The sequence below is a fragment of the Delphinus delphis genome, chromosome X, assembly GCF_949987515.2.
Source record: "Delphinus delphis chromosome X, mDelDel1.2, whole genome shotgun sequence".
In the NCBI taxonomy this organism is placed as follows: domain Eukaryota; kingdom Metazoa; phylum Chordata; class Mammalia; order Artiodactyla; family Delphinidae; genus Delphinus; species Delphinus delphis.
This window is the reverse complement of record NC_082704.1, coordinates 1,368,524-1,502,911: the sequence shown is the minus strand read 5'-3', so window position 1 is coordinate 1,502,911 and position 134,388 is coordinate 1,368,524. Positions and strand designations below refer to the sequence as shown.

The 134,388-nt window shown below is 56.3% G+C and overlaps 9 protein-coding genes, 2 long non-coding RNA genes and 1 other non-coding gene across 23 annotated transcripts; 7 read left to right on the top strand and 5 right to left on the bottom strand.

Moving 5' to 3' along the window:
- Positions 1 to 5,568: 5,568 nt before the first annotated feature.
- LOC132417929 (melanoma-associated antigen 8-like) lies at positions 5,569 to 6,342 on the bottom strand. The gene has a single exon (XM_060001806.1). The coding sequence runs from the start codon at positions 6,340 to 6,342 to the stop codon at positions 5,569 to 5,571; it is 774 nt and encodes a 257-aa protein (XP_059857789.1).
- A 6,041-nt stretch (positions 6,343 to 12,383) lies between these two features.
- On the top strand, positions 12,384 to 14,876 carry LOC132418484 (paraneoplastic antigen Ma6E-like). Its single transcript, XM_060002364.1, has 3 exons — positions 12,384 to 13,167; positions 13,225 to 13,350; positions 13,501 to 14,876. Exons 1-3 carry the CDS (start codon positions 12,384 to 12,386, stop codon positions 14,874 to 14,876), a joined length of 2,286 nt encoding a protein of 761 aa, XP_059858347.1.
- A 2,901-nt stretch (positions 14,877 to 17,777) lies between these two features.
- Positions 17,778 to 23,857, bottom strand: TEX28 (testis expressed 28). The gene is given in 3 exon segments (XM_060002699.1): positions 17,778 to 18,298; positions 18,301 to 18,490; positions 23,846 to 23,857. Coding segments are annotated over 3 exon segments (723 nt in total).
- A 3,424-nt stretch (positions 23,858 to 27,281) lies between these two features.
- Positions 27,282 to 54,238, top strand: TKTL1 (transketolase like 1). 2 transcript variants are annotated; one of them, XM_060002953.1, is made up of 13 exons: positions 27,282 to 27,415; positions 32,090 to 32,189; positions 35,765 to 35,862; positions 37,515 to 37,706; positions 37,788 to 37,915; positions 39,135 to 39,328; positions 42,426 to 42,587; positions 46,578 to 46,734; positions 48,256 to 48,386; positions 50,096 to 50,179; positions 52,437 to 52,536; positions 52,666 to 52,785; positions 54,066 to 54,238. In XM_060002953.1, exons 1-13 carry the CDS (start codon positions 27,282 to 27,284, stop codon positions 54,236 to 54,238), a joined length of 1,773 nt encoding a protein of 590 aa, XP_059858936.1. The 2 variants fall into 2 exon arrangements, with proteins under 2 accessions (XP_059858936.1, XP_059858935.1); XM_060002952.1 differs by having other exon boundaries at positions 32,072 to 32,189.
- A 1,086-nt stretch (positions 54,239 to 55,324) lies between these two features.
- On the top strand, positions 55,325 to 60,137 carry LOC132417852 (uncharacterized). Of its 2 annotated transcripts, none has more exons than XR_009517943.1 (4): positions 55,325 to 55,739; positions 57,844 to 57,925; positions 58,608 to 58,708; positions 59,575 to 60,137. It is a non-coding gene; the product is annotated as an uncharacterized lncRNA (long non-coding RNA). The 2 variants fall into 2 exon arrangements; XR_009517944.1 differs by having other exon boundaries at positions 57,835 to 57,925.
- A 7,268-nt stretch (positions 60,138 to 67,405) lies between these two features.
- On the bottom strand, positions 67,406 to 92,632 carry FLNA (filamin A). 2 transcript variants are annotated; one of them, XM_060002190.1, is made up of 48 exons: positions 92,512 to 92,632; positions 89,003 to 89,490; positions 85,697 to 85,945; positions 85,496 to 85,593; positions 85,229 to 85,376; positions 84,725 to 84,843; positions 84,554 to 84,631; positions 84,300 to 84,462; positions 83,999 to 84,199; positions 83,336 to 83,473; positions 83,123 to 83,246; positions 82,871 to 83,007; positions 82,577 to 82,770; positions 82,328 to 82,441; positions 82,094 to 82,237; positions 81,395 to 81,518; positions 81,148 to 81,308; positions 80,971 to 81,061; positions 80,714 to 80,883; positions 80,323 to 80,440; positions 79,962 to 80,224; positions 79,139 to 79,736; positions 78,876 to 79,049; positions 78,628 to 78,790; positions 78,390 to 78,550; positions 78,126 to 78,296; positions 77,604 to 77,727; positions 77,358 to 77,514; positions 76,499 to 76,688; positions 76,321 to 76,344; positions 73,822 to 74,069; positions 73,643 to 73,738; positions 73,371 to 73,473; positions 73,143 to 73,283; positions 72,906 to 73,034; positions 72,537 to 72,710; positions 72,279 to 72,440; positions 71,982 to 72,185; positions 71,752 to 71,904; positions 71,515 to 71,637; positions 71,130 to 71,396; positions 70,856 to 70,993; positions 70,542 to 70,657; positions 69,883 to 70,015; positions 68,932 to 69,108; positions 68,551 to 68,769; positions 68,263 to 68,466; positions 67,406 to 67,893 (listed from the first exon to the last, which is right to left on the bottom strand). In XM_060002190.1, the coding sequence occupies exons 2-48, from the start codon at positions 89,373 to 89,375 to the stop codon at positions 67,706 to 67,708; spliced, it is 7,944 nt and encodes a 2,647-aa protein (XP_059858173.1). In that variant the 5' UTR covers positions 89,376 to 89,490; positions 92,512 to 92,632; the 3' UTR covers positions 67,406 to 67,705. The 2 variants fall into 2 exon arrangements, with proteins under 2 accessions (XP_059858173.1, XP_059858174.1); XM_060002191.1 differs by lacking the exon at positions 76,321 to 76,344 and having other exon boundaries at positions 92,512 to 92,631.
- Positions 92,633 to 97,554: 4,922 nt separating this feature from the next.
- Positions 97,555 to 99,871, top strand: EMD (emerin). The gene is made up of 6 exons (XM_060002789.1): positions 97,555 to 97,759; positions 97,883 to 97,990; positions 98,152 to 98,229; positions 98,429 to 98,562; positions 99,027 to 99,073; positions 99,156 to 99,871. The coding sequence occupies exons 1-6, from the start codon at positions 97,678 to 97,680 to the stop codon at positions 99,454 to 99,456; spliced, it is 750 nt and encodes a 249-aa protein (XP_059858772.1). The 5' UTR covers positions 97,555 to 97,677; the 3' UTR covers positions 99,457 to 99,871.
- Positions 99,872 to 110,337: 10,466 nt separating this feature from the next.
- LOC132418436 (uncharacterized) lies at positions 110,338 to 115,521 on the bottom strand. Of its 2 annotated transcripts, none has more exons than XR_009517996.1 (4): positions 114,698 to 115,521; positions 112,510 to 112,600; positions 111,727 to 111,827; positions 110,338 to 110,864 (listed from the first exon to the last, which is right to left on the bottom strand). It is a non-coding gene; the product is annotated as an uncharacterized lncRNA (long non-coding RNA). The 2 variants fall into 2 exon arrangements; XR_009517995.1 differs by having other exon boundaries at positions 112,510 to 112,591.
- A 172-nt stretch (positions 115,522 to 115,693) lies between these two features.
- RPL10 (ribosomal protein L10) lies at positions 115,694 to 118,288 on the top strand. 2 transcript variants are annotated; one of them, XM_060002282.1, is made up of 6 exons: positions 115,694 to 115,848; positions 116,696 to 116,754; positions 116,842 to 116,949; positions 117,171 to 117,309; positions 117,826 to 117,988; positions 118,073 to 118,288. In XM_060002282.1, the coding sequence occupies exons 1-6, from the start codon at positions 115,826 to 115,828 to the stop codon at positions 118,223 to 118,225; spliced, it is 645 nt and encodes a 214-aa protein (XP_059858265.1). In that variant the 5' UTR covers positions 115,694 to 115,825; the 3' UTR covers positions 118,226 to 118,288. The 2 variants fall into 2 exon arrangements, with proteins under 2 accessions (XP_059858265.1, XP_059858266.1); XM_060002283.2 differs by lacking the exon at positions 118,073 to 118,288 and having other exon boundaries at positions 117,837 to 117,960.
- On the top strand, positions 117,647 to 117,781 carry LOC132419067 (small nucleolar RNA SNORA70). Its single transcript, XR_009518083.1, has one exon. It is a non-coding gene; the product is annotated as a small nucleolar RNA SNORA70 (small nucleolar RNA).
- Positions 118,289 to 119,191: 903 nt separating the features above from the next.
- On the bottom strand, positions 119,192 to 126,573 carry DNASE1L1 (deoxyribonuclease 1 like 1). The gene is made up of 11 exons (XM_060002698.1): positions 126,570 to 126,573; positions 126,215 to 126,447; positions 124,838 to 125,003; positions 124,147 to 124,226; positions 122,427 to 122,480; positions 121,978 to 122,066; positions 121,810 to 121,896; positions 120,630 to 120,730; positions 120,383 to 120,495; positions 120,054 to 120,302; positions 119,192 to 119,971 (listed from the first exon to the last, which is right to left on the bottom strand). Exons 1-11 carry the CDS (start codon positions 126,571 to 126,573, stop codon positions 119,834 to 119,836), a joined length of 1,314 nt encoding a protein of 437 aa, XP_059858681.1. The 3' UTR covers positions 119,192 to 119,833.
- On the top strand, positions 126,346 to 133,803 carry TAFAZZIN (tafazzin, phospholipid-lysophospholipid transacylase). Of its 7 annotated transcripts, none has more exons than XM_060002278.1 (10): positions 126,346 to 126,792; positions 126,958 to 127,086; positions 128,110 to 128,155; positions 128,400 to 128,485; positions 131,714 to 131,794; positions 131,902 to 131,943; positions 132,138 to 132,200; positions 132,346 to 132,398; positions 132,776 to 132,853; positions 132,975 to 133,205. In XM_060002278.1, the coding sequence occupies exons 1-10, from the start codon at positions 126,684 to 126,686 to the stop codon at positions 133,074 to 133,076; spliced, it is 789 nt and encodes a 262-aa protein (XP_059858261.1). In that variant the 5' UTR covers positions 126,346 to 126,683; the 3' UTR covers positions 133,077 to 133,205. The 7 variants fall into 7 exon arrangements, with proteins under 7 accessions (XP_059858261.1, XP_059858260.1, XP_059858259.1 ...); XM_060002277.1 differs by having other exon boundaries at positions 132,734 to 132,853; XM_060002276.1 differs by lacking the exon at positions 132,346 to 132,398 and having other exon boundaries at positions 132,975 to 133,803.
- The last annotated feature ends 585 nt before the right edge of the window (positions 133,804 to 134,388 follow it).

Here is a 134,388-nt window from a genome sequence, read left to right as displayed (position 1 = left end):
GGCAACATCCCCTCCCAAACACTGCTAAGGAGGGGGCGGGGAGCGGGAATTGCCTGGAGTTCCAGGGGTTAGGACTCTATGCTTTCACTGCGGTGGCCCGGGTTCAATCCCTGGTCGGGGATCTAAGATCCCCCAAGCCTTGTGGGGTGGCCAGAAACACAGAAAAGAAAAAAACAGGTGGGTTGGGGGAGGAGGGGAAGTAGACCCAAGGTACCAGGAATGATCCAAGCACCAGCAGCCAGAGGAGCCCCGGGTCTGCCCGGGTGAGGGGTGGTCCCATCTGCCGCTCCCATCTGTCACAATGCAATAGCTAGTGCACGTCAGGGGGGTCTCTTGAGCAGCCCAACAGCAGCGCCCCAAGTGAACGATGCAAAAATGGACAGAGGGGACGGAAGAAACCGGTCTACAGTAGAAGTGGGAGACTTCGGTCCCCCCTGTGATGGATTCAAATGGATCCCCCAGCTCCCACCCCAACCATTAAGTCCACCTGTTGCAGTGCTAATCCCAAGGCGCGTGTATTTGGAGATAGCGCCCTTGGGGAAGTCAGTAAGGTTAAATGAGGTCACAAGGGTGGGGCCCCAGTCCAACAAGAGCGGTGTCCTTTGGCAAAGAGGAAGAGACACCGAAGATCTCCCTCCCTCCCATCCTCCCTCTCTCTCTCTCTCTCCCCCTACCTTTCTCCCCCTCTCTCTTTCCCTCCCTCGCCCCCCTCCCTTTCTCTCTCTCCCTCCCTCCCTCTCTCTCCCTTTCACTCTCTCCCTCCCTCCACCTCTCTCCTACCCTCCCTCCTTCCCTCCCTTTGTCTCTCCCCCTTTCCCTCCCTCCCTCCCTCTTTCTCTCTCGCTCTCCCTCCCTCCCTCCCTACCCCCCCCCCACAACCTGTTCAGAGAAGCAGCCAAGTGAGGGACCAAGAGAAAACCAGCTGTCTGCGAGCCAGGAAGAGACGCCTTCCCTCGCCTGAGACTGCACTTTCCAGCCAGTTGACGTTGGACTTCTAGCCACCAGGACTGGCACCCAGTACATTTCTGTAGTTTTAGCCACCTCCTCTGTGGGACTTGGCTATGGCAGCTCTAAGCAGACTAACACAGCCTGCTTTCATTATGGGTACAGCGACCAGACAGCACCGCAGTACGGGAATCACAGATTTGAACAGCACTGTACAAAGACTAGGTCTCATGACATGTGTAGACTATTTGCCCCAAGAAGAGAATAGACACGTGCTCGTCAAGCATACCTAGAACGTTCTCCAGGGTACTCCACGCGTCAGGCCACACAGCATCCCTCAGTAAACTTAAGGGGATACAAACAAAAGGGCTGAAATCATACAAAGTATGTCCTCTGGCCAAAATAGAGTGAAATTAGACCTCAATAACAGAAGGAAATGTGGGAAATCTGCAAAGAGAGGGAAATTGAGCCGTGCGTCCCCAAATAACCGCATTAGTCTGGGACGATGCCAAATCCCACAGCACAGGATGAGGGGCTGAAACAGCACACACAGATTCTCACGGTGGTTCCGACCAGGAGGCCGAGAGGGAGGGTCCAGCAGGGGTGGCTTGTACTGCGGCCGGTCTCCTTGGTTGCAGGTGGCCGTGCTCTTACCGCCCCTCACGTGGTCACCCTCTGTGCACGCACCCCCAGCCCCTGCCTTCTCTCCTTGCGTGTGCTGATCCGCTCTTCCCTCAAGGGCACCAGCCATCTTGGATTAGACCTCATCCTAATGGCCTCATTTCAACCTAAGAACCACTAACTCCAGTCACAGTGACATTCTGAGGTTCTAGGGGATTGGGGCTTCAACATGCAAATTTTGGGGGGACGCAGTTCAGTCCATAACAATAGCCCAGGGAACGTACAAGACATCACAAGGGAAACTAGAAAATACTTTGAAATGAAGAAAACACATACCAAAGCCCCCAGGACTTATGGCACGTGGCCAAAGAGGCACTTGGGACCTAAAGCTGCAAACACCCATGTTCCAATGGAGGCGACACCTCAGATCAACCGCCTCATCTTGAACGGGGACAAGCGAGAAGACGAGGAAGGCGAGCCCAAGCATTCTGACAACAAATGTTCACGAGGAAAGAAAAACTGCGCTAACCCACGTACGCGGGGATCCCAAGACGTGCACTGGTCGGGAATCCTCACAACATGGGGGAGGGAGCACCTTTCTTACACACTCAGTAACAAGAGCTACAGCCACCGACCACTTCATTTGGCCCAGGCTTTTTACAAGCAGGTCACATCATGGGGAAACCCACACCAATGCTTTTGCCTGGTACTGTTAGGAGGCCCATTTTACAGATGGAGAAATCGAGGCGTAGGGAGTCTCCATGATTTGATCAGCTTGTCTTATTCAAGCTAAGCATCATATGCGTGCAAAGACCCATCCCCGCACTGGCCTGACCTGTCTCCCCAACAGTCAAGGGGGATTCAGCTGTCCTCCACGGGGTCCTACTACCTGACGCCTCAGGCCACATAATGGAGAAAACACAGGGAAGCCAGGCATTAGTGCCCATGAGAGCCTGACACTGGATTCTGCCCACGTGGCCTCCCCAGCCCCATCAGGTCACCATGTCTCGTGAAATGGACACGAGGGCCAGGGAGGAGGGTGAGGGTCTAGGACTGAGGGCGTGAGGATGGAGAAGGGTCCCGGACGTGGGGGTCCGAGGCACGGCCCTCTGAAGGCGGCTCCTATGCTCAGGCTTGGGCCCTGCTCTCTCCTTCCACTGCCCACTCTGCTCCCTTCTGTCCCAGCGGCGTGGTGGCCCCACGTTCTCCTGCAGGCTCACTTCCCCGGGCACACTGGCTGTCAGGCAGGCGGCAAGCCTGCATTCAAAGCACGGGGACCGCCGGGCTGGAGGACTCTCCGCATCCCCACGGGGCGTGAGTGTCTGTGCCCTTCAGGGCCCTGCGGATGCACCTCCTCCTGGATGCTTGCTCACACGTGGCTTTACACCCTGCTGCTGTCTTGTGAATGTCACTTGGCTTCACACCCTGCATCCCGCCACCAACCCAGCCCTATCCCTGTGCCCAGCCCCAGCTCAGGGACCACGGACAGGCACAGGCCCGGGCCCCGCACTTGCTCACAAAGGCCCCTAAAGCAGCAGCCGGCGATATTTGCCACAGAGGAGGGTAGGCGAGAGCCAGGCGGGAGGTCAGCCCTTTGCCAAGGAGGCTGGAGCTCAGAGCAGACTTTAGCTGGGGCTGGGGAATGGGGGCTTCTCGGGAAACAGGGCCACGGCTGAGACAACTCACACCAGCCCCTCAGGGGGCAGGCTCAGCGCACGTAGAGAACGTCAGAGCTTCCCGCTGATGGGCAGCAGCTCCCGTGTGCCCTGCGCCGCCCTGCTCAGGACTGGCTGTGTGCCGGGGTGGTGTGTGCTCGTCCAGAGTCTACTGGGGAGGGTGCTGCTGCCCCCCTGAAAAGTGCCTCCCTGAATGTCCCTGGGGCGCTCTTGGCGTGTCCCGGCCGCTGCTGCGCTGCCTGCCACGGCCGTCCCTGGGCTAGCACTGTCCCCCATCAGTCAGTTCACTGCACGAACGGGCACTAGGAATCCCTGCTTTCCCACGGGAGTGCTTACCATTTGTGATGACAAAATCCCCTTCTTTTCCGGCAGGAGTGTCTGAGCAGGTTCCATTGGCCCTGAAATTCTCCACCTTTTCCAAGTGCCCACCTGCTATATGGCAGGTGCTTCAAATCCAGGATCCCACGTAATGTTCACGTTGTCGTACGGCGCTCAGCAGGGAGGGCTGCCTCTTTAGCCCCCGGCGCCGTCTGCACCTCCCACTGCAGTGACCTCCCAATCCCATTAGGCCCAGAAGTTGCCCTTTCCTTTCGATGCCAGGTCACAGCCCAAACCTGTGGGTCTCTGATGCCGCCATATTTCTGCACCTGCCTGAACGCGGGGACACTGGCGGACGTTGCCTCTTAGTGGCTAGGACTTATTTCTAGTATTATTCTGATCCCAGACTCTGTCCTTCTCCCCTCTGGAAATTGCTTTCTTTTCATGACATCTCAGAGAATTTGCAGCTCCATAGGAAACGGAATAGAAAACCAGTCAAAATTGCTGTTCTGTGTGTTTTACTCCTGGAGGATTTATTATTCAATTTGGATGTGTATGTGTGTGTGTGTGTGTGTGTGTGTGTGTGTCTGTCGGCATGGAGGGAAGGGTGGTGATTTCCCCAGCTGGGTGCAGCTCACGCAAAGCTCCCAGGATTCCAGTCACACGGCGACTCCTTTCCACTTCGGCAGCCTCTCTTCTTTCAAACCCCCTATTTTCATTCATTTCATCCCACTGAAATCTAGACCTTGCTCACAAGTGGCCAAAGTAAACTCCAGGTGACTAAAATGGTCGTTTCCATACAGTTGGTAATTGGCTCTCCCAGGGCAGGGAGAGGAGGGCCAGCCCCGGGAATACCGAGCAGGGCTTCAAAGAGCAAGACCCTCATTTCTCTGGAAATCCTTGCAGATGGCGGCTATGAAACACCTACCTCTTCACTGTGGCCCACTGCAATGCAACAAGAGCCAGCACCCCTTCCTTCCTGCCCCAGGGCGAGATTTCTCTCGGCTTCATCCACGACCCAGAAGGACATCTCACAGTAATGTCCCATTTCAGACTTTCCCCTGAAACCCAAGACACACCCTCTGCATGTCCGGCTGCTGCCACCACCCAGCTTCATCACCATCACCTCCCACAGAAGGAACCCCCACTTCCCAAAGGCCCGAAGTGCCCTGGCTCGGGGCACTTAACACTCCAGGGCTCGCTGCTGGAGCCCCACCGCCTCGTCCCATGTTGTCTTATTCTGTGGGACTTAGGGGACGTCTCACCACCTTCCTCATGTGACAGTGGCTCCTAGACCATCACTCTAGGTGTGGGTGTGTCCTGCTCTTCCTAGCGTTCCCGCTACTAACACAGGCCCTTCCGGAGAGCAGAGGCTCCGTGGAGGTCTGCGGAATAAACAAGCCAGTGGGCAGGGGGCTTATTGACGCAGATGAACCTTCTCCTACTTTCTTAAAATACCCGTGCAAATCCAACTCAACAGAGATAGTTCGTTTTATTTACAGAATGACAGACAAGACAGGGAAGCAAGAATTGGAACAACAATGGCTTTTATTTTTCTATTTCTTCCCCCATCTATAGCACTGCTAAGTACTTCCACATTTCCAGAGCAGTTCTGATTCCAATTCCCTGTTATCTTGTACACGGTCACAAAACGAACTGGGAGATTTCCCAACCTCTCTTACAAAACAGCAAAACTCTTGTTCTTGAACTGAATTAGTGCAAATACCTGTGGGATTAACGTCATACACAAAGTTAGACACTGAAGCTTGTTTAGTCTTCTATTCAAAGAACCAACATTTGAAAAATTCCTAAAGAAAACAGACATGGAAGTCCATGTCAACATACACAACAGGAACCCAAAATGCTGCACACCGGCTTCCCCCAACTCGCCCGGCTCTCACTGCTTAGAAGGCTGACCGCTCCCTCTTCAAACTCAGAGTGAAGGAGCAGCCTCCCTTCCTGCCCCACGGGAGAAGCTGCTGGACGTGGGACTGGCTGCTGCACTGGCTCAGGCTCCCTCTTCCTCATCGCTCACACTCCCTGCAGACACGGATGGGAAGAACCTGGGATCCATGCTATTGATCCTGAGCAGATACTGCAGGACCTGCCACTTGCTGGCCTCCGCGTAGGCCCGGGGACCCCACAGGAACTCGTAGCGGGCAGGGTCGCTGTGGGGCACCTGCCGGTACTTCAGGTAGCCCGTCTGCACCCACACTTCAGTGAGCAGCTCCCTCCCGCCACAAAACCCCAGGGTGCCTAGCTTTCCCCACACCTCCTCCTCAGGGACGCGGTCACCGAACAGGGTGACCATGGTCAGGACCAGCAGAGGGAGGCTGGCCTCGGGCGTGCACTGCCAGTCGCTCATCACTGCATCCCAGGTGAGGCCCAGGGTGGGGACCAGGACGTAGGTGCGCTCGCGGGGGTCCACCACCTTCACGTCCACGCCAAACAGCAGCTGCAGGCACTCGCAAACGAGGCGGAAGACCACGGGGAAGTGGTCCCGATGCTCCCGGACGACCGTACTCAGCATCTCCGCCTCGGAGGTCGGCTCCCCGGTACGAAACTTGACGAGCAGGAACCCCACCAGGTCAGCCATCAGCGCAACAAGTGCCTCGCGGGACAAGGGCTCGGCATAGGCGGAGAAGGAGGGGGCGCCAGGGGAGGCGGAGGACGAGGGGGATGCGGCCTCCTCCCCCGCAGCCCCCAGCAGCGGCGCCTCCACCGGACCCTGGGCCGGGACTGGGGCCTCAAGGTCGGCCTCAGGCTGGCGGAGCTCACTCATCTCGACCGGGGGCCTGATCACTGGGGTCGGGCCGCCCACGGGAGTGTGGGCAGGGGACCTCGTACCTGGGGAAGAGAGGGGGTGTGAGCGGCCTCGGCGGAGAAAGGCACCCTGGGCAGCCCTGACAAAGGCCACTTACAGGTCTCGTCTCAAGGGCTGCCCTCGGGCCTCACAGGGGCGCTCCTCCCGGGTGGCCTGTCCCCTGCCAACCTGAAGAAGGAAGTGAGGGGGCTCCTCAGGGTGCAGCCAGCACGGCCCCAGGTTCTGGGGCTGACAGGGCGGTGGGGTGACTTGGGTGTTGTGGGGTCCCCTCTGTTCTGGGAGGGGGAGCCCCTGGGTACACACTCAGGGCACGCACCTCCCCTTGGCTCCTGGCGCTGCCTGGGCCTCCTCTGCTCTGTGCCCTGAGGACACGGTCCTCAGACCTGGGCCTTCGCCTCCCGGTTCCTGGAGCCCCTGTAAGAGGAATGGAGGGCGCACCTCTTGCGTACACTGTGGCACAGCTCTGGGCCTCGGTGCTTGTAGGAGGATTGGGCCGGACTCTGTGAGGTCCCCCCAGTGCTGAGTTCTGGGGTGGGTGGTCCCCTCGGGGTCGCTCGTCGTGCTCACTGTTCCCCTTAAGGGCCTGGACCCTCCCCTTTGCAGGCCGGAGGGGAAACTCAGAACAGGACCCCGAATCTGAACAGAAAGCAGTGAGGGGGCCCCACAGGTGGCCGCACCTGCCCAGGGCCTCCCGAGGGTCCTAGGAAGGGGAGATGCTGGGTCCTCACCTCCTCCTCACATCCTGCCTGGCCTCCCAGCGCTGACCACAGGGGCAGGTTTCTGTTGAGGCCCCTGTTCCAGGGCTGGGGGTCTGCTCAGTCCTCCCTCGGGGTCCTGGGAGTCCACCTTCTGTGGACCTGAAGGCTCACCCCTCACACCAAACACCTGACCTCCTGAGGACCCCGACCCAGAGGTCAGGAAACATCTCATCTGCTGCCCGTGCTCTGGCGCCTCCAAGGCCCCCGCGGAAGGGCAAAGGATCCCTCCCTGTGTCGGGGTCTAACGTCCTCAGTCCTTCCTTCCTCGCGTGCAGGCTGGACTCTGGGCAGGACCTGGGATTGTCCCGTCTGCCAGTGTGAGTCCCTGCTCCTTATACCAGGTCTCCAGTCTCTCCGAGACCCTGACGTCAGGACGTCAGGACAGGCCTACCGTGCTCATCCCGCCCCGGGGCCTCCCACGGCCACCTGCAAGGGCGGTGACCTGGTGGGTCCCTTTTGTCCTCCCTCAGGGTCCCCTCAGTCCTGCCTAAGGGCCCTAACCTTAGTCCACCAGGGACCTGACATTTTACCCTCTGCCCTCATGAGACCCCGCCCCTTATCCCAGGTCCCCAGCTTCTCTGACACCCTGATGTCAGGAAGTGCTGCACGTGACGGCCTCCCAGGGCCAACTCTGTTCTGGGGTTCAGGCTCCCCTCAGTCCTCCCTTAGGGCTCTCACCTTGACTCCACGCAGGACCTGCGATTCTCCGCAGTGCCCAGCAGACACCCCGCCCCTTATACCCCCTCTGCAGCCTCTCTGATACCCCGCCCCATGCTCCCCCTCTCCAGGGTGTCTGAGACCCGGATGTCAGGAAGTGCTGCACGTGCTCATTCCGCCCTATGGCCTCCCAGGGCCAGCTCTGTTCTGGGGTTCAGGCTCCCCTCAGTCCTCCCTCAGGGCCCTCACCTTGACTCCACGCAGGACCTGGGATTCTCTCCCGTACCCATCAGACACCCCGACCTTTATACCGCCTACCCAGCCTCTCTGAGACCCCGCCCCGTGCTCCCCCACCCCAGCGTCTCTGAGACCCGGATGTCAGGAACTGCTCTACGTGCTCATCCCGCCCTATGGCCTCCCAGGACGAACTCTGTTCTGGGGTCCAGGCTCTGTTAAGTCTTCCCTCAGGGCCCTCACCTTGACTCCACGGAGAACCTGGGAATCTCTACCTTGCTCACCAGACACCCCGACCCTTATACCCCCTCCCTAGCCTCTCTGAGACCCCGCCCAGTACTCCCCTCCCCAGCGTCTCTGAGACCCGGATGTCAGGAAGTGCTGCACGTGCTCATTCCGCCCTATGGCCTCCCAGGGCCAACTCTGTTCTGGGGTCCAGGCTCCCCTCAGTCCTCCCTCAGGGCACTCACCTTGACTCCACGGAGGACCTGGGATTCTCTCCCGTACCCACCAGACACCCCGCCCCTTATACCCCCTCTGCAGCCTCTCTGAGACCCCGCCCCATACTCCCCTCCCCAGCGTCTCTGAGACCCGGATGTCAGGAAGTGCTGCACGTGCTCATTCCGCCCTATGGCCTCCCAGGGCCAACTCTGTTCTGGGGTCCAGGCTCCTCTCAGTCCTCCCTCAGGGCCCTCACCTTCACTCCACGGAGGACCTGGGATTCTCTCCCGTGCCCACCAGACACCCCGACCCTTATACCGCCTACCCAGCCTCTCTGAGACCCCGCCCCGTGCTCCTCCTACGCAGCGTCTCTGAGACCCGGATGTCAGGAAGTGCTGCACTTGCTCATCCCGCCGTTTGGCCTCCCAGGGCCAACTCTGTTCTGGGGTCCAGGCTCCCCTCAGTCCTCCCTCAGGCCCTGGGAAGTGATTAGCCCATGAGGGGGGAGCCCTCATGAATGAGATTACCTCCCTTATAAAAGAGGCCCCAGACGGCTGCCTCATCCTCTTGTGCCATGTGAGAAGATGGCTAGTTGATACAACTAGACAAGAAACCAGTCCATATAAAGAAGAGCTTTATTACTATTATTTATTACTCAGCCGTACAAAGGAACGAAATTGGGTCATTTGTAGAGATGTGGATGGATGTAGAGACTGTCATACAGAGTGAAGGAAGTCAGAAAGAGAGAAACAAATATCGTGTATTAATGCACATATGTGGAACCTAGATAAGTGGTACAGATGAACCGCTTTGCAGGGCAGAAATAGAGACACAGACGTAGAGCACAAACATATGGGCACCAAGGTGAGAAAATGGTGGGGGCGGGCGGGGGGGGGTGATGAATTGGGAGATTGGGATTGACATATGTACGCTAATAGGTATAAAATGGGTAACTCATAAGAACCTGCTGTATAAAAAAATACATAAAATAAAATTCAAAAGTTAAAACAAACCAAAGAAATAAGAATAGGTTTATGACATTATCAATCACAGTAGAAAACCACCTGTAAAGACAAATGGACGTACTTGCCACAACGGGCTCTGCATCGCCAAGTTCGCTCCCCCAACTCCGCAGCCTCGCAGGAGGCCTTCCTATTGGTGGAAGGCCAATGGGCGTGTCTTTCGCTTCCGGAGGCGCCAAGCCTTGGGACCTCAGGCCCTCAGTGCGCATGGCTACTGCTGCTTCCGTAGCAGAGCGCCTCCTCACGTGCTCTTCTGATCCAACCAGTTTCTCGGTAAAGAGACGTCTAGAACTTTCTCCCTCATCTTCCTGGGGCTTCCGGGAGCACCCGGAAGCCCACGTGGCGTTCGCACAGAGTGCCTGGGACAGTCGGCGGCACAGTTCCTGGCTGCTCTGCTGAGACGAGCTCTTCAGCCCCTCGTGAGCGGGACTCCGGAGCCATCCACAGAGTCAGAGCGAGTCAGGAGACAGGCGGGGGCTCTGCCGGGGGCTGGACTCCGCAGGTACTGGGGGCCCCGGGAAGGAATGGAGGTCGGGGGAGGGCTACGGGCTGCTCGGTTGGGAGTGGGGGAGCGGCGGCGGAGGGTAGCGGGCTGAAGGGGGGCTGAGGGAAGGGTCCCCCAGTGAGCGGGTCAGAGGGGAGGACCGCTGGCTTCCGGGGTGGCTGGTGGGGGGCGTTCTGGAGTCGGGGTGCAGAGGGTGGGGCTGATGGCTAAGCGTGGGGGGGGCCTGAGCGGAGGGCTTCCTGCTGGTCGGGTGGGGCCGGCCTTGGGGGCCAGAGGAGAGGACGACTGGCTGCGGGGGTGGGGAGGACGGGACGGGACGGGCGGGCCCCACCCCCGGGGCCGAGACGGGAGGGGAGGGCTAGCGGCTGCTGCGTGTGGCGGGAGGAAGGGGGAGCTACTCCTGGCTGAGGCGGGGGTCGATGGGGAGGACTCCCGGGCGCGGGTGCGGTAGGCGTTAGGGGAGCTCCCGCCGGGGCAGGGCGGGGCGTGGGGTGGGGGGGAGGACGCTCGTGGCAGTTAGGGGGCTCCGGCTCCCGGGTGGGCGGGGGCAAGACGGGTGGGCTCTGCGTCTGGGGTACGAGAAGCGAGAGCCCCTGGCGCTGAGTGTGCTCGGGGGAGGACTCCCCGGTGTGGGGAGGTGACAGAGGCCGTCTGACCTCTACGCATGGCGGGGCGCCCGGCTTCCAGGGCCCAGAGCGGAGCGCCACCAGCTGGTGGGTGGGGGAGGGTGTATGGAGGGGATGTAGTGCGAGGGGTCGGGGAGGAGCCGCCTGGCCACGGGGGGGCGTAAGTGAAGCTGAGAGGGGGAGGCGCTGGGGCTGCTGTGATCTGGTGGAGGCTGTTGGCCATGGCAGATGGATTTGTGGGGGTCCAGGGAGGGGCTCTGGCCCACTGCATGAGGCATCGAGAGCTTCAGGTCGCCTCTGTCCGGGTGGCACAGGAATTGCAGAGGTCGGTGGGCAGGGCAAGGCCCTGGCCTCCACACACAGTACACAGATTCTTTACGAGGGTGCTTTGCACATTCACCCGGACACGCCATACCAGAGTTGTAAAACAGTCTCCATAAATTTAGCAGTATTGCAAGTTTCCATGATAAGTTTTCTCATCACGGGGGAATTTTATTTGATGGTACTAATGATAATATATCTTCAAATATTGGGAAACCCATGGATCAAAGAGAAAAATCACAGAGGGACTTAGAAAATATTTCCAAGTGAATACTAAAAAAGCACAACTTACCAAACTTAGTGGGAGGCAGCAAAAAGCGACAGGAGGAAACTGTATTCCTCTAAATGCTTCTGTTAGAAAAGAGTCAGGACATAAAATCAGTGAGCTAACGGTCCATTGAGAGATGCTAGAAGAAGAAGAGCAAAGGAAACATAAAATGAAGTAATAAGAGAGCTAAGAGAGGAAATCAGTGATAGAAAGCAAATTATGGACACGGTGAACGAAGCCATGCGCTTCTTTCAAAAGAGCAAGGAAACCGAGCAAGTCCTAGAACGATGAATCACGGAAACATAGAAAGAACGCTGATCCCCAATATGAGGAATGAAAGAGGGCCAACGTTACGGATCAGATGTACATTAACAAAGAGGATATAGGGGAATATTATGGGACATTGTGGAAATGTTTATACTAACAAATTGGAAGACTTGAAAAATTCCTTGGGAAAAAGGCAGCTTCCTAAAACTGAGGCCAGAAATGTAGAAAAGGTGACGAGCCTTCTATCTGTCTTTTTTAAAAAAATTATTTTATTTTATTTTATTATTGTTTCTTGAGTCGTACGCAACAAGTGCTCTTTTGTTATTATTTTTAAATTTTATTTTTACTTTGGGCTGCGTTGGGTCTTTGTTGCTGCGCACGGGCTTTCTCTAGGTGCAGCGAGCGGGGGCTACTCTTCGTTGCGGTGCGCAGGCCTCTCATTACGGTGGCTTCTCTTGTTGCAGAGCACGGGCTCCAGGCATGTGGGCTTCAGTAGTTGTGTCACGTGGACTCAGTAGTTGTGGCTCGTGGGCTCTAGAGCGCTGGGTCAGTGGTTGCGGCGCGTGGGGTTAGTTGCTCCGCGGCTTGTGGGATCTTCCCGGACCGGGGATCGAACCTGTGTGTCCTGCACTGGCAGGTGGATTCTTAACCACTGCGCCACCAGGGAAGTCCCTAGCCTTCTATCTTGTAAATAAATGTAATTTATAAAAAAAGTTTCCTAAAGTCAAACAAACCAAACAGGGCAGGGAGGTGCTCCAGGCTGCTGCTGTGAGGGGCACTAGGGTGGGCTGTGTGGCACAAACATGATTCTCTCCTCTTTGCACCCACAGGCCGGTTCCCACACTTCAACAGCCTGTGCACTCCTGGTGATCGCTTCCCCCCACCCTCAGGTCCTCGAAGATGGCGATGGCTCTGGCGGTATTGCGGGACTGGTGCAGGTCGATGGGCGTGAACGCTCAGCGATCTCTGCTCATCCTGGGAATCCCAGATGACTGCAAAGACCAGGAATTCCAGGAGGCTGTGCAGGCTGCCCTGCGTTCCCTGGGCAGGTACCGAGTGCTGGGCAAGGTCTACAGAAAGGAGCTGGGGTCGAGTGTTGCCCTGGTCGAGTTTGCTGAGTGTTTAAATCGAAGCTTGCTCCCCCGCCAAATACCAGGCAAGGGAGGGCCCTGGACTGTGGTCTGCCTGCCCCAGGCCCCTGATGCTGATTCACAGGATAGACCCAATTTCCCTGCGCAGCCCCAGGGACAAGCAGTGGTTGGCAGGGCGGGTGAGGCAGGAACTGCAGGGGAGGAGGAAGCTACAGGGGAGGCGGGAGTCGCAGGTATGGAGGGAGACACAGGTGAGGAGGAAGCCTTAGGTGAGGAGGGAGCTGAAGATGAGGAAGGAGCTGCAGGTCTGGAAGGAGTTGAGGGTCAAGCAGGAGCTGAAGGTGAGGAGGGAGCTGCAGGTGAGGAGGGAGGTGCAGGTGAGGAGGGAGCTGAAGGTGAGGAGGGAGCTGCAGGTGAGGTGGGAGCTGAAGGTGAGGAGGGAGCTGCAGGTGAGGAGGGAGCTGCAGGTGAGGCGGGAGATGCAGGTGAGGAAGGAGCTGCAGGTGAGGAGGGAGCTGCAGGTGAGGAGGGAGCTGAAGGTGAGGAGGGAGCTGAAGGTGAGGAAGGAGCTGCAGGTCCGGAAGGAGCTGAGGGTCAAGCAGGAGCTGAGGGTCAAGCAGGAGCTGAGTCAGATGAGGAAGGAGCTGCAGGTGAGGAGGGAGCTGCAGGTGAGGCAGGAGCTTCAGGTGAGGAGGGAGCTGAAGGTGAGGAAGGAGCTGCAGGGCTGGAAGGAGCTGAGGGTGAAGCAGGAGCTGAGGGTGAAGCAGGAGCTGAAGGTGAAGCAGGAGCTGAGTCAGATGAGGAAGGAGCTGCAGGTGAAGCAGGAGATGAAGGTGAAGCAGGAGCTGAGTCAGATGAGGAAGGAGCTGCAAGTGCGGAAGGAACTGAGGGTGAAGCAGGAGCTGAGGGTCAAGCAGGAGATGAAGGTGAAGCAGGAGCTGAGTCAGATGAGGAAGGAGCTGCAGGTTACAGAAATGTTGCAGGCGTGGCAGGACTTCTGAGTATGGCAGGACCCACGGGCGGGGCAATGGCTGAGCCTGAGGAAGCAGTTGTGACAGCGGCAGGCGCCATGGGTGAGGCAGGGCCCGGGACCCAGCAGTGGAGGCAGGCCTCGCAGCCCGTGCTGGACAGCATGGGCTACCAGGAGCTGGGAACCTTCTCTGGGATGGAAGAGCCGGGCCACGGGGAAGGGTCCTCTGAGAGCTGGCTGGAGCAGGCCAGCCACACGCTGCACCTGTGGCGCCACGTGTCTGAGAGGGAGAGGAGGAGGAGGCTGGTGGAGAGCTTGCGCGGCCCCGCGCTGGACCTCCTGCGCGGCCTCCTGGCGGAAGATCCCGAGCTGGCTGCCCAGGACTGCCTGGCCGCGCTGGTGCAGGTGTTTGGGAACAAGGACCCCCGGGGGAGTGCTCGGCTGAAGTTCGTGACCTGTGCCCAGCGGCCCCAGGAGACTCTCTCTGCGTACGTGATGCGCCTGGAAGGCCTGCTGCAGTCGGCCCTGGAGAAGGGGGCCATCCACCCGGCCATGGCGGACCAGGCGCGCGCCCGGCAGGTGCTGACGCGGGCCCGGCTGAACGACACGCTCCGGGACACGCTGAGGAGGAGGCGGCTGATGAGGAGGCCTCCCGGCTTTGCGGGGATGCTGCGGCTCATCCAGAAGACCGAGGCCTGGGACGCCGACCCGGCTAGCAGGGAGCACTTCCCAGGGCAGGAAGAGGCCCGTGTGGACGTTGCAGTCCTGGCAGCAGCCGCCCAGGCCGCCCCGGCCCATGAGGCCATCACCGCAGGCACCACTGCACATGGCACCAAGGCCTCCCCGGCCGGTGAAGATAGCACCGCCCAGGCCGCCCGTTCCAAGGAAGGGAGCGCCGAGGACCACCCGGCACGTGAGGAGGCCAGTGCGGCAGTTGCCGGCACTGCCAAGGCTGGCGAGGCGGCCCCTGAAGACCATGGTGCCGCCAGGGCAGCCCCTGAAGGCCATGGTGCCGCCAGGGCAGCCCCTGGCCCTGGGGAGACCAGCAAGGCGTCCGCGGCCACTCAGGAAGATGGAAGTGCTGCCGCCCCTGCGGGCCTAGGTCAGGCAGGACCCTCAGATGCCCCCGGGGTCCCCATGCCTGGCCGGATGGGCAGTGCTTCCCCGGTGGCCCCAGGAGGTCCTGGCTGGGAGCCAGAGGGCCTCGCCCAGGCAGGAGGCCAGGAGGCCGAGGAGACCCCCGAGGAGGGGCTCAAGCCCATCCCAGAAGAGCCGGGAAATGAGGACGGGGCTGCAGAGATGAGCCCCCCGGGGTGCACCTCGGGCCAGTAGGCTCAGCAGGTCCCGGGGCCCCCAGGCTTGGAGGCAGGGGGAGGCCAGGCCTGGCAGCCTACTGGCCCCATATTAGGGGCCACTCCCGGTGCCTGGGCCTCCCTCCTGAGAGGGGACCCCTATTCATCATCCCCTGGGGCAGGTTGCTCCCTGTACTGGCAAGCCCAAATGTGTCCCTGTAGGCCCCAGAGGGACCCAGGTGTCAAGGAAACCCCCAGCCCCCGCTCCCCTCCCCCCAACACACACACCCTAGCCATCGTCCCCTCGCAGAGCCCTGAGGTGCGCCACGAGCCAGCCAAGGCTCTGGTCTCTGTGGGCCAGTGTCGTGAGCTCAACGTGTGCTTTCTGGGCATAGATTCAGGCCCAGCGCTGCTTCTTGTTGTGGAAATGTGCATGTGTTCTCCTCTGAGCAGTTCCCCCAACCCCTGCACGGCGTGGAGACCCCGAGCCCAGTCCCAGGAGCCGGCGGGAAGGACGGGATGGACGAGGTCACAGCCAGCACCCACCCCAGGACCTGGGATCCCACCTGGGACCTTGGGAAGGAAGACCTTGACCGGGGCTGCAGGAGGTCTGCGGGAGGCCCCCCAGGGCTTGTGTTCTGCTGGGCCACCCCGTTGTTCCTCGGGACTCCACGTCCCCGGCTCGGTGGCGTGCGCCCTGCTGTGGGACTGTCCTGTGCCCGCCATAGGGCAGGGCCAGGCCCCGGGCATGTGGGCCAGAAATGGAGGGTCTGCCCTGGGGGGAGCGGGCATTGCCGGCGCCCATCTTCCTGGCGAGAGGCCACCCGCGGGGCCCTCAGGAAGGGAGACTGTGGGGAGATGGAGGGCCGCCGGGTGGGGTGTAACGGAGGCACCTTTTTGAGGACCCTGGTGGGGCCGGGACCCGTGAGCTCCGGTGGCCGTTAGAAGTTCCTCTGTGTGTTGTTATGCCCTGTGTTCAATGGTTTCAGTCAATGTTTCTGTTTAATAAATTTCCCTGAACGTTTCATATGAATCTGGCCTCTGCTGTGGGCAATGGAGGGAAAGGGCTGCTGCGGGTGAGGGCGGGGGTCCAGAGTCCGATTCCTGCTCAGCACCCATGGGACACCTCTCCGGGGAGAGGGTAAGGTAGGCACTTTGCAGACCCAGAGATGGTGAGCGCTTTTTTCCATTTCATAGGTGAATTGTAAAGTTTTAGCAAAAACTGATAATTGCCTAAAAAGGCAGTAGAGAAGTTAAAATGTAAATGAAAACCTTGATTATCTCAGCAGGAAAAAGGGAACATAGGAGCAACAATAGATGGACAGACACTGCTATGGACTGAATATTTGTAAACCTCTCCCCCTCATTCACCTGTTAAACTCTAACCCCCAAAGGGATGGGATTTGGAGGTGGGGCCCTGGGAAGTGATTAGCCCATGAGGGGGGAGCCCTCATGAATGAGATTACCTCCCTTATAAAAGAGGCCCCAGACGGCTGCCTCATCCTCTTGTGCCATGTGAGAAGATGGCTAGTTGATACAACTAGACAAGAAACCAGTCCATATGAAGAAGAGCTTTATTACTATTATTTATTACTCAGCCGTACAAAGGAACGAAATTGGGTCATTTGTGGAGATGTGGATGGATCTAGAGACTGTCATACAGAGTGAAGGAAGTCAGAAAGAGAGAAACAAATATCGTGTATTAATGCACATATGTGGAACCTAGATAAGTGGTACAGATGAACCGCTTTGCAGGGCAGAAATAGAGACACAGACGTAGAGCACAAACATATGGGCACCAAGGTGAGAAAATGGGGCGGGCGGGGGGTGGTGGTGTGATGAATTGGGAGATTGGGATTGAATATGTACACTAATATGCGTAAATGGATAACTCATAATAACCTGTTGTATAAAAAATAAAATAAAATTCAAAATTTCAAAAAGAAAATCACCTCCAAAAGAAATCTGAATTCTCACTGGCTACCTTATTTGACCATGGGTTGAACCTTCGTACTCCTTAACTGCTCTTCAGGGATTTGTCAGGTGGCGTCAATGTGGGTAGGATTTCTCTGTGAAAACAAGACGATTGATTCCCATCACCACTTCCCCACAAACACACAGATGCTAAAGGGATTGCAGAGTTCTTCCGTGAAAGTGCTGGGAATGTGGGCTCATCTCAGCGAATCCCTCCCTGCCTGGTGAAGCTGCTGTAAGGATTATTTAACGCAGAGGAGGGTGTACGGCACCTCTGAGGGCGGCTGGGACCCCAGGAAGTGTCCAGATAGAAATGGAGGGCTTCCCTGGTGGCGCAGTGGTTGAGAGTCCGCCTGCCGATGCAGGGGACGCGGGTTCGTGCCCTGGTCCGGGAGGATCCCGCGTGCCACGGAGCGGCTGGGCCCGTGAGCCATGGCTGCTGAGCCTGCGCGTCCGGAGCCTGTGCTCCACAACGGGAGAGACCACGACAGTGAGAGGCCCGCGTACCGCAAAAAAAAAAAAGAAAGAAATGGGGGGGTCCTTTGAGAGACTGAGTTCACCTTTTTTCCTGTTGGTGGGCCCTAGTCTGACCTTAGATGAAAATAATATCAACCCACCACACAGGGGCAGGGGGGCGGGGGGAAGCACTCTGCAGAAGGCAGTCATTGTTGGAACAAATAACCCACACGGGACCTTGTGCCCCAACTTAGCCATGAGCCCAGGTGAAGGAACCAGGGCTGGCAAGGCGATTCCAGTCATGCATCATACACCTCTCCGGCACATGGGGACCAGCGGACACCTGTCTGGCTGACGATAGGCATCTGCTGGCCACCGCAGGCCAGTGTGAGCCCAGTCAGAGCCCCATTGGCCGGGAGAGGGCCAGGCAGGCGTGCACGGTGGGCAGGGGATGAGAGGAACACAGACACCCCCCACCCACCCCAGAGCTCAGGCGGCCAAGGGGTCTGCCTCACCTGCACTTCTCCTCCCAGAGGGACTCCAGCGATGCCTGCAGGTTGGTCACATACCGCTCCTTGAGGCTCTGATAGGACACCTGCAAGCTGAGGTGGAAGGTCTTGACTTTGATCCGCTCTTCCTTCACCTTCTGCCACAGCAGGGCTCACAGCTGGGCCCCATGCTTGGCCTCCGAGGACCTCCCCCGTTGCAAGGCTGCGGAGTGGCTCTGGAGAGAGGTCGGTGGATGGGCAGCGTTCCGCCCCCGGCTTGGGGGACTCTGAAACAGAGCCTTCTCGCTGGGCTGCTCACGGTTGTACCCCAGGCTGCTTTCTGCCCTCAGCACTAAGCCCTTGGGCCTGCAGCCCTCCTCCAGCTCCTGCAGCTGCTGGTGACACCGGTGGAGCCTTCGCTCAATCTGGGCAACGGTGGCAGAGGCACGCTGGTTCACCTTCTCTAAGGCCTGCCAGACGTGGGGGGCCTGCTGCCGGCCAGCTGTGGACACCAGCTTGAGGAAGCCCACAGTGTTCCTGTCCAGCTGGCCTTTTCCACTCTCAGCTGCTCTGAGAGGTACAGGATGCGGTGCTTGACACTGTCCTGCAAGTTCCGGGCCAGCTCCCCATCTGAGAGGCTGGAGGGGCCACTGGGGCCAGCCTTACTGGATGACAGGGATCTGCAGGACAGAACATTGGAGGGGAAGTTTGCAGTTGGGCTCTTAGTGTATTCCGCCTGCATTGGGAAACGAGAATCACAAAACAGGTACTTCTGTGAGATGCAAATGGTGGGAGAATTAGACACAAATTGCTCCACTCTATAACAGTACTTATGCATATGCGCAAGTACTTCATTTGCAAGATTTGTGCATCTGAGGTGGGCCCGACACAGACTGGACATTCTCCCTTCCTCTTCAGCACCTGGCTCCTTGCTCTATGGGTGTACCTCACTATGACCTCCAGGTGGCTAGCAACCCCCTCCACACCTGCCCTGTCTGTTCTTGGACTTCTCTTCCAAGAATTACCAACAGTGGGTCTCGTTTTATAGAGAACTGTTCTTGTAGAGCATGGAATAAACTCATTTCCATTAATCCCTACAGCTTGCTGTATTGCTGCTGCCAGATGGATAGAAGAGATAGGCAGGGAGATTTGCATCCTAACAGGTTCATTCCTTCATCTAGTCATTCATTCAACACATATTTCCTGAGCGTCTACCATGTGGTACAGAAGCCAGACATATTCCTTGGTCTCACAGAGCTGACAGCCTAGGGTGGACAGTTCTGCTGTAACACAAACAAATGAGTCTGTTGCATGGTGAAGGATAATAGTAAGAGCCTTGGAGATAGAGCCCAGTTCAAATCCCGACTCTACCACTCTTGAGACCTTGAGTAAGTTAATAAACCGCTCAGAGGGTCGGTTTTCTCATCTCTAAAATAAAGATGGACATAGCAGCCTAACTGGAACACAGGAGACCATGGTACAGTGGACAAGGATGAGGTAGGAGAGGTAGGTGAGGCCAAGACAGGTGGAGCCTCTGTTCTGTTTCTACTTTTTAACTAAAAGCACCTTCATGACTGTTTTTTTTAATTAATTCATTTACTTGTTTATTTTTGGCTGCGTTGGGTCTTCGTTGCTGTGCGCGGGCTTTCTCTAGTTGCGGCGAACGGGGGCTACTCTTCATTGCGGTGCGCGGGCTTCTCATTGTCATGGCTTCTCTCGTGGAGCACGGGCTCTTGGTGCGCGGGCTTCAGTAGTTGTGGCACGTGGGCTCAGTAGTTGTGGCTCACGGGCTCTATAGTGCAGGCTCAGTAGTTGTGGTACACAGGCCTAGGTGCTCCGCGGCACATGGGTTCTTCCCGGACCAGGGCTCGCACCCGTGTCCCTTGCATTGGCAGGCGAATTCTTAACCACTGCACCACCAGGGAAGCCCTTCATTACTGTTTTCAATCTGAAAATGCTCTCCCAGTGGGAAGCAAGGAGTGATTATAGTGTAATAGATATTTTGGTTCTGTGTATTTTATTCTATGCAAATTATTCCTTGATATTTAAAAAAACATGTGATACCACTATGCACCTAGCAGATTGGCAAAACTTAAACTATAATAAATCTCAGAAAGGACATGGAGCAACAGGAACCCTCAATCACTCCTGGTGGGAGAGTAATTGGTACAAATATTTTGGGAAAGCATTTGGTAATATCATAAAGTTGAAGACATCCATACTGAATGGCCCAGCAGTTGCATTCCTAGATATATCCTTGAAAGGCAGGTACAATAATACTCCCAATAACCAGCTGCTAGAAACAACCCACCTGGCCTATCATCATAGAATGTGTAAGTGAACTGTAATATATTCAACAGTTTACTGCTATACAACAATAAAAATAAACTACAGCCTTGAAAACATGAATGAACATGCATAATGTTGAACAAAAGAAGCCAAACACAGAAGAATCCATACTATATATGGTTCTGATGATATAAAGTTCAAAAGCAGGCAAAATGAAATGATGTTGTTTAGGGATGCATACACAGGAAGGAAGTAAAGCTGTAAAGAAAAGCATGGGGACTTCCCTGGTGGCACAGTGGTTAAGAATCTGCCTGCCCGTTCTCTGCAACAAGAGAAGCCACCACAATGAGAAGCCTGTGCACTGCAACGAAAAGCAGCCCCCGCTTGCCGCACTAGAGAAAGCCCACAAGCAGCGATGAAGACCCAATGCGGCCAAAAATAAATTAATTAATTAATTTTTAAAAAGAAAGAAAAGCATGGGCTTCAGTAGCATAAACATCGATAGTGGTTCCCACTAGAGTGGGAGAAGGGGATGGTGATTGGAGAGACATGAGGAGGCTAGTGTACTTGATCCGAATAGCAATTAAATGTGTGTTTACATTAACATTACTTCCTAAACTAAATGTTGATGTTTTCTGCACCTTTATATGCATATGCCGGATTTCACAATTTTTTTAACATCTTTATTGGAGTATAATTGCTTTACAATGGTGTGTTAGTTTCTGCTTTATAACAAAGTGAATCATTTATACATATACATATGTTCCCATATCTCTTCCCTCTTGCGTCTCCCTCCCTACCACCCTCCCTATCCCACCCCTCTAGGTGGTCACAAAGCACCGAGCTGATCTCCCTGTGCTATGCGGCTGCTTCCCACTAGCTATCTATTTTACATTTGGTAGTGTATATATGTCCATGCCACTCTCTCACTTCGTCCCAGCTTACCCTTCCCCCTCCCCATATCCTCAAATCCATTCTCTAGTAGATCTGTGTCTTTATTCCCACCTTGCCCCTAGGTTCTTCATGACCTTTTTTTTTCTTATATTCCATATATATGTCTTAGCATACGGTATTTGTTTTTCTCTTTCTGACTTACTTCACTCTGTATGACAGACTCTAGGTCCATCCACCTCACTACAAATAACTCAATTTCCTTTCTTTTTATGGCTGAGTAATATTCCATTGTATATATGTGCCACATCTTCTTTATCCATTCATCTGTTGATGGACACTTAGGTTGCTTCTATGTCCCGGGTATGGTAAATAGAGCTGCAATGAACATTTTGGTACATGACTCTTTCTGAATTATGGTTTTCTCAGGGTATATGCCCAGTAGTGGGATTGCTGGGTCGTATGGTAGTTCTATTTTTAGTTTTTTAGGGAACCTCCATACTGTTCTCCATAGTGGCTGTATCAATTTACATTCCCACCAACAGTGCAAGAGGGTTCCCTTTTCTCAACACCCTCTCCAGCATTTATTGTTTGTAGATTTTTTAATGATGGCCATTCTGACTGGTGTGAGATGATATCTCATAGTTTTGCATTTCTCTAAAGATTAATGATGATGAGCATTCTTTCATGTGTTTGTTGGCAATCTGTGTATCTTCTTTGGAGAAATGTCTATTTAGGTCTTCTGCCCATTTTTGGATTGGGTTGTTTGTTTTTTGGATATTGAGCTGCATGAGCTGCTTGTAAATTTTTGAGATTAGTCCTTTGTCAGTTGCTTCATTGGCAAATATTTTCTCCCATTCTGAGGGTTGTCTTTTGGTCTTGTTTATGGTTTCCTTTGCTGTGCAAAAGCTTTGAAGTTTCATTAGGTCCCATTTGTTTATTTTTGTTTTTATTTCCATTTCTCTAGGAGGTGGGTCAAAAAGGATCTTGCTGTGATTTATGTCATAGAGTGTTCTGCCTATGTTTTCCTCTAAGAGTTTGATAGTGTCTGGCCTTACATTTAGGTCTTTAATCCATTTTGAGTTTATTTTTGTGTATGGTGTTAGGGAGCATTCTAATTTCATACTATTGTATGTACCTGTCCAGTTTTCCCAGCACCACTTATTGAAGAGGCTGTCTTTTCTCCACTGTATATTCTTGCCTCCTTTATCAAAGATAAGGTGACCATATGTACGTGGGTTTATCTCTGGGCTTTCTATCCTGCTCCACTGACCTATATTCCTGTTTTTGTGCCAGTACCATACTGTCTTGATTACTGTAGCTTTGTAATATAGTCTGAAGTCAGGGAGCCTGATTCCTCCAGCTCCATTTTTCGTTCTCAAGATTGCTTTGGCTATTCGGGGTCTTTTGTGTTTCCATACAAATTGTGAAATTTTTTGTTCTAGTTCTGTGAAAAATGCCAGTGGTAGTTTGATAGGGATTGCATTGAATCTGTAGATTGCTTTGGGTAGTAGAGTCATTTTCACAATGTTGATTCTTCCAATCCAAGAACACGGTATATCTCTCCATCTCTTTGTATCATCCTTAATTTCTTTCATCAGTGTCTTATACTTTTCTGCATACAGGTCTTTTGTCTCCTTAGGCAGGTTTATTCCTAGATATTTTATTCTTTTTGTTGCAGTGGTAAATGGGAGTGTTTTCTTAATTTCACTTTCAGATTTTTCATCATTAGTGTATAGGAATGCCAGAGATTTCTGTGCATTAATTTTGTATCCTGCTGCTTTACCAAATTCATTGATTAGCTCTAGTAGTTTTCTGGTAGCATCTTTAGGATTCTCTATGTATAGTATCATGTCATCTGCAAACAGTGACAGCTTTACTTCTTCTTTTCCAATTTGGATTCCTTTTATTTCTTTTTCTTCTCTGATTGCTGTGGCTAAAATTTCCAAAACTATGTTGAATAAGAGTGGTGAGAGTGGGCAACCTTGTCTTGTTCCTGATCTTAGTGGAAATGCTTTCAGTTTTTCACCATTGAGGACGATGTTGGCTGTGGGTTTGTCATATATGGCCTTTATTATGTTGAGGAAAGTTCCCTCTATGCCTACTTTCTGCAGGTTTTTTATCATAAATGGGTGTTGAATTTTGTTGAAAGCTTTCTCTGCATGGATTTCACAAATTTTTAAAGTTTTTAAATGTTCAAGAGATGGTTTTAATCACAGATAAGAAATGGCTGGAGAATTAGTAAATTGTAAAACAGAACTAAAGAAAGCATCCAGAATGCAGCACAGAGGCACAAAGAAATATAAAATTTGAATAAAATTGAAAAATAGGAGACACAGAAGATAGAATGAGAAAATCTAACAAAAAATCTAACTGCCATGCCTCAGGAAGACAGACTAAGGTAACAGCAAGGTTTTAAGAGATAGTCACTAAGAATTTTCCAGGACTGATGACAGACATAAATCCACAAATTCAAGAAGCCCAAGGGACTCCCCTGGTGGTGCAGTGGTTAAGAATCCTCCTGCCAATGCAGGGAACGTGGGTTCAATCCCTGGTCTGGGAAGATCCCAGACGCTGCGGAGCAAATAAGCCCGTGTGCCACAACTACTGAGACTGTGCGCTGGAGCCCGTGAGCCACAACTACTGAGGCCTGCATGCCTAGAGCCCGTGCTCCACAACAAGGGAAACCACCGCAATGAGAAGCCTGCATACTGCAACAAAGAGTAGTCCCTGCTTGCCGCAACTAGAGAAAGCCCATGCACAGTAACGAAGTCCCAACACAGCCAAAAATAAATAAATTAATTAATTTTTAAAAAAAAGAAGCTCAAGAGATCCCAAACAGGATAAAACGGAAATAGATCCACACTTAGACACAGATCTTAGAAGCAGCCAGATTGTAAAAGTTGATTACCTTTAAAACCATGACTTTTAGACTGAAAGCTGCCTTCTCTAAGGCATCAATGAAATCCTGAAGAGTTGAATAATATCTTCAATATGCCGAGAGAATAACTGTCAGAGAGAAAAAAAAAGGTCACATTCAAAGAATCAGAAGACAGAATGTCTTCAGCCTTTTCAGTGAAGCACTAAGAATTAGAAAACAATGAAGTAATGCCTTCCAAATTTGGGGGAAAAACGATTTTCTCACCTAGAATCCTATAACCAAACTGTCAATTTTTAGGTTAAAGGCGTCTTCTAACATAAAAGAACTCAAATAGTTTACTTCCTCTGCATTCTTTTTCTGGAAGCTACTAGAGAAGACGTGCCACCAACACCAGACAGGAACCTACGACAGAGGTGGAGATGGGATTTATGAAACTGGGGCCCCAAGCTAAAAGAAAGGCAAGAGCAATCTCCAGGATGATGGAAGGGACCCAGGCTGGCAGCTGGGCAGTGGGCCTGGAGGGCAAGTCAAAAGGCTCCAGGAGAGAGTGCTCCAAGTGAACGAAATATGCAGGACATCTTTCAGCAGCTGGAGAGGAGATATAGCCAGTTTGGGGAAGTGCTGACCTATAATAAGTAGTAGAGAACAAGCAACACGGGGTAGGGAGAGACAAGTGTTAACTCTAAGGAAAACAAAACATCAGGAGAGAAACGAAAAGTCATCAGAGTTGCTGTAGACTTGATAACGTGAACATCAAAGAATAATCTAATGCAGATGATTGTATACTGTACTGGAAGGATGGGGGTGGTGAAAGAGCTACATCATCATCTTTAACTGTGAGAAGTCAATCAATAATTCCCAAAATCTAAAAAATAAAGAAACAGCACTATAAACAATTTATTTACAGAACTAGAGGTAAATGCCAAAAGAAACAGCTAAAAGGGTTGAATGTAGTTGATTCTGGGGAATGGATGGACCACTGTGGGTGGAAGCAAGAGATTGCTATTTTTTAAAAATATATATTTATTTGGCTGTGCCAGGTTTTAGTTACAGCATGCAGGATCTTTAGTTGCAGCATGCGATCTCTTAGTTGCAGCATGTGGGATCTAGTTCCCTGACCAAGGATCGAACCCGGGCCCCCTGCATTGGGAGTGAGGAGCCCTGGCCACTGGACCACCAGGGAAGTCCTGTAGAGATCGCTATTTTTTGTAATAAACCTTGTAGAACCATTTAACTCTTTGAACCAGGGGTTGGCAAACTACGGACTGGTTTTGTACAGGTGTGAGCTAAGAATGGTTTCTACGTGTTTAAATGGTTGAAAAAAATCAGAAGAAGGAGGATATTTTGTGGCATGTGAAAATTATATGAGATTCAAATTTCAGTGTCCACAAAGTGTGACTGGCACACAGCCACACTGATTAATTTACATATAGTGTATGGCTACCTTTGTGCCACAACAAAGGTCTAGTTGAGCAGCTACAACAGAGAACATGTGGCATCAAATATTTACTATACGGCCCTTTACGGAAACAGTGCGCTGACCCCTGCTTTAAACAATGTTCATACGTAGCACTGATAAATGAAAGAACTAAGTATTTTTAAAGAAAGTAGCTAATAGGGAAAGTTAAAATTTGCTAATGACTTGTTCTATTGAGGAATTTTATAGATATCATATAAAACTAAAAACTGACAGAAGAATATATTGGTGAAAAAAAATTCAAGGCAACCAGTAGAAAAAAGCCAGGTAAATAACATCCAAATAATCAAGGGCAGAAAAAAAGGAACTTGATTAATCCAAAAAAGGGAAGGAAAGGAGGAACAAAAAGAAATGAGATATCAGGTTAAGTAGAAAATACAAAATAGGATGGCAATAAGATGTGATTATCAATGGCTGTATACCATGTCCTTGAGAAGACTCAATACTGTAAATATGTCAGCCCTCTACATATTAACTTATAAATTCAATGAAATAACAGTTAAAAACCCAATGGGAATGTCTTATGAATGTTAGATTAGCTAATTCCAAAATGCAAAAGAATAGCTAAGAAATTTTGGGAACGAAAAATAAACATGGTCTTGGGATACTTGGCTATCTGAATAAAACTAAATTAGAGTGCTACTTTACATCGCATACAATAATAAAGTCGAGACAGAATAGAGACCTAAATATAAATATGAAACTCTAAAGGTATCAGAAGGACACAATAGGAAATGTTTTTATAATCTCTCTGTGGACAACACCTTTTTGAACAAGTCTCAAACTAAAATGCCATAAAGGAAAAGATTTACATATTGTACTACAGTTTAAAAAAATCTTTAAACCTTCTTATGGTGAAGGAAGCATAAAGTTAAGAAGCAACATTTCGGTTTCGGTTCAAACACTTGCTTCTTCTTAAATAAAGTATCTCCATGAACATTTTTAAAGAGCAACAGATTAAAAAAAAAGATTTGCAATTATCTCTAAGAGATAAAAGGCTAATCAACATATAAAGAACTCCTACAAATTAGGAAGCTAAAAACAAATCATCAAACATAAAAACAGCAAAGGGTAGTCATAGACAATTCAGAAAGGATGAACTATGAATACCAGTAAACATATGAAAAATGTGCAACTGCAAGGAAATCAGGCAGACATAAATCAAATGATTAAAAAAGATGTTCTCGGGCTTCCCTGATGGTGCAGTGGTTGAGAGTCCGCCTGCCGATGCAGGGGACGCGGGTTCGTGCCCCGGTCCAGGAGGATCCCACATGCTGCGGAGCGGCTGGGCCCGTGAGCCGGCTGGCCGTCCAGAAAGTTCTAGAAAGAGAAAGAAGGTCCGCGCAGAGACGCCACACTGCCTCAGAACGCTCAGGCCGCCTCACTTGCTGTGAAGACCTCCCAACCCCCACTGCCGGGGGCTGGGCTGCTAAGGGGCTGGAGGGAGGCGGCTGCAAAGGGGAAGATTCCAGCGTGGCTTTTTTTATAGTGTGAGGAAGTGCGCAAAACAAACTGCACTATTGTATCAATAACTCTTTTAAAGCCTGTGAATGCATCGGCCCTCCTTTACTACAGTCACCACATCGCGCAACTATCACACCATCTACTTCCAGAATTTTTTTATCACCCCAAAAGTAGACCTGGTCCTGCGTGTAGGCAGCCCTCTTTGAATTGATAGGACGAGGGCAGATATAAAAGAATTAAATTATTTCGAATAATGTGCAACATATGAATAACAATTGTTCAAAATCGATGGAGTTGGAGGGCGCGCGTAGGGAGCGGCACGCCTGCGGCCAGCTGAGGAGGCTCCGCGCCATTTGCTCCTCAGACGCGGAGGGAGCGGCGCGCGGAGGGAGCGGCGCGCGGAGGGAGCGGCGCGCGGAGGGAGCGGCGCGCGGAGGGAGCGGCGCGCGGAGGGAGCGGCGCGCGTGCGGCTAGCTGAGGAGGCTTCGCGCCGTTTGCTCCTCACACGTGGGCGAGATCTCAGCTATGGCTGAACAGGAGGCGAGCGGAACGATGGCGGAAGAAGCCAAGATTGACGAGGACATCTTGCAGGTGCTGCGAGACATGGCCAATCGGCTGCGCCTCCACGCCATCAGGACCCTCTGCGCCTCAGGCTTTCGGTACGGCGCCCTGGTCGAAGCTCCGGTCGTTGCGCGGCCGGCCCTGCGGCGACGGCCGGGGAGAGAGTTGAACGGAGCCGTCGGGGGCGGGGTGCGCTTCGTGATTTAGTGGCCCCATTTCAGGCCCTCAGGGCTTGGCAGCCACCCGCACACTCGTGGCCGCCGCTGGCCACGTACTCAGGTACCGCGCCTCGCTGGCCCGCGGCCGGCCGACGGTGGCGGCCCAGGGCCTCCGGCCTCTCCTGCTCGCGGAGAGAAGCCGGGACGCGGGCCGGCGGGCGGAGCGCCTGCGTCCGCCCGGCTAGAGTGGGAGCGGGAGCGGCCCGGCGTTTTCCCTGTGAGTGGTTGTCCTCGACGCCAGGGTCCCGACCCAGGACGTGGAGTTAAGGAAGTAAAGCCTAGAAGAAAGTAATAGGCGAGTAGGAATCGGAGCGAAAGGGGACTGTTGGTTCTGCTGGTGTTTTGTCGAGGATGTTTGCGTCAGTATTCGTGAGAGATGTCAGCCGTCAGTTTTCCCCGAAGGTATTTGTCTGCCTTTAGTGTGGAGGCAGTTCTGGCCCCAGAGTGAGTTTCAGTGTGTTCCCTTCAGTTTTTGGGGAAAGTTGGAGGAGGATTGAGGATTCACCAGTGAGGCCATCAGGTTCAAAGTGTTTTTTTTGTCACGGAGCTTTTCGACTACTGATTCAATCTCCTTATTGTAGGTTTATTCAGATTTTCTATTTCTAAAAATTTCTTCTAGGTTAACTGATTTATTGGCGTACAATTGTTCACAGTCCTTTATAGTCCTTTTTATGTCTGTAGAATCGGTGGTTATATCCTTACTTTCATTCCTGAAATGTAATTAGTAATTTCAAATCGGATTTAGTAAATTCAGTAATTTTCTGTTTTTTCCTTACTTTAGCTAAAGGCTTTTGTTTTTGTTTTTGTTTTGGCTGCGTTGGGTCTTCGTTGCCGCGCGTGCGGGCTTGGGGGGGGGCGGCTATTCTTCGTTGTGGTGCGCAGGGCTCTCGTTGTGGAGCACGGGCTCTAGGCCTCAGTACTTGTGGCTCGCGGGCTCTAGAGTGCAGGCTCAGTAGTTGTGGCGCATGGGCTTAGCTGCTCCGCGGCATGTGGGATCTTCCCAGACCAGGGCTCGAACCCTGGTGGGTTAAGGCGGATTCTTAACCACTGCGCCACCAGGGAAGCCCAAGGCTTATTAATTTTGTTGATATTTTCAAAGAACCAGCTTTTGTTTTGGTTCATTTTCTACATTGCTTTCCTAGTCTTTTATTTCTGCAATAATATTTATTACGTTTTCCATTCTGGTAGCTTTGGGTTTAGTTCTGCTTTTCCTAGTTACTAAGTTGTGAAGTTAGGTTTTCTTCTTTGAGATCGTTCTTTTTTTTAAGTTTTATTTACTTATTCATTTATTTATTTTGACCGCGCTGTGCAGATTGCGGGATCTTAGGTCCCCGACCAAGGATCGAACCTGTGTCCACTGCAGTGAAAACGCCGAGTCCGAACCACTGGACCACCAGGGAATTCCCAGAGATCGTTCTTTTTTAATGCAAACATTTACAGCTATAAACTTATCTCTTGTCACTGCTTTTGCCACATCCCATAAATTTTGGTGTCTTATGTTTTCTTCTTCATTTGTCTCAATACTTTCCAACTCTCTTGAAGTTTCTTTGACCCATTGTTCGTTTAAGTGCGTTGTGGGGGAAGGTTGTTTTCTTTTTTAATCGAAGTACAGTCGACTCTTCCATTAGTGTCGCGTGTGCAGGATAGTGATTGAATGCTTTTATGTATTATACCCCATTTAAAGTTATTATAAGAGTGTGTTGTTTAATTCCCACAAATGTGTGAATTTTACCATTTTCTTTCTATTATTGACTTCTAACTTCACCCTGTCCTGGTCAGATAAAATAGTTTGTGTGATATCTTTTTTAAGTTTTGTTCTCCAGCCTGTGCTATAACTTTAAAAAGGCAATGTCAATGAGTTTAAGACCTGCATGGTTTTGGATTTTTTTTTTTTTACATTTTCATTTTGCTCCCTTCACCTTCAAAATTAATAACAGTTTGCATTTTCTCAAGAGATCCGTAACAGCTTTTAAATTCAAATTATCCACTTGGGATACTTGCAAAGGCAAGAGGTTTAACTCTCCATTTTCTGTATTGTGAAACTTGAAAGGGGAGATTATTAATACACATGAGCTGGGCTTAAAATGTTACTCTTCTGACTTTTGGGGCGTGGCAGGGCTCTAGGGAGTTGGTTTTGTCCTCTGCCCTGCCACCTCCTCCCCTTATTAATTAATGGCAGACCGTCTGGACTCCCATGCAGGCTGCTTTCTAAGAGCAGCAGTTTCTTCATTCTATAAGGGCCTCAAGTTACACCACAACGAGAAACTTCTCGGTCTGACCATTCACTTCCTAAAAGAAATTCATTTTAGGAAGTAGAATGCGTTTTCTTTGTTGGATTTTTTTAAAATTTTCTTTCCCAGTTTTATTGAGATGTAATTGAGCACACAGCACTATCTAAGGTATACAGCATAATGATTTGACTTACATATATTGTAAAATGATAAATACAGTAAGTTTATTTATTACCCATCATCTCATAGATACCAAAAAATGGAAAAATGTTTTTTCCCTGTAATGAGAATTCTTAGGATCTACTGTTAACAACTTTCAAATATATCATACAGCAGTGTTAATTATAGTCATTTTGTTATATATTACATCCCAAGTATTTATTTATTTATTTTTAAAATTTATTTACTTATTTGTGGAGTTTTGTGGGTTTGTCTGTTTTTTTGGCTGTGTTGGGTCTTCGTTGCTGCACGCTGGCTTTCTCTAGTTGTGGTGAGCAGGGGCCTTATTGCAGTGTGCAGGCTTCTCATTGTTGTGGCTTCTCTTGTTGCAGAGCACAGGCTCTAGAGCACAGGCTCAGTAGTTGTGGCTCATGGGCTTAGTTGCTCTGCGGCATGTGGAATCTTCCTGGACCAGGGCTCGAATCCGTGTCCCCTGCATTGGCAGGCGGATTCTTAACCACTGCGCCACCAGGGAAGCCCTGTATTTAATTATTTTATATCTGGAAGTTTGTAACTTTCAACACCTTCATCCAGTTCCTCCTCCCCTCAACCCCCACCTTTGGTAACCACAAATCTGGTGATCTCTTTTTCTATGAGTTTGGGTTTGGGGTTTTGTTTAGATTCCACAGTGTAATAATACAGTATTTCTTTTTCTGTGAGTTACTTCATCTAGCATAATGTTCTCAAGGCCCATCCATGTTGTCATAAATGGCAGAATTTCCTTTTTGTGCCTGAATTATGTTCCATTATATATCTGTACCACATCTCCTTTGTCCATTCATCTGTCAGACACTTCAGTTGTTTCCATAGCTTGGCTATTGTAAATAGTGCTGCTGTGAACGTAGGGGTGCAGATATCTCTTCCACATAGTGTTTTCATTTTCTTCAGATATACTCCCAGTAGTGGAATTGCTGGATCATATGGTGGTTTGTTTGTTGTTGTTTTCTTTTAAGATCCTCCATATTGTTTTCCATAGTGGCTCCTCTAATTTACATTCCCACCAACAGTGCACAAGGGTTCTCTTTTCTCCACATCTTTGCCAGATTTGTTAACTCATCTTTTTGATGACAGCCGTTCTGATAGGTGTGAGGGGATATCTCATTGTGGTTTTGACTTGCAATTTCCCTGATGATCAGTGATGTTGAGCACCTTTTCATGTGCCTGTTGTATGTGTTCTTTGGGAAAATGCCTATTCAGATCCTTTGACCATTTTTAAGAGGACTTTTTGTTGTTTTGTTATGGAATTGTGTGACTTCTTTATATATTTTCCATATAAACACATTATCAGATATGTGATTTGCAAATACTTTCTCCTATTCAGTAGGTTGCTTTTACAGTTTTTTGATGGTTTCCTTTGCCATGAAGAGTTTTGTTCAGTCCCACTTGGTTTTTGTTTGTTGTTTTTGTTGCTTTTGCTTTTGCTTTTAGTGTCTGATTCAAAGAATCCTCGTGAAGACTCAGGTCAAGTAGTGTAGTGCCTATGTTTTTCTTCTAGGAGTTTTATGGTTTTTGGTCTTACGTTTAAGTTTTAATCCATTTCAAGTTAATTTCTGTGAGTGGTATAAGATAGGTGTCCAGTTTCATTTTTTTACCTGTGAATATCCAATTTTTCCTGTATCAGTTGTTGAAGAGACTGTTTTTTCTGCATTGAGTATTCTTGGATCCCTCATCAAAAATTAGTTGACCACATACGTGTGGGTTTATTTCTGCTTTGTGAAATTTCTGATTAATGATATCACAGATGAATTCATACAAGTGAAATGACACTCAAATGCTTAGAGTCACCAGGCGAACTTCCCCAAGTATGCCGGTGCTCCACTGATAGAAGGGGGCTGGTCTGTGTGGTCTTGCTCCCTACAGGGAGAGGAGTTGTGAGGTTCCAGGGCCTCAAAGCATCCTTAAAAGCTGTGAACTTGGTGGGCAGTGGCCCAGCATCCCTTTCCCTTGGCTGGATTCTTTCAGGCTGGGAGAAATGACTGCTGCTTCCAGTTTGAGGAGACCATGTGCTGAAAGCCCTCCTCATGCACTGTATGTGTCCCTGGTGAGTCACTTGCCTGTGAGAAACGACCTGTGCCATGTCTTTCAGCCACCCCATATTGTGCAGCAGTGCATCTGAGATCATGTCCGTGCTGTTGTTCTACATCATGAGGTATAAACTCACGGACCCGGAGAACCCGAACAATGACAGATTCGTCCTCTCCAAGGTAAGCTGGCATAAGAACCCATGCTCAGACACTTGGTTCCTGAACTCATTTTAAAAGCCACCATGTGGCAACAAGACCTGAAATGGCCTCTGTTTATCCTTTTGGTGCTTCTCTCTTTGCCTCATGGCTTCATCTGTTCAGGCTGGTATAATAAAACACCAGAGACTGGGTGGCTTATGAACAATAGAAATTTATTTCTCACAGTTCTGGAGGTTAGAAGTCTAAGATCAAGGCGCCAGCATGGTCATGCTCTGGTGAGGGCCCTGTTCCTGGTGGCAGACTTCTCACTGTATCCTCGTGTGATGTAAGGAGAAATGGTCTCTTTCATAAGGGCATTAACCCCACTCTTCAGGGTTCTGCCCTCATGACCTAATCACTAACCAAAGACTGCTACCTCCTAATACTATCACCTTGGGCATTAGGTTTTCAACGTAATGGATTCTGGGGAGGGGGCACAAACATTCAGACCATGGCACCTCATAAAGATCTAAAAGGTGTTCTAGTGAGGGCTGCGTGGTGGGAAGGAAGACTTGTGGCAGCTGGCAGTCCTTCTTTTCCTTTGATGGTTGCCTCACTTTACCCCACTAAAGCCCCCCTTGTCAGGGTCGTGCTGCTCCGATCCTCTGCCACCTGGGTAGAGGAGGGCCACATGAGTGAATCCAACTTGTTGAACTCGAGGAACGTTGAGGTTGATTTGGAGGGATGTCCCACCTGTCCATCAGCTTTCTCTTCCATTTCTCTGCATATCTGACCTAATACCAATAAGGAGTTTCTCATTAGGCTATAGTACGAGATACCTCATGACATTGGGGGACAGGAAAGAAAAGAAATATTAAAAGCAAGGTCGATCTAGAAGAACAAGCAGCTCTTTTGATGCTGTCTGAAAGTTTGCTGTGTTCTGAGCAAAGCATTTAAAGCTCAACTGGTCGAACGACATGTGCAAATAGAAACCCCAGATCTGGGCAGCGGGAAGTAAAGACAGAGGCAGAGTATAGGCAGAATACCTGGAGCCGTAGTTGTGATCCTTGTCTTGGTGTCTAAAACATAATCTCAAATGAGGTTTGGCAAAGGATAAATAAAATGTGTGTGTAGAGGAAGAGAGATGAAGCAAACGAAGTCCATTAGTAATAGTCAACGAATTTAGGTAAAGAGTATATGGAACTTCATTGTACTATTTGTACAACTTTTCTGTAAGCTTGAATTTCCTTCATCATAAAAACTGAATAACTATAGGTGTACAAACAAAGTATGGGTGTTTAGAGCTTTACTTTAAAAAAAGGGAAAGATGTGGGAATTCCCTGGTGGCCTCTCACTGCTGTGGCCTCTCCCGTTGCGGAGCACAGGCTCTGGACGCACAGGCTCACCATCCATGGCTCACGGGCCCAGCCGCTCCGCGGCATGTGGGATCTTCCCGGACCGGGGCACAAACCCGCGTCCCCTGCATCGGCAGGCGGACTCCCAACCACTCTGCCACCAGGGAAGCCCATAAATTTAGTTTTTTTAAAAAAGAAAACACTCAGGAGCATAGTCCATCTTGGCTCTGGTTGGGAATGGAGTAAATGGATTTGCTAGAGGCCGAGAAGCCAGGGTCTCCGTAATCTGTGCTCCCGGGGCAGGAGTGTCTATGTAGACAGCTGCATGAGGAGGCCGCTGGCTAAGGCCTGGCCATGGCACTGACTGAGGTGCTCATCATCTCTCCGTCCACCACCCAGGCCTTAGTTTTTGTTTTATCAGCTCTTTTGTTTTCTTTAGCCAAGGAGGCCTGGGAAGGAACCAAAAAGCCTTCTTGTAAATTTGTTCTTGAAGCATACTTTGTGTCAGAACAAAGATGAGAAGTACCACCAGGAAGAGAAAGCTTTCTTTCCTGGGTGCCTTCAGCAGCTTGTGTGCATCTTTATTATTGGCCCCCAGTTGTAAGTGTCCCCCCCACAGCGAAATGATTCTTGGGAAAGGAAAGGGAACCCATGTTGGCATGCTTCCACCATACCAGACATCATGTTGATGCCCCATCAATCTTCTCAATTAATCCTACAGCCTCTTGCTTCCTGAACGGGGCTTTCCTCACCATCATACCCAGAGAGCAAAGCCTTATGGAAGTGGGCTTACTTGTCCCCCGCGTTAAAGCTGGGGGGAAGTGGAGTTGGTCTGAGTGTAGAGCGCAGGCTCGCTCCAAGGGCACATAAGGCACCTGAGAGCCAGAGCTTGTTACAGGAGTAAAATAGGAGCTGTAAGGAGAAAGACTAAGCTAGCGACGTTGTCAAGAGAGACTTCAGTGGGACAGTTCTTGGGGCTAGAGATGCAAAACAGGAATCTGTGAGGGCACAAAGCACGTAGAGAAAGTTAAGGAAGGTCAGGAGCCCCAGGAAGAGCAGAACAGTAGGGTGGAGCAAAACAGGAGAGGAATCTGAGACGAACAAGTACCATCCACTCATCGTGGTAGTGAGAACACAAACCAGTCTCTGAATGGAGTTGACATCTGAATGGAGGAAGGGGGCAGACAAGAAACAAATCCAGAAATAGCATGTCAGATGGGGCTGAGTATCCTAGATCCAAGGGAAGTGGAGGGCAGGTACTAGGTGAAAGAGATGGTCCAGGAAAGCCTTGGTGTTGACATTTGAGCAGAGACTTGGAGGGTGTGAGGGAGTAAGCTGTGCCCTTATTTAGGCACAAGCACTGAGCACTCAGCAGAGAGGGAGCCACACCTGCTAAAGCCCTGAGGCAGGCATGTGCGTGGCGTGTTCAAAGGACAGCCAGGAGGCCAGGCACCCGGAGCAGTGGGAGGTGATGGGGGTCTGGAGTGAACAGGCCACTGCAAGAACTTGAGCCCTACTTGACGTTAGATGACGAGACCTTGGACAGTTCTCCGCAGCAATTGAGGGGCGGACTTCGGTTTTATCGTGCTCCGCCTGGTGGCTGTGTTGAGAACGACTGTGGAGGGAAGCAGGGAGGCCACTGCTCTGACAGAGGCAAGAGATGTTTGTGGCCAGGCCAAGATGGTGGCAGCGCAAGTGTTGAATAAGTTTGATATCTCTTCAGAAGCTTGGGAGTGAGTGAGGCCTTAGTGCAGCAGACCTTTGGCATTGGCACCACCTTGTGGCCCTCATAGGGCCACATTCTCTCCATGGGACAGTGATAGCCTGTGCGTACAAGCAGGTCAGTGGGGATAAATGGAGCGGTGGTAGAAAGTGATTTATTTCTAGCATAACCTCCTACATCACCACTTCTCAAATCTCAGTTGACTTGAGTTTTACAAACCAGGGAAATTGAAATCTTCTTCAGTGTTTCTAGTTTCTATTTAAGAGTCCATATTCTCCAAAAACATTGAATATCTGGTCTGTATACAACTAGATAAAAGGTCTTGTGGAAATGGCAAGACTCGTGCTTATATTTTTTTCTGCTTTGCTCTTGGGCTCTGTTTAGGCTGCTGTGTGCAGAAGCTTCCCACTTCTATGTTGTCAGAGCTCCAGTTGCCCTCACCAGCTGGATTACGTGTGACTCTGTTGTCTTTGTGACGTTGATCTGACACTTTGGGGTGCATGAGGGTGTGTAGATTCATTTGGTCCCTTCTCTTACAGAGACTGTCGTTTGTTAATGTGGCAACTGGATGGCTGGGGCAAGGACTGGGGATCGCGTGTGGGATGGCATATACTGGCAGGTACTTTGACAAGGCCAGGTAAGGCGCTTACCCAGAAACCACTTAACTGTTCCCACCCCCCGACCCCCTCCCCCAGCACTTTGGCTTTATTTATCGCTTATTAGTTTGGGAAGACAGTGATTGTGTTAAAAGTTCAGGTTACCAAGTACTCAAGGAGTAAAAAGAAATCATATTTCATGATGCTGTTCTAGCATCTCCTTTTGGGTCCTAAGTGCTGCCTGCAGTATAGAAATCAGTTCATTAGGGACTTCCCTGCTGGTCCAGTGGGTAAGACGCCGCACTCCCAATGCAGGGAGCCCGGGTTCGATCCCTGTTCAGAGAACTAGATCCCACATGCATGCCGCAAGTAAGAATCCCGCATGCTGCAACTATGAGCCCACATGCCACAACTGTAGGATCCCACATGCTGCAAATAAGACCCAGCACAGCCAAAATAAATAAATAAATATTTTTAAAAAGAAAGAAAACAGTTTATTAGGATTCAAGTCTAAGTTTTTTTTAAACATTTATTTAGTGCTTGTTTGTTTATTTAGCTAGCTGCGCTGGGTCTTAGTTGCGGCATGCGAGATCTTTAGTTGCGGCATGCAAGGTCTTAGCTGCAGCACTGTGGGATCTAGTTCCCTGACCAGGGATCGAACCCGAGCCCCCTGCATTGGGAGCATGGAGTCTTAGCCATTGGAGCACCAGGGAAGTCCTAGGATTCAAGTTTTTACTAAGAGATACATCTTCCTGTTTCCCATATCTCAGTGAGGTTCACTATAGAGTGAACAGATGGTGTATTTGCCTTTCCATTGGGGACCCCTACATGTTAATCAAAGGTCTCTTTTTCTGGAATGGTCCACCTTCCTGAAGACAGGCAGATCCATGCCTTTCTTGCAGGGGTGTGTGCCCAGGTGCTGCTGATGTAGGAGCAGCAAGATGGAGGATCCTGGGGGGCTCAGGGTTGGCCATGATGGTGTGCATGTTCTACTCCCATGGTTCACCCAGCGTGCCTGAGTCTGCAGCCCCTCAGTCCCAGGTTCCAGCCCAGGTGGCCCCTCTGGAGGCACTTTGTTGTGCTTCCTCCACAGTTGACCTTTTGCGTCTCTCACTGTTGCCTCTGTTAGTCCCTATCCTGTGGTTAATCACTATTTTTATACTTCATTTATAGCATTTTTGGGGGGTCTAGGTTGTGTTTTAGTGGTTTAAACATTTCATGTTTCTGCTGCGGAGGAGTTTAATATTTATAACAGAACAAACGCTCCTGAGGTCGGATGTTTTGATTGTTATTATTTTATATAAATTTGTAAGATCAGAAATAGAAGGTAGCAGTGCTTAACATGGAGCTTATCAAGAAACCATATATGTAAACGTTTGGGCATTTAAGGGAGCTGCCTTCTCCCCATCTTCTCTTATTCGTTGGGCCCAGAGGAGTGGCAGAAGAATGTAGAAATTACTTTTACAGCTAGAATGAGAAGACTAGCGGAAGGTGCAGCCCGTGTCGTGAGGCCCAAGCTTTTAAAGCTGCATTTCCTCAGCTGTGGAATTTGGGCAGCATTGACAAGGAAAATTGTCTTAGGTCTGAAGCAGCTGCTTCAGTCTCCTCCTTTGTTTCTCTCCATGAAATATATTTGCTTGAGCCGCCCAGAGGAGCCCCAGGCAGGGTCCTAACGTCTCTTGGCTTGCCCCAGCTACCGGGTGTTCTGCCTCATTGGAGATGGCGAGTCCTCGGAAGGCTCCGTCTGGGAGGCCATGGCCTTTGCTTCCCACTACAGTCTGGACAATCTCGTGGCCATCTTTGACGTGAATCACCTGTGCCACAGCGGCACCCAGCCCCTCGAGCACTGTGTAGACCTCTTTCAGAAGCGCTGTGAAGCCTTTGGGTAACTGTCCCGTTTTGTGGCACCTTCTTTCTGCCCCGTCCCCCCTTCGCCTTCTAACCTGGCCCACTTCTCGGTTGACAGATGGAGTACTTTCGTGGTGGATGGCCGCGATGTGGAGGCACTGTGCCACGTGTTCCAGCAGGCGGCCCAAGTGAAGAGCAAGCCCACTGCTGTAGTTGCCAAGACCTTCAGGGGCCACGGCATGCCACGTAAGGAAGTGTTGCTTTCCTGCTTGTGGTTATCAAAAACCTGCCTAGCGTATGAGGTGGAGAGAGGCTTAGTCTAGCTGGGCAGACAGCTGACTTCATGCACGGTGATTATGCCTGTGACGTGCACCCAGCGCTTTTGCTCTTTTTCCTGCTTGTAGATAGCAGATCTGGTCAGGGCAAGGGGGAGGAAGCCCAGACCCCCAGCAAGCGAGCGCGAGGGAGTGGCTGAGAGGATAGTCCGTCAGTTAGACGACCAGCAGGGAGCCATCTCCACGGGAGTGCAGAGCCAGAGCGGGGCTGAGCGTGAGCAAATACGTAAACATGAGTGTATGTGCCTGCGAGCACCCTAGCCTGTTCCCATGCTACCTGGGAGGACACACAGGCCACTAGTAAAGCAGCGCCTCTGGGAAAGGTAACTGTGGAACTGAGGGTCGGGGAAGGGAGGGGGTTTTGAAACTCTTCTTGCAGATTTCAAAGTGGACATCTGAAGTTGTTCATCTCAAGTATAAATAGTTGCAGTAGGTGTGATTCCTGGTGTGTTTTTAGTGTTGACATTTTAGAATAAAACTCTTCTATGACTCCTTCTCAAAATACAGTCTTATTCTGGTACCCCCGTTCAGTAAATGATGACTGGACCAGTTTGCTCCTGGAAGAAACCTGGGTATTGTCCTTGCCTCCACCTCTCCCTTATGTGCCCCCTACACACATACCCAGTCTGTCATCGATTCTGATTGATTCTGCTCCTGACATACGTCTCAAGTCTGTTTGCTCCTCTCCATCTCTCTTGCCCAGGCCCAGTCATCTCTCCCTAACTGCAGTCTCCCCAAGCCAGCCCCCACATGACTGCTGTGGTGACCCTTCTACAACATGGATCTGATCAGTCACCATCCCCCTTCCAAACCCGTCAGTGGTTTCCCATCTTGCTTTGGACAGAACTCAAACTCCTTATACCCATAAGATCCTCCATGGTCTGCTCTGCCTGTCCAGCCTCATCTCCCTCTCTCCCCTCCATTCACCAGCACATGGGCCAGTGGCCCCCTCAGGAGCCTCTCGGCCTTTGTCAAGGCTGTCTCCTGTGACTGTAGTACTATTTCAGGCCCCCTGTGCCAGGTTTTTACTCTGTGGCTGACATCGTCTCCATCTGGATGTCTTTCAGATGACCAAATAGGAGCTCATTAGATACTTAGGGAATGAATGTGTTTTATCCATTGGGTTGCAGATGTTGAGGATGCAGAAAATTGCCATGAAAGGTCAATGCCAAAAGAAAGAGTGGAAACAATTATCAAACTAATTGAGAGCCAGATACAGACCAAGAAGAAGCTTAACCCAAAACCCCCTGTTGAAGACTCACCTCAAATCAACATCACAGATATAGAAATGACCTCTCCACCTGCTTACAATGTCGGTGACATGGTAGGCAAACTGCTTTTTTCTCTGCTTTTCCTAAATACAGAGGACTCTGTTTACTCTGATCTCCAGGAATGAATAAATTGTTAGGTGATGTGATATTTAACTAAAGATTATAAGCAACAAATATGGATTTACCTTCTCCTTTACTGTTTCTGATATTTATTCTTTGATTTCAAACTTAACTCAGGTCTGAATTTTCTTACCAGTCAGTCGCTGCTTATTTGTGTCCATTGCTATGCAACTTTTGCTTGCTTCTGTGTCTTCTCAAAGGATGGGGGCCTGGCTGGATTGATCTGTTGGGCTTATTCCCTGGATTACACAAGGAAACACGTCAATTCATCAAAGACCAGTTCTTCAAAAAGGAAACAAATTAGGCACGAAACCCTGAACATAAAGCCTTTCTGCTTTTAGTTACCACTTTTGTATTCAAAGTATGCAGGGTCTTCACAACCTAAGGAAATAAGGTGGCGAGCCTGGGAGGAAGGAAATATTTATTTATTTGGGGACATTTTGAGTGTTACCTACGTTTTCTTAGCCTGGTAATATGGGTGTAAAATAAATGAATTGACTATTTGAGAAATTAGAAAACAAATTTAAAAGCAGAAGAATGCTATTAATAAGGGAAAAGTACATATAAACAGAGGCTACTTTGGTAATATGTGTTAACACTTTAGCTGTTCATACCCTTCAAACTAGCAGTGCAACTCACAGGAATTTATCCTACAGAAACACCTGTGCAAGTGTGCAGAATAGAATGAATGTCAATTGCAGCATTGATTATGATGAGGTGTTTATGTCTGTAAGGTAGGTGGGATTATGGAAGCTTTTCATTTTTTGGAAGCTTTTCATATTTTACTAATAGGAAAAATTAAGGAAACAGGCCAGTTCGTAAAAAGTTAATGAATTAAAGAACAAGAAGTCACATTAATACACAAATCAAAGAGTTGGCTCTTTGAATTACTAATACAGTAGACAAACTATTTTCTAGCCTACTTAAAGAGATGAAAATCATAAATGAATAAAATTAGTCGCTAGAGGAGACAACCACAGATGCAGAAAACAGAATTTTGAGAAAACTATGCTAATTGGTATGAAAACCTGTAAAAAAAAATGGACCTCTTTTAGGAATACATAAAATACCAAAATTGACTAAAAAGACACAAAACACTTAAGTAGATCAACAGCCATAGAAAAATTTGAGAAAACTGTCCAAGAGTTATATACCTCCAAAGTGCCAGGCTCACTAAGTTGCAAGAGTGACTTAATTTTAACCTTCAAGGAATAGGTGAATTCCTAGGCTATTTCAAACCTTCTTGAATATGGAAAAAGACATTTATGAAGCCAAAATGTTATAGTGCTATCCCAAAGGAAAAAACTACAGGCCAACCTCACTTATGAATATTGATGTAAAAATTCTAAATAAAATGTTCGCCGGTCTCAACTCAGTACCTTAAAGAAGTATATGATCAGTGAAGTTCAAATTAGTAATGCATATCATTCACCAGTATTAGGAGGGGGGAAATTGTGATCATTAACAATAAAAGACTCAGTCCTGACAATGAAAAGGCAAGCCTTTTTGCAGGTGGTAGAGTTGTATGTCTGGAAAGCCCAAGAGAATCGACAGAAAATGGTTAGAAATAAGAGGAGTCCAGAAAGAGAGCTTGTAGCAAAACTAATATGCAAAGATTGATTCTTATATTAATAAAATGGAGAGGTTATCCCTTTTACAGCGGCAGTAAAAACTAAAATAACTAAAAATAAACTTAAGTATATAAGGTCTATGTTAAGATACTTATAAAACTATAGTCCTAAAAGAAGCTCTCATGCCTTGTATGCATGAGATGCTCACCAAGTACTTGTGAGTAGACCATTGCCAAAAGGATGCTACACAAACCTGTCATTTCCCTTACCTCTGGGGAGAGGAACTGGGAGAGTGGGAGGAAGATGGCCTTTTCACTCGATATTCTTTCATAACTTGACTTTTGTACTCATCTACATGAATTGCCTGTTTTAAAAAATATTTTTGAGAGTGTTTAGATGAATGAACAAGGACAAGTAAATGAGGAGGCAAACCTTGTTTTTTAAATAACAGCTTTATTGAGATAATAAAGATATATAAAGCTATAGATTTCTATATAATCTACCCATTTGAAATGTACAATTCAGTAGTTTCTAGCATGCTGACAGAGTTGTGCAACCATCACCACACTCAATCTTACAACATTTCCGTCATCCCGAAGAGAAACCCTATACCCATTAGCAGTTACTCTCCATTCCCACCCAGCCCCTAGTAACTGCTAATCTGCTTTCTGTGTCTGTGGATTTGCCTATTCCAGACATTTCATGTAAATGGGATCATATAATATGCGAAGTTTTGAGTCTGGCTTATTTCACTTAGCACTGTGTTCTCGAGGTTCATCCATGGGGTGGCAGTACTCCGTTTTATGGGTATATCATATGTTTTATTTATCCATTCATCTGTTGCTGGACATTTGGGTTGTTTCTACCTTTTGGCTATTGTGAATAATGCTGCAATGAACATTTGTGTACAACCTTTCGTATAGATGTGTTTTTCTCTTGGGTATATACCTAGAAGTAGAATTGCTGGGTCGTAGTAATTCTGTTTAACTCTTTGAGGAAATGCCAAACCTTGTTTTTTTTAATAGAAAAACTCAATATTGTAAGGATGTCAGTTCTCCCCTAAATTAATCCTTAGGTTGAGTCCAATCTCAAACAATATCCTAATGGAATTGTTTATTATTTGTATTATGTTTCTAAAGTTCTACATTTTAATATTTACAGTGAGTGTCATCAGTTTTATAGTTAAACACTCACAGAGGCATTTGCATTTTGGGAAATTTAAATTTTTAAATCAACTATAGGAATGGGACAGAAGAATAAATTTATTTGGGGGAAATTGATACTCAGTGAGCCAAGTATGGATTTAAGATTGGCTAGCAGTCCTTTTTTATTACCCTAAAGGAGATTATTGGTGAATCACAAATTTTCTTTCTTCATTAATGTAGATGACAATTTATAATTCTACCAATTCACCTTCCTTCTAAACCCATTCTAAGAAACTCTGCTGTTTAACTTCCAGATAGCTACTCGGAAAGCATGTGGTCTGGCCCTGGCTAAGCTGGGCCGTGCAAATGACAGAGTCGTTGTGCTGGACGGTGACAGCAAGAACTCCACCTTCTCTGACATATTCAAGAAGGAACACCCTGAGCACTTCGTTGAGTGTTCTTCTGAGCAAAGCATGGTATGTATGCTGGGAACAGCCATCTGGAGCCTTCTCATTGACAAACAGTGGCCCACCAGACATAGGAGGCCTGTGCTGGGTTACAGTTTTTCTTTCCACTTATAAAAGCAAAGGAAATGGAGGAAAAAAGTGTCGGGAGAAACAAGTACAGAGCAGCCCGGCAGAGCCTGAGGGGTGACTTCCAGGACTGCAGGGAGGGGCTCCAGCCATCTGCCCTCAGGCCTCCGGGCCTAAAGCATGCACAGCTCCCTGGTGGCTCTAGGTGACGCCACTCTTCCTGCCCTGCCCGTCCCACAACCAGGCAATCCTACAACATCCCAGAGGCCAGTAGAGTGAAAGCTACAAGGGACTGTAGTTTTTCTCCCCACCTTGTTGCATGGGGCCTAATGTATCCTAGATATTCAAATGTTGCCCTAATTGCAGCCTCAAGAATGTCAGTAGTGCTGTGGCCTTAGGTAGAGCTGTTCTGCTTATCTGTGCTTCAGTCTCTTCCCAGGATGACGTTAATGCAGGAGTCTCTTATGCATGCACATATCTGCACACGCTGCCCTCAAGAGAGAGAAAGGAGTTTGTGCAAGTAAACGCCTTGCCTTGTAAAGCTCTGTGCCAGTGCAGAGGCCAGCGCACATGTACCTTCACACCGTAGAGGCCAAAAACAGCACTGGCCAGAAATCTGTGGGCCAGCAGGCCTTACGTGACCACCAGAGATATTGTATTTGGAACAAGTAGTATTTACAAATATTTTAAATTAGTTGCCAGCTTTTTTTTTTTGCCTGTACCATGTGGCATGTGGGGTCTTAGTTCCCCGGCCAGGGATCAAACCCGCGCCCCCTGCGTTGGAAACACGGAGTCTTAACCACTGGACCGCCAGGGAAGTCCCAGCTGCCAGCTTTTAAAAGTCAGGAAATTTTATATGGAATCCAAATTTCTGGATTCTCTTGAAGATTGGGAAGATCTGGCAACATTGGAACGACATTCCTTCCTGCCTGCTGGAGCCAAGTTAGCTGGAGCCAAGCAGGGGCCCCATTTAGATGGGGGTCCACAGCCAGCTCACCATGTCCCTGCATCCTGCTGGCCCGCTCATTTGTTCACGGTGCTTCCCTGGCCCTGTCAGTGTTGGAATTTAAGCCCCCCCTGTTCAGTAAAGTAGGTCATTGCAATTGTAAGAATATGTACATTTTTCTGTGGGTCTCATTAAGCTAAGCTGTTTCCATTTTGAATGGAAAAAAATACAATTCATAATTTTCTGAATTAAGCCGCCTATCAAAAAGCTTGCTTCCTAACTCATTGATTCTTTCAATCAGCAACTGAAAAAAATGAATAAAGAAGCAGCCAGCAAGTGGGTAGTATCCAGTGCTACCGGGTGAAACTGGTGACTACAGTGGTAGCATGACTAGGGCCAGTCAGGAGCAAGGTCTCAGAGGACGTGACATTTAAGCTGAGACTTAAGTGACAAGGAGTCAGTCATGCATAGATCTTGGGGGGACGGTATTCCCAGCAGAGGGCCCAGCTAGCTCTGTGGCATGCCCAAATCTGAGCTGTTTAGGGAGCAGAAAGAAAGGCCGGTGTGGAGAATAGCTTGTTGGGGGAACTGGGGGAGGTGACAGGAGATAGCGACTTGGACCAGGACAGTAGCTGTGGGGTTGGAGAGAAGCAGACTCATCCAGAATCAGCTTTGACAGGAGAGTCGGCAGGATGCCATGGGGTAGGTGTCAGGGCAGGAACCAAGGCTGGCACTAGGGCATAGGCCAGAGCACTTGGGAACAGAGGAGTGTCGCTTCCTGAGATGGACAAGACTGGGGGAGGAATGGGTTTTGGGAACACAGCTCTCTTTGGGCCCTGGGGTGGGGGGGTCAGGGTACCTGTTAGAATGGGGATGGGGGTGCCAGGTAGGTTAGAGGATAGATCATTTATCTCCAAATGTGTTTGCTTTCCAAACTGCTGAATGTGTTTTTCTAAACTAGATATTTTTCTGCCTAGCTTTAAGTTAACATCTAAATTTTTCATCACAGATTTAAGTAGATGCAAAGGATATAATTTCCCATATATTGAAATTTGTGACACTTTAATACTCAAATCATCCAATTACATGAAGGCTCTCTTTGTCAGAAATTAAATCCGTTTTTCTACTTGAATTCTTATTTCCGTTCTGCTTCCCCAAATATATTTATGCAGGAAAGCCTTTTATTGACAGCTCTTTTCTGCAATAAAAATATGCATATACGCTGATAGTTTTTAAAAATTTTCCTATGTCCATAGGCCTTGGAGCATTACAATTTTTTTTCTTCTGGATTGAGCTACAGTTATAATTATTAGCTTGTGTAGCATTGGTTAAGTACACTTAAAGCTAGAATGAGGCGAGTTTCAGAACAAAATCTATTCGTATTTTAATGATGTAAGTGCAAAGAGATGTTGTTTACATAAATAAGGTGATGGGAAGGGAAAGAGTTTTGTTGTGGCAACATCATTCAATTCATTTGAATTCCTTCCCAGTTATAAGCCAAAAATCACACAGTGATCTTTCATGTACAGTTGTCGGTGCAAAATTATTTATAAAGGGTTGACAGTTGCATTAGGTTCTCTTTCAGTTTTGTTAAAAGAATTGGAAAACCCCTGACTTAAAAAAGAATTTGTTATCCAACCTTTTGAGTTCTGTAGTTTCTCAAGGCTGCTATGATTATTTCGAATTGTCCTTTCCGTTTTGATCCGGAGCTCTTACATCTCCAGGATGTTGCCCGACTGAAGGACCCGATGTGGGTGAGAGAGCGCCTTTTGGCAGTCAGTGACTGGGAGGCGATTATCAGGGAGACAGCGGGAAGTAGGCCCTGGGCCCTTTTGCTGGCAGACAGACGTGCGAGTCAAGGATCTTGATGTTGAGACCAGCCACGGCCATGTTGCCCTTGGACGGTCTTTGTTTACCCCCAAGATGTTCATCTTCTAGTTTGAAACCTGCCAGGGTATGTGAGCCTGGCGTTCCAGGGGAGGTGAAGAATAGAGAGAGAGGGGGGTGGTTAGCATCAAGCACATCAGAGTGACACAATGGGACCATATGCTGGTTCCCGGGGAGGGCACAGATGAGGAGGAGTGTGGCCCGAGCCCCAGGACTCAGTCTAGGTGCCCCGCCCAGCAGAACCAGCCTGGGCAGGAGAAGCAGCGTTCAGTGAGACGGGTGGTCTGTAGTGCTGGAGGCTCCCGAGAGGTCAGATATGATGCAGACAGGGTCAGGTGACCTCTGCATTTGGCAGCTTCTGGGTCCCTCACAGGGAATGGCAGCCTAGATGAAGGGAAACGGGCAGAAAGTGGGAAATGAGGAAGGGTGCGAAGTTTCCTGTGAAGGAGAACATAGACGAAGGGCAGCACCTGGAGCGGGAGGACAAGGTGAAAGTGAGGGGGGAAGATGGAAGATACTAGCACACACTTCAGTGATCAGAGAGGGAGAAACTGAGGAAACATGGGAGGGGAGGGAATAATTGCACGGTCAGAGGTGCCCTTGAGAAAGCAGGAGAAGGATGAGGTTCAGCAGGGTGGGCAAGTGGGGGCCTCAAGTAGGTACTGGTCTGTCCCGTCTCCTAATGACACGGTGGGGACGTGGGGATGGGATAGGAGAGCCTCCGTTGTTCCCCTCTCTGCCCCCGGAAGTGCCCAGGGGAAGCATGCGAAGGGGCAGGGAGAGAGGGGACAGAAGGTAGGGGAAGAGAATAGGAAGGAGACCCACGGGGACTGCAGGGCGGCCTTGAGTGTCCCGAGCTTCCACATCTTGGATTTGAAGGAGCAGGGTTAGCACTGCAGTTCCTCTCTTTTCTGGCAGCATTCAGGGGACACCGTGGATTTGCCAGGTTTGGGTTTTTCCCAGGTAGGTGCCTGGGGGAGGGGTGGCAAGGTGAGAGGGTGCAGAGTAGAGATTTCCCTGAGATCCCCACACTCTGTGCTGGGGAACGGAAGGGGCAGTGGGGTCCGGGAGCGTTCTGATTCACCTTCTTTGTGTTGCAGGTGAGCGTGGCACTGGGATGCGCCACCCGTGGTCGGATGGTTACTTTTCTTTGCACCTTCGCTGCCTTTTTGACCCGAGCATTTGATCAGATCCGGATGGGAGCCATCTCTCGAACCAGCATCAACCTTATTGGGTCCCACTGCGGGGTATCCATAGGTATGAGTCCTCAATGCCGTCATCTTAATCGCCTTCCTCCTTTACAGAGAAAGATTAGCCTGTAAGAGATTGAACTGCCGGCGTACTTAAGGTTCCATAATGTTCGGTTATCATAACCTCCTTTTTGAAAAAAGCCGTGTCATGTTCTAGAAGTTCCAGACACTCTGGGTAACTTTTGAGCTGATCTCTTGGTATTACTGAAAAGTGCCCATTTTTTCTGTCACCAAGAAATAATTATCTGTCCTGAGTGCCTCTTCTTTGTCAAACCACATACTAGGTAGGGATTGGGTCACCCTGGCATCACCGAATTGTTTACTGCTCTCTGGTTGCCTTAGTCTAAGTGGGGACGAGCAGCATGGGCACAGCAAAGCAAGGAGCACAGCCTGCCAGGGCTCTGCTGGCCCGAGCAGCCTGCTTGGACAGAATGGGAAACCTCGAGGCACCCAACACATGGGCATTAACCGTGGATGGGCTACATGGAAACTGTGGGAAACACGGGAGCCAGGAGGAGGACCGAGGTGTGTGTTAGCAGTGGATAGAAAATCGGGCGAATCTGTGAGAACCTGAAGAAAGATTTCAACATTGCTGACAGAAGGAGGAGTCTCAGACTGCAAGAACAGCAAAACCCCAGTCCCCAGGGGTTTCTTGCCTGGGAAACATCCGGGAGTCGTGTCCGTGGATGACAGAAATGGGGAGTCTAGAAAGATGGGGCACTTGCTGCCACATGCTGGAGGGAAGAGCTGGAAGTGCATGTTTGGGTGTCGTCTTGGGGACTTCCTGGGAGAGCAGGACTGGCTAAGAAGTCTCTGGATGGGCCAGATGCAGGGGAAGAGAGCAAGGAGAGAGGGGGTCTGGGCTCTCTGCCTGGGGCTGGGTGAGGAGTAAGTTTTCAACTCAGCTAAGTGGAGAAGTGGCTCTAGGTCCAGCCCAGAGGAGCTGGGGTCCTGAGGAGAGACAGCAGTCCCAGGCCAGGCAGTGTACACGGTGACAGTTCCCTTCCTAGCTGGAAGAGCTAGGCCACCCTAGTGTACATTGGGCTTTCTCTTTCCACAGAGTTTCTTTCCCCCACACACGAAGGCCCCCTGAGTTCCAGCAGCACCCCGAGGGCACCCCAAAGGTTATGTTCTGTAATGCTCAGCTACTTTGAAGGCCATGAGAAATGAATGAGACCATTTGAGTCTGAAAACTTTAGTCTCTTGATGGAGAAGGTAGAAGAGCAGAGAAGAAATGACAGAGTCTGAGGGGGCCCTGCTAGGGAGAAGAGAACAGGGCCAGAGGCCTGGTGCTCAGGGAGGAGTGTTGGGTCACTTAGGGCAGCAGCACTGTGACTGTGTGCCAGGTGTTGGCGAGGCTTGGGGCCAAGAAGAGGCCTGTGCCATGTTGCTAGCAATGTCAGTGAGGAGCCTCATGCGGAGTGTGGCAGTGGCGTGTGCTGCGATGGTGGCCACCATGCCAGCACACTTGCTTGACTGACAGAGAGTAGGCTCATCTTTTTGTTGGCCTATGGCTTTGCTTTCTCAGGTGAAGACAGCCCCTCCCAGATGGCCCTGGAGGATCTGGCCATGTTCCGAACGGTTCCGAACTGCACTATTTTCTATCCAAGCGATGCCATCTCAACGGAGCATGCTGTGTTGCTGGCGGCCAATACCAAGGTATTTTTAAGGGGACACTGGTGCAGACAGAAAATGTTTCTGGGCTCTGATGCTAGTTTGGTACTGATGGTTTGATTTTTTTTCCCATTTTTTTCTCAGCATAAAGAAGATAGATATTCGTTATAGGAAATTTGGTTGTAGGATTCCTTTTAAAAGTAGAACCATTGCCCCAAAAAAGGGTGATGAACCATGAAGAACATGAATACATTCGCACTGTAAAAAAAACAGTGCAGAAGAATTTCGAACCCCTGATGACCTGTATCGGGTGGGTCTTGGGTCAAGAAGGAGGAAGTGCTCTGGGGCTCTGAGACAGGGAGCCCTTGGCAGGGCCACGGAAGTGGGCTCCAGCGACAAGCCATCATGTGCTGGCCTTAGACACAGCCCGTGCAGCTGCCACCTCGTGATATCAGAAAACTGGACAGTTGCCAGTGGGAGGCCACTGTAGACAAACCCTGGGGTTCCCAGCCCTGTCCCACCCTCAGAAACAGCTGAGACGGGTACAAGTCTGGCTTCTGCCCTGCCTGCCCCTCCTGAAGTCTCACCCAAGGGCATCAGATGGACACAACCTAACTCCTGTCCAGAACCCAGCTGCAGCAGAGGCTACGGGACAGAATCTTTATCTTTCTAACCACTCTAGCTAGCGGTCGCCAGACTCACCTCACCCTGCAGCCCTGCACACACCCATGCCCCTGCACGGGCAACCCTGGGCACAGTTGGGGTGGGTTGTGCAAGTTCCGTTCCAAGCATTTCCAACGTGTTAGAGACATGAGTTTCTTTGACTTTTTTCCTTTAAACCTAAGTGGCCTCACACATAGTTCTGGATTTTTCTACTTGCTATATCATAGACATTGTTTTATGTCCTTGCATGTACAGTGCAATCTTGTGTGCTGCAGGATCTTATTTGTGGGAAGTTCAAAAGAGACAAAGCTGTGGTGACGGAAATCAGAATAGAGGTTGCTTCTTGGGTGGGGAGAGTGACGGGAGAGAGGCATGAGGGAACTTTCTGGGCAGGTGCAAATGCTATCCAGACTCAGGAGATGGTTACACGGTGTATAACTTATCAGAATTCAGGGCATGCTCCACTTAAGTCAATTGTACCTCATAAAAATACACCGAATAGAACTAGTTCATAACACGTAAATGAACAAAAGGAATCAGTGTTCCTAAATTCATATATTGGTTTATCATGTATGATTTAAATATGTATGTAAATTAACAAATACTCTAGACATTTGAGTATTCATTTACATTCCTGTTTATATGTTCAAGGTGATAAAAAACGTATTTACATCTTTTTGTTGGAGAAATAGTCATTTTAGATTCTGGTGTCTAAGGTACTTCTGAGGATGGAGCATTAGAAGCTGTTGGGACAAAAGTTGTTTCCCATGTGTTGTAGGCTTTCTATTCAAGGTGAGTCAGTGCTCCTGCCCCACGTTGATGTTCTGTGGAGACACAACACATCGATTTATATTTGAGAAAGCTTTCCTACATGGGTGAGCCAGCGCAGTGTGGAGGGCTCGCCACAGGGCACCCAGCAGGGTCCTTCGTAGTAACCTGACCCCGTGACAGCTGGCCCTCACTCCAAAAGGCACATTTTGTTATTAGTACAAAGAATTGTTAGGTGCTCCCCCACTTCTTTTTGAGGTTTATTAGTTGGAAATTTAGTTTGATTTTCTAAACTGTGGCTCTGGTGTTCATTTACACCGTAGGGGATGTGCTACATTCGGATCAGTCGGCCAGAAACTGCAGTTATTTACACCCCAGATGAAATCTTTGAGATCGGACGGGCCAAGGTAAGGCCTTAAGTTCTCCAGTGTCTTCCAGTATCAGTTCATGAGGAGAGCACTGTTGTTGAAGCCAGTGCTAGAGACATCCACAGTTGACGCTTCATTCTTTCTTTGCACTAGTTTAAAAAAAATTCGTGACCTTTGCCTGCTTTTCTTCAGGAAGGAACATTCTGCCAGTATCAGCCTGAACTGAACTTTTCTCCTTTCTGAAAGGAGTCTCTTTGTTGAGCCCTTAAAGATAAGCTGGTAACAACTTGTTGCTTTGCTGTACCTTATCACAGCCTCAAGCTAAACAAAATAATAGAACCCATTTCAGATGAATAGTATATCTGTTAGGTTCTGGTTTTGCAGGTCCAAGGCCAGGAATATAACAAACAAATATGAACCATCTTGCCTCTGGCCATTGTGTGACCCTGAGGTTGTTTTCTCACACGGATTGTGGCCTCGCCCCCAGGCCTGCTGATAAAGGCTGGCATTGCAAGGTGCCTCCTATCTCCTGTATCCTTGAGAAAGCCCTAGAAGCACAGATCGTTAGCAACCAGCCATGTTTTGTAGTTGAGGGCCAGAGAAGGTGTTCAGGAAGACCAGGATGCAAGCCCCCACGGCGACCTGGCGTCTGTGTGCCTGCCTGTTGGAGCTGTGCGTGCAGAAAACCAGCAGCGTCTGTGGAGAAAATAAGTGATTGCCCACCACCTAGAGAGCAGTGCTTACAGACATTTGGGCACATTTTCTTCCTGGCTTTTTCTATATACACGTATATATATGTGTATATCTTAGCTGAGATCATACTGCATAGGAAAGTTTTCTGTCCTGTCTTTATCTTATAAGCCTTTTAGAACATCATTAATACTCTCCTTAAGTATGTGAAAGACTGATAGCCACTCTTGAAGAGTAATAGGTGACTTCCAACTTGATTGCTAAGGGCTAGGCTGCTCCAGAATTCGCAGCGGCTAGTGCTCAGAATGAGTGCATGAGCGCGGGGTGGCTTTAGTGCCGCAGTAGAGCAGGTGTACCCAGAGCAGTCAGTAGTCCCCCATAGCTCCATTCTGCTGAATGGAAAAGCTGTACTGTTCACTGCAATGTGAACTGCACGTTCACACTATTGTTCCCTGACTCCCATGTTTAACTCAAAGCCATATGTTTGCCTCCAGGGGCGGTGGGGAGTGTGTCTTGGTGATAGTCATATGGTTTTCAAAGCTTTCTCATATCTCTCTTTTTTTTTCCCCCCCTGATGTTTGTCCTGTCCTGACAAAATGAAGTAACTTCCTGATGTGAGTTAATACGTGTATGATAATATGCATGCCATGGATAATTCAAGGGCTGGGTTTGCAAAGGGGGGCGTAGGTGTGTGTATGTATATGTGTATATGTATGTATCTATACGTGTGTGTGTGTGTGTGTGTGTGTGTGTGTGTGTGAAAACGCTAGAACATTCTCGAAGAATGGGGATGGGTGGTTTGAAGCCCTGAATATCTGTAGTCAGCAGTGGTTCTTAAGCTACAGCAAAAGCTGTACAGAGGAATGCAATGCAGACTTCCAGATGCCTTTGGTTGGGTGACTTTGGAGGAAACAAAACGATGAAAAAAAGAGCAGAGAACCCTGTCTGCTTACAGAATAGCGAGTGGTTGGGAGCATGGGCTTTGAAGGCAGATGGGCCTGGCTGCTGGTCTCAGCCCTGCCCTGGGCGAGTTCCTCCTGCTCTGAGATTTGCTTTCCACAGCCACAGAAGGGGTCCACTGATGCACAGGCTTCACGGGGCACTTGGGCATGCACCTCAAAAATGCCTCCAAATGGTCCCCATTAGCACGTTCATGATCGGAGTCCATCCTGTGTGAGTGCCCCACAAGATGTTCAAGCAGTCCAGAGGTGGTGCCTTTTCAGACCCCTTGGTGGGTGTGAGTCCATGCTCTGGAGCAGATGGGCTGTACAACTCGCTTCCGGCCTTCAGCCTTTCACATCCCAGTTGGAAATCCACCTGCTTTGCTAAAGGGTCATTTTGCATACATATTGTAAAAGAACTTAGTAATTTGGCATCTTGAATCCTGAGGAAAAGTAGGTGAGTTTGTTAAACAAACACGAAGTGGGGCTTATTAAAAAGAATATGTCCTTGTTGGTCAGTGTGCTGACTCGGCCTTTTTTATAGTGAGCTATTAAGGGGTGAAATTGGTAGGCTCAGGAGAGCACTGTAGCAGAGGGTCCTCCACTTTGAGACACACTCTGTGTGTAGTAAGCACAGCATTTTTGTCTTGTGGCTGCAACACCAGGTCGTCCGCAACAGTGTCAACGACAGGCTCACAGTTGTTGGAGCTGGAGTGACTTTGCATGAAGCCTTAGCAGCCGCCGATGATCTTTCTAAGCAAGAAGGTCAGTTGGTTGTTGCTGAATGCTGAAGTTCAAGCTGGGAGTGGTAGGACTCGGGCTGCCTGTGTGCCCCAATCTGTCTTTTATTCTGAGTCTGCTTCATACACCAAGCTGGTTATCTCTGTTCTCCAGATATTTCTATCCGCGTCATCGACCTGTTTACTGTTAAACCCCTGGATGCAGCCACCGTCATCTCCAACGCAAAAGCCACAGGTGGCCAGATTATCACAGTGGAGGATCACTCTTCAGAAGGTGTGTGCAGGCCTTGGGGACCACTTTGAAAGTCTGCTTTGGTGCAGCGTGTTTTTGTTTTCCTTGACCAGAGGTGTGCCATGATCGTGGGCAGCACCTCCAGCCAACCACTCACCCAGCAACCTGTATTACTCGCTCTTTGCGACGGTATGGGTATAGGATCTCTTGCCCGCCTACACTGGCTGGCCAAGGGTGGGGCCATGCCCATCCTCGTTTGTGTGTGCTCAGCACAGTGTGCAGTGCCTGGTCCCCGGGTAGCTGGTTCAGTGGCAGTGCAGAGGAGTGTCTAACTTGGCATTGTGAGGGGAGGCATCATAAGAAGCTTCACAGTTGCTCTTGAGTATTGAATGATTAATAGTTTGCCCCCCACAAAAAAATGGCAATGGTGCCTTGCAAGCAGAGAACACAGCAAACGCAGGAAAAGTGTGGCCAGGGAGAGGGGGCTGGGCAGTGTTTGGCTAGGGAAGGTCAGGTGGGGCAGAGGAGGGAGTGGGGAGCTTCATGTGTTTGCGTGTCAGGGGCCCCAAGAACACCCCGTGACCTGCAGGAAAGCACTCCAGTGCCCTCCCGGCTGAGGTTGATGACAGGGACAGGGCATGCGCCAGCACCCCCAAGGACAGAAGACGCGGGTCGGGGGTGGAGAACCCCACACCTTCGGCTTCCCCTCTCCCTCCCATGAGGGGCCAGCCGAGCACTCTCCCTTCTCCGGCAGTGACAGATGCCTCCCTGGAGACCCAGGGAGCCCACTCGAGACTCAGCGCCCCGGGTTTCATTGAGGGCTGGTCGCTGCCCGGCACGTGCCAAACTTCCCGATTCCCAGAGGAAAGCAGGTGCGCCCCCTAAACCACCCTGTGGTGCCAGAGTCCAGGCACAGGGACCACCCTTATCAGTAGGGAAAGTGTCTTGTTGATGCAGGGCACTCGCACCAGCCCACTGCCCGGGCACCACCCCGGGGCCAGCCTTGCAAGCCGGCCCTTCCGAAGCCGGCATCCAGTTCGTAGGTTCCTGACAGCTTTGAGAATCTGAGTTCCACAGACGCCTGCATCCCTGGAGCCCCAGTGGAAAGAGCCCCTGCCGTAAGTGAGGCTGGGAGCAATTTGGAGACCTGCACTTTTGAACGAGAATGCTTCTGGTCAGTCAGGGAATGGTTGTTTATGAATCAATGGCCAGTGAAAGATATTTTTCCCTGGGAACCACAAATTCAAAGGCCTCTATGTGATGGGGATTTAAGGCTGACTAGCTGTTTCCAGAGCAGAGCCTAATGTCCCTTGCTTCTCCAGGTGGCATCGGGGAGGCTGTTTGTGCAGCGGTATCCATGGTGCCTGATATCCTGGTCCATCAGCTGGCAGTGCCAGGAGCACCTCGGAGCGAAAAGCCGAATGAGCCGCTCAGTATGTTTGGAATCAGTGCCAGACAAATCACAGTGGCTGTGAAGTGTATTTTAATGAATTAAAATAGCTGTTGGCTTTGGGCAGGTAAAGACTGGCCTCTTTACCTTTCATTTATGCTTATTGCCAAACCATTACTTAAATCTATATTGTTGCGCTTTATTCTTTTTAAAAGCAAAGCCAGTTAACTACTTTCCTGTTAAGCCATAACTACGTATACAAGAGTAACTTTCACCTTTGAATCATAAATATGGGTTATAAGATAAGGTTTTAAGTGACAGAATAACTAACAAAACAACCACCTAATAAATTTTCTGATGAGACTACAGATAACTGGGCTGGGGACCAACATAAGGTAACAGTTTCTTAAATGTGTGTCATGAGTAAAGAAAATGCGAATTGAGTTGTAGCCCGCAGTTGCCCAGGTTTGGCAGCACTGTACGCCACGCTGTGCGCTGCTGTCCCAGTTCAGTTCGCCGGCTGCCATCCTACCTGTGGCCTCCCAGGTACTGTGTGGCTGCAGTTGCCCTAGAATTTCCTCTGGAGTTTGCCTTCATCTCCCCTCTTCCGTGAGGAGGCTGTGGGGCAGCAGGGAAAGCTCCTAGTATGTCCTGTGCTGCTTGCAGTGACGGTTCTGTGAAGAGAGGACACAACCCGTTCTAGTCCCCACACGGCACTCTCCTGGGAGGTCTCAGAAATGCCTCATTTGCCTAGTGACCAAACCAAACTGTTATCTCAGTTGTACTCATCTGCTAAGCATGCTAGTTAATGTTAATAAAGCAATTACAAACCGGCTGCCTGCTTTATTGCATTTGTGCCTTGTATGTGTAATTTGGTTTCTCCTTGATAAAATCCTAAATGAGGAAGGAGCTGTTATCTAAACCAGCAGAGAGCCAAGTCCCCTAACAAGCCCTGGACATGGTACTGGGCAGGAGACGCACCACTAGAGGACAGTATACAGCCTGAAAAGCCAGCCCAGAGCTGACTCCTTAATTTCGCTCTGAGCACGTAAGCCATGTGCCTGGAATACAAGAAGAAAATACCTGCCAGGTAAATTAAAGATAGGCCCCGCCTCCGCAGCGCCCCCCCACCACCCCCCCCCCCGCCCGCCATAACCGAAGAGTCCTGAGCCCTCTTGTTTGCGAGCTGTACGCCAAGTCCTCCTTTCCTGGAGACCCGGGGCGGGGCCTGCGTCGGCCCCAGGAGGTCTGTGCCCTCCCGCGAGAAAGGCCAAGAAAAAGCCGCCCCGCAAGATCCAGGGCTCAGGAGAGCCCGTGAACACCGTTGGGCCCGCCCTGACCCGGCAGAGAAAAGAGACGTTGTGCTCCCCAGGGTGACGTGGAGAAGGGGAAGAGGAAGGTGGCGACCCCACCCAGATGGCAAACGAGCACCGTCACTCCTTGTCCGGCTGGGCCCAGTCCTGGCCTCTGAGAGCTGCCTTGATCTGTACTCCTGGGAGCTTCCACACTCCCGGGGCCCAGAATGTGGCGCCCACCCCCACACACAGTTCTTTCCCCGCCCACTGAGTTCCAGCGCCTCCTGAGTGTGCCTATGAGATCTTCTAAGGTAAAGCACGGACCCTCCCCCCCGCCCGCCCAAGAATACATCCAGAGAAGTGTCCAGAGCTAGTACCCATACCACCAGGGATCTAGGTATCCGCCAGAGGTGCCCACGCTTCTAGAGCTGGGGATAGCAAGAAGGTAACAAAGTCTTCCCCATGTCACTTGACAGGTGTGACACACCTGTTCTTCTCCAGGACGACCTTTCACTTTAGTGAATGGGTCCTTTAGGAAGGCTTGGGAAGATTTGCGCTGTGCACTTCCAGCAATGCTGCAACTAGGTCCTTCCCAGGGAACACAGCCTCCCCTTCCATCAGGGGGCTCTGGGTCTGGAAACTGGGTGAGAAGGTGTGACTCTCCGCGGGGGCAACTCAAGTCAGGTTTTTGCTCCCAGAACTAGAGGATTTAGGGTTATACGCATCAAGCAGTCCTGTAGCAGGCTGCCCAACTATTTCCTTCTTAGAGGCTCATTTTCTTTTCTTTCTTTTTTTTTTTTTTTTTTGCGGTACGCGGGCCTCTCACTGCTGTGGCCTCTCCCGTTGCGGAGCACAGGCTCCGGACGCGCAGGCTCAGCGGCCATGGCTCACGGGCCCGGCCGCTCCGCGGCATGTGGGATCTTCCCAGGCCGGGGCACGAACCCGTGGCCCCTGCATCGGCAGGCGGACTCTCAACCACTGTGCCACCAGGGAAGCCCTAGAGGCTCATTTTCTGTGCCTTGCTCACCTGGCTCCAGCCCGTCATTCTTGCTTTTCCTGGAACGTGCCAGACTGTTCCTGGGGTCCTTAGTCCTTCCGCTCGTGTTCCTGCGCTAATGGCTCTCTCAGCACCTTGCTGAAAAGAGCTGCTTCTGGACCTATCCCTGGAACACAGTTGGGGGATGGAGTGTTCAGGCTGGATATGATGAATGTACTCTCAAATTCCTCTCTCCCTAAGCCTAGGGATTCTGTCCTGCACCTCCTGTCAGGGCATTTCTGGCATCAAAACCCATGAAATGCAGGTCAGTGGTAGGTCCAAGCCAAGCATGTGAGGTGCTAGACTACACACCAGCTGTATGTCCTAATACTTTTCTTATTTTAAAATTTATTTATTTATTTACTTTTGGCTGCATTGGGTCTTCGTTGCTGCGCGCGGGCTTTCTCTAGTTGCGGCGAGCGGGGGCTACTCTTCGTTGCGGTGTGCGGGCCTCTCATTGCAGTGGCTTCTCGTTGCCCAGCACGGGCTCTAGGCACGCGGGCTTCAGTAGTTGTGGCTCGTGGGCTCTAGAGCGCAGGCTCAGTAGTTGTGGCACGCGGGCTTCAGTAGTTGTGGCTCGCGGGCTCTAGAGCGCAGGCTCAGTAGTTGTGGCGCACGGGCTTAGTTGCTCCACGGCCTGTGGGATCTTCCCGAACCAGGGCTCGAACCCGTGTCCCCTGCATTGGCAGGCGGATTCTTAACCACTGCGCCACCAGGGAAGGGAAGCCCCTGTCCTAATACTCTTAATCTGGAACCTCTAGTAAATACGCTATCAGTTAATCCACCCCATCGAGTGGCCCACCTCACCTACTGAGTCGCACACCCTGAGAACCTACTACCACAAACGTTCAAATACAGTTCAGTTGGTAGATATCAGTGAAGTCTGGAAAATATTTTTTTAATATCCTTATGGAAAATATGTATTGACGCATGAGCTCTTTCCTCTAGGGTCAGGCTTTGGTCTGTCCCCCTGGATCATGCTGTGATTAGGCCCCAGTTATGGGTCTAATGGCAACAGGGTGTGGTGGCACAGGTGTGGAGGACAGAGGGTGTCCCCTTGCAAGGCATCTGCGCCAGGTGAGGTGATGACACAGTCCTCAAGGGAGAGAACAGCAGCCTGCCAGAGACGGGAGGGCAGGCTACTTCCACCCGCAAGGGAGGCTGCAGGGGACCGGGGGCTTCCCGACTGTCAGCCTCCACCGAGGGCAACCCGATGTCCCGATTCTAGGCTTCAGGGTCCCACTCCTCCAGCCAGTGCCGTAGCCTTCACACGAGAAACATGGAGGGGCTGGGAATTCAGGTGACCTTGGGATTCTGCAACCCGCACAATGATGCAGGTTTCGTTTGTGTTGGTCATGTTTGATTTCCAGTACCGTCAGCCCTGCAGGTTACAGGAGGAAGAGAATTTTTAGGGCTGCCATGGAAGTGCTCTGGCTGGCATACTGTGCCTTGAGCTGAGAGGTAAGGAATCGGACCTTGTCAGTTTTTTCTCCGTGCACTCCCGGGGACACTGTGGAGTCACCCCACACACAGCCTTGATCCCCAGCGTCCCCTCCACGACAGTTCAGGGCAGCAGCCGCTGCGGCTCCCCCGGGCACTTGCTGCACTGGCCCTTCATCCCAGTCAACCGCAGGGGAGAGCTTGATGAGTGGTGAGGCCCCCGCAGGTAATGGGTGCCTCGAGCCCCACTAGGTTACCCAGGGATCGGAGGGCTGGAGGAACAGAGATGGTACAGGAAGAAGCTGCCCCCCAGCCCCGGAGCCTGGGGAAAAGGGAGGGGGTTGAGGTCATCTGAAGCCTAGAAGGCAGGATAAGGGGCCTTGAAGAACAGAGGCTGGATCTCTGAGGAGGGGCTGCGGCAGTTTCTCAGGGAAGGAGAAAGCAGCAGCATCGCTAAGAGGGGGAACGGGACAGGAGGGGCAGGAGGCGATTTCCGAGGCACCACCGATCTTCCAGGGCACTGCTTCCTTCTTCGGTGGCATCCGATCTGTGGTTCGATTCATCTGTTGAGATTTTTATTTCAATGACTGTGGCTTTGTTTTTAATTCCTAAAGTTCTTTTTCTTCTTCAAATCGGCCTGGGCTTTTAAAATTAGTCTTACCTTTGTGATTCCTTCCTTGGTATCTTTGTTTTGTGTCTCGAGGCTGCTGAAGATTTGGGGAGTTGGAGTAGCCTTCTATCACAGTAATGCAAACGACTGGTAAATACCCATGAGAACTGCTCTGATCTCAGGAGAATCCAAAGGTAATGTCAGTCTGTGTTTCAAAGGCCGCCCCCCCCCCCCCCCCCGCCCCCGATTAAGCACAAGAGTAGAAGGTGTTTCTCTTTCTCACCCTCCTTCCTTTATGGGCTGGCCCAAGGCCAGGGCGGGGATAGTCACCAGGACTCACCTCTGAGGCCTTCAGGACAAGTTGATGTGCCACACCCACCACGCCCGGGAGCCTCCCTGCGAGGGAGCAATCCAGATGCAGCGCCTCCCCGCAAAAGGACGTCAGGCTTAGAGGCCAGTGTCCTTCATCCACACCTCGCCTCGGCCACCTGCTAGCTAGTGATTCAGAACAAGCTCCTCAACCCTTCTGCCACGTTGGCCTCATCTGCTCATCTGGAGAATGGGGATGACATGCTCCCAACTTCCTAGGGCCGCCGCGAGGGTGGAATGGACGAGTCCAGGCACGGAGCCGGCACTCGCAGCCCTCACTGAAAACTATATTATCTGGCCTCTGACAGGGATGCCCTGGGGACAGGACGTTGACAGGGCCAGTCGTCCGTCCGATGCTCCATGAGGGTGGGCGGTGTCTTCAATTTGAGCTGGCAGACCCGTCTTCCGCTGGGCCTCTGGGAGTCCCGAGGGGGAAGCCGGGGGTGAGGTGTCCCCTTCCAGGGAGCGACTGCTCTTCGGGGAGCCCAGCAGTACTACCACGATGGGGGGCACTGGGCATCGTCTCTCTCAGCCTGCGGTTCTCTGAAGCCCCTCTGTCCGCGGCAGGGGGGGGGGAGGCAGCCCCAGCTTGTGGATGATGGGGGCAGGGGCTCCTCTCCTGCTCACTCAGACCCATGCTGGGATGGACCCACTTCTTCGTACAGCCCTGTCCTTCCTTTTCACTGTGCAGGTGACCGTTCAAGAGCGCTGCTTTCAGGCGGATTTCAGTTCTGCTCTCTCACCTTCTGCGGCCCATTAACTCTGAGCCCCTCGGAAAGCCTGCCCGCAGCTCCTCTCCCAGGCCCAGCCTCGGCCCCAGCCACCCCACTGATTCCATTTGCGGTTTCCCCCATGGATCTCCCTCGCTCCCCTGCGGGCCACCTATGCACTTAAATAATATAGCTAAACTCTTCTCCTTACACATTTCCTTGTCTTCTCCCCAAGTGGACTGGCACCCTGGAGGGCAGGGGCTGGGTGTCTGAGAGGCACTGCCCCCAGTCCCGGTCTACATAACGTGGGGTCATGTGACAAACACCACCTCCCCCAATCTGCCGCCCCGCGCGCGCAAGCGCATACACACACACACACACACAGAGTGATCAGCCGGCAGGCCGATTGCCAGCCAGGGTCAATGAGGAATTTGCTGTGGAACTCAGAAATCCCGCCCGCCCCACCCCCCCGCAGTCACAACACTCTCCTCACACGAGGGAGGAGGCCTTTGTGCCCAAGATACATAACCCAGAAATCATCAACTGAGAGTTTAATAAATTTGCTCATATAAAATTGTATAGCTTCTCGGGCTTCCCTGGTGGCGCAGTGGTTGAGAGTCCGCCTGCCGATGCAGGGGACGCGGGTTCGTGCCCCGGTCCGGGAAGGTCCTACTTGCCGCGGAGCGGCTGGGCTCGTCAGCCATGGCCGCCGGGCCTGCCCGTCCGGAGCCTGTGCTCCACAACAGTGAGAGGCCCGCGTACCGCAAAAAATAAATTGCATAGCTTCTTGACAGCCCAAACCAGCCAGCCTAGTCTTTCAAGACAAGAGACAGACTGAGGGAAAATATTTACAACACATGGAACAAAGGACTAACAGCCCAAGTGTATGACAAGCAGGGTCTTTTGGGGAGGCAATTATGTGCTGTCCATTAAAACTGTAAATGTCCATAGGCTTTGACCTGGCAGGGCCACTTAGAGGTAATTATTCTAGGGTGACATTGACACATGTTCAGAGCAGGTAGCAAAAACAAAGAAAAAGGAGGAGAAGAAGAAGAAGAAGAAGGGAAAAGGGAAAAGTTCATCAGTTGGGGATTTGTTATGTAAATTATAGGGCGTGTACTCTATCAAGTACCGCGTGGCCAGAGAAGAAATGAGCTAGATGTTTCTGTACTGACATGGAAGAATTTCGAAGCTATATTATTGCTAGTTAAAAGAAAATCACAATTGTATGTACAGGGTTTGTGATTTTTAAAACTGTGTGAGTATAACTATGTTGGTGATTGCATACAAGAACATAGTTAGAAGTGAGAAACAGAACTGTTAACAGTCTTGCTTAAGATAATGTTCTGTAAAAACTTTCAATTATGTGCTTTAAATATATGCGGGTTGCTAACGTGTAAAATGGTCCAGCCACTGTGGAATGCAAATTGGCAGTTTCTTCCAAGGCTAAACTTCCACCTCCTTAGAACGCAGCAGTTGCACTGTTGGGCAGGCATGCCAAAGAAATGGAAACTTCTGACCACAGGAAAACCTGTACACGAATGTTCATAGCAGATTTATTTGTAGAAGCCTAAAGTGGGAATCGGCACCATGTCCCTCAGCGGGTGAAGGCCTGAACAAACTGTGGCTGATCCAACCACGGACGACAGCTGGCAATACAAAGGAAGAACTAACTATTGATACCTGCAACCGTTCCGATGGATGGATCTCAAGAGCAGTGTGTGAGTGAAAAAAAGCCCTGGGTGGCTCGCGGGATCCTAGCTCCGGCCCGGAGCAGGGATGGAACCCCCGCCCTTGGCAGTGAGAGCGGGGACTCCTAACCACTGGACCGCCAGGGAAGTCCTTATGTAATGTCTTCAAATGACAAAATTACAGAGCTGAGAATAGAACCCGGTTGCCATGGGTTGGGAGGAGGGAGGGGGCTGTGGCTACGAAAGGTCCACAGGAGGGGTCCTTGTGAGGGGACGGGCTGGATACTGATGGCAGTGGGGGTCACCTGAGCCCTACACACACACACACACACACACACACACACACACACACACACGGGGATAAAACCCGGAGCAGCTCTCCGCTGGCACCAATGCCCTTTCCTGGTGTGCGGTCCCACCAGCTGTGCAACAGGCTGACGCTGGGGGAACTGCGGGAGGTGCTCCGGCCTCTTGGACGTTTCTCTGTAACTTCCTGTGAACTTAATTCCTTCCGAATACAAGTTCACACCAAAAGCACACAAGCAGGGCTTAGCGTGTACACATCGGACCACTCGCGCCACTCTGCACGGACAGTCCCTGCTCTCCCGGCAGGGACACCTAGCGGCCCGCAGCCGACCCGGTCGCCGGCTGAAGAAAAACCGCGGGGGGGGCAGAGCTGAGAGGGGCGCGCGGGGGCAGAGCTGAGAGGGGCGCGGGGGGGGGTCTGCTTGTTTTGATTGGGCAAAGGAGATGCCCGTCACACCAGAAGGGCCGGGTTTCCTGGGGGCGGGTCTCGTCACGAGTCGAGCTTGGTCATTGGCGGAGCCAGCTGGAAGGGGTGGGCAGGAAAGCGGTGCTCCGCGGCTTACGGTGGGCGAGCTGAGGGGAAGTGAGGAGACCCGCGTGGGGGCGGTCAGGGCGGGGCTCGACGCGCCGGGACAACGGCCCGGCCTTGTGGTCACCGCCCAGCTTCCCCGGACTCCGCCCCCCACCCCTGTGGGTCCTGGGCCTGGCCAGAGTCCCCGTTCCCCGAGTCACCGGGGCCTTTGGCTCCGCGATCCTGAGAGCTTGCACCCTCCCGCCACCCCGCCCCTTGCCTGGCCCACTGTGTTCCAGCGCCCCTGAGTGTGATTCGGACGGTTCCCTGTGAAGCACGGACCCGCCCCCCTCCACACACACGTGGTATCCAGGGAGAGGTGGGCAGAGCTGCGGCCGTGCCCAGAAACTTGGTGTCGGCCAGGGGGGTCTGTCCATGCTGCTGGAGGAGGGGACGGCACGAAGTAACAAAGTCTTCCCCATGTCACTGGACACGTGTGGCCTGCTGGGAAGGAATCCTGCCCAAGCACGCCTGTTCTCCAGGACAACCTGTGGGTGCCTGCCTGCCTGCCTCTCACCTGGGAGGTCAAGGTGAGCCCCGCAGAGAGAGAAAGCTCATGGCTTCTCTAGAAGAGGGTGCGATGAGGAACCGTCCATCCCGGTGCTGGTTCTCACGCTGAGAGGCGCGTAGGAACACCTGGAGGGCGCGTTCAACCCTGGGTTGCAGGGCCCCACCCCAGAGGCTCTGATCTGGCACACCTGGGGTGGGGCCTGCGAATTTGCTAGTCCAGCAATCCTGGGTGATGCTGCTGCTGGCCAGGGACCCCACTGTGAGAAGCACTGCTCTAGAGGGCTGAGACTCCTAGGTGTGTGCCCCCTGCCCTACCCCAGACTGGCTCCTCTGCAGGGTCCCCACGGGCCTGGGAAGCGCCAGGAGGATGCTGGCTCTCGCGAGATCTGGGGCTTCCCATTGAGCAGCCTTCACCCTTCCCCGCCTGAGGATGTGGTCCACAGCGCACCGCCCCCCCCCGCCCCCCCCCCCCGGCACCCCGGCAGGATCAGGTGTCAGGTTTGTACACGTGCTCAGCAGTTCCCCGACTGGGGCTGATAACATCTGGACACTTAGGAGGGAGGGGCGGAGGCCTGGGCGTGGGGATGGGAAGAACTCTCTGATGAGGCAGAGGAAAAAGACCTGACCGCCGAGCTCAGAGGTGGGAAAGGAACACGGGCCCTGAGACCAAGAGTGTGGATTTGGGGGAGCGTGGAGGCCAGAAAGGGGGTTGTCTGCCCGGGAACTGCCCTGACAGTTGTCTGGTCTGTGGGCGTGGCCAGTCCTCTCCAGCCGCCGCCGCCGCCGCCTTTCCTGCCAAACGTTCCTCACCAAGAGGGTCTCCCAGCTCCTGGGTGATGCTGCCCAGACCTGCCCAACGCCCAGCGCCACCACCCACCGTTTGGGCCAGTCTTTGCGGTGGCCGGTCTTTGTTCGGCTCCAGGATCGCCCGCCTTCTAGTTGGAGGCGCAGAGCAAATGCAGTGCCAGTCACCAGGCACCATGTGTGCCCGGAACCAGCAGCTCTGGGACCCCAACACTCGAGCACGTTCTGGCTGTGGGATCAGATGGGGGGTAGCCTTTGGCTTGCACTTTCCGCGGTCCCCTCCTGCACCCCCTTTTCCTTGGCGTCGTTGAGCTTTCCTTGTTGACTGGTTCAAGCTCTCTATGCGTTAACGATACGAGCCCTGAGTCACGTCTTGCTACTATTTTTTTGCCCCACTTTGTCACTTGTGTCTTGACTTTGTGGTTTGCGGTTTGTGTTGGCCAGGCATACGATTTTAGTGCTTGTGTCATCAGACTTTCCAGGCTTCTCCTGATGGCTCCTGGGGCTTCTCGTCGGTTTGTTTGCTTCAGACTGACTTGGAGTGGTCTTCTCCATTTAAAATGATCGTGTATTACTTACCCATTGCTGCATAACAGATTACCCCAATCGTAGCACCTTAACACAGCCAACCGTCGTCATCTCCCGCGTGTGTGAAGGACAGGACTCTAGAAGGCTTGGCTGGGGGCTTCCGGCTTGGGGTCCATCACAGGCTGCAGTCGAGGCCTCCGCTGGGGCCACAGCCCCATGGTCTGCCTAGGGTGTGGGGATGGGCGGGGGCAGCTCTGCTTCCAAGATGGCTCGCGTGGCTGTGGCGGGGCCTCGGGCCTCCCCACCGGGCCTCTCCCTAGGGGTGCTCAGGGTGGGGCTCCGCCAGAGCCCACGACCTAGCACGGAGCAGCCCCGAGATCGAGCCTCAGTGTTTCTCTAAGAACTTCACCTCGAAGTGACACCCCCTCACCTCTGCTGTAATTTTATGGCTTACACGGGTCAACCCAGGAACAGCGGAGGAGGGGACGGTACCCGCTAGGGCGTAGCTTGTTCGCGTTCATGGCGGACGCGAAGGCTCAGAGGAGTGTCCTCGCTCCAGAATCTGTGTGCGGGACTCCTGGTCCGCACAGGCCCCTTGGGAATGCGTCCTTTGTCTGAGCGGGGGTGGCAGGTTCCAGCCCGGGACCCCGAGAAGCAGGGCCTGTGTTTGCAAGGGCACAGTGGGTTTTCACCTTTAAACAGTTGCAGACAAAACACACAAAAAGCCAGAGAAAGAGGGCCTTCCCTGGTGGTGCAGTGGTTAAGAATCCGCCTGCCCATGCAGGGAACACGGGTTCGAGCCCTGGTCCGGGAAGATCCCACGTGCCGCGCAGCAGCGAAACCCGTGCGCCACAGCTACTGAGCCCGTGAGCCTGAACTACTGAAGCCCGCGTACCTGAGCTCGTGTTCCGCAACGAGAGAAGCCACCGCGGTGAGAAGACCGCACACCGCAACTAGAGAAAGCCCGCGCGCAGCGACGAAGACCCACCACAGCCAAAAATAAATAAAATTTTAAAAACAGAAGTTAAAAAAAAAAAAAGCCAGAGGAAAGAAAGAACATGTGACAGGACCCCAGCGTGGCCCACAGAGGCCGCCCGTGCTGGGGGCCTGCACGGGAATCCCAAGGGTCTCCAGACTACTGTCTCCCTTGCTGAAGTGCTGGGGCTCCCTCACTGTCGGGTGGGCGGCAGTCCCATCCTGAGGGGCCGGTGCTCCCCTTTCCTCAGCCGGGTCCCTCCCATCCTCCTGGGGGAGCGGGCAGCACGGAGGGTCGGGCGCAGAGGTGTGGCCAGAGCAGGGGTGGAGGCTGGCCAGCCTCCAGGTGGGGTGTGGGTGGTCAGCTCCACCATCCCCCTGCCCTGCCCTGCCCTGCCCGCAGCTGGACCTGCAGGATGGGGGGCTGCTCCCAACTGGGGTGACCAGCCACCCCGTCCCTAGACTTAGTAGGTGAGATGGGGCCAGCCTGGGGGAAGGCATGTGGCCGGGACCTCGCCTCTGCTCCTGGCACCGGCTGGTGAGCGGGGCTCGGGCGTGGGCCTGGGGCCTGTTGGAGCTGGGCCACCACCCCTGCTGGCTCTGGGTGGGTGGCCCGGGCTGGACACCCTGCGTGGGAACCTGGCTGAGGCCCAGGCCTCGCACTTCCCCGTCTCCTAGCAGCCGGGGTGTCCTCTGGGGGATTTGCTCAGTGGGGCCAGGTCCCAAGCCATTTCTCCCCAGCAGGATGGGGTCTCGGTGGTCCTTTTCCTGGTGCCATCTGCCTGTTCCCCACCCACCAGAAGCCCTGGCAGGGATGGCAGCCCAGTCACGCTCCCTCCTGACCCCTGCCTGGGCGGGCCTCAGGCTCAGGCCTGGTGTGTCCCGTGGCCTCTGTCCTCAGGGCTGTCGTCAGGGTCCCGTTTCCCCCCTCCAGCGTGGCATCTTTTCCGCCGCTGACGCCTAGCATGCCTCATGGCTGCCTGGGTGTGATGTGGAATCCGCGGTGGGGACGGAGCCTCCCGGTTAAGCTCAGCCTGGCTCTGGGGCCATTCTCCCATGGGGGCCCGTCCAGCAGGCGGGGTTCGGAAAGGTTGGGAGACAGGACTGTCTCCTCCTGGCGGACTGGTAGAGGGAGCAGGCAGGAGGCTCTGGGCGAGTCGGCGGGAGGGGCGTCTGGTGGGCCGAGGGGAGAAGGCGGTGCCTGGGGGGGGACCATCTCTATGCCCCCAACTGCGGCTGGACTTCTCTGGGCCTGCCTCTGCCCCTTCTCCACCTGAGCAGCTTCTAGAAGTAGCGTGTCCAGGGACTGGCCGTAGGCCAGCCCAGGGGCAGTAACGCTGGGCACCATGCCCCTTTCCTGCAGACCAGTGGCTGCCCCTGCTCTGCCTGCCCCCTGCATGCTGGGGACGAGTGGCTGGAGGCTGGGGGGCCCTGGGTCTGGGTGTTGGGGAGCTGCCACTCGCCCCTGCCTGCTCGTCTTCCTGTCCCTTCCTGAGCTCATGCTGGGAAGCAACTGTGATCTGAATCTGAGCTCATGGTGGCCCAGAAAGTGCTTCCAGAAGGGGGCATGGCCAGCATGTTTTCAGCTGCCCAGTTGGGAGAGGAGGCCTGAAAGCTTGAGTCTCGGCTGGCTCTAAGGCCCTTCCCCGCATCCGGGGGGTGAAGCTGGCTGCCACCCAGGGGAGGAGCAGGGTGGCTGTGCAGCCGCAGGAGGGACTTCAGAGTTGCGTGCAGAGGGCGGAAAAGCATGGAGGGCTCGGGGTGGGGCACTGGGCACAGAGGTGAGGGAGGCCCTGAACAGGGCTGCAGAGGAACGGTGACCTGAGCGGCTGGGATTGCCCTTGCACACCGATGGCAAGAGGGAGGTAGGGCAGGACAGGCGCAGACACCTGTCACTGGAGTGGGGATGGGGCAGACTCTGTGGCCAGTGCCTTGAATGCGTCCACCTGCTGCCACCTGCCCACTGAGGGGCCTGGAGACCCACAGCCTGCCCCCCCGGGGCGGGGGGCCTGGTGACAGTCCCTCCTCAGGGGATGGTGGCACGTTTAAGCTGTCTGAGGGATGGCCAGGGCTTGCTGTGATTTCAGGTCCTGCTTATCTGGTCCTCCCACCCAGCACTTTACCTCCTGTAGCCTGGCCATGGCCTGGCCCTTCCCCGGGACAGCATCCGCTGCTGGTGGGGTCTGGGATGAGCACACTAGCGTCAGGCCCTGTTCTGGGGGCACGACACACCCCTTGCCCCACACTGGTCTGAACTCAGGGAGGCAGAGGAGGCCAGTGCAGATGGGACCCGAGTCGGGACCCCCTGGGTGCCAGGGCAGTGGGAGGGGGCCGGGCCTGGAGATCCAGCGGCCTGTGGTCTGGGCCCGTGCTTCCATCCAGCCTGTCCCCCGTGTCCGCACCCTTGCCAGAAAGCTCGAGCCACCCTCGGGAGAATGGAAGCAGAACTTTATTCCTCTTGGCTAGAGAAGAGAACTAGCAGGTGGTTGTGCACTAGACCCCCACCCCTCACCCCTCCCAGGAGCAAAGAAGACAGGCAGGCTGCCTCTGCTCGCCCCTCTCCTTTGCCCGAGTGGAGGCAGGGGAGCGCAGCACAGGGCAGGGTCGGCTGCGGTGACAGGGTGGCCAGGGCTGGCCAGGGCTGGGGCGGGTGCTGCTTGGGTGGCGGAGGGCGGGCGCAGGGGCACTTCTCATCCTGGGAGCTGCTGGCTGGCACGGACACAGAACTCAGGGCACCAGGACGCGGTAGGGGCTGCCTGGGATGTGCTCGTCACCCCATTTGACCACCAGCGTGTACTCCCCCTTGTCCTTGAGCAGGTAGGAGACGCTGTAGAGCCTGCTGCCCACGTGCTTCACCAGGATCTCCTCGCAGGGTGTCCGGGGCCCGTGTACCCCTACCAGCAGCATGTTGTTGCCTGGGGGTGGGGGAAGGGGCCTCAGTGCCAGGCCCCAAGTCCCTCCCCTCAGCTGTGACTGCGCTGACTCCCTTCTCCTGTCTTGTAACCTCCCCTTCCCACCTCGTCGCCTGTTTTGGGGTGACAGCCCTTCCTAAAGAGCTGCCAGCAACCCCCCCACCCCCCCCCCCCACCCCGGGCAAGACCAGCAAAGGAAACTCCAGCTCCTCCAGGGCACTTTCCTGAAGGGTAGAGGAGACGGCAGGGAGGCCCAGGCTGGAAGCGGCCCGCTCCCAAAGGCATTCCCGCCGCCCTCGTTCCCCTTGCCATGTTCCCAGGCACTGGCTGTCCGCTCTTATGTCTAGCCTCATCTCCTGGAAGGACGCCCACCTGCTCTGCTGCAGTCCACCGTGAAGCTGCTCTTCTGGCCCATGTAGGCCTTGCTCAGCCCCACGCCCTTGGCCAGCACCTTGCTGGCGTCGGTGGGACCTGGGCCTGGGGCCCCGTGCTGGGGGGCGCTGGCAGTCTTGGTCAGGGAGTCCACAAACACTGATGATGTCTCATGGAGGCTGTGGTTGCTGACCAGACGGTGACCTGCAGGGCAGAGCAGGAGGGGCTAAGAGGTGGCCAGAGTGTCGCGCACTGGGTTGGGTAGCCGCAGTCTGGTACAAGGCTCACCTGTAACTCTGGCCTTGAAGGGGCTGCCCCCAATGTGGTAGGGGCCGCCGTACTTGATGGAGATGAGGTAGCTGCCAGGTGCCATGGGGGTGTAGGTGACGCGGTAGCCCTCAGGGCACTCCTGGCAATCCATCTTCACCTTGGAGGGCCCGTCGATTGTGACCGAGAGGGCACCAGCGCCCGCATTGCTTGTGTTCACGATAAACTCAGCTGGGCTCCCTGGGGGCACGGGAGGTTAGGCAGAGCTGGCCTGGCCTGTTTCCCCCCCCCAGCCCTCCAGCGTAGCCTTGTCACCTCCACACGCCTCCTGTTGTCACCGAGAGCTCGGAGGAGGGACCCGAGCAGTTGTTCACACACTGGAAGCCGCACCCGCTGACCTACCTGTGACGCCGCCTTCCAGGCCAGCCCCGTAAGCGGACACCAGGCCTGGGTCCCCTCCATGCCCAGGCTCCCCAACTCGGATCTTGAACGGGCTTCCAGGGATGTGGGTGCCATTGAACTTGACATCAATCAGGTAGATGCCATTCTCCCGTGGGATAAAGCGCACGGCGTACTTATCTGAGGGGCAGAGGAACATGCCGTGGGCCTGGGGTCTCTCCTCCAAAACTGAGCAACCGGCATCGGCGAGGGGCTTCCCTTGCCTGCCAGCGTTGAGTCCAGCAGGTCTAGGGGGCCACTCAGCTTGTTCTGGAGGCCGTGCTGGGCACCCACACCCCACTGCACAGGCCTCCTGAAGCCTGAGGGGTGAAGCTTCAGATGCCCAAGCTACCCATAGGACTCATTTGGACTGGAATCGTTTGTAGGCAAAATGCCCGCCTCGATGCCTCCTTCTCCAAGGGTTACCATGAGTGCCTTATCCCCCACGTGTTCACTGGGACCCAGAGACAGGCAGGAACTTGCTTGAGGTCACGCGGCTGGGAAGGGTCAGGATGAGGCTGTGAACCAGTGAAATTGGGCTGGGCAGCTCCTCCCACCCCCGGGCTGTCCCCGGGTTCCAGGCCTTGGCCAAAGGCCTGGGCAGCCCCCATCACTGGACTTTGGGTCTCTCCCTCAAGAGACTGCACTATACGGCCTGCAGAAGGTGTTTTCCTTCCTAGCAGCACGGCTGCTGAGCTAGGTACCCCAAGGGCTTGGGTCACAAGCTGGGGAAGCGCCGCCCGGCTGGAGGAGCCCAGGCCTCTGGGCCCCGTCTCGGCTGCTTCCGGAGTCTGCGCCTCCCCTTTGTACCCTCAGCCTGCTTCCCAGCCAGTGGGCCAGGCCCGGGGGGAGGCGCACTGCTCCCAGTCGGGCCAGGGCGGACGGCTGGCTGGCCGGGAAGGGCCAGGGCCTCACCTTGGTCGATCTCCGTGACATAGCACTCCTCCAGGGCTCCTGAGGGGCTGTGCACCTTGGCATCGATCGCCCCCTTGGCCCCGTTCAGGCTGACTGCAAAAGAGGCTGGCTGGTTGACCTTTAGCCCTGACTCCTGGAAGCACAGCAGACGCGGTTAGGGGCTGGGGCGGGGCAAGGGAAGGAAAGGGCTCCAGAAGCAGGAATCCCACTGGGTTGCACTTACCCATCTGGCGTCCAGCTTGGTTTAAAGAGGGAGAGCCATGGATTCTCGAGGGGCAGCAAGCTACAGGCACACACCCCCGCTCCCAGACCCACGCTCTACAATCACACACCGGGCGGCAGGAAGGGGGTGGCCCCGCCCTGCGGGCAGCACTCAGCCCTGGCAGGCTGTCCCTCTTTAAACCTCAGCCCTGGTGCTCAAGGGGCACAGGCTTCTGTTCAAAGCCTTTAGAGCTGAGACACGAGAAAAACTCCACGCGACGGTCAGGGGTACTTCCTCCGACCCCAAGCGTGGGCTGCACCCGGCCAGAGCAGAAGCCCGGCGCCCCGAGCTGGGCTGGGCGGGTCACTCGACACAGGGCCAAGGCCTGCTCTGTGCGGCGGCTCTGGTCTGGCCGGGCCCAGGAGCCCCAGGCGGGCGGTTTCTCTCGGTGCCTCACCTGAAGACTAGAAACAGTAAGGCGGCGGGCGTCACCAGACGGAGAAGCCACGGGCACCACAAAAGGGCTATCGGGGATGTGCTCCTCGTTGAACTTGACTGAGACCTCGTAGTCACCTGAGCAGGGAGAGAGAACAGAGGGCGTGCCGGGAGGTCCCCACCTGTCGGCATTCGAGCCTGCCACCTCCCGCAAACAGCCTGAGTGGCCCTGGGACCTCAAGGTGGAGGGTGGGAGCCGGGCAGGGCTGTCCGCGTAGACCCAGACCAGCGCCCAAAGCCGAGTCCTGCCTCCCAGCCCCAGCCACGCCTCAGTACCTGGCTCCTGGACCACATAGGCCACGCCACAGGAGCCATCCTTGCGGTCCTCGAAGGAGATCTCGGCCTTGCTGGGGCCCTCGACAGCGATGGCCAGGCCCCCGGCGCCAGCTTCCCTGGTCCAAATGCTGAATTCGGCTGCGGGAAGGTACAGTGTGTCCTCACGGAGGGCTGCTCCCCCGGCGTCGGCCCCCGCCAAGCATGGCTGCTAGCCCCCTCCTGCCCCCCAGCCCCCGCCCAGGAGGGGCAAGAGCCCCGCAGGAAGCAGGCCTACCTGGCACTCCAGCTTCAGCCCTTTCCAGGCCAGGGCCCCCTGCGCGGACCTTGTGGGCTCCCCCTTCCCCCAGGGGCCCTACGGTGAACTGGAAAGGGCTCCCAGGCACGTGCTGGCCCTTGTACTTGACGCTGACGGTGTGCATGCCCATCTCGGCGGGCACGAAGCGGATGCAGTAGGTGTGGTTCTCCCCTTCCACGATCTCGGCCTCATGGCTCTTGCCTGATGGGCTAGTCACCTGGGCTGTCATGTCCTGGATGCTAATTTCTGTAGGTGGGGGACAGCCTGGTGAGCAGGAGACCGAGGGCCCGCCCCTCTGCTTGGGACCACCTCGGGCTGGCACCTAGGGCTCCCTGGGACCCTCCCTGGCTCCTGTAGCTCCTACCAGGGATCTTCAGGCTGAGGTCACAGTGACTGCCAACGTTAGCCACCGACGGCGCCCGTCGCCTGCGTGTGATGCTCTCTTTCACCCGGCCCTCGCCTGTCACCTTCACGGAGAAGGGGCTGCCTGCAGGAGGAAAGCACAACCCACATCCCACACAAGTTACGTTCTGCAGGTGGACCCTGGGTGTGGCAAGAAGGTTGCCCAGCCATGGGGAAGGCGCGTGGGTGCCTCACTCACCGGGCACGTGCTGGTCAGCGAACTTGATGTTGATGATATAGTTTCCAGGCTCCGTGGGGCAGTAGGTGACCCTGCATGTGCCATCCTCCAGGTCCTCTGTGTTGATGTCCACCTTGCTGGGACCCTCGATGGACAGGCTGAGCCCACCATAGCCTGCGGGAGGGACACCCCTGAGCCAGGGGGGCCAAGTACAGTGGTCTCACCCCAGCTTCCAGGCCGCCACCGCCTACCTGCATCACGGGTGTCGATGATAAACTCTGCGGGCTCAAAGGTGTGGCCTTCGTGGAGGCCCTGGCCGGAGACGCGCACGCGGCTGGCATCCCCAATCTCCGACTGGCTGATCACCACTGGAATGGGGCTGCTCGCCACATGCTGGCCATTCTTCTTCACGTGCACCAGGTGCTCCCCGGTCTCCTTGGGCACGAATGAGATCCCTGGACACGGGGAGGGGCTGTCAGCTGGGGAGAGGCGTGCCCCCACCCCCAGCCTCCCTCCTTTCCAGAAGGCCCTGCTCCCCAGCCTCTTACCCACGTGGCCATTGCGCAGCCGCTTCAGCAGACAGGGCTCCTCCCGGCCCGAGGGCGGCACCACCGTGGCTGTCAGCAGGCTGAGGTCCGTCTCCGAGATATTGATGGGGATGTCAGCGGCAGAGCCCACCTTCAGGTGGGACATGCGCATCGAGTCGTCACCTGGCAGGGGACGGTCACTGTGTGTCCAGGCACAGAGGGAGACTGCACCCACCCTGCCACCTGCCTCCTTTTGTCACCGCTCTGGGTATCACCTACCTGTGACCCTGGCAGTGAAGGGGCTGCCCGGGATGTGCTGCTCGTTGTACTTGACCAGGATGCTGTAGTCACCAGGCAGCACGGGCAGGTAGGAGACGCTGCACGTCCCGTCGTGGTTGTCGGTGCAGCTGATTTCTGCTTTGGATGGGCCCTCGATGGCCAGGGACAAGCCCCCTGGAGAGAGTTGCGGGTGAGGGTGCGAACTGTGCCCAGGGACACTGCGCCAATGAGGAGAAGCCCCAACGGGCAAGCAGAGGCCGGGGGTGGGGCAGGGAGCCTCATCTGGGGAGCATGTCCAGTGTCCAGCTCCCCACCGGATGACAGTAGCCCGTGACACACAGGCGGGTCAAGACGAGAGCTGCCGCTCACCCTCTCCTGCATCCTTGGTGTTGACGGTGAAGACAGCAGGCTTGTTCACCACCCCGTGCGTGAGGCCAGGCCCGTAGGCTGTGACGTGGCCGCAGTTCACATAATCCACGTAGAACTGTAGGGGGCTTCCTGAGGCAGGAAGAGGGACCACGTGGAATGGGGGCCTCGTGTCGTCCCCAAGCCCCTCCCCCAGCCCCACGCCCCCGTAAGGTGGTGGTGGCATGCTGAGGGGTGCACCTGGGATGTGCATGTTGTCGTAGCGGATGTCCATCTCATGCAGGCCGGCCTCGCTGGGTGCGTAGCGCACGGTCACAGTGCCATCCTTGTTGTCGGTGATGGCCGGCTGCGCCACCTTGCCCGAGGGCATCCGCACCTCCCCTGCAGGGCAGTGGGGCGCGGGTCAGGGCAGCCCGTTGGCACACTCTGGCCTCTGTGGCTCCCTAGCTCCTTCCCGCCCCCGCTCACCAGTGATCTCGCCCTTCTTGATGGTGAAGGGGATGACAAGGTCGAAGGGCCTCAGGCTGGTCACATCCAGCCCGTTGACACCCACCAACGGTCTTTCTGGGGCCTGCAGTGGAGACAGAGGGCCTGAGTGAGGAGCTGCAGGAGGGAAGGGGTCCCGCGTGGGAGGATCCGGGGTCCCTCCTAACAAGCGGCAGAACAGGGCCTCACGGGACGCCCAGCTGGCCGGTCCCCGAGTGTCCCCTAGGGCTGGGAGGAGGTGGGCCAGGCCATACCCAGGTCTGCTGACCGCCCTGGGCGTAGGTGTACGGCGGGGCCAGCTGCTGAGGCCGTAACGGGGGCTGTGCCGTGGGCTGGTCCCCAGCCAGCGCCTGCAGAGCAACGCACAGGAGCTGGAGACTCTGTCGTCACACATGAGCCCCGCCCGGACGCCTCGCCCCCGACCCCTCCTGACCGTCACTTGGAAGGGGCTGTTGGGCACGTGTTCGCCACCGAAGCGCACGCAGATGACATATTTGCCCGGCTGGGGGGCTGTATAGAAGATGTCAAAGGTGCCGTCCTCGTTCTCTACCACGTCCACGTCCACCTCGGAGCCGTCGGGTGTGCACACGGTGCAGGTCACCTTGCCTTTGCCCGCCGCCTTGGTGTCCACGGTGATCACCGTCTCCTCCCCAATCTGGATGGTGGGGCCGATGCCAGCGCCTGGTGGGGTAGGGTGGGTCCCCAAAGGGGGGGCCAGCGCATGAGCTCGGCGCTCGGGCCGCTCCTGTCCACCTGCCGCCCGCCCAGGCCTCTTACTGCCACCACCAAGCACAGCCAGGCCTCCCGCCCCCGCCCCCCCAAAGCTGGGATGGTGAGTGATTTCTCAGAAGGCAGGAAAGGTTCCCCCGAGCCACCTCAAGCCTGGGAGTCCTGTCTCGGGGGAGTCCCCCACATGGGAAAGGCCCAACGGATGGCACCCAGGAGTCTGAGAGGAAGGAAGGGCCGGGAAGCCCACGAGGTCACCGCCGCCATCAGGGCACAAGCATTTGCCGCCACCGCCCCCACCCACTTGGCTTCAGCCTGTGCCGTGGACCACGCTGACCGGCGCCAGCGCGCCGGCTGGGCCCACGGCTGCCTTCGCCCCTGCGGCCTGGCCCCGGCCCCCAGTGCCGTGTGCGGACGCGGTGAGGCGGAGACCTGCTGCAGCGTGGGGAACGTGACACTCGCCCCGCGCCCCCCGGGCCTGAAGGTGAAATTGGAGTTTCCTGACAACTGAGAACGCTCGCTCGACCGGAGGCTTGCAGAGAGGGGCGGCCGGGCGTGGCCCGGCGCAGGCAGGGAGCTGGGAGCAGGGAAGCAGGTAGGCAGCAGGGTTGGCACCCAGGCAGCACAGCGCAGCAGGCAGTGGTAGCACCCGGGGGAAGGGGGGCTGCGAGGTGGCGAGAGCAGAGCAGCTGAGCAGCCTCCAGGGCCCCAGAGTGCCCGAGGAGAGGGGAGGGACAGTGACGTTATGATCTGGGCTCAGCCGTGGAGGCTCGGGGGGCTGTAGGCTGTGAGGCCTGGCAGCGAGTGCTTTCTGGAGCCCGGCCCCTGCCAGGGAAGCAGCTGGGGGCACCGGACCGACTCGAGGGCTGAGTGCAAGGGGGTCCCCCGGCCAGCCTGCCACCGAACTCTCCTGTCCGCCGAGGGCTCCCGCTTTGCGCAAGGGCTCCATGCTGGCCTTCCGCGGCTCTCCTGAGCGCTACACCTGGCCCCCCGCTGCCCGCCCCTGCCCTGGGAGGCCTCACCTCGCACACAGCCACACCTGGTCTCCCTGGCTCGGAACCTGGACCCGCCACCTAGCTAGTAGCTCGGGCCCCAACCTCACAGTCAGCCCCGACTCCCCGCTTTCCCTGCCCGGCGCCCAGCCCCTCAAGCCCCACCACCAGCAGCCTAGCCCAAGCCACCCCTCCGACTGGTCCAGAGGTGACTTCAGTTCCCCAGCTGGGCGCCCTGTCTCCATTCTGCACGCGGTGGCCAGGTAAACCGAGACCACTCCCTCAGCCCAGCCCTGCCCCTGCCTCTGCTCCCCACAACCCCGGCCCTACCCCCTGCCCTAGGCACGCAGGGCTGGCGTCTCAGACCCCGAGGCCTGCTGTCCAAAGTCGTCGAGCCCCTGCCGTGGAGCCCCAGCCACCCTCTAACTTTCTCCCTGGCTGCCTCGGCCAAGGTCCCGGCCGACAGCCTTCAGAGGCTCCCGTGTAGTCGTTGCCTCTTCTTGGTGTCCCTGGCTGGGGCTGGCTCTCCCCTCCCATGCCTGAGCAGGAGAACCTCCGTGCCTGGTTGGGGACCATCTGAATAACGTCACTGCTTGGGGAATGGGGGGAGGGAGGGGGGAGGGGGGCCACCGAGTGCACTTTGGGGCTCTGAGGCCGGGCCGGGCCCCGCCATGCTGGCCGCCCAAGCAGTCGACGCTGGTGCTACGGCACTACCAGCCAGCCCCACCCACTCATGCAGCCTGCACCTCCCCCGGCCTGGGACGCAGAGGCCCCCGGGAGGTGGGGATGGGGGTCTGTGGATCCGGCCGGGGCCGGGGACTCCCGCTGCTTGGGGGAGACCCCACGCGAGAGCCCTGGACGCGGAAAGAGGAAGTAAAGAGAAAGGGCCTGCTGCCCGCCCCCGGGACTTCCCCGGGAAGCCAAGATCCCCAGACCCCAGAGCCCCCAGGGGGGCGCCTCTCAGGATGCACCTCACCCCAAAGCTCTCAGCTGCAACCCGACTTCTCAGATGGGGAAATGGAGGCCCAGAGGGGGAGGGCCGGAGCACTCATGCTCAGCTCCGGAGGCCTCCCTGGGCCCTAACCCTCCAGTTCCCCCCTCTGTCCCTGCCAAGAGCTGCAGCTGGAACTGTCCTGGGAATCAGCATGGAAGAGGAAAGGAAGCTGCCCTCCGGGCAGGAGGGGCATTGGGAGTGGCCCCAGCAAGCAGCTTACCTAGCCCGTGACCTCCGATTGACACTGAGGTGAGAGGGCAGAGAGCAAGGAGAAAGGTCAGGTGAGTCACTCAGGGGGCGGCCCCCACTCCCACACGCCGCCCCAAGCAGCGAGCCCGTGCACACAGGCACACCCAAGCCCCGTGCTGAGCGCCGCGGCCGCTGGCGGGCTGGCTCACCTGTGACGGTGCACTTGCTGGCATCCCCAGTGGGCACGGCCCGAACGCGGTACGGGGAGAAGGGGATCTCGTCACCACCATACTTGATGAGGATGGTGTAGCGGCCCGTCACGTCTGGCACGTAGGCCACCGTGTACGTGCCGTCGTGGTTGTCTTGGATGTGCGTCTTCTTGGGCTTGCCCTCAGGGTCCTGCACAGCAGAGCGCAGGGGAGGCGGTTGGCCCAAGCCCAGCCAGGCCCGGGGTTCCCTCAGGCCCTCTCAAAGGAGGGGCCACTGCTGCAGGGACAGTGGTCCCGAGCGCCACTGCTGCAGGGACAGCCTCTGAGCCGCTCAAGCACCGTGGCCCAAGACGGCTGCCTGCATCCACCACTGTCCTTTACTTCCCCACGGGCAAGGCCCAGAAGGGAAGCGCCAAAATGCCCAGTGACCCCCCCCGGCCCCCCGCACCCTGCGTGACAACAGGCAGGGGCAGGGACCTGGCGCCCATCCTGCTTTACCCCCACGAGGACCTCTCAGCTCCCATCCTCTACCCCAGGGCCTGCCCTAGCACTAGGACGAGCTCCCCCAAAGATCTCAGAGTCCTAGCCTTACACCTGGCCCCAGAGAATGTTACAGGCAGAAAAGCTGAGGCACTAAGGGCTTTGGTGACACCCGAAGTGAGCAAGTGCGTGCGTGGGGCAGCCCGTGTCTGTCACCACCATCCTAGAGGCTGGCACGGCTTCTAAGGGAGACCAGAGAGCCGGGCCGCGGACCCGCGCGGCGCCCCGCTCCAGCCTGGGCCCCTCCCCTCCCTCGCCTTCCCTGTGCCCGGAGCTGCACCGCAGCTGGAGCAGGCGGCCACCCGTGCGGCCGGCTCACCGTGATCTGAACCGCCAGCAGGCCCTCCCCTGCGTCCTTTGCGTCGATGGTGAACTCCACAGGCAGGCTGGCGGGCACGCCAGTGGTGTTGAGCCCGGGGCCGCTGGCCTTCACCTTGCTGGCATCATGCGTAGGCAGCACCTTGACCTTGAAGGGGCTGTTAGGCCAGGACGCTGTGAGCGGTCAGGAAGGCTCTTGGTGCCCAGCCCAGGCCCCTCCCCACACGCAGAGGGCCCAGCCTCTTACCTTCGGGGCACCTCTTCTTCCCCGTACAGCACCGAGATGCTGTAGGGCCCCTCACGGCTGGGCACATAGTTCACGGTCTGGGTACCATCGGCGTTGTCCACCACATCCACTGGCTCCACCAGACCTGGCCCCAGGCCCACAGACAGAGCCTTAAGCCGGTGCCCTGGGCCCCTAGGCCCACCACACTAGAAAGCCGAGTTTGGGCCACGCACCCAGCCCTCACCCCAGGGGGCCTCGACTTGCCCTCACCTGCCCGTCCCCAGAACAGCCCTGAGCCCCTGTGACATCTCAGACCCTTGCCCGCTCTACCTCCCTCCCGCCTGCCACATCTGCTCAGCGGTCTGTTCTGCCTCCTTTAGGTCCCCTGCCCCAGGGCACTGGCTCTGGGGTCACCTGAGGCTCCTCCGTCAACTGCCTGCCCACCGGCCCCGCCCCCCGCCCCCCGCCGTCACTGGGTCCCCTCCCTCAGAGGACCGCACTCTCCTGACCTGACGCCCCACTCCCAGGCACAGGAACACTCACCTTTGGGCCCCTGCACTTTGACCTGCAGCGGGGCCACGCCGGCCTTGCTCGTGTCCACCTGGAAGGACTGAGGGAGGTTGGCACGGACCATGCCTGGGCTCAGGCCAGGCCCAGAGCACTTGACCTTGGACGCGTCTGTCACATCATGCACAGGGACCTTGAAAGGACTGCCTGGAGGCGGGCAGAGGGATGGCAGCTGTGTGAGACAAGAGTGGAGGGCGGACAGGTGGTCCCAGCCCGGCCCCAGCTGACCTGCCTCCTCACCTGGCACCTGATGGCCGCCGTAGGTGACGTTAAGGCTGTAGGTGCCGGCCTCATAGGGGACGTACTCGACCGAGCAGCTGCCGTCCTTGTTGTCCATGCAGGACATCTTGGCCTCGGAGGGGCCCTCTACAGCCAGGCCCAGGCCCCCTGTGCCAGCTCCCCTGGTCCAGAGAGACAGCCCGTCATCCCCTGGGTTCCAAGGCCCCCTGCAGCCCCTGCCTCCGGGGCTCTCACTCACCTGGTCTCCACGGTGAACTTGTTGGGCTTGTTGGTGGTGCCGCTTTGGATGCCCGGCCCATGGACGCGCACTCGGGAGGGGTCACAGCCCTCGGTCACGGGCACCTGGAAGGGGCTGCTGGGCACAGGGCTGCCGTCGTAGGTCACATCCACAGAGTGGAGTCCTGCAGGAGGGCAGGCTGAGTCAGGGGGAGCCCAGGTCACCCTGCCCCCACCCCCGGCCCATCCCTCCAGCGCCCTGGCACGCACCCTCCTCGTAAGGCGTGTACTCCACTTTGTACGTGCCGTCGCCACAGTCCTGCACGTAGGTCTCGGTCAGGTTGCCCGAGGGGTTGGCCACGCGAGCCTTGACGTGCGGCCCTCCGGTCTGCGTCAGAGCCCGGGCATCCACACTGAACTCGGTGGTGGCTTCTCGGAAGACGCCTGCAGGGGGGCAGGGAGAGGAAGAAGAATGGGGCTCCCAGGGCCCCGGCTCCCGCTGCTCCCATGCCCTATGGTGGGGGGCCTCTCACCTTGGCCCTCAATCCCGGGCCCGTAGCACTGGACGCCTGAGGTGTCCACTGCGGGCTCCACCTGCAGCTTGCTGGGGAAGTTGGGCACGGGCTGGCCGCCGTACTTGATGGTGACAGTGTAGGCCCCGGGGCACAGGGGGATGTAGGTGATGGTGTGCGTGCCGTCGCCGTGGTCCTGGATGTGCACCTCGGCTGGCAGCCCCGCCTCGGAGCGGATCTCAATGGTCAGCTCTGCGCTGCCTGCGCTCGAGCAGTCCACGTGGAACTGGCCCGCCTCACCGGCGGTGGCCCGCTCCAGCCCGGGGCCCGAGCACTTGACCTTGGATGGGTCAAAGCAGGGAACCACGTGGGCCTTGAACGGGGAGCCGGGGATGTGGGTGTCAGCGAAGAGGATGTTGATGTTGTAGTCCCCGGGCTCCGTAGGCACGTAGGACACAGAGCACGTGCCGTCCCCGTTGTCCAGGCACTCCAGCTGGGCCTCACAGGGGCCCTCCACTGTCAGGCCCAGGCCGCCTGTGCCGGCGCCCTTGGTGTCGATGGTGAAGCGGGCAGGGGAGCCTGCACTGCCCCCCTGCAGCCCGGGCCCAAAAGCTTTCACCTGAGGGAGGAGGGGCAGGTCAGGAGCCAGAGCCACGCCACCTCCCCGACCCTTGACCCTCAGACCCCCAGCCTGACTCCGTCTGCCTCCTCTCGTTCTGGCTCCCCTCCCCCACCAGACGGGCACAGGCAGGCCTGAGCAGGGCCACCGCTCAAAAGGACAAAAATGAGAAGGGGTGAGGGCGAGTCTGGAGAAGAGAGGGGGTGGCGCCTACACCCCAGTTACCTTGCTAGGCTTGGTGGGGGGCACAGCTTCGAGAGAAAAGGGGCTTCCGGGCACAGGCACGCCGTCGTAGGTCACCTCGACCTCGTAGGGCCCCTCCTCACGGGGCACAAAACGCACCACGCTGTTGTCAGCCCCTAGGCCTGGCTCCACCTTGCAGGGCACTGCTGTCCCCGAGGGGCCCACAATCTTGGACACCACTTTGCCTTGGCCACCGGCACCCTTCGACTTGACTGTGAACTCCTGGTCTTTGCCAACATCCACCTCTGTTGACACGATGAAAGGAAGGGGAGAACTGTGGCATGGGCCCAGGCAGCCCCGGGGCGCGCTCAGTGGCTGGCTGCGACAGGCCCCAACGACTTACTCTCTCCCAGGCCGGACACCTTGATCTTGCTGAGGTCCAGGCTTGGAGACACCGCCACCGAGAAGGGGCTCTTGGGGATAGGATCCCCTCCATAAGTGACACTGACACCCACTGGGCCCTGGGAAGGGTACAGAAGGGCAGGGTCGTGGGTCATGGCCCTGGTCCCCCTGGCCTGGGGCTTCCCAATTTGGGCATGGGGAGGGGCTTCAGAGACAATGGCTTCTCTCTGCCACTGCACCCCCTGGACTTCCATGCCTTCTCTCTCCCAGGTGGGAAACGAGAGTGGGCGGGAAGCCCCCCGGAGCTGCCCACCCAGCCCACCACGTGAGGGGGGCCCACGGGCTCAGCAGGTATATGGACAGGCGCGGCCACAGGGGGTCAAGGTAGCTACCTGCTGCACAGGAGTGTACTTGACGGTATAGGTATTGTCATGGTGGTCAATGAGGTCCACATCACGCACCGCGTCCCCCTTGGCCAGCCCCGAGAACTGGACATCCGGCTTGCCTTTGCCGGCGGCTTTGGCATTGACCGTGAAGTGGGTGGGTTTGCCAAGCTCAACACCTGAGGAGACACAGCTACCCTGTAGGGGCACCTTGCCCCACGCCCCCTCGGGGCTCCCCAACCTCCCCATGGGGTACTCGTCCTCACCGGTACGACTGAGGCCAGGGCCCTCGGCCTTCACCTTGCTGGCGTCATGGGAGGGGTCCACCTTGACCCGGATGGGGCTGGTGGGCGTGGCCTGCAGGGGGCGGGAGGAGGAGGGCTGAGAGGAGAGCCACACCCCAACACCCAGCAGCATTAGGGGCCGGAAGCACCAGCACCCACCTGGTCCGCGAAGAGGACCATGATGGTGTAGCTGCCAGCCCCGCGGGGTGTGTACTTGACCGTGAAGGTGTCGTTGTCATTGCGGATGATGTCGAAGTCAATGTCGGCCTCGGCGGGGCCCACCACGCCGGGGGCGCACTTGATGCCGATGCTGACGTCACCTGCAGGGGAGGAGGGAGTGGAGGCTGGAACCTCACGGGGACGCCTCGCCCACCCGCCCACCCGCGCTCTCGAGGCAGGGCCTCACCCTGGCCGGCCTCCGTGCAGTCCACAGTGAAGTAGGTGGGCTCGTGAGCCTTGAGTCCCGTCTTGGCCACTCCTGGGCCGTACACCTTGACCTTGTTTGGGTGGCTGCCGGCTCCCACGTTCACCTGCAGGGCACGGGGGCAAATGCAGGGGCATGACCCGTCTGGAGGAGGGGCAAAATGGCGTGGCCACCCTGGGGAGTGCCATGTAAGGCAACCATTTGATGCTGCAGTGCCGCCACCCTTCGCCGTCTACGCAACCAGGGCGTTAGTGCAGGCCTGTACTGGAACGCCCCTGGCAGCACTGCTCACGACAGCCAGAAGGTGAGAAACCCCAAATGCCCGCCAACAAATGACTGGACACCTAACACGTGGTCTATCCGTGCAGGGCCTAGGAGCCCGTCCCCAGGGAATGTGTAGAGAAGGTAAACCGCACAGCCAGAAGCGGGTGCGTGGCTGCGTAGGGCGGGGGCAGTGGAGGCGCAGAGGAGTTTCTCTGGGGGACGGTGAAAACGTCCCCATCCTCGACTGTGGTGATGGCCGCACAGCTCTCAACTCACTCACAACCACCGAGTTGTTTAATTGAACGGGGTAGGCTGTACGGTATGCGAGTTTCATGGAAGAGGGCCGTACCACGGCAAAGCGGGCACCCAGGGAAGTGGGCTAAAGGCCCATCTGAGGCCTGCAGAGGGCAGGCTCACCCGAAAGGGGCTGCTGGGGATGCTGACGCCTCCCCAGGACACCATGGCCGTGTGCTTCACCGGCTTCCGGGGCACGTAGGAGCAGCTATAGGTGCCGTTGCCGTTGTCCTTGACCACTGCCTCCACGGGGCAGCCCTCGTTGTCCTGGAGAGCGGGCGGGAGCGGGCGGCCTCCTGGTCAGTGCCCGGGCCTGGGCACCTGCCCACCCTGCCCCCACCACAGAGGGCACCACACCTGGACTTGGACCCTGAGAGGAGCCTTCCCGCCGTGCTTGGCATCCACCGTGAACTCTGCCGGCTTGTTGACGGCCACACCCGTCTTCTCCAATCCAGGCCCACGTGCCTTCACCTAATGGGAGGCCACCCAGATCTCAGGGGACCAAGTGCTGGCCTCCAAAGACAGAGTGGCAGGAGCACACTGCCGGCGATGCCAGCCCAGGGCCCTAAAGCCCAGAGACCCAGCCCAGCGGCCCGCACCCTTTACCCTGTCTGGATGGAAATCCTGGGGCGCCTCGCGGATGTCGGCCATGAAGGGGCTAAGGCGGATGTCTTCACTGTTGCACAGCACGTGCACGGCATACTCGCCAGCCTCCTGGGGCCAGTAGCGCACATCACAGGAGCCATCGCCCTTGTCATCACATTCGATCTTGGCCTGTGACGGGCCCTCCACAGAGAAGCCTGAGAACAGCCGCCAGCTCCGTCAGTGCCCTGGAACCTCGGGAGGGTGGCCCTTACCAGCCTCTGCCCCCAGGTGCCCACATCGCAGCCTCCAACTTACCCAGGGTGCCCACGTCGTCCCCAATGGCCTCCACCACAAAGTCTGCGGACTTGCCAACGACGCCGCCCTCCAGCCCGGGGCCCCAAGCCCGCACCTTCTGATTGCCACACTCGGTGCCCACCTTCACCTCGAAGGGACTGCAAGGAGAGAGCCACCCAGGGGAGTGCCAAGGGGCCCCGTCTTGGAGGGGGGCCGGCCCAAACCCAGCAGAGGGAGGAGTGCGCCACCTCCGAGCTCAGCCCGGGGTCTCACCTGCGCCCGATGTTCTGGCCGCCCCACGTGATGGTGACAGTGTATGTGCCGGGGACCATGGGGTAATACTCGAAGCCATAGACACCATCCCCCAGGTCCTTCTGTTTCACGCGCTCCTCGCCCTCTGCCAGAGACAAGGGAGGGCCTCAGGCCTGCCCAGCAGTGGCCGGGGACTGGCACCGCCCACCCCAGCCCAGCCACAGGCCAACTTACTGGGACCCTTCACAGTGACCTTCAGCTCCCCACTGCCCGCGCCCTTCGTGTACACCTTGAAGTCGGCAGTCTCCTTCACTCGCACACCCTTGGGCTGGAGGCCCCGGCCGACGGCGCGGCAGGCCCCTGGGTTACAAGCTGTGAGCAGAAGGCTGGCTGAGCTGCTGGGAGCCGGCGCTGGGCGACCCCTCCCTTGCTCCCACAAGGCTGGGCCATCGGGCCACACGGGCCGGTGAGGGACGCGTAAGAAAGAAGTGGAAGGGACCGTGACCCTAGGACCTGTGTGGCCCAGGCCAGGACACGGCAGGCCTCCTCCCACCTGCTCCAGCCATGCCAGCCCCCAGCCCCCCGCCTAGCCCCCCCTAGGAAGACAGATCCAAGTACCGTTGACCCTGTGGGCAGAGCAGAGAGCAGCAGGTTTCTAGACAGCTGGAGCGAGCTCTTCCGAAGGTGAAAGCGTGGAGAGACAGAGAGAGATGGAGAGGGCGAGAGGAGGAGAAGGAGGAGGGTCCCAGCCGGGCCAGAAAGAGTGCGCCCGCACAGCGGAAGGACAGAAGCCCGGGGAGCCGGGGCGGGGGCTGGAACGGGACCTGCCCGGCTGCCCCCCTCCGAGACCGCAGGGCTGGAGCCGTGCCCAGCGGGGGGCGGCCGGGACTGGCCTACCTTGGCCAACAGTGACAGTGTAGGGGCTGCGAGGGATGGGCACACCAGCGAAGGTGACATGCACCGTGTGGACGCCCTCCACGGTGGGCTGGTAGCTGCAGCGATACGTGCTGTCACCCCGGGCCTCCAGCTGAGGCTCCACGGTACCCTTCCGTCCTGTGGGGTCCTGGATCACCACTTCCACCTCGCCTGTCCCCGCTCCTGCCAGGAGGCATCGGTTCAGATCCCGGAGCCTCCAGGCCGCTCCCGCACCCCCCCAGCTCTTCCCCCAGACCTGCCGGCCTCAGCACCCTCCCCTCACCCGCCGTGAAGATCTCAAAGTAGGTGGTCTTGTTGGCGATGTTGCCGCTGGGCTCCAGGCCAGGGCCCTGGGCCGTCACTTTGCTGGCATCTCCCTGGGACTTGTCCACATACACCTCGAAGGGGCTCTTGGCGATGTGCTGGCCGGCAAAGAGCACAGTGACCTGTTCCCAGGAGGGGTGCACCGTGAGGGCAGGGTTGGGGCACCCTCGCCACTGCCCTCGCCACTGGCCTCCCCTTGGGCTGAGGGCTCACCTTATGAGTCCCCGTCACCTCGGGGACATACCAGACAGAGAAGGTACGGTTCTTGTCGTTATTGGCGGTCACCTTTGCCTAGGGTGGGAAGGAGTCCGTGAGCCGTTGCTCAGAGCGGCCCCTCCACGCGGAGGCCCGGCAGCGCCCTGCCCTGCCTGCTGGCCGCCCTACCTCCTCCTGGTGCCCGGCCGGATCCTCCACGTACACCAGCACCTCTCCCTGCCCGGCGCTTCTGGTCTCCACAGTGAACTCTGCCCGCTTCTTCACCATGTTGCCTGTGGGCTCGATGCCTGCCCGGGGATTGGGGGGGAAGCCACAGGCTGGCTGTGAGGGCTGGCGCACCCCCGCCGCAGCCCCATCAGGCTGTTCGGAACGGGGTGAGTCAGTTCGGTGTACACCCCAGCGCGCAGAACCCGGCCTTCGGCCCCAACTGCGCTCCTGCCGTGGGACAGGCCTGGGCCTGTTTTCTAGAACGCTGGCTTGAGTTTGCCTCGGGCTGGTGTGGCGGGGGGAACACAGAGCCAGTGGCCAGTTTTGACCAGCCCAGACCCACTCCTGCCTGACTCACGGGGGGGCATTTGATAACCTGGCAGCCACGTGACTGAAGCCTCCCCGGGAGCTCACGTTCAGGGAGGAGGTCACCTTGCAGGAGGACCCCCCGCCTGGCTCTCTCACCTGGCCCGTAGGCTCGGGCTTTCTTCGGGTTCAGTTTGGGCCGCAGGGGAGCCCCTGGTTTCAGCTTGGCCTTGGGGAACTGGGACAGGTAGGTCATGACGGAGTGCTCATCCACATTGGGGTCCACGATCTCCTCAGGGGTGATCACCTGTCACGCGCGGAAAAAGGAGCCAGTTGGCCTCCAAGCCTCAGGGTCCTGGGACACGCCACCTCTCCGCACTGGGCCCTCAGCCCCCAGACGGCCGCGGTTGGCCCGGCGGAGCGTACCTGAGGGATGCCCAGCCAGTCGTCGGCCTGCTGCATGGCTTCCCTGGCGTTGTTCACGGGCTTGCTGGCATCCCAGGAATCCCAGTCAGGGCACAGGCCTGCGGGGCAAGGAAGGCCATGAGTCTGGGGGGCCAAGAGACCTGGCTGCAGGCCATCCCCTCCGGCCCCCTACCGGCGGCCCCGCCCCCCGCTGCCCCTCACCCGGGGCACAGCTGTCGACAAGGGCGCCCAGGGCCCTGCCACTCTGCCAGTCCCGGCTGAAGTTGGTGATGGGCAGCTGCGGCAGCTTGTTCTGGATCCAGCCCAGGAGCCTCTGCTTGGGCGTCTGCTTCTTGGCCTCCTCGTCCTCCTCCTCGTCCCACATGGGCATGGAGATGGAGTAGTGCAGGATCAGGGTCCAGATGAGGCCCAGGATCAGCTTGAGGTTCCCGTCCACTATGGCCTTGCTGTCTGTAAGGGGAACGAGCGGCAGCGCTGGGCGGGCAGGGCTGACCCGGGGTCCCTGTGCATGTGCGCACAGGGTTTGGGGGTGGCGCACGTTCAGGGTGTCAGGCCACTCCCAGGCACTGGGGAATGTGGCAGCATAGCAGGCCCCAGGGAGGAGGCACAGGCCCCCGTGGGCGGGGTGGGGTGTGGGTCGGGGCCCCTTTGGGGGTGTGAAGGAGGTTTGGAGGCAAAGCACCTGTAGACACATGACAATACAGCACAACGAGGGGGCCCAGAGCAAGGACAGGAGACAGACCTAGGCGGCAGACAGGGCCAGGGAGGCCTGGGGAGGAGCCCCCTTCCGCAAAGGTGGCTCTGGAGTGAGTGGGATGAGTGCTCTGCAGGGGCCCACCGCCCATCCCCAGGGATCTCCAGGAAAGGGCCCCTGACCTGCACCGAGAAAGAGGAAGGCCGGCGGGTGGAGAGGTTGGGAAATGTGGCGGCTGCCCTGGGGTCGCGGGGGCGGGTGGATGGGTGGATGGCATGGGGCTGGGGAAGCGGAAGCGGTGGCGCGCGTTGGGCAAGGACCCTTTGGGTGGAGGGTGTGAGCCCCGCCCCCCACTGCCTTAGTGCTCCCCCTCCCCCCACAGAGCCAGGCTGGGAGTTGGGCAGCAGCCCTGATGCAGGGGGAGGGGCTGGGAGCCCCAAGGAACCGGTGGTTGGGCTGCATGGCCCTGACTCACTGGGGCCCGGCAGAGATGGCCTGCCGGCCAGGATGCCGGGCAGGACACATTCCAGGGGCCCCCTCACCCAGCCCGAAGGGGAAGGGCGGAGCCAGTGAGCCTGGGTTGGGCGCTCAGGGCCCAGCTTGGGAGTCTGGGTGGCAGAGGTCATGGGTGGGGTCCCCAAGTCCTGCTGCCTCAGCAGAGCCTGCTCAGCTGCTGCCCGCCCTCCTCGCCACCTAACGGGCCACTGGGCTACAGGCTGGTGGCCGCCAAGCTCACCACAGGGGAAGTGGTTAGGGCGGGCACCCTGCACCCCATCCCCATGGCAATGCCTCTGGGCTCTGAGCCCCACCCAAGGCCCTTCTGGGTCTCAGCCTCCTCAAGCGAACGGGGTGGGGGGGCCGGGGGGGCCTCTGAGAACTCAGGAGGGCAGCTCATCTTTGGAATCCCTGCTGGCGTGTTCCACCTACCCTTCCCCAACAATCAGTAGAAAATACTTGTCTAGTGAGTCAACTTGGGGGTGGGGAGAAGGGGATGGGCGCCACCAGAAGGGCCATCAATGGCAGGTAGCCTGACTCCAGCGGGCAGCACCTTGCGGACCAGCTCAGTGCCACTCAAAGCACAGCGGCCTTCCTGCTCCTAGGCTGCGGTTGGTCCCGGTCCCTCACCACTGCCTTGCACTGTCCCCAAATGGCAGGTAGGAGGGTGGAGTGGGGGCTTCAGGCTAGGGGTTACTGGAAGGTTCAGAGAAGCCCAAGGACACAGGAGTAGCCAGGCCTTCCCGCCAGGCTCCCACCCGCAGAATCGCGAGTCCAGCACAAGCCCTCAGCAGGCCCGAGGTCCACTACGACCCACGAGGGGAAACACAAGGCCAAGCTCATCAGCCATCATCGGGCTGGGCCCTCCCCACCCCCGGTCCATAGGAGGCTGGCCTAGGCCCTCCCATCCACCTCACAAAAGAGGGTGGGAAGGACCGGGCTCAGAGTTGAGAGACTGACTGGTTGGATGGCCCCGCCCCATCCCACCCCCTTTCCCCAGCCCCCCGGGCCAGCCTGCCCCCTCCCTCCCCTAACCACTGCTGCTTTCCAACATTTTTTTGCCTTATATGGCAAAGCTCTGGGAACTAGGCCTGCTCCAGCCAGCTCACAAGAGGAGGAGAAGGAGGGAGGGGGGAGGAGGAGACCCCCCCCAGACAATTGGGGTGTGGCCCGCCTCCCCACATCCGGTTGCCCCCCCACCCAAGGCTCAGAGATGACTCAGCTTGGCTAGACTGAGGCTGGGACTGGGGGGTGGGCCTCGGCCTCGACCTGCATTCCAGAGAAAGAGGTGGGGCCCTTGAGACCAGCCCTGAGTGGTTGGGGGCACCTGAGTCTCGGTCCCTCCTTTTCTCAGGCTCCGCATGGACCGGGCCAGGGCTGTAGGGACAACTGGAAGGCCTCTTTCGATTCTGAAGAAAAGAAAGCTCGTGCCCCTTCTCTCCCTGTCGCATCTCCCCGCCCCCCCCCAAGTCACCAGTTCTGGTGCCTGTCCCTGTGTGGCTCTCATCTCCGAAGTGCCTGGGATGATGCAGTAGGCCCGACCACTGCCAGCCTCACCAGCCCGGTGACACGAACACTGGGCTGGCAGCGAGCCCAGCACATGCTGGAGTACCTCCCAAACAACTCCTGCATATTCTAGATGCAGGAAAGCAAGTCCTACATGGAGGCAAGAGTTTGGCACAAGCTCGACAGTAATCAGGTATCTAAGAGACTACAAGCCAGCTCCCTTCACTGGCCAGCGCCCAAACCCATCTCAGGTGCTGTTTTGCTAGCTATGGCCCTCTCTGGCCCCCTAGTTCCCGAAAGAAAATCTAAACTTGCGGTATGAGCCATCTTCACTGGGGGGCACTAGACAATGGGACCCACAAGCTCCAACCCCCGTTTAAGGAACCACAGGGGTGCCTGAAGCCCAGAGGGCCCTCTCCAAACTGCTGTAGGGGGTGGAGAGCCCCGGCCTCCCCCTCGTTAGAGATGGGGCACCAGGCGCACGGCCAGAGCTTGGCCAGTGCCCGCCCCCCCAGGCCCTCTCCCACCGCGGGCGCAGCGACGGGGGCGCGGCCTGTGGAGGATGTGAGCTCAGCCTGGGCGTGGGCCAGCCGGGGACCGGCGGGCGGGGGCGCGTAGCGGTCCGCACGCACCGCCGGCCTGCGAGCCTTTGTTCTCGAGGCCCACACGGAGCTGGGCGGCCCCGGGGACTCCCGGGGCGGCGCCACAGCTTAGGGGGGGTGTCTGCGAGGGGTCGGCCCGGAGAAGATGGGAGGACGCGCGGAGCCCCCCTCCCTCGCCTCCCAGCGCCACCGGGCGGCCCGCGCCCTCACCGATGGACACGAGCTTGATGCTCTCGCGCTCCAGGAACTCGAGCGCCACCGACACATTCTCGAGCTGCATCTGGCGGAAGGTGGGCCTCTGGTTGTGCTTGCGGTGCATCTTCTTCTGGCTGAGCACCTCGAGCAGCGCGATAAGCCGCAGCCCGTCGCTCAGGTCCGTCTGCAGGTTGGCGATACGCTTACTCACGCACTTGAGGTGCTCGTTGCACCAACGCGTGAATGTGTTCTGCTGGATCTTCTTCCACGGCGCATCCTCCGCCAGGTCCTTCTCGGTGGCCGGCATCTCGGCGTCTCGCGTGTCGGCGCCACTGCCCGGAGCCGCGCCCGCAGCGCTCTGGCCCGCCCGGGAGTGGGAGCTACTCATTTTGAGGCGCGAGGAGCCGAGGGGCGGTGCTGCAGCCCAAGCGAGGGGACGGCCCTTTAATTAAAGTCGCAGGCACCTCAGCGAGCGCGGGGCGATGCAGACAGCAGAGGTTGCGCTGCGGAGAGAGCGAGCCCTTTAAATGCGGGCGGGGGCGGGGCTGGGAGGCGGAGTCACATCGGGGCGTGGCCTTGGGTGGGGCTTCGGGGCCGTGCCCGCCCCGCCCCACCCCACCCGTTGGAATGCCCCCCTGAGTCCCCCCGCCCAGGCGATTTCGACCCGACCCCCAGCTCCGGGAAGGGTCGTTGGGCCCCGTAGCGGGCAACGATGCGCTCAAGTCCTGCGATCTCCCTCCTGCGCTGCAAGAAACGCTGCAGCGAGGAAAGGCTGAGCAGCGTCTGGCGCTGGACCTCTTGGCTTCCAGCGGGCACACCATACAAGGGACTTTCCTTCCCCAAGGCCCCTGCGGGGGGTGGGGTGGCTCGCCCTCCCTGAGTCACGTGGACTCCGCTCGGTCCCCGCAGCCCCCCGTCGTCCCCTCTCCCCCGAGCTCCGGCGCTTGGGGTTCCCTGGACGCGCCCCAGCCGGCGGCCCCGGCGGCAGCAGCAGCAGCAGCGGGAAGGGGCCCGATCTGAAGGGCGAGCCCTTGGAGAGCGCAGGTCTGGGCCAGGCGCTGCTGGCAGCGCTTTGCGCGCGTGCGCCAAGCCAAGGAAGCCCGTAGCGCCCGAACCCTAGGCCGCCCCCCTCAGACCCCCTGCCCCAGCCCGCCTTCCCGCTCTGCAGGGTTTGGCCTGCGCACCTGCGCCCCGCCGGTCCCCACCGCCTCCCTCCCTCCCCGCTCCACCCGGGAGGAAATAGGGCACTGGGCCAGGAGGCCACCGGCACTCCTGGAGCCAGCAGCCTTGGAAGGGGCCCGGGCGTGCCGTTGCGCACTGGCACAGGGCGCGGTGTGATGCATGCAGAGACAGCGAGTGCCCGCCTCACCCACCAGCTGTCCACCTGGGGCGGGAGGGGCTTCCCCTCCTGTCGGAATGGCCCCTGAGCCCAGTGTGACCAGCAGCCAGGCAGCGGCGGGGAACCTGCTCCGGGGTTCCAGTAAGACTTGGTGGGCTCTGAGCACCTGGGTCTCGGTGGGCTTCAGGGCCGTGGTAGTGCAGAGCGGGCCCCCAGGACAGGGGGGCCAGGGGACCGAAGGGGGCAAACCACGGAAGGCTGCCAAGGCCTGCTGGGGAGCCGGGATGGTGTCTCCAGGGCAATGGGGAGCTATTTGCTCAAAATTAATTTTCTGGTAGATAACTGGAGACCGTGGGAGGTCACTGTGGGGAGACATTGACCGGCAAAGGCACAGGGGCAAGAGGCCTGTTGGGACATTCACTGCCACCCTCTTCAGTGAAGAGAAGCCAGCCTACTCATGGCTTTGTCACCAGAGTGGACTCACTTCCCCCAGTCCTGTGTACCTCCCCTCTCCAGGATGTTCCCTTCTTTACATCTTTTTTCCAGAAAGGCATGTCTCTGTCCCTCGTGCTTGATTCTTAGATTGACCCGCAGACTAGCAGTAATTAAGTTATCTGCTAAAGACCAGTGGGAGAGGAGGCCCTGGGTCAGCCAGCACGTCATGCCCAAATAAGGTTGACTCTTGCACAGCCCTGGTGTCTGCATCACCCGCAGTGGGGCTGCAGTCCCCACCGGCATCTCCCTTGCCCTCCAGCATGCTCGCTTGGGGGCTGCCTGTCCCCCCACTGGTTTTTCCTCACCAGTGGTGGTGGCATGGGGTCTAAATGATGTTTTTCAGTCTGAGGCTCACCTCCTGTGCACTGTCCACTCCTGACCACTTTCAGACACATGTGCACAAAACTCCACACTGCGGTGTCTGGGAACTGGGATGGAGGTGGGAGAGAGAGCTGTAGAGGGGGACCCGTGTGGACCCCTCCCTACCAGGCCCCATTCAAGAGGAGGTGAGAGTTGTTCTTCTGATTCCCCTGCCCCACTGGAAAGCAAGTTCCCAAGGACAGAATTACACCAAGAATTGATTTTCAGTCCATAACTGCCACCCAATTGGGTCATCTGTGTTCATTCCTTAATCTCCAGGGAGCAGGGAAACTGAGTCAGAGTAAGCGACCAGAAGCCAGCTCCAGCAGAAAGGGGCACAGAAGCTGGGTGCCCTGGCTTCCAGCCCTAGGCTTTCCCTATTTGGGGGCAATAAGTGATGGGGATGTAGAGGGTTCTTGTCCCTAGGGGACATAGTATCACCACCAGGTGGCGCCCCATCCCAAAGCCCCCAGATCGGGCAGCCCTTGGAAGCCAAAATCCAGCTCTTTCATATTTTCCCTTATTTGGAGTAGATTCTTGGATGTTAGACACACCCCGCCTCCCACCCCACTCCTGCCCTCAGACCCCAGGCCAGGCCCTCCCACAGGGGTGCTTCGGCTGATGAAGAAAGCCGAAGAGTGGCAGGAGGGGCTGCTCAGGCAAGTCCAGGTGCAGCACGTGACAGCACTCAAGTCCTGAGCTCCCACTTCGACAGAGCGGCCTGGAGCACACACAGGTGGGTCTGTCAGCGGACTTCACCTGCTGCTCCCGGACCAGGTGGCATGGGAATCTGGGGACCCTGCCGCTCACATCCTGGCTGGTGTGAACATCTAGCTCAGAGCCAACCTGGGACAGGGCGCAGCCTGAGAATCTGGCCTGGCCACCCTCCCACCCGGGTCCCCGTGGAGCACAGCAGCCCAGGAGCCAGCCCCTATGTACCCAAGGCAGTTGGTGCCCAGAGGACTGGTGTCACAGGTACCCACTGTCGCCCTCCCAGGGGGCATACTGGCTGCGAAGTGTCCTTCCAGGTGGTCACTCGCGCTCAGCCCACACAATGTCCTGCTTTCAGGGCCTTGCCTTCCTGGACAGTCATGCAGTGACCCGCTCACGGGCACCCACGAGAGCCCATATCCTGCCAAACTCTCAGACACCTTCTCTCTCAGGGACCCCCGTGGCTTTCGGCTCCCACACTCCTGGGCACACACATAGGTTCCCGGGGAAACCCGGGAAGGCGGCTGCGCTCACGCACCCGGCTGCACCTGGCCCTGGGCTCCCGCTCCGCGAGCAGCTCGGTGACCGTTCCACTCGGTGCCCGCCTCGGAGGCCTCACCTGCTGTCCCTGCGGGCGGCCGGCGACCGCGGGGTGGCGCCTGGCCGGTCCTAGAGCCCGCGCCGAGCGCCTCGGGGCTCCGCTGGCGTCCGCTGCGCGCCGCGCGCCTCCACGCGAATGGGCCGCCGCCGCTCGCCTTCTTGTTTGCCGCACCCCCGCCCCGCGCCCGGCCCGGCCCGGCGAGAAAGCCTTAATTGGTAAAATCGCCCAGGAGCGGGGGTGGCGGGGCGCCGCGGGGGCGCGCCGTGAGCTCAGGCGCCCGGGCCGCCGGCGACGCCCCCCCACCCCCGATGAGCTCACCGTCCAGCGAGGGGAGGGGCGCGCCCAAGGGGTCGCAGGGCCTGCGTCTCAGCCCAGCAGCAAAAGCCACCTCCTCCAGGGAGCCGCCCACAGTCACGGCCCCCCGCCTTTGCCCCGAGCCTGGGCTGTCCAGACAAGTCTGATTCTGCCTTGGGGGTGGGGGGTGACAGGCCCTTGCAGGTGCTCACTGAGCGCCTACCGCCCGGAAGTCCGCACTGGGGCAGGGACCCGAGCCCCGTGATGAGCCAGCGTCCTGGCTGCCACTGATTTGGCCCCTGATGGGTGCCAGGCCTGGCCTGGGAGCGAGCAGGAGAAATGTTCGGGATTCTCAGGAGCATGATTAGGCGCAGGGCTGAGCTCTGGGCGTGTACGGTGGGGTGCCACCGAGGGGCCAAGTGTCTGTGAACCGGGTGGGCACAGCCATGCCCCGGCTCTGCCAGGCTCCCTCTTCCTCTTCTACGTGCCCATTGCCTGGTAGCTTCATATTCAGCTCAAATGTTACTTCCTTGGTGAAGGCCACATAAAGCAGTGTCTTAATATTTTGCCCACAACCCCCGATAAGAACTACATTTTACATCCTGAGCCAGTACCTTCATGCACACACAGATCGACACAAATAACTGAAACAAACGTTCCACCAAATGAAACCTTCCCTTACTACCTGAAAACACTCTATTTCCTATTCTATTCCACTTCATAAAAAGAGAGAAAGAAAAGAAGGAAGGGGGCTTCCCTGGTGGTGCAGTGGTTAAGAATCCACCTGCCAATGCAGGGGACACGGGTTCGAGCCCTGGTTCGGGAAGATCCCACGTGCCATGGAGCAACTAAGCCCGTGCGCCACAGCTACTGAGCCTGTGCTCTAGAGCCCGTGAGCCACAACTACTGAGCCCATGAGCCACAACTACTGAGCCCGTGAGCCACAACTACTGAGCCCGCGTGCCACAACTACTGAAGCCCGCGTGCCTAGAGCCCGTGCTCTGCAACAGGAGAAGCCACCGCAGTGAGAAGCCCGCGCACCGCAACGAAGAGTAGCCCCCGCTCCCTGCAACTAGAGAAAGCCTGTGCACAGCAACGAAGACCCACCGTGGCCAAAAATAAATAAATAAAAATTTTAAAATACCTTTAAAAACAAAAAGAAAAGAAGGAAGGGAGGAAGGGAAAAAGGGAGAAGGAAGGAAGGGGTAGGAAGGGAGGAAGAAGTTTGGTCACACCTGCTAAAATGCTGGCTCTGCTGGCAATGACCTTTCCACCTTGACCCATGGTGGGATCTCCTTGCAGTACCTCGGCCTTTGTGTCTCCCTGCTCCATCTACTGGGACCCCGTCCCCACAGCACTGGGTTATCCTCACTTGATCGATGAGTGGCCTGAGTTTAGATCCATGAGGTGGCTGTGTTGGAGCTCATGGCCAAGGCTGTCCTTCAAGGAGGGAAACCCACCTACCACAGGCATTGCAGTCGGAGCCAGGGGTACAATAGGTGGGGTAGCAGGAAGGAGACACCTTCATTTTAATGTTCTCTTTACACTACTATCTCCCTCCCCTCCCCCCACACCCCTGAGACACACACATCTCGGGGTCTCTACTTCTTCCAGGTCTGGGGGAACGGTTTGTACAGCACCAGCTCTTCCCTGGTAAAGACCGTAATAAACACTTTTTCTCCTTGTGTTGAAGGTTCCTGAAAAGCACTAGAACCAGCTCCATTCCCACTGCCAAGGCAAGCTGACTCTCCAGCTAGCCGTGCCAACAGTCCCAAGGTGGACAGATGTGTTCTAGGGCTGGAACACAAGGTGTTAATTGAGAGGCTTTTGGTCAGCTAACCATTCCCTGCTGTATATTGGCTGTAACAATCTTCCACATGTTAATTTTCACAATAATCACCATCTTACGACTTTTGTTACTATCTGAGCAATGTTTTAAAGTATTTGATTGCCAGGAAAAACCCATAGGATGTTTCACATCCTTGAAGAGAAAAACTAAGTTTTGTATTGTACCAAAGTATTATGGTTCTGATCTTTTTTAAAAAATATTTATTTGGTAACACTTTATTTATTTGGTTGCACCGGGTCTTAGTTGCAGCAGGCAGGCTCCTTAGTTGTGGCATGCATGTGGGATCTAGATCGAAACCGGGCCCCCTGCATTGGGAGTGCAGAGTCTTAACCACTGCACCACCAGGGAAGTCCCCTTAAGGTTCTCATCTTAAAGAAAACATTAATAGCTCAATAAATAATAGTCTCCTTGGACATGACTGTTGAGAAATGTATTCATGTTGATATTACTTTTCCTTATAATTTTTGATGTTGCTGGGATTACAAGTTATATAATATACTGCTTAGAATCCATTCCCCATTCTCAAAGGAGAAACTGTCTTCTTGTTCTTGACTTGGAATCGGTGGCTTCCAAGCCCACTCTTCCCAGCAAGACTCCCCTCAAGGCCCCAGATTTCCCCTAACAGCTCCTCTGCTGACTCAGAAACCCCGCTGGGCCACACTGTCCAGGTTAGGACCTCGAGTGCTAGGTATTGGCTGGGGGAACATCCATGAATGAATTGCACTCGGGGCCCTTGCGCAAGTCTCCTCCTTCTCTGGGTCCCCAATTCCTCCTCTATGTGACAGGGGTGGTGCCGAGGGCCTCTCAGCTCTGACGGTCAAGGGCTCGCCTGGTTTCTGGTGGTCTGGGATGGGTCTGCCTGCAAATGGGGCTGGACTTGGGCTCCAGGTGGGCTTGTGTGCAGGGGACCATCACAAGTCAGACTCCTGGTGCCATCCATGGTGGGACCACATAGCGGGGCAACTGGGGGAGAGGGAAATAAAAGGCAGAGGGCCAAGGCAGGTGCCGGGGGAGGGGTTGTTCCTAGAGGAGAAGGCAAACTTAGAATTCCTTGACCTCATAAGGAAACAGCTTGGGTCTGTATGGGGAGGGGTGGCATGGGGAGGACAGCCTCTGGGACAGGGGCCAGCACTGCAGAAGGCTTGGAGAGGTACTGGGGAATCTGATCTTGCCAAAACTGCAAATTCCAGGAGGCCAACTCTGAGCGGCCCAGAGCCCAAACGCCATCTCCCTCCCTGCTCTGAGATAAGCAGCAAGACCCTGCCCTGCCCTGGGCTCTGCCCCCTTGTACTGCCATGCATGTCTGGGGCCCTCATATTTTGGGAGACAGAGCAGGCCTCATCTTTACTCTAAAACCCAGCCTACAGCAACTTTTCTGAGCGTCTTTGTGTGTGATCAAACCAGGGCCCTATCTTCTCTCCACCCCATGAGCGAACCTCCATGCAGAACTGGTCTGTGACCCTCGCCAGCTGGGCCAGCCTTCCTGCCTGGTCTTCTCCCAGGTACCAGCCGTCATCTATGAGAACCTCCTCCCCAGGCTCCCAGTTCTGGGAGAAGCACTTCAGTTCCCCCACACTCCATCAGCTGCCTTTGTTTAGAACGTGACTGTCATCTCCTTCCCAAATTCCACAGGGCAGCTCTTTACTGACCAAGCCCCTCACCAACTCCTAGTGACAGTCCCCGCTCCCCAGCAGGCCTTGGCAGCCTTCCGTGGTTTGCCCCCTTCGGTCCCCTGGCCCCCCTGTCCTGGGGGCCCGCTCTGCACTACCACGGCCCTGAAGCCCACCGAGACCCAGGTGCTCAGAGCCCACCAAGTCTTACTGGAACCCCGGAGCAGGTCCCTCTGAGTCTGGAAGCCCCCACCCCCGCGCCCCGCCGCTGCCTGGCTGCTGGTCACACTGGGCTCAGGGACCATTCCGACAGGAGAGGAAGCCCCTCCCACCCCAGGTGGACAGCTGGTGGGTGAGGCGGGCACTCGCTGTCTCTGCATGCATCACACCGCGCCCTGTGCCAGTGCGCATCGGCACGCTCGGGTCCCTTCCAAGGCTGCTGGCTCCTGGAGTGCCGATGGCCTCCTGGCCCAGTGCCCCATTTCCTCCCGGGTGGAGCGGGGAGGGAGGGAGGCGGTGGGGACCGGCGGGGCGCAGGTGCGCAGGCCAAACCCTGCAGAGCGGGAAGGCGGGCTGGGGCAGGGGGCCTGGTGGTCTGGGGGGGCGGCCTAGGGTCCGGGCCCAGACCCACGCTCTCCAAGGTCTCGCCCTTCAGATCAGGGCCCTTCCCGCTGCTGCTGTTGTCGGGGCGTCCGGCTGGGGCGCGGCCGGGGAACCCCAAGCGCTGGAGCTCAGCTGAGGGTGGACAGCAGGGGGGCTGCGGGGACCGGGCTGAATCCACGGGACTCAGGGAGGGCGAGCCCCAACCAGCGCGCGGCCCCGCCCCACTTTCACGTCCTGGCCGGTTTCTGCCGGTTCCATGGCCACAGGCCCCGCCCCTCTTCGCTTCGGGCCGGAACAGGCCAGCGAGTGACGTCTTGGCTCGCCGACCCCGCCCCGCTCCCAGGTCCCGGCGGGTCTAAGCTCGTCCCCCTGGCGCGCAGGCCCCGCCCCTCGTTCCCGTCTTGCCCAAACTCGCCAGCGTGTGACGTCTCTGGGCTCGCAGGCCCCGCCCCCCTCCCGGACGCACAGCCCCACCCTCTCCCACGGCCCGACCGGTCCTCGGCTCTTCGGCTCTAGCGCGCCCTACATCCCTCTTTCGCCTCTAGCCAATCCCGTCAGTCTGTGACGTCGGGGCTCGTCAGCCCCGCCCCGCCCATTCCCAGGGCCCGACCGCTCTGCGCCGGGGGCTCCCCGCGTCCTGGCTCCGCCCCGCACAGCGCGCGCGGCCCGCAGGGGCCGCGGTTGGACGCGATTGTGACGCAGGCGTGACGCGGGCGTAGCCGCTCCCGAGGCGCTCGCGCTGCTCCTGTCGCGCTCTGAGGCGGTCGTAGCTCGGCCCGTATCACCAGGCCCGGGCCACCCCCAGGCCTCTGCCGCCTGCTGCCCGCCATGGACGACTACGCGGTCCTGTCGGACACCGAGCTGGCTGCCGTGCTGCGCCAGTACAACATCCCGCACGGGCCCGTCGTGGGTATGCGGCGGCGGCCGGCCCCTCCCCGCGCTTCGCCCCGCGCCCCTTTCCTTAACCCCTCTCCGCGCCGCCCCCGGTCTCGCGGCCCGCGCCCTGACCGCCCTGTGCCCCTTGTCTGGCCAGGTTCCACTCGCAAGCTCTACGAAAAGAAAATCTTCGAGTATGAGACCCAGAGGCGGAGGCTCTCGCCCCCTAACTCGTCCGCATCCTCTTTCTCCTGTCGGTTCTCGGGTGAGGCCCCCGCCCCACGGCTCCACCTGGCCGCCCTCGGGGACAGGGTTTGGGAGGAAGGGGTCGCGAGGGGGTGGCAGGGGCGCTGGCCGGGAGGGGCACAGGGGAAAGGGGAGGTGAACCTTGGAGGCAAACGGCCCTGGCCCCCCCCCCCCGTTCAGACTTAGATTCAGCGTCCGTGGACTCGGATATGTACGATCTGCCCAAGAAAGAGGACGCCTTACTTTACCAGAGCAAGGGTAAGGCAGGGGTGGGGTGGGCACCCAGACACCTTCGTTCCGGTGTCAGGGAGAACCTGAGATCTCAACCCCCACCGTCCTGCAGTAGTCCTGGAGGGGAGAAACCGAGTCACAGGCCCCCAAGTGGGATTCAGATTAGGGCCATCTGGCCAGGTGGGGACACCGTTGCTCCCTCTTCCCCGCTGCCCCCCTTCCCAAGGCTATAATTATGACTACTGTGAGGAGAGTTACTTGACCACCAGGACTTACGGGGAGCCTGAGTCTGTGGGCACATCCAAGGGCTTCCGCCAGCCCTCGGCTTCACTCTCAGATGCTGACACCTTTCACCACCAGGTGAGCTGGCTGTTGGGCACCCTGTACGTGGGTACAACCTGAGGGGGTGATTGTGGGGTTTGGATAAATCAGGGGGGCCACTGGGTGCAAATGGTGGCTCCGAGAGCCTCCAGGGAGAGGTGGGGTCAGCAGACACCTGCCAGGTCAGGGCCTTTCTGTGGGGGGCTGTCAGAACTGCTTGACTAGAGTGCCCGGTACGTGCCCTGCACCCTTGCCTGGGACCTAGGTTTGAGCTCTCTCTGAGAATCCTGGGGCAGAAAGTAGGGTGTAGGCAGCTGGCACAGTCACTTAGCAAGTGGCAAGGCCCCACGGACATAAGGCCGGGAACCAAGAAGGGTGCTGGAGGGTGGCGAGGCCCAGGCCTTGAAGCAGTGTTCAGAGTAGGCTGGCAGGGAAGCTGAGGGGCATGACGGGGCCACGCTGCCCCTGCCAGCCAGTATCCTTACCCTGATTCACTTCTATAGGTTCACGATGACAATCTTTTCTCTTCTGAAGAGGAGGGCAAGGATAGGTGAGTAGTAGGGAGGGCCAGGGACTGGGGCTGATTCTGGGCGCAGGCCTTCCCGGCCTATCTGCTCCCCTCTTTGCCTCAGGGAACGCCCCGTGTATGGCCGGGACAGTGCCTACCAGAGCATCGCACACTACCGCCCTGTTTCCAACGTCTCCAGAAGCTCCCTGGGCCTGTCCTATTACCCCACCTCCTCCTCCACCTCTGCCGTGTCCTCGCCTTCATCTCCTCCTTCGTGGCTCGCCCGCCGTGCCATCCGGCCAGAAAAGCGGGCCCCTGGGGCTGCTCTGGGCCAGGACCACCAGGTCCCGCTCTGGGGCCAGATGCTCCTGTTTCTCATCTTTGCTGCCTTCCTGGTTTTTGTTTACCACTGCATGCAGGCCTAGGATAGCAACCCCTTCCGGGCGGAGCCCTAACGCTCTGGCCTTGTGGCTTGGGGCCAGCTGCTCTTGGAAGTCCTGGCTGACTGCCTTAGCAGTGTTTTCTGGGGGAGGGGGGTTGGGGCTTTTCTGCGTGTTCTAGCTTGGGGGTACTGGGACAGGGGCAGTGTTTGCTTCCCCTGCCTTGTCCTGTCGGGGAGGCAGCAGGCCTGGGCCTCTGCAGCATGGTGGGCCTGGACAGGTGTTCCTCTGGAGCCTCCTGGCCCTACTTGCCTCTGACCCTTAGGGCCTAGGAGGGCAAGAGCCTTCTCCTGGAGAGGAGAACATGGGTGTCATCATTGCATGCCTCCTGTTCATTGTCACCTCATTGCGGGGGATTGACCAAAGGACACCCTGACTTTGTTTTCGTGGACAATAAAAAGACCGTTTATTTTTAACGTGTGGGCTCTTCCCTTTAATGTGGGGAGGGGGTGGGCTGCCCCCTGCTAAGGCCCTCCAGGCCTTGGGCCTCCAGAATTGCCATCTGGCGTTGTTGGTTCTTCTTTTCTTCCTTTGCGCTTGGGGTAGGGATCACATGCTACCCATGGACATATTTGTGCTTTGCTTTTGGGGTCCACTCCCTGACTCGTTACCCAAAGCTCTTGTAACTACTCATAAAAATAACTGTCACACGGAGAACCCACTTGGAAATGCAGGCGAGGCTGCTTGCACGATGTCAGTTATGGGTGTTTAACTTTCCAGCAGAGGCCAATCTTGGTGTCCAAGGGTGGGGAGATGAAGAGGAAACGAGGCATCTGCTTGGTGAGCCATTTCTGCTGGAAAGCTGATTGTTTAATGCTACAGGAGAAGGCTCTTAGTACTCTGGAATGCTCCATCACCTTTCGGTAAACCAGTTCCTCACCTGGCTATATTCCTTCTTATTGCCAGGTTTTCTGCTGTGGGTATTTCATAATTTTCAGAGAAGGAAACCTAGGGTAGACTGCCACAAGAGGCCGTGCGTCCTGGCTCTGCACTGCCAGTAGAGGGCAGTAAAGCGTGGAGAGGCTGGCTCCGTGTAAACAGGCGGGAATCAGAGGCACCACAAGGGCTACCTCGTTGTGTGGGGGCCTAGCATCAGTCCCTCTCACCTCTGACCGGCTCCTTGCTACAGGTGGCAGGACTTGGCAGAGCCTGGCCTCTCACCTGCATGTACACCATGGGCTCCTGAGCCTTTCGGGGCCTCTTGGCTGTCTACGGCTGCATGGTGAGCTTTGGTCAGGGCTGGGACTGGAACCATCCTACCGAAGCTCCTGGACATTTCTTTTTGATGCATCCTAGTCTCCCCATTTTTTTTTCTTGGGCGGGTGTTTTCTTAAAAATAACACAGGGCTTCCCTGGTGGCGCAGTGGTTGAGAGTCCGCCTGCCGATGCAGGGGATGCGGGTTCGTGCCCCGGTCCGGGAAGATTCCACATGCCGCGGAGCGGCTGGGCCCGTGAGCCATGGCCGCTGAGCCTGCGCGTCCGGAGCCTGTGCTCCGCAACGGGAGAGGCCACAGCAGTGAGAGGCCCGCGTACCGCAAAAAAAATAATAATACATACTTTTTTGTGCATTAAAATAAACAAAAAAGAATGATGGGACTTCCCTGGTGGTCCAGTGGTGAAGAGTACACCTTCTGGGACTTCCCTGGTGGCGCAGTGGTTAAGAATCCGCCTGCCAATGCAGGGGACACGGGTTCGATTCCTGGTCCAGGAAGATCCCATATGCCGTGGAGCAACTAAGCCCATGCACCACAACTACTGAGCCTGCGCTCTAGAGCCTGCGAGCCACAACTACTGAGCCGGTGTGCCTAGAGCCCATGCTCCACAACAAGAGAAGCCACTGCAATGAGAAGCCCGCGCACCGCAACAAAAGAGTAGCCCCCACTCGCCACAACTAGAGAAAGCCCACATGCAGCAACGAAGACCCAACACAGCCAAAAATAAATAAATTTATTTTTTAAAAATCCACCTTTCAACGCAGGGGACACGGGTTCCATCCCTGCTGGGGGAACTAAGATCCCACATGTTGTGGGACAACTAAGCCCGCGTGCCACAGCTACTGAGCTTATGCGCCTCAACGAGACAGCCCACGCACCCTGGAGCCCACGCCACAACTAGAGAGAGAAAAACCCGCACGCCGCAATGAAGAGCCCGAACATCACAGTTAAAGATCTGTACCGCAACTAAGACCTGACGCAGCCAAAATATATATATATTTTAAAAATATTTTAAAATATATACAAAAAAGGATGAAAAAATTGCTTCTAATTTTCTTACCCCTCCCACAGGCTCAGCCTCCTTTGTTTGCTGCAAGCCCCTCCCACCTGGCTCCCCCAGCACCCAGCCAACTGTGGCATGGACTCCCCAGGTCTCCAGCTTCTGCTCCTTGCCGTCCCAGTGCAAGAGCTGAGACTTGTTTGCTTCATGGTGGGTGGTGGGCATGGGCAGGGGGTGCTGCCTTCTCATTGGTGACAATAAGGCCTGATGGTCAGATCAATGAGCCTGAATGGGGGTGGGGGTACAGAAGAGGTAGTCAGGTTGCCAGTGCACCAGAACTCCAGGGTGGCATGCTGAGACATCTTGCTTCAGCAACGGGTCCCACATCAAGTATGTTGGGAAGCGGGACCGAGCCTGTGAATACAGCTCCCCCACAGGCTCTCACTACCTGGCACTGCTGTTCAGCCGGAGCCCCACCAGGTCTTGGCGGAGAGGCAAGTGGAGCCTAGGGACGTGGTAAGGTTGACTCGCTGATACCCTGTGGAGTAGCTGGGGCGGAGGGGGACAGCATGGGAGCAAGGGGAGCTGGGCTTGGGCCCTCCCAAGGAAGGGGGGAGAGATGGCGTGGCCTCCGGGTGGAATGATCCTCTCCAGGCCTCAGGTCCTTGATCTGTTCCAGGAAAGAGGGGGAGGCTAGGTGTGCTTGGCAACCACTGTGGTGTCTGAGAGAAGAGAGGAAAGAGTCTCCACCCAGGTGACATAGTCTCCCTGTTCTCATTCATCATTCCCCAAGGGCAACCACATCCATTGATCACCATGCAGCAGAGGGAGGGTTTCTGCAGGCTCCTGAGTGGCTTCAAGCTTCCTGCCCCAGGGCTCTTAGACGCCCCCCTCCCAAAGAGTTGTAGCTCCCAAGGGCTCTGGACCGCCCCCAGCACTCCCCTTCAGGCTTGGCCCCACTTCCCAGGGCTCTGAGACTACCTCCCGCGAGGGCTCTGAGGGGCCCAGCTGCCTAAAAGTCCCCCGAGGGCTCTGGAGTTCCATCACAGGGCAACTGAGGACTTCCATTCCCCAGGGCTTAGGCCATCCTCCCTTCCCCCACCAAGGGCTCCAGTGGTGCTGGGAACACAGCAGGGGGCAGCAGCTGCCCAAGGTTAAGGGGACAGTGACTCCCCTGCTGTGTAGGTGCCAGCAGAGGGGGGAGGGAATGGTGGTGGTGGTGGTCCTGCCAGGCAGGGAGGAGCCTGGATGATGCAATGGAGCTGGTTGCAATGGACCTGGATGCGTGGCTGCTGCCAGAGGTCTGAGCCGCATCCCTAGTGGAGCACAGAAAGGAGGGCCCTGTGGGTGGGGCAGGAGCATGGAGCCAGGAATCCTAGCTCAGGATCCTCCCACCCTTGACCTCCACCCCCTTGTCAGGTCCAGGGTAAGTAGCAGACAGTGTTGGGCAGACCTAGGTCCACCCCTACCTTGACCCCCACGCTGTGCTGGAGCTAGAGATGGTGGCTACTGGGCTGGTCCCCACACTGCAGAGGACAGTCCATCCAAGAGAACAGTCCAAGGGGGGCACAGCCTGTGGATCCACGACAATGGACCACCCCAGGCCCTGAGGGTCTAAAGGACAGGAAAGTGCCACTGTTACTACCCCGGGGGCTGGCCAGTTGCCCTAGGTTCAGGGTGGCCATCGCTGGAGACTCTACCCCTCCCCCCAGGGCAGACAGCTCCAACAGGCCCCAGGCCCACGCCCGAGCCCCGCTCACCAGCCGGTGCCAGGAGCAGAGGCGAGGTCCCGGCCACACGCCTTACCCCAGGCTGGCCCCATCTCACCTACTAAGTCTAGGGACGGGGTGGCTGGTCACCCCAGTTGGGAGCAGCCCCCCATCCTGCAGGTCCAGCTGCGGGCAGGGCAGGGCAGGGCAGGGCAGGGGGATGGTGGAGCTGACCACCCACACCCCACCTGGAGGCTGGCCAGCCTCCACCCCTGCTCTGGCCACACCTCTGCGCCCGACCCTCCGTGCTGCCCGCTCCCCCAGGAGGATGGGAGGGACCCGGCTGAGGAAAGGGGAGCACCGGCCCCTCAGGATGGGACTGCCGCCCACCCGACAGTGAGGGAGCCCCAGCACTTCAACAAGGGAGACAGTAGTCTGGAGACCCTTGGGATTCCCGTGCAGGCCCCCAGCACGGGCGGCCTCACCCAACGCCAGGGCACAGGGCCAGGGTGCTCCAGGGCAGCCACCTCCACACCCCCCAGGAACCCCGATGAAGCCAGTGATGGGAGTGTGTGTGTGTGTCTGGAAGGTCCCCACAAGCCCAGCGAGGCCGCAGCCAGGGGAGCAGGACTGAGGAAAGCGCTAAACAATGGGCGGGGCCAGGGGACTGCCCTGGGGTCAGAGCACCTACTGAGGACGGGCCAGGTACTGACGCCGGTACTCAGCGGGGGGGGGGAGGCACCCAGGTCCTCGGGCGGGCGGAGAGGGTGAGGGCCAAGGATGAGCACTGCAGGTGGGTGGCGGCCGGGTGGGGACAGGGCCTGGCCGCTGCCCTGATTATGCCCATCCACAGAGCAGGCCGCTAGGAAGAGCTCCCTCGGGCAAGGGAGGACCAGCGCCCACGCAGTGCCCTGGGCCCCCGTGGGCAGGCCGCCTCAGAGGGAAGACCGCAGGGAAGCCGGGCCCGCCTTGTCGTGCCTTCTGCCCGGGGCTGAGGGACTGGAAGATGGCTCTACTTAGGGGGACAGTCAGATGGCCCAGGAGTGTGGGGCTGCAGCGGGCCCGAGAGTCTCCCGGAGCCCCAGGACCCCGCGGCCCCACATCGCGGCCGGAGGGTGTCCCCGGCAGCCACCACCACAGCCACGAGGCCGGGCCCAGCAAGCACGGCCTCGGCCTCAGCCTCTGTTCCTGGGACGGAGACAGAGAGCCCGGCTCTCCCGACACCCACGGTCCTGGGGTTCAAGAAGTGCATGGCGGCCTCGGACAGGGCCGGAGAGCTGTCGCCAAGGGCCCCGGCGTTGCCCAGCAGCGAGAGCCAACAGGAAAGGCACTCACCACCCACAGAACCTGCGTGACAAATTCAGAGCCACCAAGCGTGTCATCAGGGAGTCACGTCTGACTCCCAGGCAAGAAGGATGCGGCGGGCACCTCTCCCTTGGCCACAGTGGGAGCTCCTTCTTGGGACCAAAGGGACACTCGCCTGCCACCCCGGGCTGGCGCCTGCCACTGCTGAGCCGTCACAGCCCAGCCCGGGGCTACCTGGCATGGTCACTGAGGACAGGGGCTCGCCAGCCTGCACCCTCACAATGGGGCCCACCCTTCTCTGCTCCCTGCCCCTACCCACTTCCCAGCTACACGGTGGGAGGCTGGCGGGGCGGGGAGGGGAGCTGGGAGAGGAGGGCCTGCACCTATGGGCACAAGAGAGGCCACCCCAGCCTCAGGCAAGGTAGCTGCCCCCGCCCCCACCCCACTGAGAAGGAGAGGGGGCGGGGACCTTGGAGGTCGGGGAGCACTGGGGCCCAGGCCTGGGTGTGCACTTGCATGGCCCTGGCAGTGGATGGGCTGCTGTGATGAGAAAGCGCTTCTGGCCCCCGCGCCCATGGCAGCGCAACTAGCCAGGACTCCCATCAGGGCTGCAAACTCCTGGGCAGAGGGCACGCACCGCTGGCTCTGTGGGCCACGCTGGGGTCCTGTCACATGTTCTTTCTTTCCCCTGGCTTTTTTTTTTTTTTAACTTCTGTTTTTAAAATTTTATTTATTTTTGGCTGTGGTGGGTCTTCGTCGCTGCGCGCGGGCTTTCTCTAGTTGCGGTGTGCGGTCTTCTCACCGCGGTGGCTTCTCTCGTTGCGGAACACGAGCTCAGGTACGCGGGCTTCAGTAGTTCAGGCTCACGGGCTCAGTAGCTGTGGCGCACGGGTTTCGCTGCTGCGCGGCACGTGGGATCTTCCCGGACCAGGGCTCGAACCCGTGTTCCCTGCATGGGCAGGCGGATTCTTAACCACTGCACCACCAGGGAAGGCCCTCTTTCTCTGGCTTTTTGTGTGTTTTGTCTGCAACTGTTTAAAGGTGAAAACCCACTGTGCCCTTGCAAACACAGGCCCTGCTTCTCGGGGTCCCGGGCTGGAACCTGCCACCCCCGCTCAGACAAAGGACGCATTCCCAAGGGGCCTGTGCGGACCAGGAGTCCCGCACACAGATTCTGGAGCGAGGACACTCCTCTGAGCCTTCGCGTCCGCCATGAACGCGAACAAGCTACGCCCTAGCGGGTACCGTCCCCTCCTCCGCTGTTCCTGGGTTGACCCGTGTAAGCCATAAAATTACAGCAGAGGTGAGGGGGTGTCACTTCGAGGTGAAGTTCTTAGAGAAACACTGAGGCTCGATCTCGGGGCTGCTCCGTGCTAGGTCGTGGGCTCTGGCGGAGCCCCACCCTGAGCACCCCTAGGGAGAGGCCCGGTGGGGAGGCCCGAGGCCCCGCCACAGCCACGCGAGCCATCTTGGAAGCAGAGCTGCCCCCGCCCATCCCCACACCCTAGGCAGACCATGGGGCTGTGGCCCCAGCGGAGGCCTCGACTGCAGCCTGTGATGGACCCCAAGCCGGAAGCCCCCAGCCAAGCCTTCTAGAGTCCTGTCCTTCACACACGCGGGAGATGACGACGGTTGGCTGTGTTAAGGTGCTACGATTGGGGTAATCTGTTATGCAGCAATGGGTAAGTAATACACGATCATTTTAAATGGAGAAGACCACTCCAAGTCAGTCTGAAGCAAACAAACCGACGAGAAGCCCCAGGAGCCATCAGGAGAAGCCTGGAAAGTCTGATGACACAAGCACTAAAATCGTATGCCTGGCCAACACAAACCGCAAACCACAAAGTCAAGACACAAGTGACAAAGTGGGGCAAAAAAATAGTAGCAAGACGTGACTCAGGGCTCGTATCGTTAACGCATAGAGAGCTTGAACCAGTCAACAAGGAAAGCTCAACGACGCCAAGGAAAAGGGGGTGCAGGAGGGGACCGCGGAAAGTGCAAGCCAAAGGCTACCCCCCATCTGATCCCACAGCCAGAACGTGCTCGAGTGTTGGGGTCCCAGAGCTGCTGGTTCCGGGCACACATGGTGCCTGGTGACTGGCACTGCATTTGCTCTGCGCCTCCAACTAGAAGGCGGGCGATCCTGGAGCCGAACAAAGACCAGCCACCGCAAAGACTGGCCCAAACGGTGGGTGGTGGCGCTGGGCGTTGGGCAGGTCTGGGCAGCATCACCCAGGAGCTGGGAGACCCTCTTGGTGAGGAACGTTTGGCAGGAAAGGCGGCGGCGGCGGCGGCTGGAGAGGACTGGCCACGCCCACAGACCAGACAACTGTCAGGGCAGTTCCCGGGCAGACAACCCCCTTTCTGGCCTCCACGCTCCCCCAAATCCACACTCTTGGTCTCAGGGCCCGTGTTCCTTTCCCACCTCTGAGCTCGGCGGTCAGGTCTTTTTCCTCTGCCTCATCAGAGAGTTCTTCCCATCCCCACGCCCAGGCCTCCGCCCCTCCCTCCTAAGTGTCCAGATGTTATCAGCCCCAGTCGGGGAACTGCTGAGCACGTGTACAAACCTGACACCTGATCCTGCCGGGGTGCCGGGGGGGGGGGGGCGGGGGGGGGCGGTGCGCTGTGGACCACATCCTCAGGCGGGGAAGGGTGAAGGCTGCTCAATGGGAAGCCCCAGATCTCGCGAGAGCCAGCATCCTCCTGGCGCTTCCCAGGCCCGTGGGGACCCTGCAGAGGAGCCAGTCTGGGGTAGGGCAGGGGGCACACACCTAGGAGTCTCAGCCCTCTAGAGCAGTGCTTCTCACAGTGGGGTCCCTGGCCAGCAGCAGCATCACCCAGGATTGCTGGACTAGCAAATTCGCAGGCCCCACCCCAGGTGTGCCAGATCAGAGCCTCTGGGGTGGGGCCCTGCAACCCAGGGTTGAACGCGCCCTCCAGGTGTTCCTACGCGCCTCTCAGCGTGAGAACCAGCACCGGGATGGACGGTTCCTCATCGCACCCTCTTCTAGAGAAGCCATGAGCTTTCTCTCTCTGCGGGGCTCACCTTGACCTCCCAGGTGAGAGGCAGGCAGGCAGGCACCCACAGGTTGTCCTGGAGAACAGGCGTGCTTGGGCAGGATTCCTTCCCAGCAGGCCACACGTGTCCAGTGACATGGGGAAGACTTTGTTACTTCGTGCCGTCCCCTCCTCCAGCAGCATGGACAGACCCCCCTGGCCGACACCAAGTTTCTGGGCACGGCCGCAGCTCTGCCCACCTCTCCCTGGATACCACGTGTGTGTGGAGGGGGGCGGGTCCGTGCTTCACAGGGAACCGTCCGAATCACACTCAGGGGCGCTGGAACACAGTGGGCCAGGCAAGGGGCGGGGTGGCGGGAGGGTGCAAGCTCTCAGGATCGCGGAGCCAAAGGCCCCGGTGACTCGGGGAACGGGGACTCTGGCCAGGCCCAGGACCCACAGGGGTGGGGGGCGGAGTCCGGGGAAGCTGGGCGGTGACCACAAGGCCGGGCCGTTGTCCCGGCGCGTCGAGCCCCGCCCTGACCGCCCCCACGCGGGTCTCCTCACTTCCCCTCAGCTCGCCCACCGTAAGCCGCGGAGCACCGCTTTCCTGCCCACCCCTTCCAGCTGGCTCCGCCAATGACCAAGCTCGACTCGTGACGAGACCCGCCCCCAGGAAACCCGGCCCTTCTGGTGTGACGGGCATCTCCTTTGCCCAATCAAAACAAGCAGACCCCCCCCCGCGCCCCTCTCAGCTCTGCCCCCGCGCGCCCCTCTCAGCTCTGCCCCCCCCGCGGTTTTTCTTCAGCCGGCGACCGGGTCGGCTGCGGGCCGCTAGGTGTCCCTGCCGGGAGAGCAGGGACTGTCCGTGCAGAGTGGCGCGAGTGGTCCGATGTGTACACGCTAAGCCCTGCTTGTGTGCTTTTGGTGTGAACTTGTATTCGGAAGGAATTAAGTTCACAGGAAGTTACAGAGAAACGTCCAAGAGGCCGGAGCACCTCCCGCAGTTCCCCCAGCGTCAGCCTGTTGCACAGCTGGTGGGACCGCACACCAGGAAAGGGCATTGGTGCCAGCGGAGAGCTGCTCCGGGTTTTATCCCCGTGTGTGTGTGTGTGTGTGTGTGTGTGTGTGTGTGTGTGTGTGTAGGGCTCAGGTGACCCCCACTGCCATCAGTATCCAGCCCGTCCCCTCACAAGGACCCCTCCTGTGGACCTTTCGTAGCCACAGCCCCCTCCCTCCTCCCAACCCATGGCAACCGGGTTCTATTCTCAGCTCTGTAATTTTGTCATTTGAAGACATTACATAAGGACTTCCCTGGCGGTCCAGTGGTTAGGAGTCCCCGCTCTCACCGCCAAGGGCGGGGGTTCCATCCCTGCTCCGGGCCGGAGCTAGGATCCCGCGAGCCACCCAGGGCTTTTTTTCACTCACACACTGCTCTTGAGATCCATCCATCGGAACGGTTGCAGGTATCAATAGTTAGTTCTTCCTTTGTATTGCCAGCTGTCGTCCGTGGTTGGATCAGCCACAGTTTGTTCAGGCCTTCACCCGCTGAGGGACATGGTGCCGATTCCCACTTTAGGCTTCTACAAATAAATCTGCTATGAACATTCGTGTACAGGTTTTCCTGTGGTCAGAAGTTTCCATTTCTTTGGCATGCCTGCCCAACAGTGCAACTGCTGCGTTCTAAGGAGGTGGAAGTTTAGCCTTGGAAGAAACTGCCAATTTGCATTCCACAGTGGCTGGACCATTTTACACGTTAGCAACCCGCATATATTTAAAGCACATAATTGAAAGTTTTTACAGAACATTATCTTAAGCAAGACTGTTAACAGTTCTGTTTCTCACTTCTAACTATGTTCTTGTATGCAATCACCAACATAGTTATACTCACACAGTTTTAAAAATCACAAACCCTGTACATACAATTGTGATTTTCTTTTAACTAGCAATAATATAGCTTCGAAATTCTTCCATGTCAGTACAGAAACATCTAGCTCATTTCTTCTCTGGCCACGCGGTACTTGATAGAGTACACGCCCTATAATTTACATAACAAATCCCCAACTGATGAACTTTTCCCTTTTCCCTTCTTCTTCTTCTTCTTCTCCTCCTTTTTCTTTGTTTTTGCTACCTGCTCTGAACATGTGTCAATGTCACCCTAGAATAATTACCTCTAAGTGGCCCTGCCAGGTCAAAGCCTATGGACATTTACAGTTTTAATGGACAGCACATAATTGCCTCCCCAAAAGACCCTGCTTGTCATACACTTGGGCTGTTAGTCCTTTGTTCCATGTGTTGTAAATATTTTCCCTCAGTCTGTCTCTTGTCTTGAAAGACTAGGCTGGCTGGTTTGGGCTGTCAAGAAGCTATACAATTTATTTTTTGCGGTACGCGGGCCTCTCACTGTTGTGGAGCACAGGCTCCGGACGGGCAGGCCCGGCGGCCATGGCTGACGAGCCCAGCCGCTCCGCGGCAAGTAGGACCTTCCCGGACCGGGGCACGAACCCGCGTCCCCTGCATCGGCAGGCGGACTCTCAACCACTGCGCCACCAGGGAAGCCCGAGAAGCTATACAATTTTATATGAGCAAATTTATTAAACTCTCAGTTGATGATTTCTGGGTTATGTGTCTTGGGCACAAAGGCCTCCTCCCTCGTGTGAGGAGAGTGTTGTGACTGCGGGGGGGTGGGGCGGGCGGGATTTCTGAGTTCCACAGCAAATTCCTCATTGACCCTGGCTGGCAATCGGCCTGCCGGCTGATCACTCTGTGTGTGTGTGTGTGTGTATGCGCTTGCGCGCGCGGGGCGGCAGATTGGGGGAGGTGGTGTTTGTCACATGACCCCACGTTATGTAGACCGGGACTGGGGGCAGTGCCTCTCAGACACCCAGCCCCTGCCCTCCAGGGTGCCAGTCCACTTGGGGAGAAGACAAGGAAATGTGTAAGGAGAAGAGTTTAGCTATATTATTTAAGTGCATAGGTGGCCCGCAGGGGAGCGAGGGAGATCCATGGGGGAAACCGCAAATGGAATCAGTGGGGTGGCTGGGGCCGAGGCTGGGCCTGGGAGAGGAGCTGCGGGCAGGCTTTCCGAGGGGCTCAGAGTTAATGGGCCGCAGAAGGTGAGAGAGCAGAACTGAAATCCGCCTGAAAGCAGCGCTCTTGAACGGTCACCTGCACAGTGAAAAGGAAGGACAGGGCTGTACGAAGAAGTGGGTCCATCCCAGCATGGGTCTGAGTGAGCAGGAGAGGAGCCCCTGCCCCCATCATCCACAAGCTGGGGCTGCCTCCCCCCCCCCTGCCGCGGACAGAGGGGCTTCAGAGAACCGCAGGCTGAGAGAGACGATGCCCAGTGCCCCCCATCGTGGTAGTACTGCTGGGCTCCCCGAAGAGCAGTCGCTCCCTGGAAGGGGACACCTCACCCCCGGCTTCCCCCTCGGGACTCCCAGAGGCCCAGCGGAAGACGGGTCTGCCAGCTCAAATTGAAGACACCGCCCACCCTCATGGAGCATCGGACGGACGACTGGCCCTGTCAACGTCCTGTCCCCAGGGCATCCCTGTCAGAGGCCAGATAATATAGTTTTCAGTGAGGGCTGCGAGTGCCGGCTCCGTGCCTGGACTCGTCCATTCCACCCTCGCGGCGGCCCTGGGAAGTTGGGAGCATGTCATCCCCATTCTCCAGATGAGCAGATGAGGCCAACGTGGCAGAAGGGTTGAGGAGCTTGTTCTGAATCACTAGCTAGCAGGTGGCCGAGGCGAGGTGTGGATGAAGGACACTGGCCTCTAAGCCTGACGTCCTTTTGCGGGGAGGCGCTGCATCTGGATTGCTCCCTCGCAGGGAGGCTCCCGGGCGTGGTGGGTGTGGCACATCAACTTGTCCTGAAGGCCTCAGAGGTGAGTCCTGGTGACTATCCCCGCCCTGGCCTTGGGCCAGCCCATAAAGGAAGGAGGGTGAGAAAGAGAAACACCTTCTACTCTTGTGCTTAATCGGGGGCGGGGGGGGGGGGGCGGCCTTTGAAACACAGACTGACATTACCTTTGGATTCTCCTGAGATCAGAGCAGTTCTCATGGGTATTTACCAGTCGTTTGCATTACTGTGATAGAAGGCTACTCCAACTCCCCAAATCTTCAGCAGCCTCGAGACACAAAACAAAGATACCAAGGAAGGAATCACAAAGGTAAGACTAATTTTAAAAGCCCAGGCCGATTTGAAGAAGAAAAAGAACTTTAGGAATTAAAAACAAAGCCACAGTCATTGAAATAAAAATCTCAACAGATGAATCGAACCACAGATCGGATGCCACCGAAGAAGGAAGCAGTGCCCTGGAAGATCGGTGGTGCCTCGGAAATCGCCTCCTGCCCCTCCTGTCCCGTTCCCCCTCTTAGCGATGCTGCTGCTTTCTCCTTCCCTGAGAAACTGCCGCAGCCCCTCCTCAGAGATCCAGCCTCTGTTCTTCAAGGCCCCTTATCCTGCCTTCTAGGCTTCAGATGACCTCAACCCCCTCCCTTTTCCCCAGGCTCCGGGGCTGGGGGGCAGCTTCTTCCTGTACCATCTCTGTTCCTCCAGCCCTCCGATCCCTGGGTAACCTAGTGGGGCTCGAGGCACCCATTACCTGCGGGGGCCTCACCACTCATCAAGCTCTCCCCTGCGGTTGACTGGGATGAAGGGCCAGTGCAGCAAGTGCCCGGGGGAGCCGCAGCGGCTGCTGCCCTGAACTGTCGTGGAGGGGACGCTGGGGATCAAGGCTGTGTGTGGGGTGACTCCACAGTGTCCCCGGGAGTGCACGGAGAAAAAACTGACAAGGTCCGATTCCTTACCTCTCAGCTCAAGGCACAGTATGCCAGCCAGAGCACTTCCATGGCAGCCCTAAAAATTCTCTTCCTCCTGTAACCTGCAGGGCTGACGGTACTGGAAATCAAACATGACCAACACAAACGAAACCTGCATCATTGTGCGGGTTGCAGAATCCCAAGGTCACCTGAATTCCCAGCCCCTCCATGTTTCTCGTGTGAAGGCTACGGCACTGGCTGGAGGAGTGGGACCCTGAAGCCTAGAATCGGGACATCGGGTTGCCCTCGGTGGAGGCTGACAGTCGGGAAGCCCCCGGTCCCCTGCAGCCTCCCTTGCGGGTGGAAGTAGCCTGCCCTCCCGTCTCTGGCAGGCTGCTGTTCTCTCCCTTGAGGACTGTGTCATCACCTCACCTGGCGCAGATGCCTTGCAAGGGGACACCCTCTGTCCTCCACACCTGTGCCACCACACCCTGTTGCCATTAGACCCATAACTGGGGCCTAATCACAGCATGATCCAGGGGGACAGACCAAAGCCTGACCCTAGAGGAAAGAGCTCATGCGTCAATACATATTTTCCATAAGGATATTAAAAAAATATTTTCCAGACTTCACTGATATCTACCAACTGAACTGTATTTGAACGTTTGTGGTAGTAGGTTCTCAGGGTGTGCGACTCAGTAGGTGAGGTGGGCCACTCGATGGGGTGGATTAACTGATAGCGTATTTACTAGAGGTTCCAGATTAAGAGTATTAGGACAGGGGCTTCCCTTCCCTGGTGGCGCAGTGGTTAAGAATCCGCCTGCCAATGCAGGGGACACGGGTTCGAGCCCTGGTTCGGGAAGATCCCACAGGCCGTGGAGCCACTAAGCCCGTGCGCCACAACTACTGAGCCTGCGCTCTAGAGCCCACGAGCCACAACTACTGAAGCCCGCGTGCCACAACTACTGAGCCTGCGCTCTAGAGCCCACGAGCCACAACTACTGAAGCCCGCGTGCCTAGAGCCCGTGCTGGGCAACGAGAAGCCACTGCAATGAGAGGCCCGCACACCGCAACGAAGAGTAGCCCCCGCTCGCCGCAACTAGAGAAAGCCCGCGCGCAGCAACGAAGACCCAATGCAGCCAAAAATAAATAAATAAATAAATTTTAAAATAAGAAAAGTATTAGGACATACAGCTGGTGTGTAGTCTAGCACCTCACATGCTTGGCTTGGACCTACTACTGACCTGCATTTCATGGGTTTTGATGCCAGAAATGCCCTGACAGGAGGTGCAGGACAGAATCCCTAGGCTTAGGGAGAGAGGAATTTGAGAGTACATTCATCATATCCAGCCTGAACACTCCATCCCCCAACTGTGTTCCAGGGATAGGTCCAGAAGCAGCTCTTTTCAGCAAGGTGCTGAGAGAGCCATTAGCGCAGGAACACGAGCGGAAGGACTAAGGACCCCAGGAACAGTCTGGCACGTTCCAGGAAAAGCAAGAATGACGGGCTGGAGCCAGGTGAGCAAGGCACAGAAAATGAGCCTCTAGGGCTTCCCTGGTGGCACAGTGGTTGAGAGTCCGCCTGCCGATGCAGGGGCCACGGGTTCGTGCCCCGGCCTGGGAAGATCCCACGTGCCGCGGAGCGGCCGGGCCCGTGAGCCATGGCCGCTGAGCCTGCGCGTCCGGAGCCTGTGCTCCGCAACGGGAGAGGCCACAGCAGTGAGAGGCCCGCGTACCGCAAAAAAAAAAAAAAAAAAAGAAAGAAAAGAAAATGAGCCTCTAAGAAGGAAATAGTTGGGCAGCCTGCTACAGGACTGCTTGATGCGTATAACCCTAAATCCTCTAGTTCTGGGAGCAAAAACCTGACTTGAGTTGCCCCCGCGGAGAGTCACACCTTCTCACCCAGTTTCCAGACCCAGAGCCCCCTGATGGAAGGGGAGGCTGTGTTCCCTGGGAAGGACCTAGTTGCAGCATTGCTGGAAGTGCACAGCGCAAATCTTCCCAAGCCTTCCTAAAGGACCCATTCACTAAAGTGAAAGGTCGTCCTGGAGAAGAACAGGTGTGTCACACCTGTCAAGTGACATGGGGAAGACTTTGTTACCTTCTTGCTATCCCCAGCTCTAGAAGCGTGGGCACCTCTGGCGGATACCTAGATCCCTGGTGGTATGGGTACTAGCTCTGGACACTTCTCTGGATGTATTCTTGGGCGGGCGGGGGGGGAGGGTCCGTGCTTTACCTTAGAAGATCTCATAGGCACACTCAGGAGGCGCTGGAACTCAGTGGGCGGGGAAAGAACTGTGTGTGGGGGTGGGCGCCACATTCTGGGCCCCGGGAGTGTGGAAGCTCCCAGGAGTACAGATCAAGGCAGCTCTCAGAGGCCAGGACTGGGCCCAGCCGGACAAGGAGTGACGGTGCTCGTTTGCCATCTGGGTGGGGTCGCCACCTTCCTCTTCCCCTTCTCCACGTCACCCTGGGGAGCACAACGTCTCTTTTCTCTGCCGGGTCAGGGCGGGCCCAACGGTGTTCACGGGCTCTCCTGAGCCCTGGATCTTGCGGGGCGGCTTTTTCTTGGCCTTTCTCGCGGGAGGGCACAGACCTCCTGGGGCCGACGCAGGCCCCGCCCCGGGTCTCCAGGAAAGGAGGACTTGGCGTACAGCTCGAAAACAAGAGGGCTCAGGACTCTTCGGTTACGGCCCGGGGGCTGCGGAGGCGGGGCGAGGGCGGGCCTCTCGCTCCGCCTCCCGGTCGACAAATGAACGTGGGCAGAGCCTCCAGCAGGGCGCCTCCCTGCTGGGCTCTGGAGCGCAGGGGGAAGGTACAGAGGGCTTGTCCCGGGCTCCGCCATGCCCAGGAACACGCGCGCGGCCGCCGTAAGCCCCATTCGGCATTTTCCTTCTTTCAACTCTAGGAACATACGTCTTTCATAGTTACGGCAAAGCCTCGGGCAAGAGTTCTACGCCCACAATGGCCAGCCGGAAGCCGGCTTCTCTCGCCGATGTGGCGAAGCCCCATTCGCCAGCTGGCCGCCTGCGGTACGGGACCTAGCCGCCTCCCCGCTCTGCGCTTGTGCCCAGCCACTCCCGCACGCAGGCGCAGAGCACCGCTGCGACTACGGTCCGGAAGTGTGACAGAGTGTCTATCCGCCCTCACCCGGACTCTATGGTTCCTACGCGTGAAGATAGACGGCCTATATAAGGCCTGCGCAGGCGTAAGAGCGTCTCTTTCCCTTCGGCGCGGTGAGTAGTCGGCGGTTGTGGCTCGTGCGGTGCCCTTGCCATTTCTCTCCTCTAGTTCAAGGCCTGTCTTCGACTGCTCTTCCGATCTTGTATGTTTTGTTGCAGCCACTGAAGATCTTGGTGTCGCCATGGGCCGCCGCCCCGCCCGCTGGTGAGTGCCTGTTTCGCTGCTGGGAAAGGGGGGGAAAATTGCATTTGGCTGCTAAAAGCAGCCGTGGGTGGGGTCTCCCTAGTGCGGCTTTCCTGTCCTGGGAACGGACCCCGCGTATTCTCCAAGAACTTGCAGGTCGCTTTAGGTCTTTGTTTGTACCATTTGGTTTTATAAATTCATGCTGGTGTTTACCGCTTCCCCCTTTTCGTTGGAGTGGCCGGTTGACCCAGGTCTGCATATGTTAGCCCCATTTTAGGGCTACAAGCGACGTCCGCCTTGCATCGCGCCTTCAGAGCTGAAAAGTCGCTTGCTTTTTAGGTTCGGTGCCCTCAGGGCCTTTGTGTGCCATCCCCGTTTTATTTCCAGGCGACGTGCCGTGTGGGCTCCTTGGTCGGCAAGGGCAGTCCCAGAAAAGCGTGTTCAGCCGCCTCGTGTGCCCTTCAGGGGGCGCCCATCACGAGGCTTGGAGGCCGACTTAATGCCACGTGCCCAAAGGACTTTAGGTGGATGGCATGAAGTGTGTTACTCTTCGCAGTATTTAAATTGAGAAAGTCCGTTTCAGGATGTTAGCCTTATAGGAAGTTGAAAACACAACAGGGCATAGAGGGTGGTTTTTTTGTTTTTTTTTTTTTTACTTTCATAGTCTCCTAGCATTGGTGTCCTAACTTCTGGCCACATCTTGCTTTAGCACCAATTTCTAGGAATGAAGACCAAGCTTAGAGATGACATATGTCATTCCCCCTCTCCCAACGCCCCTTTGGTCGTAGATTGAGGAAGAACTCAAAGTGCCTATTGTGGAGTTCACTTGTGAATCCCTGCTAACTTGGGTTCCTCCCCTTCCCCGCAGTTACCGGTATTGCAAGAACAAGCCATACCCAAAGTCTCGCTTCTGCCGAGGTGTCCCTGGTAAGTGGTGGGAAAGCCCCCAAACTGGTTTGGCTGCACTGACCCGGTGGCTATGGCACACACACACTCACCAGAGTTTTCTTCTAGATGCTAAGATCCGCATCTTTGACCTGGGGCGGAAGAAGGCAAAAGTGGATGAGTTCCCACTCTGTGGCCACATGGTGTCGGATGAATATGAGCAGCTCTCCTCTGAAGGTGAGGCAGGTTTCCTTGTTCACCATTCCTGGTCCCTTGTATGTGGGCCCCCGGGCAGACCTAGAGCTCACTGCACTGGAATTATCAGGTCATTAATCACGAGCAGCCAATCGTGAGCCTCTTTACTAAACTCCCCCAGCCAATGCAGGTGTTCCCAGAGAGCCATGGGAAGTGCTTCTGTGCCATTTTGTCTCACTCTGCTGCCTCCCCCGCCCCAATAGCCCTGGAGGCTGCCCGTATTTGTGCCAACAAGTACATGGTGAAAAGCTGCGGCAAAGATGGTTTTCACATCCGAGTGCGGCTCCACCCCTTCCACGTCATCCGCATCAACAAGATGTTGTCCTGTGCTGGAGCTGATAGGTGAGCTGGGTCCTGAGACTCCTGGCCTTTACTTTTTTCATCAGTCAGGGCAAAGAGGTGGCCTCACAAAGATTCAACCACCCATAGCAAAGCCAGGCCAAAGGGCTAGCAAGTGGACTTAAGTGGACAGTCCCAGAGACAAACACAAAAGGCGCCATGGCTCTGGGAAACAGGTAGAGGGAGGTGCTCCTGCTGGAGGAGCTCGTCTTTGAGCCTAATGACGTGAGCTGCAGGCAGGCAGGTTGCTGGCGTGGTCACAGGTTGGATGGCTTTCAGATGAGCCCAGTAGCACCTTGCAGGGATTCTAGCTAGTCTGTTTTAGGGTTCTCTGTGTTCTCTGCAGCCAGTTAAGCCGACTGTGCTCTTTTCCCCATGGGGGCCCGGTGCGCAATGGCTGCAAACAGCAGCCTCCTCGGTAGTGTATGCGGCCTGTTGCCTGTACGGGTTGCCCTAAGGGACCTTGGAGACAGCCCTTTCCGGTGGACATCAATGACTGGCATGCTGTTCCCAATCTAGGCTCCAGACAGGTATGCGTGGTGCCTTTGGAAAGCCCCAGGGCACAGTGGCCAGGGTCCACATTGGCCAGGTCATAATGTCCATCCGCACCAAGCTGCAGAACAAGGAGCATGTGATTGAGGCCCTCCGCAGGGCCAAGTTCAAGTTCCCTGGCCGCCAGAAGGTATGTAGTGCTACAGCCTTGGTCTCACCTTTCCCTGCTTCTGTCCCCAGGCCTCCTGACTCAGCTGTTTCTGTCTCTCTCTAGATCCACATCTCCAAGAAGTGGGGATTTACTAAGTTTAATGCAGATGAGTTTGAAAACATGGTGGCAGAAAAGCGGCTCATTCCGGATGGCTGTGGGGTCAAGTACATCCCTAATCGTGGCCCCCTGGACAAATGGCGGGCCCTGCACTCGTGAGAGCCTTGGCGCTGCCCCCTCCCCACCTGTGGCCCCTAATAAACTCTACTTTCTTCTCCTGTCTTTGCATCTGGATTCATGGGGGGTGGGGAGCCTCTGGGAGTCCTAGGGTTGCTCTCTCTTCTCTTCAGAAAAAGGCTGACCACTAAGCTGGCCAGTTGGCACTTAGCAGGGCCAGCACTTGGACCTGCCTTAGATCCCAGGCAGTAGGTTCACAAGTCCCCCTGCATGTGCATGGAGCACTTCCTTAGCAAAGCACCCACCCTGGGTGATGGAAAGGGGTCTCGGGCAGCTGTGGAAGCTCTTCCCCAGGGTCCCAGACCAGGACAGGAACATTGTTGGACATGGGGAGGAAGGAAGCAGACCAGACATGGTTCTGGCTGTATTTTCACCAGTTACCCCTGGAGTAAACATTTGTCCTGGGCCTAACCACATTTCCCCGTTTACAGAGTTGAGAAGTCTCGTCACCCCACCCCATCCTAAGCCTAACCCACTACCCCTTACAGGGCCTCACTCCCAGGGCCCTTTACTCCTGATATCAAGCTCCTATGGCTGAGATAGGGCTTGGCGACAAGAGACCTTTGGGCAAATAGTGTGCAGTGCCCTCTGGCCCAGGGGATCCTGGTGTGCTATCTGACACCAACTGCCAGGGCCACCCTGCTGTAAGAGCAGCCGAGTCCCAGAGCTCTGCTAGGTGGGGTGGCCTGGGGCTGTGAGCCCAGGAGAAGAGGACCCTAAAGGGATTTGTTCCAGAGCCCGGCATAGTAGCCGGAGAGCCTTGCTGCAGTCTGGCTGTGACTGCGTGCAGCAGTCGGCCCCTGAGAGGCCTCTGGCATCTTGTAATCCTTAGCGACTGCCATTTCTAAAGTTTAAAACTACCTTTTAACCTAAAGTTGATGCTTCTAAATCATAAAAACATAACTTGCACTTAAACGGCTCTGATGTCCTGCTAGCCGTCTTTAATGAGAACACTAAGTGGGGTCATTGTTGCTGCGGCTGTAGTATCCTGTATTCCTTTCCCCTGGGGGGTCGCATGCACGGTGACTTCTGTATAAGTGGTTTATGCAGATGCTTTGTGTGCACCTGTAGGGTTGGTAACCAGCCTCCGAGAGTGTGTGTGTGTGTGTGTACTGTTTAGCTCCGTCCCTGTATCTAGTCGGGTCTTGCTTCATGTGAGTCCCACGTATGATAAAGATGACCCTTTGCCATGTCTGCTACACATGTAATATCCCTGCAATCGAGCTTTCTGTTCTCAGCGTGTATGGTCTTGGCATGCAATAAATATTTATTTATTTGGCTGCATCGGGGTCTTAGTTGTGACACGTGGGATCTTCATTGCAGCATGGGGGATTTTCGTTCCCCCACCCCAGCCCTGGAGCCTGCCTTTTGTCCTCACTCCTGACACTACCTGGGCTTAGAGTGGCGTGGTTCCAGCCTCAGGGCTCCTGCCTTCCTCTTCCACATTCTCATGCCAAGCACAGGCCAAAGCAAAGGCACATAGAGGAGTGGCAGGGCATAGAGGAGTGGCAGGGCAGGATAGAACGGGGAGGGGGTTGAGTCCACAAAACGGCATAGTCCTCGCAACTGGGCAGCTGGCATGCGGTGGCTTCAGGCCACCAGGCCCAGCTGGGGGGACAGGAGCAGCAGCAGTGACGGTAACAGAGCGGCCAGGCTGAGGGTCTGGGCCCCGTGCACCGCGCAGCTGAGCTCCACCTCCACGGGGTAGTGATCGCTGATGTTGAGGGCCTGGGGGTGGGCAGCGCGACAAAGCGTCAGTCTCGGGGCCTAGGGGCTTCTCCACGAGCCCGTTCCTGCCTCACCCCTTTACCTCCTCCTCGGTGAGCCCGAGGCTCTGGGGGAAGTCGAAGGCGGCTGCGCCGCGCAGCATGCTCTGCAGATGCTCCCCGTGTAGCACTATGCGGTCGTAGGTGCAGTGGGTGCTGGCCCGCACCGTGGTGTCCACGCCATCAGGGATGGCCCAGTGGAAGCCAGCCTGAGTCCGAAGGACTAGGTCATCCAGGCGCTTTTTGGTCAGTGAAGCACAGTCAGCGTTGAAGTCCCCAAGCAGGATCACGTCCTGGAGAGGGAAGCAGCAGTCGGGCCTGGCCACCTGGCCGTCCTGTCCCCCTCCCTCCCATACAATTGGCCCAGCCCTACCTCGCTCTGCCAGCGCTGGGAGGCGTCCAGAAACACGTGGTACAGGGCGTTGAGCTCCGTCTCTACGGCCTTCGGCGTGGTGTGCAGTGGGACCAGCACCAGGCTGGGAAGGACTGCAAGGCCCCGGGGACAGAGGGCTCCCAGCCACTCCTGGCCCTCCTCTGCCCAGTCCCCCCAGGGCCCCGTAGAACCCACCAGACCCCCATTCCTGCTCCCTCATAGGGGGCCACCCTTCATCCCTACCTACCCTTGCTGGGCAAAGAGAACCGGCACACAAAGGGCTCCCGGGCAAAGAGGTCATTCTGATCGTCGTACACGTAGGAATCCAGGACCTGCGCCCTGTGTGACCTGGTGGACCACTGGTTTCAGTTTGCAAGTGCTCACATCAGACCTGGCACTCAGGGGGCAGCCCTCCAGCAGCAGCTCCATTTCACGTGAGCACAGCCTGCCTAGCCTTTCTTTCTAGAACTTCTTTTAGATTGAGATATAATTTGCACATCGTGAAACTCACCTGTGTAAAATGCACGATACAGTGGCATTCAGTACATTCACAAGGTTGTGCAACCATCCCCACAATCAATTTTAGAACATTCTTATCACCCCAAAGAAACCTCGCCCATGAGCAGTTCCCGTTCCCCTCCCCGCCAGCCCCTGGCAGCCCCTGATCTGTCTTGTCTCTGTACATCGCCTCTGCCGGACATTTCATGTGAACGGAATCCAATAATACATAGTCTTCTGTGTCTGGTTCTTTCCCTCAGCACATGTTTCAGGTTCATCCAGGCTGCAGCCTGGCTCAGACTTCCTTCCTTCTTAGGCTGAATGATATCCTACTACGTGGAGAGACCGCCTTTTGTTTATCTGTTCATCAGCTGACGGACACTCGGATCATTTCCACTTTGAGATTGTTATGAGCGGTGCTACTGTATGGGCGTGTCTCTGTTCCCCCATCATTTTGGAGTGAATTCTAGACATTATGTAATTTCATCTATATATAGGAACAGGTCTCCTTCCCTGACTGCCACCCTTGCCCTCTCAATCCTGACCCCCGCCCCAGGCTATCCTCCCAGGGACTTAGGGCTGTTTCTGGAAACTGGGTCTGCCCAGGACCCACGACAGGCCCCTGGTGAGCCTCTTCCCAGAAGCTGCAACCAGTCACTCCCAAAGAGGGAGCCAGCCTCACCCCGAGCCCCTGTGGCTTCCACAGGAGAGAGGCGGGGGGCCCCACTTCTGTACTTGCAGAAGGAAGGCCACCCGCTGGAGGGACACGTGGGCACTAAAGCTGTCTGGGGTAGAGGACAAGAAGACCCCAGGGTAAAACCACTGAGGAGAAAAAGGGTGATGCGGAGGTGAGGGCCACCCTTGGGGCTACTGCGCCGCCGCACACCGGGCCAAGTGTCCAGACCGCCCCGGTCACCATCTGCACTCACCGGTAGATATACACGTATTTCTCCTTGTACGTGCCACGCCCCAGCAGGTGGCTGCTCAGGAAGCGGTAGGGCCCAGAGTCATCAAATCTGCCAGGAAAGGGGAACCTCGGGTCAGTGGCCCTGAGGCTCTGTGGGGCCCCCAGTTTAGACCCACAGAGCCCTCCTCACCGATTGAGTTCTCGAAGCAGGAGTGGGATGGCACTGCCAGTAGAGTCCACCACCTCCTGCAGCACTGTGATGTCACAGCGAGCCAGGATCTGCAGGACACCAGGAAGGCCAGCCCCACTCAGTGCCAGCCACCCTGGGAGAGGGGTGGTATCCCTGGGGGCCCGGCACCAGCGCGGCCAAGAGTGGCACGACACGCTGGCTGCAGGCCAAACAGAGCAGCGAGGCTAGAACGGACCCGGGAGAAGACTGAACGCCATCTCCACCAACACCACACCCACTTTATGGAGGAGGAGACTGAGGCCAGTGACAGGGAAGGAAGGTGCTCCATGTCTCCACACCATGTCTCCTGATGTCCCCTCTTCTCTGGCACATGCCCCTGGTCAGGTAGGGCTAGGGGGCTTTGGGCCACGGTCCTTAGGGGCACAGCTTCTCTGCAGTGATGAACCTACCTGAACTAAGGTGTCCAGCACAGGCTCCCTGGCCACCTTGCTGAGCGTCAGCCGCTGGGTGTTAAAAGCACAGATGTGAAAGGTGTCAGCCCCACCAGCCAGGAGGAGGAGCAGAAGCAGTGCATGGCCGTGTATGGGCTTCTGGAACCCTCCAGAGGAATCCAGGTTGCTCCAGGTTCAGGTCCCAGTTGGGCTCAATTCTAGTTCCAGAAGGACATGGTAAAATGCGACAGAGAAAGTGATGCCGTCCTGCTGCTGCCCAGCACCAGCCTCCCAGAGCTGCCAGCATCACACATTTCCTGCCTTTCTTGTGGACACCTTCCCACATCAGCATGTATGGTTCAGTCTCGTTCTTTTTAACTGCGGTCAAATACACGTAGCATCACGTTCACCATCTTAACCATTTTGAAGTTCAGTGGCATGAAGCACCTTCACATTGTTGTGCAGCCATCCCCACCATCCATCCCCAGAACTCTTCCATCTTCCCAAACTGAAACCCTGTCCCCATTTGACACTAGCCCCCACATCCCCTCCCCCAGCCCGTGCCCCGCCCCCATCCTACTTTCTGTCTCTAGGAATCTGCCTGACTCTAAGCAGCTCATACAAGTGGAGTCATACAGTATCTGCCTGTCTGTGACCGTTTGATCTCACTGATCATAATGTGCTCATTTCATCCATGTCAGAATGTCCTTCCTTGTAAATTCTAAATAACATTCCACTGTATGGATGGACCACGTTTTGTTCATCTATTCACCTATCCATGGACACTGGGTTGCTTCCACTTTTTGGCTACTGTCAATACTGCTACTGTGAACATGAGTGTACAGATATCTCTTCAAGTTCCTGCTTTCAATCCTTTTGGTTAGATACCTAGAAGTGAAATTGCTGGAACATATGGTAATCCTATATTTAACTTTTTTGAGGAACCGCCATACTATTTTCCACAGTGGCTGCCGCATCTTACATTCCCACCAGCAGTTCACAAGGGTTCAACCTTAGAGTTGATTCCAACTTTTCACTGCCATTAGCAACTAGAAGGACCATCTTCGTGCATCTCTGTCTCCTCACTTGGCAGACATTATGCTTAAGACAAACTCCCAGCAGTATAATTGCTGGATTCAAGGGCGTATGCATTTAGAATGATCTCGGACACACCAACTCACCACACTGCAGTGTGTGATGGAGCCCCTCTCCCCATCCCCTCCACTACTGGTGAGCCCTACTTGTTCATCTTACCAGCTGGAGCACCCCTCTTCCTGAGTGTCTTTCGGGCTCAGGCCCTTGCTCAACTCCCTGTTGGTGTTGCCCTCATACAGCGACGTAAGTCCCTCTACTTCTGTCTGCCTGCTTTTCTCTGTTGCCTTGTCACCTTCCCCCTTGGTTTCACTTTCTGCCTGCCGGGGCTCCATGCCTGTTTCTCCCTAGCCACCTGCTCTGTCATTCATGCTAGTTTGGGTCCCCTGCCCTGGTATCTATTCTGGGATGTATGTAGGCCTTTAGGCAGCCCTGGGCTGGCAAGGGCAGGCTTGGAGGCTCTGGGGCCAGGGGCTCCCAGATGGGCGGAGGAAAAGAACTAGAGAGTTCCTGGCCTCAGCCCAAAGTCGGTCCGGGCTCCCAACACCAGCCCTTAGCCCCAGCCCTGGGATTCCCTTCCCCTCTCGCCTTCCCTCACAGGCTGGGGGCAATTTCCTCCTTCCCTCTGGCCAGAGGGCTCCCATACCTGTGCAGAACGGGTCGTCTCCACACCACCTTCCTGTGCTGTGAGCGGATCGCGACTCCCCACGGAATCACAACGTCTGCCTGGGCAGGGACCGTAGACGAAAAAAGAGAAACAGACTCTCAACCCTCCCCACCCGTCAGGGCTGGCTCGGCAGCCGCACCCTTCCCGGTGGGCGGGCCCGGCCCTGGCTCCACCCCGGAGGCCGCCGGGAGGTTGGGCAGCTGGCCTGGCTTGGACCTGGCCGCCCACTTTCCCACCAGACCCCGCCTTCCCCGCCCGGGTGGGACAGGGCGCTAGCGGAGGCAAAGGCGGGGGAGGGTTTGAGCAGATGACTGTGCTGTGCTGTGAGTCAGAGTTTTTCCTGTGCCCAGGGCGCGTAGCGAGGAGCTGCGGGCGCCCGAGCGCAGACTCTGTTCTGTGGTCTCCCAGGCCCGGCGCTCAGCCCCCGTCCCCAGCCGCCTGCAGGAAGGATACGGTGGGGAAGACTCCAGAGCTGGAGCGCGTGCCTGAAAAAGGGAAGCTCCGCGGCGAGCCTGGGCACCCCCGAGGACAAGGGCCTTATCTCCAAGTCCTCGGGCCGGGCCCGGTGTGGCTGCGCACTCCTGAGCGCTCTGAATACCCAAAGCGAGCGACAGTCGGCGCAGGAACTGGCCATGGTGGTGGAAGCCGAGGGCGGACTAAAAAACTGTACCTGAGAGATTAGAGCGCTGGCAGCTCAGTGCCCCGTGGGGGTCCTGCACTGTCGCTGCTGGGACAAGTGGGGGACTCAGGCGGTGTCTGCGGGCGGCCGATGGGTCCTTACTGAATGGTTGTAGTGCGGTCTTCGGGGCAATGTCCCCGTTGGCAGGACCTACGTGCTAATGGATTGGGGGTGGGGATGAGCCGAAGACTGGGAATTTTTTTTTTTCCGCGTCTTGCTGGATCTTAGTTCCGGAGCAGGGATTGAACCCAGGCCCTCGGCAGTGAGAGCGCCGACTCCTAACCACTGGACCGCCAGGGAATTCCCGGGAAAAATATTTTTTAATCAATAAAATTATACTTTGCTTTAAAAATAAAAAATAGACTGCTTAACGCCTACAGGGCTTTCTTTTTGGGGTGATGAACATGTTTGGACCTAGTTAGAGGTGGTGGTTGACAACACTGTGGGTATACTAAACGATATAAAATACTGTAATATATATAGTATTTCCTATTGTATGTTATATGCTGCTATATATTACATATTGCATCACACGTTACATTATATTACATACATACATTAGTATAGTACAATTCTGTAATATTGTGATTATATAAAGTTGTAGGGCTTCCCTGGTGGCACAGTGGTTAAGAATCGCCTGCCAATGCAGGGGACACGGGTTCGTGCCCCGGTCTGGGAAGATCCCACGTGCCGCGGGGCGGCTAGGCCCGTGAGCCATGGCCGCTGAGCCTGCGCATCCGGAGCCTGTGCTCCGCAGCGGGAGAGGCCACAACAGTGAGAGGCCCGCGTACTGCAAAAAAAAAAAAAAAAAAAAAGTTGTATGTAGCTAATTATGTAAAGTTACATAATGTAACATATACAATACATAACGTTTAACATTACATATGTTACATACATAAAATAATGTAATATAAAATGCTATAAAATACTATAAAATGGTTAATTCCGTGTTATATGAAATTAATGAAAACAAAGGGGGAAAGAAACTAAAGTAAAAGTGCTCCGCCAGCCCCGATCTTTTTTTTAAAATAAATTTATTTATTTATTTTTGGTTGCATTGGGTCTTCATTGCTGTGCGCAGTGCACGGTTTTCTCATTGCAGTGGCTTCTCTTGTTGCGGAGCACGGGCTCTAGGCGCGTGGGCTTCAATAGTTGTAGCACGTGGGCTTAGCTGCTAGCACCGCGGCATGTGGGGTCTTCCCTGACCAGGGCTCAAATCCGTGTCCCCTGCATTGGCAAGCAGACTCTTAACCACTGCACCACCAGGGAAGCCAGCCCCGATTTTGTGTGGTGTCAGGTAATCGTGCTGCGCAGCCCATGTTACTCTCGGAGAGTTCACCGGGGAGGAACTAATGAGACAAAACGGACCTGCAGCCGGTGGGCGGCCTCAAATCCGCGCTGCTCCGGAGCGGGGCGGGGCCACGCGGCCCGCGGGCCCGCCCCCGCTGCCGTCAAGCGGCCCGAGCGCGTTTTGCGACAGACGGCGGTAGAGCCCGGCGCCGTCGCAGGCTCGCTTTCCGGCGGGTGCGGGGGCTTCGCGGCTGCTTCTCCCGTCTGCGCTAGGTTCTCAGTGCGCACCCCATCTCCTGGCTCCAGGGCGGCTAGTGTGTGGCGAGAGATCGGGGATGGGCCCGGTTCTGGCCTGACCTACTAGGTGACCTTGGTCGAGTCCCCTGTCGCGCCGAGCCGCGGCGCCCGTCTGTGGCGCGGGCCTGTTAGGGACCCATCCCCCGAGCGGTTGAGGACACAGACCTAGAGTAGCCCCACAGCCTGCCCCAGGGCAGGGGGAGCGCCGGGCCGCCGGGGGCGGTGGGGGAAGCTCGGTCGGGGCGGGGAGATGCCCCTACATGTGAAATGGCCGTTCCCCGCGGTGCCGCCGCTCACCTGGACCCTGGCCAGCAGCGTCGTCATGGGCTTGGTGGGCACCTACAGCTGCTTCTGGACCAGTGAGTGGACCCAAAGCCGAGGCAGGGTTGGCCACGGGTCTCCACGCCCAACCAGAGTTGGGGTTCGGGGTTGGGGGCGCTGGCAGGGGCTGGCTTGGCCGGGGGGGGAGCTCTGGGCTCCCCGGAAAGAAAGCAAAGGTCCCGACCCTCCCGCTCTCCCGCCAGAGTACATGAACCACCTCACCGTGCACAACAAGGAGGTTCTGTACGAGCTCATCGAGAACCGAGGCCCAGCCACACCCCTCATCACGGTGTCCAATCACCAGTCCTGCATGGATGACCCTCACCTCTGGGGTACACGGGCCAGTGTGCTGGGTTTGGGGAAGCAAGGAGGGAACCTGGGACAGGGCCAAACACAAGCAGAACAAACTCACTCCTCACGGGCTGCTTCGCATAGCTCTGGCACTCCTGTTGCTGGGCTGTCCTGCTCCAGGGATGGAAGTTTGATTTGTGGCCCCTTCAGCATCCTCCTAGGGAGTGTAATTTGGAGAGAGCCTCAGGTATTTGGAGGGAATGGACGTAGGGCAAGGTCTGACAGCTTCTTTACTCTGACGTATCAGGCCCAATGTGTCAGTCCCTCCATTCTCTAAACTGTTGACGGTTCCAAAGAGCCTTGGGAACAAACCTGAGGACCACAGAGTGTCCTGTCAAGGAAACTCTGGGCTAGGGGCTGGAAGACCTGGGTCCTGTTTCCAGCGTTGCCCCAGGCTGGGTTTGTAGCCTTCCACCAGCCTCGCTGGGGAGCCCGCTTCCCCACCTAGAAGTTCCTGCTCTGCTGACTTCACAGGGAGTGGCTGGGCTCCAGCAACCCAGATGGCTGGGTACAGGGGTGCCCGGGGCTCCCACTGCTGGACTCAGGAGGTTATAGACTAGGAGCTAGAGCTCGTGGGAAGCCATTTGGTCAAATCAGAGCCTTTCATAGCTCACCCTTGCCGCCGGGCAGAGCATGGCCTGCAGGGTGCCACAGGCAGATTCCAGGAGACCAGGAAGGAGGCTCTAGAGCCATCCAGTAACCTGGACCAAGGTGGCGGCAGTGACAGTGGGGAAATGGGTAGAAGAATAGGCAGCATCAGAATGTATCGGGGAGGTAGGCAGACCAGCTGTGGTGACTAATAAGACATACGGGGTGGGACAGAGGGAGGGGCCCGGGAGAACTTGGGGGTCCAGCCCAAGGGTCGGGAAGATGCCACTTTGGGCCATAGGGAAATGGTAGTACTGCTGTCCATGTCCCTCATTCCCCAAAACAGGATGACAGAAATCGGCGCCCCCTAGGTACAAGGTAAGTTGGGGCATGAAGTCTTTCCTCTCCTTCTCCAGGGATCCTGAAACTCCGCCACATCTGGAACCTGAAGTTGATGCGTTGGTGAGGAGCAGTGGGCCCCTTGTGGTGGGCCGGCAGGCTTCACCCATCTCTGCCCAGGTCTGCCCTCCCCCTGCTGTGCCCTGGAGGAGCCTCCAGCAGTCCAGGCAGGGCACGGGGTGGGGCCCCGCAGGCACTCCTGTGCCTCCATTCTGCACTGCCCACGATGTCAGGCCTCACGCTGGGGGCAGGGCAGAGAAGCAGGGTGCAGGGGAGGCCGCGGTGACCACGTCTGTCCCCGCTCCAGGACCCCCGCGGCCGCAGACATCTGCTTCACCAAGGAGCTGCATTCCCACTTCTTCAGCTTGGGCAAGTGCGTGCCCGTGTGCCGAGGTGAGGTGCTTCTGGGGGCTTCTCTGGCCTCCCTTGGGGCCGGGAGACTGGTGGTCCATGCCTCTGGCTTGGCAGTGCTGGGAGTAGAGGGACCCTGGTGGGCCAGGCAGCCAGGGAGCCGGGGGCCACTGCCTCACTCGCGTGAGGCCCAGCTTCATCCTGCGGCAGGAGGGGTGGCAGTGGCTTCTTGGAGCGCACTGCATTCCCTGCGACTGCCTGAGGATCGTGTGCCTCCGGCTCCGATGTTAGACGTGGACGAGGCGTTATCCACGGTTCCTTCTCTTGAGGACGTTGCTGAGAGAGACTCACTGATGGCAGTGTGGTGTCATCAGTGTGTGATGGTGGTGGCGTGTGCCGTAGGGTGAGGGGTGTGATGTTGAGTGATTAATCAGCACCTCTCAAGAGCTTCCGGAGGTAGGGCCCATTTTCATCCCCTTCTCCAGATAAGGGGACTCAGAGGGATAAAGGTGCTGGCCCAGGGTCACAGGGCAAGAGGTGGCAAAGCCAGGATTCAAATCCAGGTTGCTTTTCCCTCTGGGGAAGCAGGATTTTTCCAGGGAGAGTATGAAAGGAAAGGCATCCTAGACACGGGAAGCATGTAGCAGACACTGGAGAGGTACGTGATAAAGGTAGAAAATGTGCATTGCAGGCTGAAAGTGAAGATTCTGGAACAATCATGTGAAGAATTTGGGCTCTGCTTTCTCATCAGGGTAGTGACAGGGCTTTCGAGTGTGGTTAGAGAGAGAGCCCCCGGCTGCAGTGTGCCTGGAGGGCAGAAGCGGGGTCGAGGATTGTAGCTGGGCCTCTGGGGGTCACCACAGAGAGCAGAGATGAGACGGCTTTGGGATACGCTCTGGAGCCGGAGTGGACAGGACTTGATAGGTTGGGTGTAGGAGGGGGCGAGGAAAAGAAAACGCAAAGATGACACTAGGTGATGTCTGGTAACGATGAGCCACTGGGAGGATGGGACTAGGGGAAGGCAGCATGGTGGTTGAGAGGAGCCTGTCACCTGAGGAGGGAACGGTCCAGAGACAGTGAGATGCGCAGCTCTGGAGCTCGAAAAAACGCTTGGGAATAAAGATACCGGGAACTCAACCGCAAACAAAGTCACAAACATAGAAGTGAGATCGTAGACGGGGAGAGCACGGAGAGAGCAGGGCCCCAGGACAGCACCTCAGCACAGAAGGAGATACGAGCCACCAAGACAGCAGAGAGCAGTGGCCAGAGAGGAAAGAAGCAAAACAGGGCCCCTCGGTACTGTGGAAGCCTCTGGTGACCCTGGAGAAGCCACTTCTCTGGACTGACGGCCACAGGAGCTTCGGGGCAGGGCGTGGGGTAGATGGGGGGGTGTTGGCCACTCCTCCCAGAGGTTGGGTTGTGAAGAGGAAGTAACCAAAGGGCGTTGGAGGTCAGGGAAATCTTATTTCTAGTAGATGGAAGTAAAACATGGTAAAATCCAATAAAGTAACCTCAGATAACAAACAACGTTCTTTAATGAAAAGCTGCAGCGCCCACCCTCCAGAGCCGCAGACCTAGTTACTCCCCAGAGATAGCCACCTGGAACACTTTCTGTTTTTGGTGCTTTTGGAGACGGCTTCCTTTCACTGAAACACAAGCAGAGGCTACAGTGTCATGGCAAGTGCACTGCTCTGAGAGACGGCGACTCTGTGCAGGCAGCCCGTCCCTGAGTCTCAGTTCCTCCTCTCTGCAACCTCAGAGGCCTTCCGTGTCCGCTTCTAGTCTCATTCTGCTTTTTGACCCGCATCTAAGTTTTATTGCACAATAAAAGCAGCAAGTGAAATCTTAATCCTAAGCACCTTCTGGTGAGAGAAAGTGGGCAGGGACAAGCTGTTTCTCAAACGCATTTGACGTGCAGCAAAGATCTAACAACACGTATTGAAGCAAAGGAAGTATCTGGCATATGTTGCTTCTGTGTTCCAGAAAATTCCCCTTGCCCCCCAAGCATAGGCCTTGTGATAGGACGTGAAGTGTCAGAGTGATCTTGCACAAGCTATACGAGTGAGTAGAAGTAGCATTTGCAAAAGCTAAACATTATGAAGTGTTGCTCCCAAAGCACGGTCTTTGTAAATTTTGATTCCAAGCTGGATGGCTCGGTTGCACCAGTGGGTTTTTGTAGAGCAGGAGCCTGCGCCCCTGCAGCCCACCCCTACCGGCTAATGCGAGCCCAGGTAGGGGAACTGCTGCTCTCAGCTGCGACGCCCTGAGAAACTGCAGTGGGTGACTGCTCCCCAGCTCCAGCCCCTAAGGGAGCTGCCGGGCCGGGTTCCCATTTGGGTTGGGTTGAGGCTCCTGGATCCCTATCTAGCACCTTCCAAAGACTCCGCCTTGCAGAGAACAGGTTGAAAGTCCATTTCTTAGTGCATTGGCCCAAAGAGTCCTGGTGTCAGTCTGTCTGTCTCTCTCCCTCTTTGTGCTGCGGCTCTCTACTCCTTACTTGATAACATAAGGATATTTACCCCGCTTCTTCAACCTCCCCCCTTCTCTGTCTCTGTCCACTCTATGGACAAGGTTGACGAGTGAGGCTCCACTGTGCGTGGGTACAGATTGCCCCCACGTGCCTCCAGGTCAGGAGCCAGCACGCGGCATTGGGCATTCATGTCTGTGTTGTTGCTGACCGCCGGGCCACCTGGGTCCAGTGTCGTGGTCTCAGGGAAACTCTAAGGCGAGTGTTGCTAGCACCGGGGGCGGCTCAACCCTGCTGTTTTCCATGTAGCAGGTTTGAGTTTTCCCCAACTCTCAGTGACACTGTGTTCCGTCAAACATTCTCCCGTTCCCGAGAGGCCTGGCTGAGGGTGAGTCTAGTTTTCAGGGGGAGCCTTTCAAGGAAGGGGCCAGCAGGAGGCAGGGCCAGCAGAGGCTGAGGGCTCAGGAAGGGCTGGGGGGCCTGTGAGGAGTGGCTGCGGGAACTGGCCTGGCAGAGACCCCGGGGACAGGGTCGCTGTCCAGAATCTGGGGCCCAGGTGAGGCTGGAAATCACGCACACACTGGGCCAGAGGCAGCAAATGGTAGGCTCGCCCCAGGGGTGGCTCACCCTAAAGCTGCAGGAGCCCAATCAGGGAGGCAGCCGAGCAGGCCCGAGGGACTGGCCTTGGAAGGTGTCCGTGTGGGCCGCCCGCTGGGGGATGGGGAGCTGCTGCTTCGTGCCCAGGGAGGGCGGAGGGGGGCCCTGGAGGATGGAGACTGAAGGGAGGGACTGTCTCTTGGCAGGAGATGGCGTCTACCAGAAGGGAATGGATTTCATTTTGGAGAAGCTCAACCACGGGGACTGGGTGCACATCTTCCCAGAAGGTCAGTGGGGCTGGCAGGGTCGTGACCCTCTCAAGAACATGGGTGGGACTGCCCCCCCGCCGCCGCCCGGCAGCCCCCAGCCTCACCTCCATCCTGCCTCTCAACAGGGAAAGTGAACATGAGCTCCGAGTTCCTGCGCTTCAAGTGGGGTGAGAGCCGCTGGCCGCCTCCGGCTGGGTTGGACTGTGGCAGGCGGGGCAGAGGAGCGTGTTGGGAGCGGTGGGAAGGGCAGGTGCCGGCCCAGGGCAGCTGCTTTTGACTGGGGGAAGGCAGGAGTGGCCCCGGCCGCAGGCTGGCACCGCAGCTCCACTCATGCCACCATTTCTGCCTCTCTCTGGGGTAGGAATCGGACGCCTGATCGCCGAATGTCATCTCAATCCTGTCATTCTGCCGCTGTGGCATGTCGGTGAGCCAAGGCTGCGGCCCAGGGAAAGGGGCTTCGCTCGCTCATCTTGGCGGGTGGGTCTCCTCTGGGTGGCAGAGAGGGGGTGCCCGAGCTGCCCTGCTCCACCCCACACCTGCTTCCCAGCCTTCTGTCTGCTGTGCTACAGGAATGAACGACGTCCTTCCTAACAGCCCGCCCTACTTCCCCCGCTTTGGACAGGTGGGTAGGGCTGCTGACCTTGTCCGTCTATCTGTCTGTCTGCCATCTGCCCCATGACTCCCACTCAGCACCACTGAGGCCAGATTCAGGAGGCTGCAGCAGGGGGAATGGAGTGAAGCGGGGTGGGGTGTCTTCCTGGCACCAAGGCCGGGGCCGGGGCAGGGGCAGGCCTTGGGACTGGGACAGGACAGGATGGGATGACTAGGGCATGGACCCCGGGACTGGGATGGCCCTTGGATGTCACTGAGCCCAACCACCTCGTTTTAAAGAGGTTAGAGTGGACCCGAGGGAGTACTCAGCAAGGTGGGGACAGGACTTGGCCTCTGGCTCCCCAGGGTGCTGGGGCTGTGGGCACCCCCCGCTCCTGTCGCCCACAGAAAATCACCGTGCTGATTGGGAAGCCCTTCAGTGCCCTGCCTGTGCTCGAGCGGCTCCGGGCAGAGAACAAGTCAGCTGTGAGTTTCTCCCCCAGGCCATCCCAGAGCTGTCCTAGCCCATCCCAGTGCCCTTGGCCTCCCAGGGACCCTGGGCGAAGCTCCCTGAGGGCTGCAGGCCAGCCCCAGTCCTTCCCCTCAGGTGGAGATTCGCAAAGCCCTGACAGACTTCATCCAGGAGGAATTCCAGCGCCTGAAGAGCCAGGCCGAGCAGCTCCACAACCACCTGCAGGCCGGGAGATAGGCGCCACCCTGCCCAGACCCCGCCCAGATCCTGCCCTGGCTTTCCTCTTGGACTGGGGCGGGGACAGGGAGGGGCGGCGAGGCCTGGGACAGAGGCAGCTCTGGGACCCGAGTCCCAGCTGCCGGGAGATCGGTGCTGCCTTGGGTTCTGGCCCTGCACAGAGCTGGGCTGGGGGATGGACTGATGCTTTGAGCTCAGATACGGTTTTTTAGACAGATTTGTTCAGAACCCTTAACGGGTGCCCTCTCCTAGTTGGTGTGCGTTCCAGCTCCTCTGTGGTTCTTCAGCTGAAAGAAGGGTCTCAGCTGCTCCTCCCACTTGGCCACGCAGGGAGGAAGACATTTAGGCAGCGGCCTCCTTCCTTCTTGCCTTCAAGGTGTTCTCTCCCAGGGCCGGGCACTGGAGGGAGGGTAGTTGAACCGGGGCAGTGGCCAGGCCTGGCTTCTACCCGCCTGCCCTGATCCGGGAGCTGCTCACCACTTCCTCAGGGATGGCCGTCAGCCACGTCTTCCTTCTGCCCGTGCTCCCCACAGGCGTGGGCCCCTCGGGCAGGGCCCGCCCTGGGCTGCAGGTAGAAGAAGTGGAGCCCAGCCAAATGGAGCCTGCAGCGAGGGCCCAAGACGCGGCCCCTGCCCTCACGCTGGGGCCTCCCTGGCAGCACCTGAACCCCTGGCGCCTGCGTTTTCATGTTTTATAAACAATAAAGCGTCTGTGTTGTGCTCTTTTACATCTGGCCTCCCTGTAGGGGTGGGGGTGGGAGGCGACCCTCTGGACAGGAAGGCTGGGCCTTAGAGCTCTGGGCACATCGAGAGCACTTGACCAGATGGGCTCTCAGTCTGTACCAGTCGCCTAAGGCTTCCGTCATTGTCTATGATCCCCATACAACCTTGCAAAAGTAGGGATTAATCTCATTCTGTAAAGGACGCAGAGCGAGGTTCATGGACTTGCTTCAAAACCCAAAGATTTGTAATACACGTAACTAACGCAGGGCTCACACCCAGAATAAATAAAGAACTCCTATAAATCAGTAAAAGGATAAACAATCGGATAGAAAAACGGGAAGATTGATGTGAGCAGTCACTTCATAGAAGAGGGAACAATGGCAGAGCTGAAAGTACGTGCACTGTGTGAGTTTGCTGCAGCTGCAGTAACAGAGCACCCGAAACTGGTAGGGTTAAAACAACAAAAGATTTATTCTCTCACAGTGCTGGGGGTCAGAAGTCCAAGGTCAAGGTAACGGCAGGGTTGGCTCCTTGTGGGGGCTCTGAGGAGGGATCTGCCCCTCTCCTAGCTTCCAGTGGTGGCCAGCAAT

Coding starts and splice junctions, on each gene's coding strand:
- LOC132417929 (XM_060001806.1), bottom strand. CDS start 6,342: ATGAGTGAGCTCCGCCAGCCTGAGGCCGACCTTGAGGCCCCAGTCCCG.
- LOC132418484 (XM_060002364.1), top strand. CDS start 12,384: ATGGCGATGGCTCTGGCGGTATTGCGGGACTGGTGCAGGTCGATGGGC. Junction 13,168..13,224: donor AGGTCCGGAAGGAGCTGAGG/GTCAAGCAGGAG, acceptor AAGGAGCTGCAG/GTGAGGAGGGAGCTGCAGGT. Junction 13,351..13,500: donor GGGTGAAGCAGGAGCTGAAG/GTGAAGCAGGAG, acceptor CAGGAGATGAAG/GTGAAGCAGGAGCTGAGTCA.
- TKTL1 (XM_060002952.1), top strand. CDS start 27,282: ATGGCTGAACAGGAGGCGAGCGGAACGATGGCGGAAGAAGCCAAGATT. Junction 35,863..37,514: donor AGGTACTTTGACAAGGCCAG/GTAAGGCGCTTA, acceptor GGCTTGCCCCAG/CTACCGGGTGTTCTGCCTCA. Junction 37,916..39,134: donor CAGGGGCCACGGCATGCCAC/GTAAGGAAGTGT, acceptor ATTGGGTTGCAG/ATGTTGAGGATGCAGAAAAT.
- FLNA (XM_060002190.1), bottom strand. CDS start 89,375: ATGAGTAGCTCCCACTCCCGGGCGGGCCAGAGCGCTGCGGGCGCGGCT. Junction 84,200..84,299: donor CTTTGAGATCTTCACGGCGG/GTGAGGGGAGGG, acceptor GCCTCCTGGCAG/GAGCGGGGACAGGCGAGGTG. Junction 76,345..76,498: donor CAGCAAGTGCACCGTCACAG/GTGAGCCAGCCC, acceptor CTCTCACCTCAG/TGTCAATCGGAGGTCACGGG.
- EMD (XM_060002789.1), top strand. CDS start 97,678: ATGGACGACTACGCGGTCCTGTCGGACACCGAGCTGGCTGCCGTGCTG. Junction 97,760..97,882: donor CCCGCACGGGCCCGTCGTGG/GTATGCGGCGGC, acceptor TTGTCTGGCCAG/GTTCCACTCGCAAGCTCTAC. Junction 98,230..98,428: donor CTTACTTTACCAGAGCAAGG/GTAAGGCAGGGG, acceptor CCCCTTCCCAAG/GCTATAATTATGACTACTGT.
- RPL10 (XM_060002282.1), top strand. CDS start 115,826: ATGGGCCGCCGCCCCGCCCGCTG. Junction 115,849..116,695: donor GGCCGCCGCCCCGCCCGCTG/GTGAGTGCCTGT, acceptor CCTTCCCCGCAG/TTACCGGTATTGCAAGAACA. Junction 117,989..118,072: donor AGTTCCCTGGCCGCCAGAAG/GTATGTAGTGCT, acceptor GTCTCTCTCTAG/ATCCACATCTCCAAGAAGTG.
- DNASE1L1 (XM_060002698.1), bottom strand. Junction 122,481..124,146: donor AGACGACCCGTTCTGCACAG/GTATGGGAGCCC, acceptor TTTAACACCCAG/CGGCTGACGCTCAGCAAGGT. Junction 120,731..121,809: donor AAATACGTGTATATCTACCG/GTGAGTGCAGAT, acceptor GTGGTCCACCAG/GTCACACAGGGCGCAGGTCC.
- TAFAZZIN (XM_060002274.1), top strand. CDS start 126,684: ATGCCCCTACATGTGAAATGGCCGTTCCCCGCGGTGCCGCCGCTCACC. Junction 128,156..128,399: donor AACCTGAAGTTGATGCGTTG/GTGAGGAGCAGT, acceptor TCCCCGCTCCAG/GACCCCCGCGGCCGCAGACA. Junction 131,944..132,137: donor GTTCCTGCGCTTCAAGTGGG/GTGAGAGCCGCT, acceptor TCTCTGGGGTAG/GAATCGGACGCCTGATCGCC.